General features: G+C 32.8%; 5 protein-coding genes and 1 long non-coding RNA gene across 10 annotated transcripts; 2 read left to right on the forward strand and 4 right to left on the reverse strand.

Annotated features, from left to right (window-relative positions):
• Positions 1 to 8,877: 8,877 nt before the first annotated feature.
• On the reverse strand, positions 8,878 to 22,467 carry LOC134724987 (leucine-rich repeat-containing protein 40-like). Its single transcript, XM_063588424.1, has 4 exons — positions 22,431 to 22,467; positions 14,645 to 14,788; positions 12,688 to 12,855; positions 8,878 to 11,877 (listed from the first exon to the last, which is right to left on the reverse strand). The coding sequence occupies exons 2-4, from the start codon at positions 14,742 to 14,744 to the stop codon at positions 11,753 to 11,755; spliced, it is 393 nt and encodes a 130-aa protein (XP_063444494.1). The 5' UTR covers positions 14,745 to 14,788; positions 22,431 to 22,467; the 3' UTR covers positions 8,878 to 11,752.
• On the forward strand, positions 21,982 to 54,676 carry LOC134724985 (leucine-rich repeat-containing protein 45-like). Of its 3 annotated transcripts, none has more exons than XM_063588421.1 (18): positions 21,982 to 22,110; positions 29,488 to 29,577; positions 30,981 to 31,132; positions 33,315 to 33,376; positions 33,662 to 33,732; positions 34,426 to 34,604; positions 36,084 to 36,212; positions 38,367 to 38,479; positions 41,236 to 41,294; positions 41,634 to 41,711; positions 42,165 to 42,300; positions 42,943 to 43,020; positions 43,424 to 43,535; positions 45,030 to 45,100; positions 48,362 to 48,547; positions 49,207 to 49,380; positions 50,964 to 51,111; positions 52,267 to 54,675. In XM_063588421.1, the coding sequence occupies exons 2-18, from the start codon at positions 29,492 to 29,494 to the stop codon at positions 52,458 to 52,460; spliced, it is 2,028 nt and encodes a 675-aa protein (XP_063444491.1). In that variant the 5' UTR covers positions 21,982 to 22,110; positions 29,488 to 29,491; the 3' UTR covers positions 52,461 to 54,675. The 3 variants fall into 3 exon arrangements, with proteins under 3 accessions (XP_063444491.1, XP_063444492.1, XP_063444493.1); XM_063588422.1 differs by lacking the exon at positions 21,982 to 22,110 and adding an exon at positions 22,115 to 22,187 and having other exon boundaries at positions 52,267 to 54,676; XM_063588423.1 differs by lacking the exon at positions 21,982 to 22,110 and adding an exon at positions 22,115 to 22,161 and having other exon boundaries at positions 52,267 to 54,676.
• A 961-nt stretch (positions 54,677 to 55,637) lies between these two features.
• LOC134724984 (uncharacterized) lies at positions 55,638 to 70,037 on the reverse strand. Of its 2 annotated transcripts, XM_063588420.1 has the most exons (6): positions 69,936 to 70,037; positions 67,735 to 68,451; positions 66,429 to 67,334; positions 63,914 to 64,171; positions 63,379 to 63,635; positions 59,931 to 62,245 (listed from the first exon to the last, which is right to left on the reverse strand). In XM_063588420.1, exons 2-5 carry the CDS (start codon positions 68,387 to 68,389, stop codon positions 63,379 to 63,381), a joined length of 2,076 nt encoding a protein of 691 aa, XP_063444490.1. In that variant the 5' UTR covers positions 68,390 to 68,451; positions 69,936 to 70,037; the 3' UTR covers positions 59,931 to 62,245. The 2 variants fall into 2 exon arrangements, with proteins under 2 accessions (XP_063444489.1, XP_063444490.1); XM_063588419.1 differs by lacking the exons at positions 59,931 to 62,245; positions 63,379 to 63,635; positions 63,914 to 64,171 and adding an exon at positions 55,638 to 58,768.
• Positions 70,038 to 82,477: 12,440 nt separating this feature from the next.
• Positions 82,478 to 83,938, reverse strand: LOC134726363 (uncharacterized). The gene is made up of 2 exons (XM_063590763.1): positions 83,558 to 83,938; positions 82,478 to 83,157 (listed from the first exon to the last, which is right to left on the reverse strand). The coding sequence occupies exons 1-2, from the start codon at positions 83,823 to 83,825 to the stop codon at positions 82,478 to 82,480; spliced, it is 948 nt and encodes a 315-aa protein (XP_063446833.1). The 5' UTR covers positions 83,826 to 83,938.
• A 17,739-nt stretch (positions 83,939 to 101,677) lies between these two features.
• On the reverse strand, positions 101,678 to 118,142 carry LOC134724988 (protein TBATA-like). 2 transcript variants are annotated; one of them, XM_063588425.1, is made up of 8 exons: positions 117,907 to 118,142; positions 114,818 to 115,060; positions 108,734 to 108,987; positions 108,136 to 108,217; positions 107,582 to 107,756; positions 105,444 to 105,496; positions 104,567 to 104,608; positions 101,678 to 102,651 (listed from the first exon to the last, which is right to left on the reverse strand). In XM_063588425.1, the coding sequence occupies exons 1-8, from the start codon at positions 118,109 to 118,111 to the stop codon at positions 102,413 to 102,415; spliced, it is 1,293 nt and encodes a 430-aa protein (XP_063444495.1). In that variant the 5' UTR covers positions 118,112 to 118,142; the 3' UTR covers positions 101,678 to 102,412. The 2 variants fall into 2 exon arrangements, with proteins under 2 accessions (XP_063444495.1, XP_063444497.1); XM_063588427.1 differs by lacking the exon at positions 104,567 to 104,608.
• Positions 118,143 to 128,126: 9,984 nt separating this feature from the next.
• Positions 128,127 to 129,495, forward strand: LOC134726980 (uncharacterized). The gene is made up of 2 exons (XR_010108691.1): positions 128,127 to 128,450; positions 129,262 to 129,495. It is a non-coding gene; the product is annotated as an uncharacterized LOC134726980 (long non-coding RNA).
• Positions 129,496 to 144,179: the final 14,684 nt, after the last annotated feature.

The following is a 144,179-nucleotide window of genomic DNA, read 5'->3' on the forward strand; positions in this document are numbered from 1 at the left end:
GGTAAGAAAATCCTTAGTTTTTCGAAAAATTTAAAGTTTTGTAAACAGAAAATTTATAAAAATGACCATATAATTGATATTCATGTCAACACCGAAGTGCTGACTACTGGGCTGGTGATACCATCGGGAACGAAACGTCCACCAGCAGTGGTATCGACCCATTGGTGTAAATAGTTATCATAGTACCAGGATTATAATTTTATTAAAAATATGTTTACAATAAACCTATCTTCAGGTCAACTTCATTTATTTGCACGCTGTGAAATCTTTTCAAGGGACGATTTCGTGACCAGTGGTCAAGGTCGTTGGTTGTCATATTTTACCTGCCACATTTCATTACATGTAATGATGTATGTTTATCTGTTTTAAGACGTGAACTTCGTCAGTTATTGTTTCGATCCTTAGGCCTATTTATATGCCCTTTTAAAAAATGTTCGTGTTAGCTATTCGGAAATCTTGGGCAATTTATGTATATAACTCAGTAGCCAGTGTCTCTATACTAGCTTGAACATGCAGGTGTTGTTTGATTGAAATTTGCTGTCATAGAATTAAGCAATAACTTTAAATTAAAAATACTCTCCCTCAAAGCTCTAATTTGTTATCTGAACGTATTTTCAGATCTCTGAGTTCGCTATATTCTCATGAGTTTAAACCAGCACGCAAGTTGTGAGAGATCTGAATTTTATTCAGATTAGGTCCATCAGATTTTCAAATATTTTGGTATCGAGCATAATTGAAGTGTTTCGATATGACCATCTGGTGCAGTGAAATTGGTTCCGTCCATGTCTTATGTCTGTTTAGAATCTAAATACTAATGTTGATATTTTACTGTTATTTATCGAAATTTAAAAGAGTGTTACCACAATTTGTGAATAGAGACAAAGGATGAACGTAAGCACACAAAACAAATTATCAGCACACATGTATATATTTTCATGTATCCCCACCCAGACTAAAAAAAACAGTGAACTTTGATACGTTTGTATCATTCACTTTAAACTCAGACGATTGACAGCCAATAATTGTATAGAAACTCATTTATAATAGAAAACGATTGTTTATGATTTCATTGTACTTATCGATCATACTTTAAAAATTAGTACCCGATACATCTTTCTCCAAACATAAGTTCCCGAGTATGAATCCATCCCGTCACTACTACGTTTTTGGTTCGTGACTTCATTCGCTCATTTAGTCAGAAATATGACATTTGTTGTCCTTTCGTTTGATGTGTTTGAGCTTTTGATTTTGCCATTTGATTAGGGACTTCCTGTTTCGAATTTTACTTGGAGTTTACTATTTTTGTAATTTTACTTTTTATAAAAATCTACAGTATACTATTTTTAAATGGTAACTTTGTATGTGATGTGACTGTAACTGACTGGGTGATGGTTGTAAGCTATTCACAGTCTTGTTGGTGATTTAAAAAATATGAAAGATACTACAAAACGTATTTATAAAAAGAAAACATTTTTAAAATTCAAATAAGAGAATACATATTTCTATGAATTATTAACGTAATTTAATTCCTTTTATCTATGAAGTTGAGTAACTATGGTCATTTCTTGCTCATAACAATAAATATGATTAATATAAAACAGAACAAAATCATAAATAAGAGATTAAATAAAGACATTTTAATGAGTTATGATGCTTTTTAGTCAAATAATACATGTAATAACAAAAAAGAAAGACATGATTTCGTTAACTATAATGTGTAATATTATTTGACATGCGAACACCAATCTAAAATAGTTCATGTTAAATTTCCAACATGAAATGTTGAAAACGCTTCCATGAAAGGTTTATATTTTCTATTTGAAAAGATAGAAAGTTGATGGTTTTAATGAACACGAATTTTATTTTAAGTAACTAGTTCCATTTGGTCAATTATCCCTTGACGATTCAACGAATGATTATTAATATTTTCCAGTAACTAAAGGTAGGTAACTCTCACGTTAGCTAGTATTTGCATAACTATTTCATTCAAGCGAAAGGCTATGTCTTAAAAAAAAGAAAAATTGGGATATACATAAATGAGACAGCACTTTAAACAACGCAATGCAATAAAATAATGCATCTAGCAGTAAACAAATAGGTGACATTCTAAACTTGTAAGTTGATGAAAAACGATATCGCTAAGGCAAACACAACAAAATGACAAACAAGTTCGCAAAATTGTTCATGTCAAGTCCGCGTTATATATAACCTGAACAGTTCGAATAAAAGAAGCTACAACGGCGACAACTAAGAAATTGTTTACAGTTTGCGTGTTAGATAATCATTTTGAGATTTGTATACAAGAAATCATATAAATTGAGTATTTCAAGCTTATTATTAATAATATTGCCTGACACATTCCACACTTTACGTTACCATCTTTCAATTAAAATCTAAGTTAATGTTCATAGTCTTCTTACTTTTAAAATATTTATTTCAAGAACACAAAAGTTCGTCGTCCGATCATTTATTTCCTTAAATGATATAATAGTACTTGTGTACTGCTTGGTAACATTGACAATCGTGTTCAAGTTTATTGAATTATATTGACGATAAGGATTCCCTTAGTCTTAAGAATCCTTAGTCCAGAACACAGTGATTTATCTTTTATAACATAATAAAAACTCGGCAAAAAAATGTATTGAATATGTAAGAAATCAAATCGAAACATTGGCCAATTGTGAGTTTTGAATGGTCTCTTTTCAAACATGTTGTTTTTTGTCATCAGATTTTGTTCGACATTGAGACATTGTATTTTTTATTTTATACTTGATGCTAGAAAACGTTTTATCCCGCCATATTTTGTATTTTCCTGTCCGAAGTAAAAAAAACATGTAATAACGTGGTTGTCGTTTGTAGCTGTTGTTGTTATCATGAATTTTGCGGTTTTTCTATTTCTTCTTGAAATAAATTAACAATACGGTTAGTTTGGTTTTTTTTATCCTGACAGTTGTTAGTAAATATATCTTATGTTTGATTATTTAACAATTTAAACATCCAAATATTTATAAGACATCTTACATTTACATGATAGATAAATGACTGTTAGAAGTCTCTTAAATTCAATGTTATCTTCACTTCAAATGAAAATTTCTTATCCCTCAATATCTGTAGATGGTAACATGGGCATCAATTTATAGGACTAAGTCAGTATACCATATCATAACTGTTTTTATTCTGTTTATTTCTTACTTGTTTTGCTCTCAAACATCGTATTCCATTTGGTCTTCCAACTGTTAAAATTAGAGTACTGATGAGTGTAATGAAGGACCATGTGTCTGTTGAGTATAAATAAAAACTGGATAGTTGTCACAGTTGGTGAAGGTTTCGTGTATAAGGGTATCGCCAGCCCAGTAGTGGGCGCTGTATGTGGATTGACAGGAAATATCATTGATTCAGATAAGTTCATGTTCAGTAAACCTAATGTTTATAAACTATTGAAATATCAACACCAAGATTTTATCTAACACCAATTATAAATTGACATAGATATTTGGCACAACAATTTCGGATTTTCGGTTATTTACTGTTGCATAAATATGACAACACATTTAGCTCATAATGGAGGAGCTTTAATATAATTATTTCTATACTGACCTGCAGATTATTTATTCATCAGATATAGAAAGATGGGGTATATATATACATGTGAGTGCCATTGAGACAACTCTACATCAAGTCTATTAATTTTGCATACTTGTATTTATACAATCTGCAAAGTTTGCCATTGATACATATAGTTATGCAGCATAGCTTCATTGTATAATAAATTCAGTAATTTCGGTTTTTACTAATATCCGTATTTACAAAAATTTAATGGAGTTACATTTAAAAAAATTTCACATTATTTTTTATATGTTGAAATTGTATATGTTTGCTTTCACAACATGTTCTCATCGCAATTAACTAGGTGATTAAAAATTACATCCATGAGATGTACTCACATACGTCATAGTTCACCTGTGTAACATACACTAGCTTTAGTTTTAATTTGTCTTTTAATTGAATAATTTCAATTAAGTGAACAAAAAACTGAATTTATTCCAGGGGTGGTGGTGGATTGTGGTAAGTATATTTAACCCTATAAATTCATATAAAATCTCTTCTTGAGATTTCAAAAATTACCATTTTATATGAATTTGGTTAAATATACTTACCATGAAATTACATTTATATTATATAGAATATTTACTGATTAACAAGCAGTATTTCATTTGGTGGAGGATAAATTCTCTCACACACATACAATTTCAACATATAAAAAATAATGTGAAATTTTTTAAAATGTAACTCCATTAAATTTTTGTAAATACGGATATTAGTAAAAACCGAAATTACTGAATTTATCATACAATGAAGCTATGCTGCATAACTATATGTATCAATGGCAAACTTTGCAGATTGTATAAATACAAGTATGCAAAATTAATAGACTTGATGTAGAGTTGTCTCAATGGCACTCACATGTATATATATACCCCATCTTTCTATATCTGATGAATAAATAATCTGCAGGTCAGTATAGAAATAATTATATTAAAGCTCCTTCATTATGAGCTAAATGTGTTGTAATATTTATGCAACAGTAAATAAGCATTTGTTTCTGAATAGGTTGTTCTTGTTGCTTGTACAAATCGACAAGAACTAATCCAACCTTAATTTCATTTACTTTCAACTTTGAAACTTAAGTTTATTTGGAAACATTATTACCTTTCTTTAACTTTCCATTGTTTTCTCTATATCAGAGACATATAATTCAATTTATATGTCTCTGTCTATATTAATATAATAACAGATAATATATGATGCTTTCCGAACTCGTATTTCAATTGACCTTTCACCTGTTTTGATTCTTCGAGCACCACTTATGAGTCGAATGTAGGCGTCTGGCATAATACAATATAACCACTGTATTGGATATGAGGTAAGTTTTAAGACATGGTTAAGTTCATGTAGAAATTGAATTGGGATGATACAAGATTTGTTAAATGCAATAAACACGAACAAAAATCTTATCAATGGTTTTATGCGAAGTAAATTCTAATTATTAATCTATATTGTGTTTTTACAAATTCAATTAGATTCTTGAACTTATAAAATTCAGTACAAAGTTTAAAAAGGTAAATTAGATTTCGTATTCAAAGGGATACTTTACAAACATATTAGATTTTGAAGTTAATCTAGGATGAAATAGCTTTTTCCGTCATCATTAATAAAATATCGTCTTATGTCTAAGTCGAAGCCAATACTTCCGCGTTCTAAGATTGAATTTACATGACAATGCGTCACTAATTATTTTACTTCATCTAGCTTAATGACAAAATACATAAATTGTATGGTATTATTCTTCGTCAAAGATTTGTTAATGCATTGTTATATGTTAAGACCAATCTATTTCGATAACATATTATGCCATATAATGCCAGTGTGTCCCAAGCGTATAAAATAGAAAAACAAAACAAAAATAGGGAAAATATTTAAAATTTGAACAAGAAATTGAACTAAACTGAACTAACAAATAAATTCAAATATATTTTCATCCAAAAGCTATTCTTAAAAGATTGTGTTTTATAGATTGTCATACAAGTGAGAGGTTTATCTAGCTTTGAAACCAGGTTTAATCTATAGAAGAAAATGCCATTGTTTGATCTTTTGTTATTGCCATTAGATCAGGAACCTTCCTTTTCGAATTTTCCTCAGAGTTCAGTATTTTTGTGATTTTACTTTTTAGCCAATGTAAAATATACAAAATAAGGACTGTTAAACAAATATCAATAGCCTTTCTCCAAGATTGGATGGAAAGTGTTGAAAAGTAATGGAATTGTGAATTGGTATAATTTATTAATATCTGGGTTAAAAAGTTAAGACGACAGTAGTTTACCGATGTTAATATCTCGTATATCGATTAAGAAGGGTCAAATCAAGAAAACGATACAAAAAACTGAGCGAATCGCATAAATGCCATAATTAAAGAGCTAGATCGGATGTTTTGACAGTGATGGCACGCATTCCCCGCCATGCGATTTCACTTCAAGTCAAAATGTAGCAACCCGGAATAGAAAAAATCAGTTAAATAACAGATCTGACGACTGTACATTTCAGACCGCAAAACATGTCGACATTGAGTTTAGACATCGTATTATCTTGACGCACTGTTGTGTAAGGAGCAGACCTTGTTTATGATCGAATTAATCTATTAACCGACAAACTTAAATAAGACAACTCTCAATCCTAGTCACATTTTAATAATTCAAAGAACAGTCTTCAACACGTAGCCTTGGCTCACACCGAACTGCAAGCTATACATTTAGGGCTCACAAAAATAGTAGTGTAAAAAAAACAGGAAAACAGTAAAACAAAAATGTTCAAATGTTTATTAATAATTGAATGAAAAATACAGAAAAATATGGTAGATTTGGTCAGAGGAAATACCCAATCCCGTTCAAAATAGTAGTTGGTTCAAAAGGTAGTATAACCTACACAATCACATGAATTATCTGTAACGCAAAACCTAAATTTTTTAACTGTAAAAATACCCATAGGAATATTATAAAAAATATTATTTTCAAAGCTAGTTGCAAAAATAGACATTATCGTTAGCAGTGTCTACGTAGGAAATTAATGTAAAACATTCGCATAAGGAGATATCAATCATGTAATGCATACCATAACGAAGGGATACATTTTAAAGAAATTATTTCAGTTTGCCTTTTAATATACTCATTATACTCATTATACTGATGTCATATAAGTATACATACGACTTCAATTGTCCCAGATATACCTGTAATTAGAATTGAAAGCTGGAAAATTTTCCATCATCAATCATCCATCCCTGATTTAGAATATTACCTTGATTGATTTCCAGGAAAAGTTGAATATGATTCACAGTCTGCTGTCTGTGGTTTTGTTAATTTTAAGTCCAATGTGATATAAGAAGATCTATTATTATCGTCTAGAATAAGGATAATAACATTAGTTATATCATCATTGTTTGAAAGTGACATTGATAAACGTTGAAAGATTAAGTAACTTTCGTTTAGAAATAAACCAAGCTCTCGTTTAGAAAGAAACCAAGCTCTCATATAAATACAGCGAAAAGACAGATAAATATAGTGTACTCTTGTAGACATTGAAGAATTAGAAAACACTTCAAGGTTATAGCGAATGGAGCGCTGCTCTCAAACTTATTGTGTCTGTTCATGTAAACTGGTAACCTGTAGTCAAATTGTTGTTATTTCCCCATTCGTTTTATCATGAATTATTGATTGGTTCGTTTTATAGGTTTTCGTGATAGTTTCCATTATTTAAATGCTTTACTGTAGCAATCACTTACTCGGCTAATTGTGACCAGGACGGTTTCATACTGTTCTATTTGAGCCATACGTGATGCTCCTAAATGCTTTATATATTTAAGGAGGTCGGCAAATGCAAAGAAATGTGTCCTTTATGTGACACACATACCAAGCACATAATATTCACAATAAGCGGTATTATTTTTTAACATTGAAGTTTGAAAGACAAAACTAAACTAGTCAAACTGTATGCAATATCTGTGTAATGTTTACAGAATGTTGATGCACAACTGTTGATGTTATGCTTGAAATAAACTACCCTCTTATCAATTCAATAAAAAGAATGACTTAGAAAGATCCACGATACTTGGGAAAACTTAGAGGTGCTTATATTTAATCAGTGTGCAATCCCTGTGTAAAGTTGAGGCAATGCAACTTGGTACAAACTAGGAACCCTATAGAGGATTTTTATATCCCAAAAGAAAAACATTGAAACCAGATGGGGAAAAAATCAAGCAAACGATACTGGTGTCAGGTCATTAAAGATTGCATATTTTGGAATTAATATTAATTCACTGAAAGGTTATTTGCATCAGAAATAAACACATTTATTCTTAAACAAATTGTTGGCTAAATACAGGTCATTTTCTTCTCATTTATGATGGTATGATACAAAACCGCTACTAGGGGGTTGTACTTCATTTTCATATGATGTAGACATAATCATTCAATCAGTTTTTTGGGGTTCTGGAGCTGACATGTCAGCAACTGCTTGTGGTCTTTTGTTAATATAAGTACCTTGTCATTTTGTTTAGTTTCTTTTTCTGGTATCTATGATGAGTTTATGTGTCACCTGATCTGACATCGTACTAGTATTGGACTTCTTTTAAACTGAGTTTTACTGTGCATACTGTTGTGTTTCTTTATTTAACATTGGCTAGATGTACAAGGGAGGATTGGGATCTCACAAAACATGATTAATCCCACCACATTGTTGTGCCTGTGACAAGTCAGGAGCCTCTGGCCTTTGTAAGTCTTGCATGATGTTTTTTTTAATTTTAGCTCCTATATATGTTAAAGAGTTTAGTGTGACACCTTTTTCATTAAACTAGTACACAATTTTATTAAGGGGCCAACTCAGGACTTCTTCTGATGCAGGGTTTTCTCACTTCATTGAATTATGGTGGCCTTCAACTGTTATCTGCTCTTTGGTCGGGTTGTTGCGTTCAAATTATAATCTTCATGGAAATGAGATATCTTAATACTAATACAACTACATACTATCTTACTTTGTTACTTTGACTTCCCATGTGTGGTTCTTCCAAACTAACTTAATCTGTAAAGTAGCCAAAGTTCCAGACAAAAGAACATGACTTAGGGGAGAGGACCTTATAATCTCCATGGCAATATAATGAGCCAATGCTTCTTTTACTGTATACCCAATACCATTGACTAACCATTAGTTGTTCCCATAAAACTGGTCCAATCACAAACGTTTTAACAAAATTTTGATGACACTGCCGAATAGAACAGCACACCTACATGTAAGTATGGACTTTGCCAAGACAAAACAACAAGCAAATAATCAAATACTTTTGAATTTATTTATTACAAAAAAAATATGCTAAAATCTTTAACAACACATCTGAATTGGTTTTAAAATAATGTTTAAATTGAAGGCTTGTTCAACATTCCTAAGAAAAAAAATATTAACAAAATACATATCACTTCTGTAAATTTTAAATGAATCCATTAAAATAAGATCCACAGTCTAGTGACTACAACGACAAAATATAACATTTATAAAACTGCTACAGAACAAAAGATTTCATATCAAAACTCATAACAGATGATGACTCTTAATGTCACTTTCAAAATTTCTTGCTAAAAAGATACTTCAAGACAATTTGACATTTCAATTTGAAACTAATAAGTCTAATTCCTTTCTTAGTTAGATATGGTTTAAATTACATTTTGCTGGTAAAAAAAATAGTGTAGTCATACACTGGCATACATAATTATTCATAAGTTATATGTATAAAGTATTCTAGATTCTTATTTGTGTACATGCAACATACAAGTTTATACCACTATGAGTCAAATGAAAAATTATACTTTTCGGATCTTAGACTGTGGAGTAAAGATTGAGTGAATTATTGATTTCCTAAAAGTTGAATCTGTGACCTTTGACATCGTATCTTCAAAGGAATAAAACTTCTTCCTTTCTAGTGAATAAACAACATACCAAAAGGGGTGCAGGATCTATTTGAGGACATAAGGATTTGGCCTCTATTTTTGCTAGAACTAATTTTTCACTTATCAGGACTAGGGAATTGATGATTATTTTTTTATAGAAGGAACAGGTTGACCAGAGGTTTGTTTTGCCTACATGTTGATCAGACATAATACATTTTTCTTAAACAGATTCAATACAATGTGGAGAAAATAATGTATATGAAATAGGTATTGAAAAGAAAAGCAATAACAACCTGTAATAAATACCTTTTGAAACATACATAAATGTAAGTAATTTCTATATAAAATTCATGCAATGCTTAAAAAACAAATGTATATAGTATAGTGGATTACGCATTTTCCTCTTGTATTGTGTATGTAATACTGAAATTATTCCTTTTTAGTACTGTGGATTCATTATCATTTGTAGAGTACCTAAATTTCATGGATCAAGAGAGTACATATAAATTACAAATTAAAATTTAACAAAGTACAAATTTTCTAAAGACTGTATGACTTTGTCACAACCACTAAATTAAATATCAAAAAAACAAAGTTTTTCTCAAATCACAAAAAAAAATACACAGTATATGACAACTTGATTTACAGTTGTAAGGACTTGACGATATGTTTACTGTTTGTATTTCTTTATGCTATTAATAAATTCATCAAATATGCAAAATTAAAGTTTTTAGTGAACAATTAAAATTTTAAAAATATTTTAAAAATTCAAGATTCTCATTAGAATGTATAACAATAGCAGCAAACTACATTGTGGAGTTCACATCAGGTTTTAATGTTTTATTTGTATATAGGTATAAATGCATGTCTGTAAAACAATTGATATGATGTACTGTAAGAACAGTTTACAGATATTTTATATGAACAATAATTTTCAATACTTCTGATTAATCTACATAAATCAGTAATCATAAAACAAATATCACAAAACAATATTCCTATAAATACTTTTCTTGAAATATCACAATAATAAATAAACTTACAAAAAAACATTAATAAATTTTTTTTGTTCAATTGGTTCAATATAGTTCATATGAATCAAAGATGATTCCAGAATTCAAATGCTGTTACGGCAAAATAAGGACATCTGGACATTACTTTTACATAATATTTACTTAACCTAAGTATCTGATCTAGACGTCACAGTTATGGACAATGGGTTCTATTTTAATTATCTGACCTTAATTGAAAAAAAATAACTAACATTATGAATGGTTTATATTTATGTTAGATAGATCAGATACCTATGACCTAGTACAGTACAAAATATGTTGAAAGTCACCATGTCTATTACATTACAATAACATTAATCCTATCTTTCTTTGTGTAAGTCTTGAGTGTAGATAATAAACGTATTTACACTTTTGGTATTTAGCTGTATTTTGCATCCGAATGACCTTATATCACCTCCGAATAACCTTTTGACGTCAAGCAACAATCACTTTTTAGTTGTGAGGTCAAATGTTTTGAATTATGATGTCAAAGTTTATGGGAACCTGTGTGATATTATGTAATGGCAGACAAATTTGCATACAAGTGTAAATACGTCTATAATAGTAGTAAATATTTTCTCCGATGAATAATACTACATTCATGACATACATCAATATTAATTGTATTTTCTGGTTTATGTTTTATATACTAGTAGATACAGGGATCACCACAGGCCAGTTAAGGGTGGTGCTCCTTGACCCATGAATTTTTAGCACCATGCAACCTTGAATTGAATAAAGATGATGGACGTTTTTAACGACCTTGACTGGCTATACAAATACAGTCCTTGCACTGTCAGCTTTTTTAATAATTAGCACCACCCTTGAATTTCTAGCACCTCTCTTAATTTTTTCAGCATCATCTTAAATTTAAGGATGAAGTGAGGTAAATTTATATAAAAAAAATCTAGGTATAATTTAGAAAAAATTATTAACAGTATATAACATCTTAATTATTTTGTCATAAAATAAAGATAACATTTTCTTACACAAATATATTGTGTGCTTTAATCTTATTGCAAAAAGGTATAAAATAAATTAATGCAATGATAAAAATAATTTGATAAACTTGAACTTTGAAAATTTGTCTGTGGTGATCCCTTTCAGAAGTGATAATAATGGCAACATAATATAACCACAATAATCAGGTTCAACTCAGGGTCTTGTACATAAGATAGTCTACTGCATTTATCACTTTATGCTATTGGATTAGCTTTTGATTATGTTTAATCTGCTGTCTGACAACTGTGATTTGACATCGTCTGGAAGAGGGTTGCCTTTAATGTTTAACGTTTCTAGTGAGTCCATAGCTTCTAGTCTCATCACATCTACTTCTACAAGAAAACAAAAGTCTGTTATGTAAAATCAAAAATTCAGCAATGAAATATATCATAACTAAGGTTCTTTTTTTACAAAGAATACACTGTAAATTCTAAATTCATGAAATTTAAGTGTTTATGAATTTAAGTGTTTATGAATTTAATTCATGCGCTTACAAATTTAATGTGCATCATGTGCATAAAATGATATAATACTAGATTAATCCTCTATCAGTGGTATTAGAGTATTATCATTACTTAAGTTGATATGATTATTGTAATACATTACTATTAGTATATAATTCTATCATCCCCCTTCCCCTTCACATCTACAATTATGCTGTTATAGTCCTAAATAACTCATGTGACTATTATGTTTACTTACAAAAACAACACACAAAATTCAATTTTAAAGTCTATGAAAACTTTATTTTTTTTTAATTTTTCATAATTAAATTACAAATGTAAGAACTCTTGTAAACCAGAATGTTGTCTATATATATGGGCTCCATTGCCTGAGTGGATTTGTTCATTTACATAACGACTCCTCCACCTATCAAACGAAATAGTCTAAATACAGTGCTTAAAAGTGGTGTTTGAACACCAAAAAATAAAAAATAAATTCATTTTCATACATTTGATACATGTTCTAAAGGATTAAAAAGGGAAAAAAACATTGTTAAAAGACATTAGATTTCATGGTTTTAACAGGTTCTAAATGCAGGCTTATCATACTTATAGGTAATTTGTATTTTCAATTGAACGGTTAAATTTAGGTACATGCAGGTGTACAAAAATAACTGAAATAAAACAATTTCTACAAACCTGAGATACAGTTGCTATGCACATTTAATTGTTTAAGTTGAACACACTGAAACACTACTTGTGGTATTCTATCTAAGTTGTTGGAAGAAGCATCTAAATTTTGTAGTTCTTGGAGATTTCTTAGTTCGTCTGGTAGTGTATGTAGTTTGTTTCCGCTTATGTTCAATTCTGAAAAATAGTAAAATTGGTCAGAAAACACTAGAAGCCAGACAATAAATGCTACCATGTTCATGGGAAAAAAACAGAATGTTCTTTGAATCTTCAAGTCTTACCACAAGTCTAAGTTGAGTAATTCATCTCAATAGCAAGAATGTTCCCTACTCGCAGTCTCATACAATCATTGTGAAATGGTTAAAACTTTAATTTGTCATTAAAATTAGAAAGACAGTATCAATGGGAACATGTTTACAAAGATTCAAGTTGATTGGACTTCAACTTCATCAAAAACTACCTTGACCAAAATCTTTAACCTGAAGTGGGACAGATGGACAGACGAACAAAAGGGATGCACAGACCAGAAAACAAAATGCCAACAAATGGAGCATAAAAATGTTGTTGTGACAGTTAAATATTCCTGAAATGAACATTATATGAAGCCATTCAGCTATTTTAGTATGATTAGTCTTAAGAAATTAAACTTCAAATATTATGATGTCTGATTTTCAGGCATGTTAATCACTTCAATCAAAAACTATTTGCTGCAGACTACTGAAAATCAGGAAAAAAACAATATGTACATTACATTTTGTATGTATGGAACACAATACATGAAGTCTGTCAAATACCTAAAAAAATATCATTTGTGCATACATTGTATTTGTTAGACAAATTACAAGAGTTGTTTTCTTATACATGTATACCAATATTTCATGCATGCTCAGGATGATCTACGTAAACCATAAGTGAAAGCTTTAACTACCAGTCATGCCAGTATATTAATACATGTATAACAATATAAAACATGAATTAGATACAGTGATTTTAATGTAATATTTGTCTGCAATGCTAGTGGCTGTCAATATTGTTTATTAGCTAACTTCATCCTGTCATTACAATAAAATTAGCATTGCACCAACGACCTCCACCAGACTACTTTGAACATAGACTTACATCATGAAGATCATGAATATAGGCAAAACAAGAATGTGTCCATAGTACACGGATGCCCCACTCGCATTATCATTTTGTATGTTCCGTAGACCGTGAAATTGGGGTCAAAACTTTAATTTTGAATTAAAATTAGAAAGATCATATCATAGGAAACATGTGTACTAAGTTTCAAGTTGATTGGACTTTAACTTCATCAAAAACTACCTTGACCAAAAACTTTAACCTGAACTTCACACTATCATTTTCTATGTTGATCAGTGGACCACAAAATTGGGGTCAAAACTATAATTTGGCATTAAAATTAGAAAGATCATATCATGGGGAACATGTGTACTAAATTTCAAGTTGATTGGACTTCAACTTCTTTAAAAACTACCTTGACCAAAAACTTTAACCTGAAGCGAACGGACACACGGATGCACAGACGGACGAACGGAGGCACAGACCAGAAAACATAATGCCCCTCTACTATCGTAGGTGGGGCATAAAAAGAACACAAATTGGAGTGGATCTAGATCAGTCTTACATGTCTTACATGTACAATGTATATGCTTCTTTTCCTATAAATACCATAATAAGGAATACATGTACATTTACAGGATGTACATCATGTACATTGTAGTTAGACATTTTTGAATTTCTATAGTATTTTCAGTCTATCCTATTTTGATTTTGGAGGAAAATAAAATTTAGTTCCCACCGAGATTTCACATTGCATGTAAATGTATTACATAATTTTAGAGGCCCTGTCAAGAACTATGATGCTGTATTCTTGTCATAACATATTTTTAGTACATGTAGTATAAGAATAACAGTACACACTTTTTTTATTTTTCATGATAATTACCTGTTATTTTTGAAAATTTGGAACAGATCTTTTTGGGGAGACTTTGTAGCAAGTTTTGTGATAAATCACAGCTTTGAACTGTGATGTCTTTCATCATCATATAAACTGCATCAGGTATCTGTGTAAGTGCACATTCTGATAAATCTAAAACAAATAAAAAGATTTAAAACGGATGAACTTTGTTATTCATCAATGATCATCTTAATTCATAATAAAAATATTATATATTGCTTTAAAATTCATGAAAGCTTTCTAAAGGTCAGTCTGACTAACATGAATAAAGCCAGTCCCACTATTCACTAAATTTTTACGATAAATGTTTATAAAGTATTTTGTTGTAAATTGTAATCATGGTCATGATGGTGATTGTTAATCAGGTTAATCATGTTAATGGGCTATCTTTCACATTTTACATCAAGAAATTAAACTAGAGGCTCTAAAGAGCCTGTGTCGCTCACCTTGGTCTATGTAAATATTAAACATTGTACACAAATGAATTCATGACAAAATTGTGTTTTGGTGATGGTGATGTGTTTGAAGATCTTACTTTACTAAACATTTTTGCTGCTTACAATTATCTCTATCTATAACAGTAGTTTCTGTGGAAAATGTTAGTGAAAATCTACAAATTTTGTGAAAATTGTTAAAAAATGACTATGAAGGGCAATAACTCCTCAGGGGGTCAATTGACTATTTTGGTCATGTTGACTCATTTTTAGTTCTTACTTTACTGTACATTATTGCTGTTTACAGTTTATCTCTATCTATAATAATATTCAAGATAATAACAAAAAAACAGCAAAATTTCCTCAAAATTACCAATTTAGGGGCAGCAACCTAACAACCGATGATCCAATTCATCTGAAAATTCCTGGGCAGATAGATCTTGACCTGATCAACAATTTCAACTCTGTCAGATTTGCTCTTAATGCTTTGTTTTTTGGGTTATAAGCCAAAAACTGCATTTTACTCCCATGTTCTATTTTTAGCCATGGCCGCCATCTTGGTTGGTTGGCCAAGTTACCGGACACAATTTTTATACTAGATACCCCAAAGATGATTGTGGCCAAGTTTCAATTAATTTGGCCCAGTAGTTTCAGAGGAAAAGATTTTTCTAAAAGATAACTAAGATTTACGTAAAATGGTTAAAAATTGACTATAAAGGGCAATAACTCCTACAGTGGTCAACTGACCATTTTGGTCATGTTGACTTATTTGTAGATCTTACTATGCTGAACATTATTGCTGTTTACAGTTTTTCTCTATCTATAATAATATTCAAGATAATAACCAAAAACAGCAAAATTTCCTTAAAATTACTGATTCAGGGGAAGCAACCTAACAACCGAATGTCAGATTCATCTGAAAATTTCAAGGCAGATAGATCTTAACCTGATAAACAATTTTACCCCATGTCAGATTTGCTCTAAATGCTTTGGTTTTTGAGTTATAAGCCAAAAACTGCATTTTACCCCTATGTTCTATTTTTAGCCATGGCGGCCATCTTGGTTGGTTGGCAAGGTCACCGGACACAATTTTCAAACTAGATACCTCAATGATGATTGTGGCCAAGTTTGGTTAAATTTGGCCCAGTAGTTTCAGAGGAGAAGATTTTTGTAAAAGTTAACGCAGGACGACGACTACGGACGACGACAGACGACGGACGCCAAGTGATGAGAAAAGCTCACTTGGCCCTTCGGGCCAGGTGAGCTAAAAATTAGCATGACGAGGGTCGGTTGAAAACAAAACTTGACAACAAGTCATGATTGTGAACTTTACATTTCTATGTAGTACATGTAACATTCCAGAAGTGCCTTCATCATGTTTATACAGATAGATCTCCAAATTGAAAAAAAAATTCCAGGCTTTTATTTCCTATCATTATTTCTATGTTAGAGGGATGCTTGCTACAACATGTACAAGGAAGCTATTAAACCAAGAGTTCCAAATGATAAAGTTGAAATCATCCCTTCGTAAAATTTATACGAATTCCATCACAACTTGGTTGACCCTTAAGAAATATCCATTTCACCATTGATATATCTGATATGTTCCTAAGGTTTTAACAACAATCCTGTTCCTTTTTCAAGAATGTGACCCACTGAATTAGAATTTAGACTCTTTTACAGTTTTGTAATATCAACATTAGCAACATACCACTGGTGCCACATGTGGAGCAGTATGTGCTTATCCTTATAGAGAACCTTAGATCATCCCCATTTTTTGTGGGGTTCGTCTTGCTTCATCTCCTGTGTACTATTGTTTTTTCTGTTTGTCTTTTTTTTCTTTTTTGGTCATGGCATTGTCAGGTTATTGAACTATGGGTTTGAATGTCTTTAGTTATGGTATACAATACACCTTATTGCTAATCCCGGCTGACCCAGACACTTGAACTTTTGACGAATACAACAATCAATTTTCCATTGTCATGATTGTGGCTTCAGATATTTTGTATTGTGACGTCAAAATATTACCGGAACCTGTGTGATATCCAGTAATGGAGGACAAATAGCAATAAGGGGGGGTCTCATTGGGGGTTCCGATCCCGGATCCTGCATACTGTTTTGTCAGATTCCTGTATCTCGCTTACACTATGCACATGATGTACGTAAGCAATTCTCAGTTTTTTGTCATTTCCCAGGGTTCTGCAAGACCTCATTTCCCATTTTCACAGTACAATGATTTGACTTTCACCTGTCATGCTTACAAAAAATCGGCAATCCCGCGTCATGCTTAGATCCCAATGAGACCCACGATAAGGTATATGGTATACTTCGCCCCTCTTGTATTCAACAGATTTTCTAACTTTGTCCCCTACCTTTTACATGTCATGCATGTAGCATCTGCCTAATATTTAGTTACTGTATGTCCAGGAACTCAAAATTGGAATTTTAATTTGGAATGTAGAGTGGACACCACACAGCCTGAATCCGGGTCTGTCCGCCCTGATTTCGGTTCGCCCTAGTTACTGTACGCCCTAGTTCCGTTTAGCCCTGAGACCGTTCGCCCTGATTCCTGTTCGCCCTGATTTTTTTTTTATTACAGTGTTGTGTTGTGTGTATTTAATTGAATATGTTGAAGTCAGTCTACAATTTCGCAGAATATTTACGATGTATTGTGTTGTATACAGCTATAGCTGCTACTAGGTTACAAGTTCTTGTAAATTTCAGGACTACAAGATATTTTGACTTCAAGGTATTTATGATGTATACGTGTTGCTGCTTCTGGGAAATAAGTGTCTCGAAATTTCAGCACTACGCATATGTTGAAGTCTGTTTAAATTCACCGAATATTTATTTATGATGTATTACGTGTTGCTGTTATGATCTGTTATGTATAACCAGAGACATACACATGTGTATATATGTCTCTGGTATAACTTTATTAACAAATTTGCCAAAACACACTGAGATCAAAGAAGCCAAGCTGCGAAAATAATTTCCCTTTCATGACTAACAATTTGTACATCAGTGTTTTACCCACCAAGCTGACTATTTTATTTAAGAATTGAATGCTTCTTTTTGTAACTTTATTGGGGGGGAAAAGCGTTGACCGAAGTACATTTTGTATGAAGCGCGGAAGCGCTTCATACTAATCAAAGTGCTGGATAGCACCTCTGGAAAGTTTGCAACTATAGCTGTGTATTATTCCAAAAATGTTATAGACGTGTATTATTTTAAATATATGTATTTCATCACAGCTTTGATGTTTTAAGCTAAACCATTGTCTCGTCAGTAATTATCAAAAATCACTTTTTTTTATGTTTATCATAAAAAGTTTTGATATTTTCTCATGATTGCAACCTTAAACTGTCATGACTGTAGATCTAAAATAATGAAATATACATGCAGAAAGCTCTGTTAATTTCTTTAAGTACCCATGCCATGTCAACTTCAAGGGCCTGTGAATTAGTATTTTTCTATTGGTTTAGGTCATTCATATTTGTTTTTAGTAAATTAACACGTAAGTTGTTTTTTTTTAATTGTTCCACATGTTTCATATCAGGGCCTGTTATAGCTTTCTACGTGTATATGGTACACATATTTATAGATTATCGTTGATCATCTCAACGAGATTGATTTTCTCGCTTGAGCTGGTACAGCGAAAGTAAGAAAAGCAATCGAGTTGAGATGACCAATGATAATCTATTTATCGCTGTTTTACCTATGACGACGTTGTCAATTTCATCATGTTCATGTCAATTTCGTTAGCAACGCCACGTGTCCATCTCAAGCGAGTAGCATGATATGAATATTATCACAAAAAAAGATCAAACGAAAAATGCACAAAATAGCGATAATTCTCATTATTGACGACCTTTATTGTGGCCTATAGTTATTAATACATTTTCATTCTTTGAACTCTTTTGGATAGCATTGGTTCTTTGCAAACAATACTGCATCCTCACTTATAAATAAGACAGTTACAGTAACTGAAATCAATAAAACTATAAAGAAAGTGAATTTATATTTAAGGCTTTTATCAAAAATAGGGAACATGTCCATGGGACTCAAATGATGCCCTCGCTAGCATGAACGTTATAAACTCATGAACTGCAAATGTGACACTACCAAATTTTTACTTGATCTGAATTATGGGTTAATAAACATTGTGTATTCATTCTAATTATACAGTATTGTGCAACTGAATTGTAAGATCTTGACATTTGTTTTGTGTCAGAAACCAATTTGTTATCATGGTTATGTCAACAATTTGATCGCAATCCAAATTCAGAGCTGTATCAAGCTTGAATGTTGTATCCATACTTGTCCCAACTGTTCTGGGTTCGACTTCTGTGGTCGTATAAAGCTGTGCCCTGCAGAGCATCTGGTTTCATTGTAACAGAGCACAACCCTAGAGCAGTAAAAATAAATCCACAAATTCAAACTTGATCAGTGTTTGTGATTATGAGAATTGTGTATAAGTTTCATAACATTTGGTTAAGACAAACTATACTTAGAGAACAGATACTTAAATTTCCAGCAACTTTTCTAGATGGTACAAGTTACGCAACAAAAATTCAAACTTGACTTGCAAATTGTGGTTATAAGCATTGCATATCAGTTTCATACAATTTGGTTCAGGCAACCTAAAGTAAGAGAACAGAAACGAATTTTTGGATATATACGGAGGTACTTATAAAAATGTATAAGTAAGGGAAGAATGTTCATACTTACAGAAGAACAAGGATAAAACTCAATACGGTGGGAGCATAACAACAGAAGTATGACCACATGAATAAAAGGTTCATATACGCTAGATTCATAATTTATTTGTTGTAAGCCATTCGTTTGATTTATTTATGGTAATCATTGCCTCTGTGTTTGGATGACAAAGCAATTGAATTTCTATTTAAATAGGGCATGCTATGCACTTGTTTGTCTGTAATCTATATAAATTTTGAGGTGAAATGCAGCCATTTAAGCCAAAGGGTACACATCATCATAATTTCATGAACCATAGTGATTTCTACAGCACTTGTCTTCATACCCTGAGCTATGTTATTCAAGAAGTAGATGCTGACCTGGTTGCTTTTAATATGGATGCTAAACGATACGAATTTTGCGATAATACACCAGAGGTGGTATAAGTATAATGATGTAAATTATTGGAAGAAGACTGAAGAAGAATTGACGTTGGTCAATGTTTTTCTGCTGTCAGTTTGATCCACTTGAGCATGCTGAACGAGTGAAGGCTTCCACATTGGAATGTATTTAAATAACGGAATTAAAAGTTTTCAAATGATTTTTGGCATCAAATCTTTCAATCGATGTTTAGACAAAAACAATGCATTTAAAAATCATTTTTTTTTATGAAAGCCGATACCGTATTTACCTGTACTCGTCCATTACTGAGGCATTGGACATAAGACATATAATTATCGAGTATTTTATATTCTATCACCTGTGTTTTGTTATATCAAACCATTATCACTTGTCAATTATTCGACGGCTTGCGCCTCATTCCCGATTCTTTCGATACTCTCGGGCTTTTACCACGTTTACGTACGTACATAGTAAACAGGTAAAAGTAGAGCGGAAAATGTTTATTCATGAATTTTTTATGAATGAAACTGACGCAATCTGGCGTAGATTTCTTGTGATTTTCTTTCAGCGTATGGTAGATCCGCGAAGTAGTGTTTGAGATACTCATTTTCAAAATAAAGTTAAATTCATCTGAATCATCGGTGAACATTTAATTTTTTTTTACTAAAGCTGTAATCTTTTCAGTCAAATGAGAAGTTACTCAAAATTTTAAAAGAACCTTCCAAGAATCAGAATTCAAACACTAGTACCAATCCTAAATTATCTCGGATCAGAACAAATGGCGATAATCTGTCACCATAAGTTTGAGGCCGATGGCTATGGAAAGTAGCAATAGCAAGCTATAGCAAACTTTCCAAAAATGTGCGCACGGCCAACGCTTTTACAACCCTATAAAGTTACAAAAAGAAACATTCAATACTTATAATTACATTTTTTAGCATCTGATCATGAAAACACGAATTTTACAATTTTTTGTATTTTATTTACCTGTGCACTTCACTTTATTGTGACCACGTGTTATCATGAATGAAAAGTTTTATTGAGTGATGCAATTGCTTACGGAATAACAATAGATGTGCAATTAGCCAATCAAAAATAAAGTATTATAATGAAACATACATCTAATGTAATTATTTGAATAAAATGTTACTTTCATTATTAATCCCTCAAAGACAATTCATATAACAATCAGTGATATCACAGATTTCAAATTATACCTAATCAGCAATTAAATTCAATCAACAGTAATTAAAGTAATTATAAAATGAAGTGTAACAATGTAGCCACGAATTTTATTTAATTAATATTCTGTATTCAGCTTTTAATAGATAAACACAATTTTTAATATAAATATGCATTTCTTTCATTAATGTAACATATACATATCATTAATGAGATTAGGGCGAACGAACTCAGGGCGAACGGAACACCAGGGCGAACAAACTCAGAGCGAACGAACCTAGGGCGAACATGTAATCAGTGCGAACCATCCCGATACCAAACAGCCTAGACAACAGTCAACATTGACATAATTTGTCTTTCATATCATATCATTTATCATGAAGCATTACCTACCCAATTTCCCATTTTCTTGTGCTTCTCGTAGCCTATTGACTACCTTCGCAACCCCGTCTCCCATTCAGATGTACAAGGTTTTCAAAAACTCCTTTCACGTGTACGACTGTCAAAATTTGTTTTCGATTTGACGCTTACATCTTCGAAAAAAAAAATATTTAAAAATATGTTTAAAAGTTGATATAAAAGATAAACTCATAAATTGAATCTAAGATGGCTAAATATATATGTTATCTTGATAAAACAAACAAGTTTCTTTCATATTGGAAAAATACACTGAGAATATCCATAACGGATATTGTTCGTTAAGTACGGAAGCGACATTCCCGGGTGTAAACAAACTTTGTAAGTTCGAAACTAGAGAGAGTGACCAATTCTAGCTATATAATATGTTTGGTTAAAATTTTCTTCTCTATTCAATAGTATGAATATATTGAAATCCAATTGCAAATACTCTGCTGTACAATCTCATGAATATATTCAAAGAAATCATGTTTTACTTCTGAGGGCATGTTAGAACACATAACCCACAATTTTTTAAGATGTTTTATAATGTTTCTTATTGAAAATTTGCTCAATTTTCAGGTATAACATCTCCAATGTAAAGCTTCATTACATATACAATAAAAAAAAAATATTTAAAATGTTGCTTTTAATGGTCTTACCTGGCAATGTCTCTGGGGCTGCTTCATTTGTTCTACGTCGGGCTATGCCGGGTTCGCCCTATCACGTGACCTGGTTAAATATGGCTGAAAATAAAACGAGTGGAACCGGCCTACTTAAAGATGGCGACAGAAGTTCAAATTTATACTTTTTTGCTTTCTAAGCTAGGGAATATAAGAGATGAACCTATTAATAGAAAGAAAAAAAAATCTAAAAGAAAGCCATGGTTTTCAGACTCTTGTAATGATTTGCGCAAAACAGTTAAAAGTTATGAAAAACTGGTTAACAAATTTCCATATAATAACACTTACAGAAAATCTTTTTACTCCTGCCGCTCTAAGTATAGAAGAGCTTGTAAAAAGGCAGAAAGATCATACAAAAATAAAATATGTTCTGAGATAAGTGCAAATGTTAATAAAGATCCTAAAACATTTTGGAATCTTTTACAAAAACTAAGTAAATCTTGTAATAATAGAGATTCTGTACAGTTTGCACAAGATGAATTTATCAGCTATTTTAAAAAACTAAACAAAACGGACGAGAGTTTTAACCCATTCCAAGAAAAAATTCTCAAAAATTTTGAAACATTATTTGATGATTTTCAAAAAAACAACAGGGCTAATGACTTTCAGGAACAAATTACAACAAGTGAGATTGTAAAGGCAATTAAGTCCTTTAAAAATGGGAAAAGCACAGCTACTGATCTTATTTCAAATGAAATGTTGAAAAATGGAATATCAGTCTTAACAAAACCATTACAAAAGCTATTTAACTTAATTTTGAATAATGGAAGTTTTCCAAAAGTTTGGAATGAATCATTTTTAGTACTCCTACATAAAAAGGGAAGTAAAAGTGACCCTGGTAATTACAGAGGGATATCCATTACTTCAAACCTGGGAAAATTGTTTAATAAAATAATCCTCTCTCGATTACTTGCTCATATAAATGTAAACAAATTAATAAGTAATAACCAGATTGGCTTTAAAGAAGATAGTCGAACTGCAGACCACATTTTTTCCTTAAAATCTATTGTCAGCAATTATAAAGCCAAAAACAAAAAAATATTTGCTGCTTTCATTGATCTCAGAAAAGCGTTTGATACAATTTGGAGAATAAGATTATTTCATAAACTACTACAAAGTAATGTACCAAAACATATTTTTAATATAATATTTTCAATGTACTCCAATACAACAAGTAGAATTAAATTTTCTAATGGTCTTAGCTCATCGTTTGAATCAAACTGTGGTGTTAAACAAGGAGATGTATTGAGTCCTCTTCTCTTTAATTTTTTTTATAAACGACATACTTAAAGACTTGGAAAATATCAATGCAGATCCAGTTGTAGTTGGTGATGTTTCATTAAATGCACTTTTGTATGCAGATGATATTGTATTATTATCTGATAGCAAAGAGGGTTTGCAAAATTGTCTCAATACATTAAATAATTATTGTTCTTCTTGGTAATTGCAAGTCAATACAGAGAAATCAAAAGTAATGGTTTTTAATTCAAACGGAAAGTCTTTTCTGAACGAATTTTATTATAATGGCAAATCCTTAGAGACAGTTAATACTTATTGTTACTTGGGTATAAATATTAGATATAATGGCAGTTTTAATGTCGCCATCACTTCGCTTATGGAAAAAGCTAGGAAAGCGTATTTTAAAATAAAGAAAACAATAGGATTAGATAACCCTTGTAAACTTCTGGAAAAACTTTTTGATTCCTTAGTAGCCCCTATTCTCCTTTATTGTAGTGAAATCTGGGGGATTATTTCGACATTTAAAGACAGTGATGCCTACGAAAAGTTGCATATAAAATTTATTAAAGAAATCTTGGGAGTACACTGTAAGGCCTCGAATGATGCATGTCGTTCCGAACTTGCAAGACTGCCATTGAAAAATAGGATAATGTTATCTAGCATTAAATTCTGGGATCATTTAATCACTTCAGAAGGAAGTTTAGTTCACCAAATATATAATGCTACAAAAAAAAGCAACCCATGGGTTAAAAAGTTAAATATTATTATTCAAAACTTAGGTTTATCTTATTTGTCAAATGATAACCTTACTATTAAACCCCTGTTTGGTTTCATAAAACAAAGACTAACTGATCAGTCAGAGATATAACTCTATAGGGTTATTACAGAAAATAACTTACGTGTGTTATTACAGATACTTTTCTTTAAATTTTCTAAATCTGTAATAACATATGTTTGTTATTTCTAAAATTATTTAATCTATAGTGGACTCTAGGGAACTCTTGAGACTTTGCGCAGAAACTAAATGCATAGCCTTGATAATTATTTTTTAAATATAATTAATACATTTTTGATTAACCATGGTTAATCAATGAGTAGAGGCTATTTAGGAATTAACTTAGCTGTGATAACAAGGCTTAGTTATTAAAGGAATATAACTTATTATCAGTCAGAGCTCAGACACAAACAAGTCTATTTTTGTTTTTGACTTAAATAAGTCGAAACATGTATTTATTATAAAATGTAGTTTCAATTTTAGACTTATTTAAGTCAGAAAATGACAGACTTGTTTAGGTCTATTTATGTTGGGGAAAAAACTTAATGTTACTTTGTGGCCAAACTACACCACCTATGTCAGCAAAAACCTGTATGAGAGTTCACAAGGACTTGAGCTATCTATATTTAATTATCTAATTGGACATCCTTACTAAACACAGATGTTTTACCTCATTAAGTGTGATTCCAGGTGGTAGCATTGTAAGGTCAATTAACATTATCTCCGATTTTTTAGACTCTCATTCATATTTTTCTTTAAAAGACAAAGCATTGGCTTTCAATGTTATCATTATTTGATTTAGATGCATGACCTCCTTATAAATATGCGTGGGTCTTGAAGTTAACCAATTTTGATCACTTATCGACTTGTAGGAGTCGATATTTGCAACTTTTTGATTCTGACCAATTATTTCTTGTTTATCAATATTGGACTTATTCAAGTCGTATTTTGTCTTACATTAAAGGGAGACAAATCCTAAAACTTACAAATTTAGACCTCTATGAGTCAAAAGCAGATTCAGACTTATTTATGTCTGAGCTCTGACTGATTATATAAGATACTTGGGAATTACTGAGAAACTTGCGCAGAACCTCATTACATGCTCTGGTCATTATTTCTTACAATAAATTTAAATACATTGTAATTAAGCATGATTTATGTCTGAGCAAATGCTTTGAAGTGATATAGAGAAGCCGTGATAACACCATTTAGTTATTACAGGCATATTTTTTCTGTAATAACATATAAGTGTACTATTCAAAATTGGAATACTATGAACTGTTATATCTTTCAATAGTTAAGTATACACAAGGACAACAGTAATATCAATAGAACTTGTGTACATTTTAACTAAACTTATGATGTATATTGTCCCTTTGAAACATATAACATACATATGTTATCACAGTTCTTTGATTTTTTAGTCCACAATAACAAATGTATGTTATTTTCCTGTAATAACCCTATAGAGTTATATCCCTGACTGCTGATCAGGGTTTTCAGGAACAACATGCAAATATTTCTGCATCTCCTAAATTAATATTTTTCCAGACTGTCTACAAAATTAATGAACGGGCAGGTTATGTTGATGCTTTAAAAAATAGATCAGATCGATCATCATTATGTAAATTAAGAGTTAGTGCTCATAACCTTGCCATTGAAAGAGGAAGATATTTAAAAATGCCCAGAGATCAAAGAATTTGTGAAATCTGTAAAAGTGGCACAATTGAAAATGAACAGCACATGTTGCTACACTGTAGCGGTTACTCCAGTATTAGAGAGTCTTTTGTATTAAAAATGTTTAATATTACAGGAAAAAGTGTAACCACATTCTGTGATAAAAATATAATAAATCTCATACTTAATAATACATCCTATAAGGCACTAAAATTATCTTCCTCTTTCGTAACAAATTGTTTTAATGCAAGAAGTAATCTATTGTAATAGATTTTCATTATACCTTTAATCGTTTATTCACATATATATATAATTGTTTGTATTTTACTACCATGTATAGCAAATTGTTTATCCATTCGGTCATTACCATTTATTGTAAATGCGTTTGTGCCAATAAAATATTGTCTATTGTCTATTAACAATAAATATATATTTTTAACATGCAGTCTTTTTTTCTGAGGCCTTATTTATCATAAAAACGTTTCTCCGAGATAATTTTATAAATTTGAAAATTAAATATAGCATGGCAATTTAATATCATAATATCATAATGTCATAGTGGACCAATACAGTATCATGTAATATACTACATGTACTAGTCTGATTGACAAAAATCAATTTTCACCTTTTATATTCCGATAATTAATCTTAAATTGCACTATCCGCCATAATTCTATGACCGGCTGATTGCTTGCCGGTGAGTGAAGACCGGCGAGCTGTGCCTATACCGGAAGCGTCAACCGGGCTAAGCCGCTGTGGCAAATGAAGTACTACCCATATCTACATGTACATGTACCATGTCTACATTGTTGAGATGCAAATAGTCTAAGACCCAGCACAAAAGTACCAATTTAGTCATTCAATATGTTATTGTTATGTATATATATTTGTTACCATCTGATGGGCTGAGCCTTTTTCAACTGATTGTTATAGTTTGTTCTTATGTACCTTGTACTGTTACACCTATGTCCCAGGTTAGGGGGGATCCCACCAACATATTTAACCACGCCACATTCTGTATACACCATGTATGCGCCTGTCCCAAGTCAGGAGCTAGTCTGAGACTACTGTGACCTCAAACAGCTGTTTTGCCAGACAAGCTGGGGCTGTGGGACGTCAGAGCTCTTCCCATATCAAAAAGTGGATATTTTCCCATCCAAAAATAATAGTCAGGAGCCTGTTATTTTGTTGTTAGCATTTGTTGATGCGTTACATAGATGGGGTTTTTTTTCATTCATTTTCTGCATATAAATTAGGTCGTTATTTTTTTGTCTGAATTGTTTTACATAAATTTGTCATTTGGATGCCTTTTATCATTTTTATAGCTGAAACTGTATATGGTATTGGGTTTGCTCATTGTTGAAGGCCATATGGTTATCTACAATTTCTGTGCCATTTATGGTGAGTTGAATAACACCTGTATCACTCAGATTACAATTCTACCTTCACATCTAAGTTTGTATTTAGCCTATTAAATACTTATTTAGCCTTGAGAATTGAAAGGTCAGTTTCCCATTCATACAATAGAAGTTGATAATTTTGGCTTCATGCCATTTACCTTGTCTAAAATTAAGGTCACTTTATTGTTATTGTGATATTGTTAAAGTACAAAAGAACCCTATATTCTGACCAATACTTAAAACTTTGTGCATCTTGATTTAATTCTTAAAAATCTGTTAATGTTGAGTTTTAGGGGTTATTTAAGGTTATATTAAATTGCATATTTCTTTACATGGTAGTTTTTTTTCAGATATTAAAAAAAAACTATCTGCTTGACTGTCTTTAGTTTACACCAAATCTGACAAATTATTATTTAGTTACAAAATATTTTAAATGAGACCTGAAATTTTAAATGTGCATTGAACAATGTTGAAGGTTAAAATAATCATATAAACTAGAATGAAGAAACATCTTGGTCCCAAAAAAACATCATCAACCAGGATATAAAATTCCAAATATTAATTTATCATTGTTTATTATACTAATATCAGTTGAAATCTCAAGCCACTGTTTTTTATGTTTACAATTAAGGTCATGTCCCAACAGAAAATCAATAAATATGACATTACAATGTACTCTTAGCACAAACACATAAGGTCACTGTGAAATATACAACATGGACAAGAAACTATCAGTTATATCAAACCAGTTTGACCAGATGTTTAGTTTAAAACCAGTTTGACTAGATGTGTCCTATATATTGACAATGTAAATGACATGAGGACCTGCATGGGTTTTTTGATATCTGTATTCTTTAAATTTTTATGGCATTTTCCTTTTAACATGTTTAATAGCCTTAAAAATAACGCTCATTCTGTAAAATGTTCATGAAATTGATTTTACTATATAGTCTTTTTGTTACAAGATTATTTATCAATTATGTACATTGATCATTATATTATATTATCAGTATTGCATTACAGTTACTAAAGTTACCTTTTCAAGTTATTTTGCACATTTATTATTTATACTTTTGCACCACAGTATTCTCTATATTTTATTTTATTGTTCATTTTCTCTTTTCTCTATTTTTTTGTTGGTATTCTCTATTCTGTAAACCCCATTCTGACCCTCATAGGTAAACTTCTATTGTATGAATGGGATAAACTGAAATTCTCAAGGCTAAATAAGTATTTCATAGGCTAAATACAAACTTACCTGTCAAGGTAGAAATGTAATCTGAGTGATATCGGTGTTTTTCAAGTGACCATAATATTTGGTCTCATGAGTAGATTTATCTCATTAGCAATCACACCACATCTTTTTTTTATACTGAAGTTAATGTCAAATTACGTCTTCTCCATGTTCTCTGAAAGGCAACAAAAAATAGAGTTTAAAAATACCTCAAAAATATTCAAACTTACAGGTCACCAACTCAATGACAACATTGAACATGGTTTTAAAAAATTAAAGACTAACAACTGCATAATCATGATAGTTCATGTAAAAAATACAACAAAACTAGAAAAAAAAGTTATGTGTTTATTTTTCTACATTGGTTAGAGGTATAGGGGGAGGGTTGAGATCTCACAAACATGTTTAACCCCGCCGCATTTTTGCGCCTGTCCCAAGTCAGGAGCCTCTGGCCTTTGTTAGTCTTGTATTATTTTTATATTAGTTTCTTGTGTACAATTTGGAAATTAGTATGGCGTTCATTATCACTGAACTAGTATATATTTGTTTAGGGGACAGCTGAAGGACGCCTCCGGGTGCGGGAATTTCTCGCTACATTGAAGACCTGTGGGTGACCTTCTGCTGTTGTTTTTTATTTGGTCGGGTTGTTGTCTCTTTGACACATTCCCCATTTCCATTCTCAATTTTATTATTGATTTGTTTCTATTTCAGAATAATGGATGAGTTCAGACACACTTTTGTCAGACTATGTAGAGACAATCACACAGATCCACCAGATTTTATAATTCACCAGTTAAAAAGGTATTTGAAATGTATACATGGTATACATGGTATATGTCCATACAATTTTATGCAACATTTCTCGCATGTCAATTCATTTTTTTAGACTCAAACATTTGTCAAAGGGGACTTTCATTGTCATAATTATTGGTTCATCAGTTCATCAATAATGTTAAGAAAATAATACCAAGTCATTTGGTGAATTTTCATTGTTAAAAACATTTAAAAATCAAGGTTGTAGTTCAGTAATACAAATGTATAATAAAGTGATGACTTCAGTCTGATATTTGATCATTATCTGAGAATTTGACAGTCTAATTTTTTTTTTACCTAGTCAAAAGCAATATTACCACTGTAAAATAGTAATTTGTATTTATTGCGAACCCAATGTTACCTTTTCGTAGATCCACCTGATAGTTACCTGTCCATTAAAACTTTTGGCAATGGACAAATACAACAGGTATTGTTCTCTGTATAGTTTATTCATGGAGACCTTTAAATTTCTTCTAAGAGAAATCTATCACTCATTGATTAATTTACCTAAGTATAAAATTTAACTGATGAATTGATGGAAATAACATGTTTACTAAAAAATGTATTACTGTGGATTCATCATCATTTGTTGGATACCAATTTTCGTGGGTTTCGTGGGTACAGGTGAACCATGAATTCATATGTTCAACGAAAATTATATTTTTAATACGCTTTGTATACAGCTTTAGGCAAAACCACAAAATCAAATATCCACGAATATGAAAGTTATCAGCAATCCACGAAAATTGATACCCACGAAAATAAATGAATCCACAGTAATAAAAAAAAACTGCATATGAGTTTTAATTTATTATATTTTCAGTGTATTGAATGTAAATACTGATTAAAACATTTATATTAAAAGTTCATTTCTGATAAAAAATCAACATTATTCCAATTTCCTAAAAAAATTGACAAAAAAACCCTGAAAAAATGGTGACATTTACATATATATATATATTCAGGCCCTCTTAAAAGTATTCTTTTAAACTAAACAAAGACTAAAAAATACAAATTTTGATAGAAATAATACTTGTTTTTTGATAGAAATAATACCTGTTGTATTTGTTCAATGGGACAAATGAACTGCCAACAGTTTTAATGGACAGGTTACTATCAGGTGAATCTATGGACAGGTAACATTGGATAATTATCATCATGATCTATTTGATAAAATTGACAATGGAAATGGGGAATGGAAATGGGTATGTGTCAAAGAGACAACAACCCGAACATAGAACAGACAACAGCAGAAGGTATTTCGTGTATTTTTTAAGTAAAACATTTAATTTACCTGTTTTTATTTAAAGATGTGCATATTGTGAAAAGTAAGGTAAATAACACCAAATGCATTTGTGGGATTAGGCATGAAATAATTCTCTTAATTTCAGCTTTGAGAACACATCAAAAAGAGGAAAGGCTGTGTTGGATTTGTCTACCAACAGTTTGTCTCCAAAACCATGTCACATTTTAGGGAAAGTAATTGCAACAGATAGGACGTTTTTAGAATATAAGTTTGCAGATTGTATGCTTAGTGAAGATGGTATTTATATATGTTACTTTTAAAAAAAGGATGTTTGAACATGAAAATATACATATGAATTCATTATTAGTCAGGGGATACCAATTGACCATTTAGAATCTAAAGGACTATGGGTTAAAACATTGTTTGTACATCAAAATGAAATACATCCTGCTATTGGTTGAATTTCCATTGTTCAGGACTTTTTTAACCAATCAAGATGTTTGTGTGTATACTTTTGAAAATATTACCCAGAATGTATTAGATTCTGAAAGGGCAAATTTTCATGGATTTTGTGGGAAGATGTGTGAAGAGCAAATTTAAATAAAAAAAGTATAAATTTTGAAAGGCTTAAATGCTAACATTTGCAAAACCACAAAATCAAATTACATACAAAAAATCAACTTTTCCTTAATCCACTAAAATTGGAACACACAAATAAATGAACATGAAAAAAGTTAGTTATTTTAAAAAAATAGTTTCCGACTCATACACTGTTATGGAAGTTTTGAAAGAAGCTTTATAGTGAAAAAGATGTCTGATAAAAACAAAACAGGAACTCATAAGTTTAAACAAATGAATATAAAGGTATGTACAGTGAAAATAAAAATTGTTTTATAAAGCAAAAAAAGATCAAAACAAATACCAGTAAAAACAACACAGACAATGAAAGATGAAATAAGTTATTATAACCAAGAAAAAAACCATAGAAAAAGGTTCCTGCAACAAAAGCTAAAAGTGAACTCCAGTGCATTGGAAGAGCAGGCAGTTTTGCGGATGACATGAACAATACTCTTATATATAAGTCCCATTCAATAATAGTCTAAAAGGGAAAAGGAGATAGCTTCATGTACTTGAACTTACACAAGGTCATCAGTGAAAAAGATTTTCTGTAATAATACCATAAAAAATTATTACAGTTACACTAGAATTTGAGTCAATGTTTGCAAGAAATTTACATTAAGTTGTGATTGCTTAAAGGGGCACTAGCTACGAGATATATAAAAAATCTAAAACATTAGTTTTTGGGCTCAATCATTTATGAAATGCAAATAGTGAAATAGTTATTCGCTTTTGTAGCCAGTATGGTTCAATTTTGTCAAAATGAGCTAAAAAACATTGCTTATGAATTATTCACTTACAAGTAATTAGATGGCGTTTAGACTAAAATACACATGAAAGTTAAGCTACGTTTGTCATGCCTCTTCACTGTTAATTGTTTATTTTAGACATTTAATAGTTTGGATAAATATTTTACATACTGTGAAAGTACTTTAATTCGTGGGTATCAATTTTCGTGGTTTTAGCAAAATTTACATGTTCGTGGGTTTTTAAATTCGTGGATTTTAGTTTTCTTGAGAAAAAAAAATTGAAAAATTTAGAAAAGAAGGTTACAAATAGTCTGGATTGAAGGAAATTGCAAAGTAAACATTGACCGTGTAAATCGTAGTGATAACACTAATCAACCCATGATAAAGTGATCAACGGACTAAAGACCATCAAAGGTGTAAATGAGGTCATAAACATGTCACCTTAAGAAAACAGTAACATAAACAAATGCCATAAACGTAAATTGAATTGTCAAATAATTCTTATCAAAATCAAGTCCAGCATGAAATTATTATTTCCCATATGTACGAGAACAGTGATGATATAAAATGAACACTTTATCATACTAGCATACCAATACCGGAAATCTGACTTTTATCGATCAAAATATTTTTTTTGAGAATTTAAAGATCAAAAGTTGTACATTTTAGGTTATTAAAGATTAAATGGGTATAATCTTGCATGCAGTTGTAGTTCTGTTACTGCCATTAAAGTATTCTCAGATTTGACGTCATTCAATATATTCTCTAGATCATATCAGTATTCAAACCTTCCGATGGGGATCTGTCCGTGTCTTGATTTGGAAAATGGTTGTTTTATTTCGTTGGACACTTAAATTCGTGGATAAGGTCATCCACGAAAACCACGAAAATTGGTACCCCACGAACAAAAGTACTTTCACAGTAGTCAGTTATTAACCCAATATGAGAGTTTGATGAAAATCAGTGAACATGAGTTTTACAGCCAGTGTCCCTTTAATGTCTGGTGGCAAATATTCCATGCATACACTCAAGACACTTGTAGAGGATATATTGCCAGCAAATATGATAAAACATTTGATTGTTATTTTCTTATGTATTGTATATTTTTGCAGCTGTCAAAGGACTTTCAAATGGATTTGCACACAATTCTTATTGCAAAAGTCTAGATATGAAGGTTGGTAATGTTCATTAAATAGTGTGTTTTTCCTTCTGTTCAGAATTAAAAAGTTGATTCTTTAATCATTCATATCTACACATTCTACTATTAAAAGTTTCTACTCTTAGTAATATTCATTCAGAAAAATTGATGAACTTCTTTAAAACATTGTATGAAAGCAACGATTTTTGTTATTAAATAAAATCATATTCATCTGATATACCTTATCTAGTGTAAAAATTCAACTCATTGCATGTTCATTTTGCATTACATTTTTTATAATTCTGTTTATTTATCTTTCAGGGAAACAACATCAGAGGAGCTGGTGCAGAAGCCTTGGGCAAAATGTTACATCATAATCAAGCAATATTAAAGTAGGTAGATCATTAAGATAAATTTTATTGAAAAGTGGTCTTGCATCAAAACGATTCTTTGGTTCTTTTTTTTTAATTTAGAAAGGGCTTGGGAAATTGCTCGATAAAATTTGAATTTACCACATCATGTACAGTATTAAAAGGATCATATACTTACTCTTGAAAGCAAGCCCCAAGCATGATCTTAGTATCCTGATCAATAGGGTACAACAGTATTTCTATTGCTCCAAGCTTGAGGTAAAAAATGAATACATGATCTTTTACCTAAATAAACCCATCTATGTGAGAATTAGGTAAGAATACTCCCATTGCTGACACTAAAATATGACATTCAAGTCTAATAGGTCAGCACAGTTTTAAAATCTTGTAGTCCAACAAAGTTATATAGAGTCATGTATTTAAGATGTATACATAGATGGATTCCTTAATCATTCATTTGAAGCCACTTTCAAACAAAACATCATACTTTAAACTATATATACATAGACCATTTAAAACTTTATTATTTATCATAAAAACTTCATCTAAAGACTGTAAATAAAAAATACAGAATCAAAGATTGACACCATTATTTTCTACATGAACTTTTCAAAATTCTCAGCAAACTTTGTATTTTTATTCACAAAAATATGAAAATAAATTAAGTATAAAATGTACATATATTTTGTATTAAACAATGTCCTTGTTTTACAGGTTGTGTTTAGAATGGAATGCTCTTGGCATGTTAGACAACTCTTTTTCATTGTTCTGTGAGGGACTCGGATCAAATGAATGCTTACAGGCTTTAGACCTTAGAAACAACCAGATTAACCATGACTGTGCCATAGAATTATCAGCCAATTTAAAAAGAAACAAAACTTTAAGGGCTATCGGTAAGAAATTTATTGAAAATTGGTCATAAGTTTGAATAATTCTTATTGACTTTACTTTTCACAAATTTTGCATCTGTTTTTGTTTTTGAATGAAATTGTTGGGGTTCTTTTTTAAAGTAAAAAAAATTACTTTGGAAATTGTCACTTTCTGTGAATATTAAGTTTAAGATGCCAGCAATATTGTGACAACATTTTGACTCATTTCAGTCCCTTTAAAACAATTAACAATATATAAAAAAAAAAAGGAATGCATTTCTTTTGTAGTTGAGCATATTTAAATCACTCAATAAGTACCCGGAACAAGATCATACAAAAAAGATTGAAAGCAAGTAAAAAACATATTAATATAATGGCCTTGTACCAAAATTTCAGTATAATAAAAAAAACATATTACCAATTGATTTTATAATAGCTATAACACCATCATGGCTTTACATTATTTTTAACCTTTAAAATTATTAATTGAAAATTGTATTGAGTTATATTCCCTGCATGTTTATGGATTTTTTTCTAATACTTCAATTAGAAAGCGAAAAATAAGAGCACTTAGGCTGATATCAATCTAAATAAGTATTTAGTTGACCTTTAAAATTTCCTCTGTGTAACAAACTTAATTTGATTTTGCTTTTATGTCAACTTAACTACAGCCATCCTCAACAGATTACTGTGAATTCATTAATATTCGTTGGATACCAATTTTCGTGGATTTTGAGGGAACTGGTGAACAACGAAATTAAATGTTCAACGAATACCAAATTTCCCATAGGCTTGTATGCATACTTAAGCAAAACAAGAAATCAAATATCCACGAACATGTAAGTTTTCCTCAATCCACGAAAAATTGGAACCCACGAAAATAAATGAATTCACAGTATAAAAATAAACACTGGTGCTGACTATTTGAAATCTAATATAAAAGAAGAATATTTGTCTCAGACAATAAGTTGGTGTTAATCAGACAAAGAATTTCGAATATTTTGCATGAATAAATGTTACAATTGAATTAACTGATGTTATATTTTAGTCTGCAAGTAGATACACATTAAATACACTTCATTTGAACATATATTTTGGACATAGCTTCCGCCATATGAAATTTTTTGATATGTAAAATTGTTACAGTTTTGGCAGATGCAAATTTGTCAATTTATGGAATTAATTGTCTTCTTTTATGGGTATATAACAAACAAATGGCAAATATTCTGAACCTAAACTGTATGATTTATTATTAAAGTAACTTGATTCAACTTTCAGTTCTGTATGTTCCAAGAAAATTTCAACTAAAAATAAAAATTATTTTTTAGCCAATTATAAGCCCCATATTGTACCTTATCTATTTCCAGTCTTACACAGAAAATAGAATTTCTATGGAATAAATTGTATTTTTTATTTCTGTAAAATTAACATTATTCAGAATAACTATTATCTAAATATGTTTTTAATTAATGAATACAAATTAATATCTTTATATTTTTGTAGATCTGAGATGGAACAATGTGGGTCTGTTAGGAGGAAGAGCTATTCTAGAGATGTTACAGACTAACAAAACTGTTTGCAGACTAGAGCTTGCAGGAAACAATATTCCTAGTGATATACTTAAGTCTATAGGTAATATAGAAAATTTATAAGGGTTCCGCGGAACCCAGTGTCTCGCCTATTTTTGCTGTAAATCGCAGGCTTAACAACAATGAGGAAAAAAATCAATAAAAATATTCCTCTTGTTACTATTTTATGATTGTAAGAAAATCTAAGTCCATTTAAAAGTAAATTACAGAAAAAAACGGAGTAATCTTTTTACAAACTTTACTTCTGGATACAATCTTATGATCATAAATAAGCTTCTGTCCAAGTTTGGTACAAACCCAGGATAGTTTAAGAAAGTTATTAAAATTTTAAAAACTTTAACCACAGAGTGAATGTAATGGTTCCCCGCAGAAAAACTAAGTCCATTTAAAAGTAAAATATGGAAAAAATGGATTTATTTATTTACAAAATTTACTTCTGGATACTATCTTATGATCATAAACAAGCTTCTGTCCAAGTTTGGTACAAACCCAGGATAGTTTAAGAAAGTTATTAAAATTCTAAAAACTTTAACCACAGAGTGAATGTAATGTTTCCCCGCAGAAAAAACTAAGTCTATTTATAGTAAAATACGGAAAAAATGGAATTTCATTTTTACAAAATTTACTTCTGGATACTATCTTATGATCATAAACAAGCTTCTGTCAAAGTTTGGTAGAAATCCAGTAAAGTTTAAGAAAGTTATTAAAATTTCAAAAACTTTAACCACAGAGTGAATATTTGTTGACGCCGCCGACGACGACGGAATGTAGGATCGCTTAGTCTTGCTTTTTCGACTAAAGTCGAAGGCTCGACAAAAAGCATTGATATCATATTGTCTGCAGTATAATTAAATGCAACATTTATAAATATACCTGTAGTTCATTTGGTATTTTTAAAACTTGCTGGCATTAAAATGTTTTTCTGTCATAAGGTTTTATATTCTGTAAATTCAGATGTTTGCACGATATATTTATTATTGAAAAAAAATATAAGTTATGCACAAATAAAACATGCATTTAGAAATTTGACAGCATTTGCCATTATATGTGTCTTTGTGTGCATGGTGTGAGCAACATTAATTGACATGATAAGTCTCACACTTATGTCCATTGTTCAACAGTCACAATGATAAATAAATGGATGTTGAATTTACTGAATTTACAGTGTCATAAATTGTTACTTACTTTTGAATTTTGGTAAGATGTTCAGTGTACAAAGGAGTAGGTCCAGTAAGACCCTTATTTGGCCCCAAAATATCACAGTTTTACAAAAATGTTAAAATGTAAACTTTTAGTTATTTATTGGACAGTAGAATTTTCTGCTACATAAATATGGGCTGTTTTTAACAATACAATAGATATAGGAAGATGTGGTGTGAGTGCCAATGAGACAACTCTCCATCCAAATAACAATTTAAAAAGTAAACCATTATACATGTAGGTTAAAGTACGGCCTTCAACACGGAGCCTTGGCTCACACCGAACAACAAGCTATAAAGGGCCCCAATATTAGGTACTAACATCATAAGGTCATGCTGAATTACTGAAATCGTCACAATTCTAGAATTTTAGTTAAATTTTAGACAGTTTTCTGAATTTACAGTATCATAAATTGTTAGTTACTTTTGAATTTTGGTAAGATATTCAGTGTACAAATTTATAAATTTATTGGATCAAACTTTTCAACATTCGGCTATTCAAACATTGTTTTTAATAGATATGAATGAAAACAGGTAATACACAAAAAGACCAGCGTTGCAACACAGACAAACAAACAAAAACAATGACATCTTGTGGCTTTTTTCTAAACATTTCTCTGACATTAAGGAGGGTCAGGGTACAAAATTTCATTAGAATTTAAACCTATTTCATTTTTTTTGTCACTAAAATATTAGATAACACCACTAGTTGTTACTTTGTGATATGGTACAAAAATCAACCAAAAAAATCAATTTGTTTTGGCCTTATATGACTTTTGAAATGTTTTATATCTTTGAAAAAATCTCCCTTTGGTGAAAAAATTCAATTGTTTTGTTGCATTATAATTGATAAAAAAATTAAGTCATCAGTGAAAAGTAAAATGTTTCTTTTCAAGTTTACAATAATATTAGGCAGAGATGTGAGTATTAACATTTATTGCACCAGACTGAAGACTGCTTCAACTTTTTAATACAAAAATATTTTGTTGATTTAATAGAGACAGCAGTTGGACAAAATGAAGACAGAGCTGTGTTAGGTGAAGATCACAAGAAGAAAATGATGATGCTCACAAAGCATGTCAAACAAATAGAATCTGATAAATCTTTACAGGTAAATAATGCAACAGAAAAAATGAACTGACATCTGTTATAATATAATAGAATAACAGTACAGATTCCAATTGTCTTGTTGAACAAAATTTTGGAAATATTACCCATTATGAATGGGGGCCATCTTGAAAAATCTTGATTTTTTTTTTAAGCCAAAATATGTAGTTATTATTCAATATTTTTTTTTTTAAATGCATTGTTGAAGATATATATATGCAAATTTAATTGTTTGAGCTATATAAACAGGACAAAAAACGAGCCTATCCCCCCTCCTTGAGTTTGTATCCTGATTTCTGAAACTCGTACCGAGAATGTAAACACCAAACATTTATTTTTCAAATTATAGTTTCAAACCAAAAGCAATACAGCTAAAATATATATGTTTTATATTTTTGTTGACAATAACTGAACCAATTCAAAAACAAATACATTGGTATGCCGGTACTCAGGGGCGGATCCAGGATTTTGGAAAGGGGGGGCGAAGATTTTAAATTTTGGGACCTTTTTTCGGCTAAAAAACATAAAATAAGTGTAATATGCACAATTTAAACGGTTCCTGGCTTGGGCCATGTATATTTCATAACTGCTGTATTAAAAGTGTAAGGGTTGGACATTTTTTATGGACATGGACATTCGATTACAATACTACCAACACGAGTTACAAAATGTAAAAAAGACAAACAAGCAGTTTTTATCAAATTGTTTGATTGATATGTTTCACCCAACATAACTTAGAGAACCGAAGTGAGGGGTTCCAAATCCCCCAAAGATTACGAAAGTGTCTGAAATGACAACGAAGATGGTCGACAAATGGAGACATAAAGGTCACACCCAGTAGGCAGGTTACAAAGTATTCAATATACATAAGTCCGGCGAAATAGATATTCAAGTCAGACACGCAAACCCCGGCCACAAAAAAACTACGACCGTTTTTTTCATCATGTTCATTTCATGCTAAATAATTTTGTTGGAAATTTTCGTTTTTAATAGCAAAAAACTGGACAAGGCTATTGTTTTCAATCCAGATACGGTTCAGAATTATTGTTTAAGGCAAGAATCAGAGTCAAATTTTCTCTCTCAAATATCTAAGACTGTCTCCTCAAATCAAATGATTCGTACCTGAGACTTGAAATTTTTCTAGAGTTTATACTAAAATTGAGAATGGAAATGGGGAATGTGTCAAAGAGACAACAACCCGACCACAGAAAAACAACAGCAGAAGGTCACGAACAGGTGTTCAATGTAGCGAGAAATTTCCGCACCTGGAGGCGTCCTTCAGCTGGTCCCTTAACAAATTTAGTTCGGTGATAATGAACGTTATACTAATTTCCAAATTGTACACAAGAAACTAAAAATAAAATAATACAAGACTAACAAAGGCCAGAGGCTCCTGACTTGGAACAATCGCAAAAATGCGGCGGGGTGACAGGGGTTCATTATTCAACTTTGTTATTTATAAAATAAGCTGGTGCATTTGGGGTTAAACAGGTAAATAATATTGTGGAACTTTCTTTTTCTTGAGAGTGCAATAGTCTATAGAGTATTTACTAAATATTACTTTCTGTTTGGTGTAATAGTGAAATAGAAGTCAATACTTGTTTGCTCAATCCTGTGTTGCTTTGAAGGTTTCCTGATTGTCATGACATCCTCAGCCTAAGCAATGTTTATTACTGTAATTTTAATTTCAAAATGACCTTGTGCCGTTTTTTCAATGCACTGGTCAACTCCACCATAGCAAATCACATGACTTTGACAATCAGTAAATACCACCGAAAAATATCTTTATAAGTAAAGAATTGTCGTATAAAAATTAAATACTTAGGAAATGGCAAAGTTCACAAAGTCTAGTCTGATAAATAGTTTTACAAAAAAAAAAAAAAAAAAAAATCCGAGCAAAGGGGGGGCGTACGCCCTCTACGCCCCCCCCCCCCCCTGAATCCGCCACTGGTACTAATACCTATATATAACTTTCCCTTACAAAGAAAAATTGAGAATGGAAATGTGGAATGTGTCAAAAACAAAGACAAAAAGACAACAACCGTTAAAAAGATCAGAAAACATCCTGTGGCCACCAATGGGTCTTCAATATAATAAGAAAATCCCACACCTTGAAGCCGGCTTTAACTATACATGTACTTAGATATACTTATACATTGTGGTGATAAGCTTCTTTTTTTTAAAAATAAAACTGCAATTGAAAATAATTTCTAGAGTGGGCTTTAGCTGGCCCTTAAGCAAGACTGTATACCAGTTCAGCAAAAAAGACACCACACTAAACTCTGAAAAATGCAAATAAACCATTTTTTTTAACCACACAAGACTAACAAAGGCTACGGGTTCTGACTTAGGACAGGTGTGAAAATGTGCAAGGGTTAAACATATTTTGTGAGCTATCAACCCTGTCCTATACCTCTAGCCAATGTGGAATACAAACACAGAAAAATCAGTTTTAAAGATGTCTCACCACAACTTATGTGAAAAAAATAATTTTTGTAACTTGACATTAAATATAATACTGTGGATTCATTATTATTCGTTGGATACCAATTTTCGTGGGTTTCGTGGGTACAGGTGAACCACAAATTCATATGTTCAACGAATTACAAATTTCCGATAGGCTTTGTACACAGAAATCGGGAAACCACAAATTCAAGTATCCACGAAAATGCAATGTTTCCTCAATCCACGAAAATTGATACCCTCGAAAATAAATGAATCCACAGTAGTTAAGTTTCTCTAATATTTTATATTTATTAGATGAATGATCTCATGGATACTATTGAAAAACAAGAAGATGTCCTCAGGAAAACAAAAAGGTTAATCATCTTATTTTTTTTAATTATTTCCTTATTTTGATATTTATATTCTACAAGAGAAGTGCCAAAAATATAAAGTGATGTCAAACTGATGTGCACACATAAAACATGAAGTTTTGTTCAAGTTAAAATATGATTAAACATGTGAAAAAAAGTATACTATAATGAAATGGTCAAAATAAAATGTTTGAATTTGATGTAAAAATTCACTACTTTTTCTCAGAATTATTAAACACTTCTCACAATTATTAGAAAATAGAGAAAAATGTATTACAGGACACAGTTTTCTTGTTTGTTTAAATAAACTATAACAAATTGTGTGTTTGATCTTTATATCAGAACCACTACCCAGCAAGTGGCACATTTACAAGAGGCTCTAGAGGAGAGGAAATCTTCATTCAATGCATTAGCTGCAAAGTAAGTTGAAGTGAAAATGAACAACAATAAAATACTAAATCATTTAGTTTCAAATTTTCTTAGTGGTTTTCTGTTAGCCTTAGGTGTGTAAATGTAAATATGTTCATTGAACAAATGAAATACATTAGGGCTATTCCAGGAAAAAATGTAGGGGGGGGTGGGGGGGTTGGAAAGCAGTTTTTGTCAGCACCCGCCACAGAGACAATTGTAATTGAGAATAATAGTGCATTAAAGTGTGAAAAGTTGCTCTGATATCCATCACCCATGTATCATTAATACAATGTGCCCTGGTTATATAGCAGATTGACAAACACTTATTTTGATCATTGAGAAGCTTAATATTCCCTTAACAACACAACATAATTAAAACGTTTAGCTGATTTTACAGAGTTATCTCCCTGTAGTGTTAGGTACCACCTTAAGATATAATTCTTCTTTTATTTATGATAACAGATTGTCTATGACAGAATCTGAACTAGCTTTACAGGAACAGAAAACACATGATGTAGAGATTGTAGTAGAAAGACTAAAACAAGAACTGTCAGGGAGGCATAGCTCTCATAATGAGGACCTGAGGAAAGAAAGAGAGGTAAACATGAAGACTTTTCAGTTTATTTTTAAAATTTAAAATAGGATTTCGCTATATTTTTCTACAAGAGAGCTTTATCATATATTTAATAGAAAAATTAAATAAAAAATGGGTTCACTGTTCATTTAAGCTCATACTTTGCCTTCCAAAGAAGCTTACCTTTTGTAAATGAACTGTTGAACTAATAGGAGAAATAGAGGTAATATCAAAATAGCTTTTTCAATGATATATACATGTTAAAAGACATCTGGGGCTTAAAGGAATTGATTTTTTTTGGATGATTTTTGTACTGTATGATAAAGTAACAACTTATAAAGTAATAAATAAAATTTGTAATATAAAAAAATGTTTACAATTTTTTCTGAAATTTTTGTACCCTCGAGCCCTCTTGAGCATAACACACAATAATGAAGGCACTCTAGAGCTTCTTCTTTTCTTTTTTGATATACTTATAAGTTCAGATTAAGTTGTTTATAAACTTAAATATATATCAATGTAAATTGATAGTTTCCCAGGAAGTGATCTGATATCTGAGGACAAAGTAACATTATTACTATATTTATATTAGAGAGTTTTGTATCATGAATATGACAAAAAAAAGGACAAATCTTGTTTAATACTGTGGTTGTTTTTCTACTTCAGACAAGAGCAACTATGGAAGCACAGCTACACAAAGAACTGTCAGAATCTAGTGACAAAAATATACAATTACAGGCCAAGGTAAAGTATGATAAACATCTGAACAAAATATTAGTTTCAGAGGAGAAGATTTAATGTAAAGAGAACTGTAACAGAACTTTATTAATAACTACAAGTACTGTTTTCAAAGCTTAAAATAATACCACTGACCCTTGCAAAGTCCGTATAGATTGTTGTTTTTAAGATTTCAATGCCTCTTTAATCCTATTGGGGTAGATAACTCCATCCCATTTTCTTTACAGTAACTAAACGTTTATTCATAATCAGTAATTGTATGCATTCATTGCTATTTAAATGTGATCTGTGCATAAAAAAATTGAATAGTTAATGCACACCTGACCTTGCATTATCCAGATTATACCACAGCAAGATCAAAGGAATTTTGCCTATAGCATGTGTTAACGCTATTATAATATCTTTTAAGTTGGATGATACAGAAAGAAAATGTCGTATGCAGCAGGATCAGATTTTTGAACTGAAGGAACAGGCCACACATTTACAAGCAGAGATTAAAATTAAAGGTGCTCACTTTGAAGGTATGTAAAACACTAAACTCCTAATTGAATGGTGCAGATTACTTTCATTGTAATTGGATTTAAGATTTTGAGTTTTTAAGAGACTTGCGGGTACAAAAATTTCAGCAAAAAATTAAACATTTGTTTTTTCATTACAAATTTTATTTATTACACTATTACCTATGACTTTATGATATGGTACAAAAATCAACAACAAAAAATCGATTCAGTTTGGCCCCAGATGTCTTTTAAGGTGGCTCGGGGCCTATTTCAAGTTTCTATCAGAAGTGCCGTATTTTTTGTTATTTTATTCTTTACAGAAATTGAATCAAATTGATAGAAAAAAGTAGGGGGTCACGGACCGTTTAAGCTCAAAATTTTACTTTTAAACAGGTATGTAAAAGGGACCATTTTTCAATGAAATGATAGGGAAAATAGAGGTAATGACATATTTTTATTGGATTATCAAAAAACCTTCTATGACACATGGTCCAAAACTGTAATATAAAAAGCTAAAATGTAGCTTCAAAGAATGAGGAAATAAAAAAAATAGGTTACCGATAAGAAAAAAAATATATTTTGCCTTAAAACCCAAATTTTGGCGGGAAAATGGTGAAAATGGGTGAAATGTCATTTTGACCCTTTAACAAATATGGATTATAACGAAAATATTTTATTATTCACATAACTACAATGATTTAACATTTCTAATCAATCAAAATATTTTAAAAAATTATTTCGAATTAACGACAAATACTTTTGAAATTCATGCTTGTTATATATGTGCAGTCGAATAGTCCCGAGCCACCTTAAAATGTTTTTATCATTGAAAAAGCTCCAAATTATCTGCCTTTGGTGCAAAAATGCCATTTTGTGGCATTAAATTTGAAATATCTTCTTTATCTCCTCAGTGACCTATATTTTTTATTATTTTTTTCAAAATAAGCTTTACATAAACTAAATAATTGTAAAATTTTAGCGATTTCTGTAATTTAGTTCTTTTTATATTTCGTTTTTACCTTTACATGTATTTCTCCTATTAGTTCAACAGAAAAAAAAGACATTAACAAAAATGTATGCTTCTTTTGGAGGCAGATTGGGAGCTTAAATGATCGGTGACCCCATTTTTTATTTCATTTTTCTATTATTAAAGTATATGATAAAGTTCATTTATGAACAAATATAGAGAAATCCTATATTAGGGGGACAAAAATAGTTTAGACCCGCAAGCACCCTTTATAATATGAATTGTTAACTTTCATTTCCCTTTCATATTTAAACAAATGATGATTAGCTCAAATCTTTTAAAATGGTTTTCTATAAAAATTTATTGTGGATTTTTTTTTTTAGCCTGAATAATATTGAAATTAATCAATTGAAATTTAATGCATGTAAGGGTTGAATAAAAATAGCCTGCCCCCTTGACTGTATTCCTGGAACAGCTCTTAACAAATATTCTTTGGATTGTAAGCTAAGAATACACTGCATGTATATATAGATGAATCTGTTTTACAGAAAGAATACAATCAGAAAGAAACAGACACAAAGAAGATCTTAGAGATGCAGAACAAATAAGACAGAAAGAGGTATAATTTTGAATAACAATAGTTTTAAATAAAATTTTATTTTTCAAAACTTCTCTTCCTAACTGGTAATTAAATTTGATAAAGCAATAATTTGGATAGCAGTTTGTAAATTTTAAGGGATTAAAAAAGCAAGAATAGTTGAAAACATATCTCATGTCTTGAGACTCAGATGTGAGAGTGAGATCTTTACATATTAGCATGATTAGGTGACATATTGATTTTTGTCTGGTCATAGAAGAAAAATAGCTGTATTTGGCAAAACTTTTAGGAATTCGTACTTTATTTGGCATTTTTAACTTTTTTGGATTCGAGCGTCACTCACTGATGAGTCTTTTTAGACAAAACGCACGTCTGACCAATTTACCAAATTTGGTCCTGGTATCTATAATGGGTTTTTTTCAAACAGTTTGAGAGTAGTCAGCCATTGCAAATGCAGTATACTTTAAAAATGTTGCATCCCTTCATATAAATTACATACTAAATAGAAATATAGGTTACAAACCTGGTAGACCAACAAGAATATTAAATCCCAAAATGGGAGGGGGGATTTAACTTCTGGTGATATGCAAAAAAGAAGAAAGTATCCTCCAACAAATTCATGCAACTCTGAAATTTCTTTTATTAGAGTGCAATCTTTGTTGTCTGTGCAGAATTCATTAGTATGTGGTTTGTGGATTTTTAAGGAGAGGCTTGATGCAGTGAAGTTCATTGATTCAATTACTGTGAAAGTACTTTAATTCGTGGGTATCAATTTTCGTGGTTTGAGCAATATTTACATGTTCGTGGGTTTTTAAATTCGTGGATTTTAGTTTTCTAAAAAAAAAAATTAAAAAAATTAAAGCCTTTAGACAAAAAGGTTACAAATAGTCTGGATTGAAGGAAATTGCAAAGTAAACATTGACCCGTGTAAATCCTAGTGACAACAATTATTAACCCAAGTTAAAGTGATCAACAGATTAAAGACCATCAAAGGTGTTAATTAGGCCATAAACATGTCACCTAAAGAAAAAAGCAACATAAACAAATACTTTAAACGTATCTTAAATTGGGTTACTCCTGGTTTGCCCACTTTTAATCCTACCAATTATCTAATAGCAAAGAAAACAAAAAAGACAAAAGGTTTAATGAGCATACAATTGTATAGTCTGTTCCAACTTAGGTATATAGTTTATCAGTGTTTTCTTACTATATTTACATGCTTTTTATTATGATTTTCAAAGAAAAATAATAAATAAATCAAATAGGTTTTCTCTCAATAATTTGATATCAATTCAATATTATAATATAACATACAACTAAAGACAAAACAATTGAATGACATTCAGTAATAAAAGTGTCTTCACATTTTTTTAGTTTCTGAATGATTTTCATGATATAAATACTGCAATACAAATATTGCAAACATAATTTATATGATATATGAATCAAAGTTTATAAGTACATTAAAATAGGGAATAAATAAAGCACGGATGGGCATGTTGGAGTCATATCATAATTTTGGTGTTCCATAGAAAGCGATATACTTCAACCCAGAATTCTGTCACATAATCAGTCAATAATGTAGTAGCAAGTATTTTGTCAGCTTCCCCAATGTCTACTAAACTTTTTCAATTTGCAAAACGTTCTCGACGAGTTGGGGTGGAACAAGAGGTTATACTGCGGCTCGTCTTTTAAATCAAGTGATATTTCATTTTATTTATCATACGTTTGTAGTCAACATTTCTGTGCCTTTCAACAAATACACTTAATAAAGTTGGGAATACCATCTGTGTTGTTGGTTGCTGTCTCATATTTCTTTCTAAATGAAGCTGTTACTGAATTTGTTTAGCGATGTATCCTTACTTAGCTTCAGATTTGTTTTAAAAATAAGACAATGCTACCTTTCAGAGCTCTTAGAGACAGATTTACTGTTCAAATTGTGCATTTGTTAAGCTGCAGTTATATTCTATTTGTTACAACTAATTTGACATTTGTTATATTAATTTCAGAGCAGTGTATTTATTTAAATAATAAAAATATATTTATTATTCTTTAATTTATTATTTTTCAGAATGTGACAACAATTAAAACTTTTTGTTAATATATAACAAAAGTAATACACTTTTTTGCCTTTTTTATATTTGTCAATTTCAATACACTTTCCTTCAAAATTATATAAAACAAAAATATCTTTGTACATTTTTCTTGAGTTAATAGCAGAATATACAATGTAGTATCTTTAATTAAAAAAAATAAGAGGTAAAAAAAGAGGTATAATGTCAAATTCTGCATTTTTCTGCTCAAAAATATTAAAATAAAAAATATTTTTGCAGATTTTCATTGATTTATTAGCAGAATATTGTATTATTTGTATAAAAATTACAGGTAAAATAAAAGGTAAAAATTATGACTTTCATTTAGAAATAAACTATAATTGTTAAAACAACAATTCCCCCTATGTTTACATATGCATGTAATTAAAAGTGGGCAAACCAGGATGACACCCTTAAATTGTCAAATGATTTTTATCATAATCAAGCCCAGCATGTAATTATTATTTCCCATATGTACGAAAACTATGAGGATATAAAATGAACACTTTATCATACTAGCATACCAATACCGGAAATCTGACTTTCATCGTCAAAAACATTTTTTTATGAGAATCAAAAGATCAAAAGTTGTTCAGTTTAGATTATTAAAGATTAAATGAGTATTATCTTGCATGCAGGTATAGTTCTGTGACTGCTATTAAAGTATTCTACGATAAGGCGTCATTCAATACATTCTTTCAATCATATCAGCAGAGACAAATAATACAATTGTATTATATGTCTCTGATATCAGTAGTCAAACCTAAATGGGGATCTTTCTTGTCTTGATTTGGACAATGGTTGTTTCATTTCATTGGACACTTAAATTCGTGGATAGAGTCTTCCTAGAAAACCACCAAATTGGTACCCCACGAATAAAAGTACTTTTACAGTATACAAATTAATCTCGTTTTATATTTATGTAAATGAATTATGAAAATTGAGATCTGATGTAAATTTAAATGATTTTTTATTTTCATTTTGGGCTGTATTAGCTAAAAAAACCTATTAGTAAAATAAAAAGTTATACAGACAATTTATTGATATTTTTAAAAGACCATTGTTTAAGGCCGTACGGTGACCTATAGTTGTTAATGTTTGTGTCATTTTGGTCTTTTGTGGATAGTTGTCTCATTGGCAATCATACCACATCTTCTTTTTTATATACACGGTTATAAATTCATTTCAGGTATCCAGAGTGCGACAAGATGCAGATGAAGTTGAAGCAAATCTAAGGGAGAGAATCCAGCAGTTAGAAATGACAAGACTTGAACTAGAAGAAGAAATTAGTCGACAGAAAAATCATAACATGTCCAATAAACTACAGCATGAAGAACAGCTTTCTATTATTAAACAAAAGTTCCAGTCTGAGGAGGTACAGTAGTATACAATAAATCTGATGACAATATAAGTATATGGACCACCAAAGACTTTTCAGTAAAACAAGGAAAATTTGGGTCATTGAAGACCTACACTGACATCAATTTTCCGTATTTAATATTAGAAATATGTCCCAGACCAAACTGTTCATTGAATTTGATAAGAAAAGGTTTCAGAATCAGAAACTAGCCTTAGAACAAACCTATAAAATCATAAAATATAAAATAAAATATTTGTGGAAAGGAAATTCAGGCCAACTGCAGATGTGTAGATTGTACAGTATGGTTATAGATTTCAGAATATTTAACATCACTTTAAAACCATCTAAAAACATATTCTTTATATCGATATATATACTTAATTTGCTCTGGCTGATAAGTTAAAAAGGAATTCTGATGTAGATTCTTCACCTACATCCTGGTATTTTTACTGGTCATGTGATCAGTGATGATACTTATCCCTGAAAAAAATGTTTCTTTTGTATGTTGGTTTTAATTCAGAAATTGTTATTTCTAGTAATTTTATAAAAAGTCTTGATTTTTCTCCCTGTATTCAAACTTTTAAAATGAATAATGGTTTTTTGCCAATAACTTTTTTGGTAAAATAACCTATTGATAACAAAGCTGTTTATTTAATTGTTAATCTTTTACACAGGAAAACAGATACAGTCAATTAGAAGAAAAGTTACGAGTGACCCAGTTATTGAAAGATGAAGTGCAGTCCCGATGTAACCAGCAGAGTTCCACCGTTAGTGATCTAACGTCTAGGAATAGTACTCTTACTCTGGAGACAGAGACAATGAAGAAAAGAGTGGAAGAGATGCAGCAGGTAAATAAAACTTATATTAAGTTAAACAAAATACTGACCAAGTAAACAGCCAATCAGACACAACACAGGGTGAATAAGCATTTCACCATAATAAACAGTATTTTGAGATTTTATTTGGGGTGGAGGGGGCTGTATATAACACTTTCCATACAATGTATTTTGTAATAAAAAGTGTTGTGTGCCACACAGAACATTCAAGTACAATTAGAAGGGCGCATTTCATTTGCGCCAATTTTTTAAAAATCAAACCTTTCATTTGCGCCACAAGGCTATTTATCATTAGCGCCAAAAAATAAACCTTCATTTGCACCATTTTACAGGTATGACAGGTAATATAACGGAAAAGTTAAAGATTATTTACGATTTATTTTGTTTTTTGTTTGTACATAACTCCCCCTGAAAATATGTGTGAGTTCTTTCTCATTTCTAATACAAAACTGAGAGTCACTAAGGTAATAATTATATATATAGTGGTCACATGAAAATTTCAAGACATGACTACATCAAGACCGTTGCTTATAAATTTTGTGCCAGAACAGACCTGTAACTTTACTTTAGTGCTAACAAATGTCTCAATAATGTACTCCAGTGTATAGTGCTTTCTTTTCTTTTTTTATCAAGGTTTTAACATTACTTTCATGATTTTACCAAGGTTTTATTCAGGTTTTAACATTCCTTTCATGATTTTACCAAGGTTTTATCGAGGTTTTAGCATAACTTGTATGATTTTATGATAACTGATTTCTGATATATATGTTTAAAACTGTCTTTATTATTAAAAGACTTTTTGAAAAATTTTATGTTTTATACTATTATTACCTGTATATACATGTATTTACCTATACTTACCTGTAATATTGGCGCAAATGAAAGATTTAGTTTTTGGCGCAAATGAAATATGGTTTGTGGTGCAAATAAAAATTTTTTGGCGCAAATGAAATGCCAATTGGCGCAAAAGCAAAGCACCAAATTAGAATAAACATGGAATTTATTAAAAATTTCAAGCCCTAAAATATTTTCAAATTCCATATTTAAAAATAATTGACATAATAAATAGCCTGTTGTAGACATTTTACCTCAAAATTTTCTATATTCAAATATTCATTGTCAGTTGAACTGCATTTTACAAAGCTAAAACCTGGCATAAAAATATAAGAGTTGAAAAATGAAAGAATATCTAGAATTTAGGTTGATTGACAATAAATGTGGAATTTGCCAAAAATACATCTATTATTAAGTAAGAATTATAATGAAATTTTATAAAATGGTGGGGAATTTCACTTTCTCTTCAACAATATGTACAATTTTTGGCGTTAAAGTAATTTAATTATAACATAAGTAAGATTTTTGGTTGAAAATTCATTAAGTCATTTTATCAATAATGGCTAGACAAAGGAGACAAAAAGCTTCATAAATATGTGGAAATTTGTTTAAAAATGATAATAAAATCGTCTTTTATCAAAAGATTTGTTTTTTATTTTGCTTAAAAGTTTCACAAATATGTTTAGTCATTTAATTTATTTTGGTTTAAAAAATAAATTTAGGTTTGATTATCACATGGATTTGGAAATTTTGCTTTTTAGGAACTAGCTGAAAAGAATGCAGTAACTTTTGCTGAAGTTGGAAAGGTCAAATTAGATTTGAATCAAGCATTAAACAAACTTGAAGCAGAAAGAAAAGTGCAAACAGATTTAAGGGACCAACTTTCAGATTCAGATAGAAAAACATCAGGTAATACATTAGGGCTGTTCCAGAAAATACTATGTCCCCCCCAGGGAAGGCAATTTTTTTAAATATTATGTGGGTGGTTGTATTTGAAATACCAAAATGCAAAGGGAGTGCTGTTCTAATTAAATTTTATTTCTGTGGGTGGTGGGGGTTAAAAAAAAGTGCCGTCCCTGGGGGGGACATAGTATTTTCTGGAACAGCCCTTATAAGTAGTATGAATAAAATTAGACAAAGGCTATACTGTAAATTCAGAAATTATTGCAAGGTTTTTATCTATGTGAATAATGTGACCAAGAGAGTATCGCAATAATAAGAACTTGCATTCTTATATTTAATACATATATGCAGACTTTCCTGACATCCCAATAATTAATTACGTCCATTTATTTTAAAATTCGCAATAAAAAATGCACGTAATCATTTCTGAATTTACAGTACATTTATATAAAAGCAGTCCAATAAAAAAACATCAATGGTGTTCTGACAAAAGGTGCAAAGGTATATGTCATTTTTGTCTACTGTTAGGGAAGACATGGACAAGAGACATAGAAAACCCTACATTTCATTATCTTCTAAGTCGTCAACATTTAGGTCAAATCTTCATGGAATATTATCCTTTTTATCAAGAGAAAGTTTCCAAATTAAAGCAAAACCTTGAAATTATTTATTTTCATTCACCACATTTTGATAAATTTTTTTTAAGTTAACATTTAGATACAATCTGATTTTGGAAGGGGTATGGTTTATCAACATGAAAATACATCTATTGTACCGGTATATAATTAAGAGATAGAAACTAGTGGCCCCAAAGTTGAATCTGCAATTTCCATGTTTCTAAATAGTCGGCATTCTGATAGTCCATGGTTCTAGGTAATCCTAAAACAGGCAGTCAGACATCAAAGAAATCTTGAAATAGTTCTCTATATACTGGTAATCAGTCTGATGTAGGGAAATTAAAATTTGAGATCCAGTCTAATCTATTAACTTTGAAAAAAAATATATAACAACATGAACATAAGTAACAGTTCATTTAAAAGTGTCCCATGTATAAATAAGGTTTTCTATATTGTAAATTATCCCAAAAAGTGAATGATTTTTTAAATATTTGAACATATTTTAATTTTCAGTGCTATTTATATCTTTTTATCATTATTGCAGAACAAATTTTGAGATACAGAGAAGCCTGTGAGGAGAAAGATGCAGAATTAGACAGTTTAAGAAGACGTCTCAAGTCTCGTGAGTTAGAAGTATCTCATGTCCGAGAAGAAGAATCACAAAGAGCTAAAATGCTACAGATGGCTGTATTGAACTATTGTCAAAACATACCACAGTCAACAATGGAATCATCATGATCAAAGAAAAAAAATATTTTAAGGAAACATTGTTGAAATATTTTGTAAAAGGTTAACTTCCTTCTCTTGGATATGTAGAAAGACATGAGATGAAAAGGAGTAGTTGTATAATTTTTATTCTTGTATGATAACAACACACTTCAATACAAGATGCATCCAAAATTTAACTCAGAATATCATATCTCTAAATAAATTAAGCTTTAAATTAGTGATTTCATCAGTAACAAATATATGTTTTAGGGGGCTCACTTGTATAAATCATTTTTTTTTTTTTTAATTTAGGATTTCGCTGTATTTCTCTATAAAAGAACTTTATCACATACTTAATAGAAAAATAAAATTAAAAAATAGGGTCACCGTTCATTTAAGCTCACAATCTGCCTTAGAAAGATGCATACATTTTTGTAAAGGTACTGTTTTTCTGTTAAAAGAGGTACATTTTAATATTGAAATAAAAACAGAACTAAAATACAGAAATTGCTGAAATTTTCTAAAGTTTAGTTTAAGTACAGCTTATTTGAGAGAAAAAAAAAGGTCACTGATGAGCAAAAAAAAGATATTTCAATGTTAATGCCAAAAAACAAAAAATGGCATTTTTGCACCAAAGGGAGATAATTCCCTCCGCTCCAATTTCGATGTAATAAAACAAAACTCAACACATAAGTAATGATAATCATATTTTGGCATAAATAACAATTTACAATCATACATATGTCATAAATAAATTTCTCATTTAAAGTCCATATTCTTGATAAATATTAATTTCCAAAATATATAAATGCACCAGTCACTTCTCAAACAGACATCAAATTCATCAATCTGCATTATCTGAAAAAGACTAACTTCTTCTATTTAATAAGGTATAACACATGTACAAAAATAATCAAATTATACAAAAATAAAATGGGCGGGAGGGTGGGTAAATTTAACGTGTTGAATTGACCAGTAAACTTTTCGAAATGACCAGGAAATATTTATGAAAATTTACCTGAAGTGAACAGGTATTTCAATTAACCAATCAAATGCGTATAAATTACGAACGATAAATTTTTGTACAAACAGGTAACGAGTAATATCGAAAGGTAACGAGTAATGTCGAAAGCATCCGAGATGGAATTAAGTATTTTTAATTAATTAAAAATTTACCAATTTGGAGATTATCAATGATATTATACATTTTAAAGGTCATCTGGATCCACTACAAATTTATTTTTTGGATTGATTTTTGTGTACTATATGATATTATAGTAACAACTAATAAAGTAATAGATAAAATTTGTAATGAAAAAAAAAAAATTAAATCTTTTGCTGAAATTTTTGCTCCCTCAAGCCTCCTTAAACATGTTAAAGAGAGATCATAGATGTAATAGATCATATTACTCTCATTATACATATGGAATACAGAAAGAAGTATAAAGAGTTGTGATAGAAGTATGGTTTCTTACATTGATTAATGCCATTAAAGTCACAAATAAAAGCTTTAAATGGTATTGACTTAAACAATTTTGATAATTCATAGTAAAATATCATTGCTATATATTTGTTGTTGTTGTGTCCACTTTCAGGCAAGTTTGTCAGTGAATATGCTTTAATGTAATGTCTTAGTTCCTTGATAACTGCTATCTTTTCATATGTATGTTTTCTATAACCTATGAATAAAAATCAAGAGCTTTTAAAAGTACTTTATATACTGTAAATTCAGAAAATGTTGCATGCATTTATTATTGCGATTTTGTCATTTTAGACTCAAATATGATTTTAATGTTTGCGATATTCAGAAAAATTCCTGTTTGATTCATGTAAAACAATTAAAAAATGTGAGTTTTAATTATTGCGATTATAACCTTGTCGCATTTTCGCAATAATTTCTGAATTTACAGTATTTATTTTACTATGGATTGACATTGAATGAGAGAATGTGTACCAGCTTTTATAATTAGTATGTACAACAAATAAGAATTTTAATTAAGGTCATGAGTTTTAAAGCACACAATTCTCAGTGTTTTTAATTATATTTAATGTGAAATTTAATATTAGATCTGATATGGTTGTGATATTTTTCTAGTTCAAAATATTCAATTTTTTTTAACAATTTCTTTTGAAATGATATGATGATATTTAGTACCGTATTTAATGTGATCTTGTCAGTTTTACTGGACCGGTAGTTTTACTTTATTTTGAAATAATGTGATGATATTTACTATGTAATTTAGTATATTTAATTTGATCTTGTCAGTTTAGTTTTAATTTATTGTTAGATAGTTTTTTTTACATATTTATATTTTCATACAATAAAGTATAAGTTAATTGTAGAAGTTATTGATTGTGCAAGAGACTGATTTGTGTGGCTGATTTTTCTGTGTGGTAGGGTAATATCTCATGTCAGTTTACAGTAGAACTTGTTTGTTTGTTTAGATGTTAAGTTGGCTTGAGCTTTAGATTTTACTTGTTTGTAATTAATCTATCAATCATGAGATATGTGTCTCTCTCTGCTGGGGACCATGACCTAAGAAGTACATGTACTGTAAAACTAGCCTGTTAACACTGAGGTTGTGAGTGTGAACCCTGCTCATAGCATTCCTATAATCTTAATTGACTAGGATTGTCAGTTACTTTACTGAAGGTTGTTGTTTTCTCTGAGCACTCAGGCTTCTTCTACCAATGTTAACTAACTGACCAAGATATAGCCCATTGTTTTTAAAGTGGTGTTTAACACCACTGACCAACACTCCATCAATCATCTATCAGAATACCCAGTTTTAGAAAGAAAAAAATCGCCAGCTGAAGGAATTCCTCCGGGTGCAGGAATTTCTCGCTACATTGAAGACCTGTTGGTGACCTTCTGCTGTTGTTTTTTCTATGGTCGGGCTGTTGTCTCTTTGACACATTCCCCATTTCCATTCTCAATTTTGTTACTTGTATAATGTATTACTTGTTTACAAGTAGATGTGGTATGATTGCTTGCGAGTCCTAATGATGTGAATATATGCCACCATACAAAGAGGGACGAAAGATACCGAAGGGACAGTCAAACTCATAAATCTAAAACAAACTGACAAAGCCATGGCTAAAAATGAACCTTTGACAAAGAGCAAAACCCATACTGTATACAAGGGACATAACACCCTGACATGACAAAATATGAATTCAAACAAGAAAACCAGTGTCCTGATTTATTACAAAACAGACCATAAAAAACAAGTAACTGTGTTAGGGTTTAACATGGTCTTGTAAACTCTCAACCTACAAATTATACATAAGCGCTCTCAAATCTGGATCTTGTTTAGAAAATAGAGCAGTATCATGTAGACAACCTGAAGTATATACACTTTTACAGCCTGCTGATTTACAAATATCAGACATGAGTAATTTTAACACTCTTTTTGATACAGTTTTTGCATAATACCATATATTTACTTCCTGTTCTATAGCAGATGTTATAACTTCTCTGCTCAGACGATTAAACAAAAAAGTTGCATTTGGATCTGTTTTTCTAATAAGTAAACGAAGCCCTGCAATAGGACAGAAAGCCTTCAAAGGTGATGCACACATGCGTTCCTTTTTTAAATCCTGACAGCTGAAACTTTTCAGAGTCTCACGGTTAATTACAACATACTCTGTCCCATCAGCATCCGTGTTAAAGTCAAATGAATCTAATTTTAGTGGTAAAATTAATGAATGTGCAATATCCCTTTTTTCAAAACGCAGGAAATTTGTATTAACAAGATTCATTAATCATCATGGGTTAGAGGTTGTAAGATGCATAATTATAAGAAAATCAACAAAGATGTTATATTTTCATAAAAAGTGTTAAATCAAAATAATTTAATATTTTTACTGTTTCTATTATTGGTAAATTGAAATTCGAAACCATTTTAGTTCTTTTCCAATATACATTTACAATCAGGATATCTAATATTTCTATGTAACAGAATATCCTACAATCATAGTTTTAGGCCAAATTGAACATAATGTATTTATGCTCAATCAAGCAGTCTGAGCTAATAAACACAACCTGTGAACTATAACATATAGAAGTCTCAGTTAAAACATAATATCACAATATTTATCTGGAAACATGTGACCAGCAACAAACAATACCTTGTGTAACAGAAAAAAGTGTAATGAATAAATATTTTTTTCAAAAATAAATGCTTAAATGGGATTTCTTTAATGTTTAAGGTGGTACCCAACACTTTAACTAAAATTATTTTGGCTTGTTTACTTTTCTTAAAATTTTGACAAAGTATTTACTTTGACCCTTTGAAAAAAAATATAAAAAATTTCAAAAAAACTGAACCAACCTTTTTATCAGAAAAATTACACTGGTTATATAGCAGTTTGACAATCACTTATTTTGGTCATTGAGAAGCTTTATAATATTTTCTTAACAATGCAATGTAATCAAAACATAAAGCTGATTCTACAGAGTTATCTCCCTGTAGTGTTAGGTACCACCTTAATAAATATGATATACAAAGAGCATTATAGTTGTAGGAACAAAGGAAATTTAGAATACATGTATTAAGTTGTAATCTTTAACACTTCTATTTTGGCAGCAGTCCTTTTGCGCCAATTACTGTTTTTCAGGGATATCATTTGCTCCAAATTTTGTTTTCCAAATGTATCAATTGTGCCAATATTCGGAACTCATTTGCGCCAATTGTACACATATCTATCATGAATATTAATGATTACTATATATTTATTTTTATTTTTTAAATAACTTTAAAATACTTAAAAAGTATCATATGTTTGGAGATATTTCACCATGAAGATGAGCATCTGAAGAGAAATGACTTAAAATGCATTTGACTGTCATTGTACAGAGAGAGAATAACACTCATTGCTTTGCTGAATATTTTATAAAGATATGTCAATATAGAAAATAGAAGTTTTTGCTTATTATGTTAAAGCCACATATGTTGATGACACAGTGAATATGGGCTTTATTATTATTAGGAATTATTATGAACCGTTTTATGCATTTCATCCTTCAATGTTGTATGTTTTTAGACAATAAAGTGAAGTTAAAAGCTACTACATACCATAAATTGGGAAGTATTCTTGCAGAAGCAGTAAGAAAAAGATATGTTTACCAAATGGAAACAACATTTGCCATATGAACTGCCAGTTCCAAGTCCGAATAAAGGAGTAAGGAAGTCATTTTTCTGCTAATTGGCGCAATCCCATGTTTTATTTTTGGCGCAAATGATACCTTGTAATTTTAAAACATGTGGCGCAAACGTAGCATTGGAGAAATAAAGTTGTGGCGCAAAAGGACGCATTTTTGGTGCAAACCGATCTCTCCCGCTATTTTTAGAAATAACTTTAAAAAAATTATTAACAATAATAAACAGGTATTTGAGCTGACAGTGTCACTCATAAATAATGAATTGTTCTTAAAAGAGAACCTAAGTTTTACAAATTATACATAAGCGCTCTAAAATCTTGATCTTGTTTAGAAAATATAGCAGTATCATGTAGACAACCTGAAGTATATACGCTTTTACAGCCTGCTGATTTACAAATATCAGACATGAGTAGTTTTAACACTCTTTTTGATACAGTTTTTGCATAATACCATATATTTACTTCCTGTTCTATAGCAGATGTTATAACTTCTCTGCTCAGACGATTAAACAAAAAAGTAGCATTTGGGTCTGTTTTTCTAATAAGTAAACGAAGCCCTGCAATAGGACAGAAAGCCTTCAAAGGTGATGCACACATGCGCTCCTTTTCTAAATCCCGACAGTTGAAACTATTTATAGTTTCACGGTTAATGACAACATACTCTGTCCCATCAGCATCCGTGTTAAAGTCAAATGAATCTATTTTTAGTTCCTTCTGGTTCTCTTGCGTCAACGAAAGAAAGTTTATCGTAATACAGAACCATACACTTTGTCTAAGTGATAGAGCACTACAACTTGACCGATATACATATTTACACAATAATTTCATTTCCTCTTTGTCAATATTTTCCCTGTGTTTGATTCCGGTTAATAAACCCTTCTTTTCAAGAATTTTGATCTTTGCATCTAATAGAGCATTACTCTCCTTGAATGCAGAATCTCTAACAATGTCAAAGTCTCTTTTAATATTTTTAAAATGGCGATTCAATGCAGCTCGAACATTCTTCATTGTATGTTTTGTATACATGGCTGGATTAGTTTGTCTATGGCTTATATTGTCATTTGATTTTATTATTGGTTTGGTTTCGGCATAAAAATACTTCAGCTTTTCATTTAATTCCTCTACAGATACATGTTCTAAATCCGTTTCTTCTCCCGAAGTTTCTTTGCTCCATTCTGAAATGAATAAAATAATATATACTGATACATAGTTTTCATAAATAAGACTGTGCATGACGGTTAACTGTTTGTATTGCATCTTATAATTTTCGGTTTTGTTTTCTGTGTTAATAATAATTTCTTGAAATTTTAATGTTATCAAATATACTTATCATAGATATCAGGACTTTGTATTTACGCCAGACGGGCATTTCATCTAAAAAAGACACAGCAGTGAAGCTCGCATCCAATAAAGTTTTAAAAAAAGACAAATAGAGTACGAAGTTGAAGAGCATTGAGGACAAAAATTTCTATAAGTTTGCCAAATACAGCTAAGGTAATCTATTCCTGAGGTAGAACGCCCAAAATTACTGAACCAATGCATCCATATATATACTAGACAAAATCTTGCATGCACATTTTTTATATAATTCACATCTTTGACTTATTATCGATAAATACTTTTTCATTCAGTGATTGCTGATGGCAAGCTAATTAAGTTTCAAGTTTGTTCCTGAGGTTTACCAGATCCTGACATTGATGAATAATAAAACAGAGCACATGGAAAGTATGACAGTCAAATGCATTGAAAAAGTCATGCCAATTTCTAAATATATATTACATTGCAAATCTTCTTTTTTTGAACAACTCTCCACAAGAGACCAAATGACAGAAATTAACAACTATAGGTCACTGTGAGAACTTCAACAATGAGCAAAGTCAATACCACATAGTCAGCTATAAAAGGCCCAAAAATGACAATGTAAAACAATTCAAACGAGAAAGTGGTGTAACAGTACAATACAAAAAAGAACTATAAAAATCAGTTGAAAAAGGCTCAGCTCATCATAAGTATAGGTCAATGTAGCAAGAAAAGTAAATCCTACTTATATATGTATATTACCAATAGATTGACTCAAATGTTAAATAGGCCAAAGTCAGTGCCCCAATGATATCTAGATCACAGTGACCTCATGATCACTAGATTGTAAAATATTCCTCAAAATGTATATTTAAGCAGTTTAGATAAATTAATTACTAATGAAGAAATTTAAATTATGTTACATAGTTTTAAACTCAAACTAAAAGACTCTAACAAAGTAAACTAGACATTATTGAGATGAGAGCCATCTTTGGGCCATGCTGTAAATAAATTGTGGTAAAAAAAATTGTATGGAAAAGCTGATATGAAGTACTTTTTTAAGTTCTTACATAGTGCATGGTATTGACACAATCTGTTAGAGACAAAAAGACAAACATACAGATGGACAGACCTTTGACCTAGGTAGTTATACATACATTATAAAACACTGTCTGGTATATGTTAATATAAAAGTTGAGTTTAAACTTTGAAATCCTTATCATTATCAAGATAATTAGCATGATTAGAGCGGACACAATCTTTACTATAGGACATTTGGGGTTGTCAACTGACACTAAAGTTTTTGACCTTGACCTAGGAAGTTAAACATACATTATGATACACCCTATGGTGTTGTTAAATATACATGTCAAGTATAAACTTTGAAATTATAACAGTTCAATCTCAAGATATTAAGCAAATACAGTTTGTTACAGACGGACAGACTGATCACTATAGGGGGACCCGCCACCAGATTGGGCCATGATAAGCATGAAATGTAGGTCACAATGGATGTTGATTGCTGTTACTCAATTTTTGACATTTTTACCTACTAGTATATACTATCTGTTAGTTTTACTCACACTGTTATCAGTATAATAGAATAATATGTGACTGACATACAAGTGAGAGGTTAAGCTAGATATAAAACCAGAATTAATCCACCATATTTTATATACATGATATAAGGGAATGTCTGCATCAGGTCAGGAATATGACAGTTGTTTTCCATTAGTTTAAGCTTTTGATTTGCCATTCATACTTGATCATTCATAAGGTTATCAAGACTTTCTGTTATAAATTTTCCTTATTTTTTATAATTATAATTCTTTCTGTATGCCAGCTTCCCCTAAAATGCATTTTTACACAAGTTACAAATAATTCCATTACTTATATTTAGCAGACAAGGTAGATAACTCATAAAATTTTAGATTTTTTTCAAATTTCTATAACTTTTATTTAATAACAATTAAAAAAAAAATAACATTATACACATAGTCACATAGTTGATAAAATTTAAGGTATGTCTGTTTAGCATTACCAATGATCATCTAATTTATCTTAATATCTTTGTCCATCATGTCCTTGTATCAGACATACATGTAGTTTGTATTATATTAGATACACAATTGGAGATTTATAGTTAAACACATAATTGACAAAAGGTTTATTAGTCATAAAACCTTTTAAAAGATGATTAATTGATTGGTTGATTGTTGATTGCTTAACGTCCAGTGGTCCTTCAGATGGAATAGCATTTTAAGTGGTCAGAAGACAACCCAAGTTAAATGCTGGCATGGAAAGAATGTCTGATATGCTGAGTTGCTGACAGTATGTCCTTCTTCATTAAAATCGTTCTAGGGGAACATTTCAGTCACTGTGGTCTATATTTCATGCCTTAGTTGTAATATGGGTCACTGTTGATGAAACTAGTTCTTGTTGCTTAACAGTACAGTAGCAATTGTAACTTCATGCTTTATGTCCTCTCATGAACATTTTGTGTTTAAGTTCATAATCTACATCATTCATTGCTCGTATAGCAGTTGATCGCAAACTTTGAGTTGTATATAGTATATGCAGTGAGTGTACCGTACATTAACAGATTCCAAATCTAAATTCACAATTACAGTGTTCTGAACACAACGGTTGAAGAGTGACGTAGCTTCTGTGGCTGTTTTCTTAATAAAATATTGTATAACATGTATAACTTTAAGTGGGCATGATTTATGTCCATGTATCATGTGTATTGCATACATACGTTCATCTACTGGCCCCTTTTCACTTGTTTCCCCACCATGTACATTATTTTGCTGTGTTTTGTCATTAATTACAACATATTCATTATTCTTCTCCATTCATATCTTTGCAGAAATCAAAAGAATTTGTTCAAAGTTGTTGATGAAATTTAGACCCTCTTAAAAGAAATGAATTGCCAAGAAATACCAAACTTGGAGTCGCAAGAAGACTGGCATACAACACTTCTGATATATATAATCACTTATTTTCTTGAGGTCCTCCAATTCAAATGTCATTGTGCTGTGTAGGACCTGAATGTCAAGTTATGTTCATCATTTCAGGTGTAGAGTCCAGCAAATTGAGACTGTCTCTAAATTCCTTATCCAGAACAATATTAATGTTTCTCTGTAAGTCCTTTAAATAACGTTTAAAGCTGTGCGCAAAAGTTTGTGTGCATTTTTATGGTACACAGATGCATATTTTTCTGGCATACGTGAAGCCCTTTTTTCTTGATGTTTAGGTTTGATTTCAAAATAGAAATGCTTAAGATTGTTGTTGAGATCTTCTTTAGATATGGATTCAAAATCAACCTCTTATCTTGTTGTTTCCACTCCATTCTGAAAAGACAAAATAAAAATACACATTTTAAAAGTTGAACATTACAAAAAAAATAAATTGTTATGTTAATTCAGAAATCATTTCAAAGTTTTATTATTGCCAAAAATGTGACAGGGTTACATATAATTGCAATAATTCAAACTCAAATTTTGAAATTTTTTATTATGAACTGAACAGGATTTTCTCAATATCATATTTTAGTCTAAAATGACAAAATACTAATAATAAATGCATGTAATAATTTCTGAATTTACAGTATTATATGTCAGTTTCTAAAACAAAAGCAATCACATGTTGATTGTGTAATTAATAACAATGTAGGAAGATAACTTGTTCTCTTATTAATAAATTCTGATTTCTTTTCAATTGATTCTGATTACTATTGAACTATTCCTTTTTGTTTGTAAACCAATCTACTACCTAGTTAGCAGGAAGTAAAAAACAACAAAAACAGCTTACAAGGTCAATATGCTATAACATTACTATTGTTTCATCATATTTGGTATTATTTCACCTAGAATTTGACTTTCATTATTGTTTACCGTAAAAATTGAGTAAGTGGCAAATATATATCATTTTACACCACTAAAACAAAAATTTATGTAACAACAAAATATCTTTTTTTAAGAAATTTTAGAAAAATAGATATTTTGTTGCAACATAAGAAAAATCTAAACAAGATATAAGCCAAAAACTGCATCTGATCACTATGTTCTATTTTTAGCCATGTCGGCCATGTTGGTTGGCAGACAGGGACATGGGACACAACTTTTAAATTACATACCCTAATGACAATTGTGACCAAGTTTGGTTTAATTTGTCTCAGTTGTTTCAGAGAAAAATATTTTTGTAAGATTAGAAAAATTTATGAAAATTTGTTAAAAATTAACTATAAAGTACAATAACCCCCTAAAGATGAAAGAACACTTTCCTTACTGAATTGGTTTTTTTTGCGATTTTGTGTTGCCTGGCCTGAACTAATTTGACATGTGAATGAAGAAAGGGTGGCATTTTAGAAAAAAAACGTTTGTTTCTTTGTTGTTTTTCATCATATTAGTTTCAAACTCAATATTGTTACAAATATGAAATATGAAATAATAGTTGCAATATAAATTAATTTACATGACAATACCTATTTTTTGTAATCTTTGACTGAGTGGAACACTGTAAAGCAATGTGGTAGGCAAAGATGTTTGCTACATTCAGCACAACCATATTTTGTCTGACGTCTTTTATCCTGTGTCCCTTTAGATACCCTGGCCGAGCATAGGTGACACCATGTTTTGTTTCCCAAGTCTGCTGGCATATGCCTATGTGTTAGTCGGTCTTCCAAATGTTCTACTGGTAGGCTTGATGGACTACTCCTACTTTTGCCCCTTGTTGTACACCCTGCAATGAGTTGAGTTGCAACAGATTTAAAAAAAAAAAAAGAAAAAAGGTCATTGATGTAGTTTGCTGGTGATTTGGTGAAATTTGTAAGAGCTGAGTTGCAACAGATTTAGAAAAATCCAAAAAGGTCATTGATATGTAGTTTGTTGGTGATTTGGTGAAATTTGAAAAAGTTTGTTTCTCCTCTTGTTCCTCATCAAATTAGTTTCTAACTCAATATTGTTACATTAAAGTATGAAATGATCATTGCAATTATAAATTAATTAACATGACAATACCTTTTTTTTTGTAATCTTTGACTGAGTGGAACACTGTAAAGCAATGTGGCAGGCAAAGGTGTTTGCTACATTCAGCACATCCATATTTTGTCTGATGCCTTTTTTCCTGTGTCCCATTAGCTACCCTAGCCCAGCATATGTGACACCATGTTTTGTTTCCCAAGTCCGCTGGGAAATGCCTATGTTTCAGTCGGACTTCTTCACGTTCTACCGGTGGGTTTGATGGACTCCTCCTATTGTTTCTCCTTGTAGTACACCCTGCAATGAGTTGAGTTGCAACAGATTTAGAAAAATCCAAAAAGGTCATTGATGTAGTTTGCGGGTGATTTGGTAAAATTTGTAAAAGATGTAAGCTTTAAACTGGATGTACTGGTCAGCAGAGGTCAACATCACACACTTGGGTGGTGTAATCCACAACCATCTTTGGGCATAGGAGTTACTGCCTTTGGAGTTCTCACTTCCCTCAATGGTAGAGATCAGAAAACAATTTCTTGTCTTTCGATACAGAAACTGCAATTGCCTCCTTTTGCCTAAACTGATTATCTCCTCTCTGTCATGTCTGTGTTACATTAACAGGTTTCTCTGTAATCAAATCACATGTGTTGCACAAAATGAGGACAGTTTATTTTGTTTGTTGATGCTACCGATCTTTCATTGTATGTATTGAAGTAAATATTAATACCTTAGGTATCAATTTCAGTCAGAAAAGGTATTCTTTAATTGTGATATGCAAGCTTCCTAAAACCCCATCTATTTATTGGCTTTAACATAGACAAAATTATTTTTATCAAGTGATTGATGATGCCTAAAGGCATCGTTTGGCCTGGTTACGACAATTCCTCAAGGCATAGTCCTGTGTGTGGTTGGTGAAGCTGCTTGCCTCAATTGGGTTATTTTGGTCACTTTACTTATTTTTAGATGTTACTTTGCTGAACATTTTTGCTGTTTACAGTTCATCTCTATCTATAATAATATTCAAGATAATAACCAATAAACAGCTGCGCCATGAGCGCATGATATACCTGTTGTTTTAAATATTATGCAATAATCATAAACAGTTTCTGACATACAGTGCAACATGTGAAAACCCCCCTTTTTTATAAACTCAATAACTCTAAAATAAAATTTTGAATCATCACTTAAAATTATTCAGACCTTAAGATTAATATAACTAAGAAGTGTAAAGAGTTTTAAGCAAAACCATAAATTGTTTTTGAAATATGATTTGGCATATGAACAACACCCCCCCTTTTTTTACAAACAACTCAATATCTCATGTATCCCTAAAACGAAATTTGGTATCAAAACCAAAGAAGTATACAGATCTTAAGATTAATATTACTAAGAAGTATGTAAAGTTTTAAGCAATAATCATGAATCCATTATAAGATAGGGCGCAACATGTGAAAAACCCCTCCCCCTTTTTTACAAAATACTCACAAGAGCAGACTAACTGGGCGCCCCTTAATGAATATGTCTGGATCCACCACTAATAATAACTTAAGTTTATGATTACTTCAGTTCAGCCACTTATAGAAGGTAATCTTCAATGACTTCTGATGGTTAGAACAAATTGTCTAAAGGATATTGTTTAAAAGGTTTTTTTTAAACTACATAATCATCTGGTCCTAATTAAATGAATTATACAATTCTATTATCTTAGAATATTCCATATTACATGTACGAAATGTATAAAATATAATACAAAATTATCAAATTAAATTGAAGTGCACAATTTTAGCATTTCCAAAAGTTATTGATATATGTACATACATTTTTTACATCATGTACATGACATACAATGTACATATATATACAACTAAAATCCATCTTTTTTTTCAATTATTTCATTTTCTTTATCTGATTAGCTATAGGTTGTAAAATATCATATGAATAAAAGATTATGTGGGACATATGTGTCCCCAGTACACGGATGTCCCATCCACACTATTATTTTCTATGTACATTGGACTGTGAAAATGGGGGGAAATCTCTTATTTGGCATAAAAATAAGCAAGATCATATCATAGGGAACATGTGTACTAAGTTTCATGTTAATTGGATTTCACTTTCATCAAAATCTACCTCAACCAAAAAATTTAACCTGAAGCCGGACAGACGAACAGACAGACAAATGACATGAATGAACGGACGGACGCACAGACCAGAAAACATTATGTCCATAAATAAGGCATAAAAAACAACATAAAACATGTACATGATCAATGTTTTTATCATGTTTATGGTCATATGACCAGATCATATTAAATATCTATGTAATATAATTGTCTAATCACAGTACTAGTTAGCTCTAAAGAGTAAAGATTGAATTTATTATGTTATGTTTTGAAGTTCAACATTCATGACAATGCTGTGTAAATATCAATTTGCATTTATAAGCCATGTTAGGAATGGAAGGCACATTGTCTAATTTTAATATTTCCTTTACCATAAAAATCTTACTTGGGATAATATTCAGCATTAAAAAAAAAGTAAAAAGCTTTTTTAAGATTACCTTGAAACATTTTTACACCCCATTTAGTATTGGATTGCGTAGATTTGGATTCGAAATTTGCTTCTTGTAACTCCTCCATGTCTTCATCAGTCATTCTTAGGAATCGTCCACGTTTTTTTTTGGGTGGTTGGTCATCTTCATTATTCTTTTCTATCTCTGAAAGTAGCTCCTCCATAGAAGGTGGTTGTACAAGCTCAGGTGACTTACACGGTTGTGGACTCAATGCTTCTAACTTAATCAGTTGCTGGTCACATTGTTTTAATTCATTATCTATCTGTAAAGCAGCAGTATTTTGAATGTTTCCTTGCGCATTAACCAGAGTTAAATTTGAATGATTTGATTGATCAATTGTCTGTAGTGCCATTTGTAGTTGAGTTACCGGTAGTTGATTACAAGTAGCCAAACAGGTAGGTGCATTTTTTGAACCTGGCATAACTGGTACTATAGGAAAACGTCTGATTATTGTTGAATTCTTATCCATTGGCAGGAATCTAATAAGATATGGCTGTGTTCCTGCCATGGGTGACTTAGCTGGAGCTGGGGCTCTAGGTCTGTTATTGGCAGACTGGATGGGAACAGGAAATTGCATTGTAGGCGCTGAAGACACTTTCGCAGGCATAACAAAAGGAGCTGGAATGGCAGACGTCAAAGGTCCTATAACATATGGTGTGGTACATGTAACAGGAATGGCCTGTGACTGAAGAACATTAGATAGAGGTACTGACATAATAGAAGGCAAAGGTTCCGATGTAATTGGACAATCCTCAATGGGTTCTTGTTTGACATTACAAATCAGTTCTGAATCATCTTGTTCTGTGGTATTTTGACAGTCCTCAATTGGTTCTTGTTTGACATTACATATCAGCTCTGAATTTTCTTGTGATTGAACTATAAACATTGATACATCTGAAATACAAAAGCATTATTTCTTTTAGACAAAATCAATCATATAAATTGGAATAAAAACCATGCTTCACATGCATAATGATTCTATTTACTATGCAGTATGACCTTTGTTCATTGTAGAAGTTCATTGTAGTTGTGACAGTGACCTATACATTGTAGTTGTCACATGGTTGTTTGTTTCTGTGTCACTTGGTTTCTTGTAGAGAGTTGTCTCATTGGCAATCATACCACATCTTCTTTTTTATATTAATAGAATCATTGCAATTGAAAGACCTTCAATCAAGATTTATTTTCAGATTGTCAGTTAACAAACTTTCTGACATGTTTGACATACATGTAGATACAATAAAAAATAACCCACAGAATCTTTTCACAAAAAGTATAAACTGTGAACTCTTACCTTTACTTCCCTTCTCTTTGTTCCCATCTTCTCTGTCAATTTTTTCACTTTTTGAATCTTCTGACATTTCAGTATCAACCATAACTGTTTTCTTCTGCTCATGCTCATCAAACTGTATCCCTGTTGGACCACGTGCAATATACACATCACCTAGTGATGATATATCACTAGTTAATGTTTTTAAATAAGGATTTAAGGACATATTAAGGTCCAGATCCCTCCCACCACTATCATGAAATAGATCAATATAAACTAAGCTTTCATTCATACGTAGATCGCTTTTTAATTTTTTGAGACTATTATCATAGGCACTGGTGGCACTGTTCTTCACTTCTCTCAGTGTGCTCAGGTTTGCTTTTAAAGTTACAACAGTATGATTTACTTTCCCAAGTATATTAGCAACGTATAGAATATTTTCCCTTTGTTTTTCTTCTAATGACGAAAGCTCTTGACAGAATGCCTGTTCAAGTTTATCCAAAAACATATTCAGATCCTGTCTAAAAGCCTTAATTTCAGTATAGCAATTATTTTTCTGTTCTTGCAATCTTCTGAGATTCTCCTTTCTGTTGAGATTAAATTTGTTAGTATTTGCTTCCAAAGTTAATAGCCTCCGTTCTATATTTATTAAGTCCACGGGATCAACTGCAGATGCCATTATATAAATTTATAATAGGCTTATTTTGCTTGATATGCTATCCTGTTGTACTTCTTTGTAACCTGAAAAATAAAATATAATATATTTAAAGTTCCATTAGATGTACATCTTTGTCCTACAATAATAGATCTCAGGCCGTAGTTTTTTTATTTTTAGTTGTACGAACCCTCCTACCCTAATTTTTGCCAAATAGGAAAAAAATAAAATTAAAAATGTTGATTTTTATTTTTTTTTCTCCTCCGACCCAGTGTTTTTCATGCAAAAAAAAAAATTTTAGTTCATAACTGCATGAAAGAATCTAAATTTATGCTCTTGGTGATTTAGTAAGTTGTTGCACATTGATTTTCAATTCAAACATTGTCAAGAAAAAAAATTTAGTTGTTACACTAGTAGAAAACCTCCTGGTGAAATAAAAAAAAATTATTTTTTTTGATATTGACGGTTGGTATTAAAAAAAAAAAGCAGCAGCATTTTTTTTTTTTGGTTTCTTTTTCGTCCTCCTACCCATTGGTTTTGTCAAAAAAATTCGTAAAACTAAAAATATAATAACTATGGCCTCATTGTCATTTGATGCTGTATAAAATGTATATCTAATTTTCTTTTTTTTCTTTTTTTACATAAAGGAGTACAAATGTAGGTCCGGTAAGAGCCGATTTTGGCCTCAAATTTTAGGTTCATCTAACTAAAGATTTTTGACACTTTTTAAACACTTTAGTGTCTATTTCAATTGATTCAAATAGTATATGTGAAAGATTATAGCTGATTAAGTCATTTAAAAACCCTCTGATTCAAGCAAAAATATATCAAATATGCAAATCGTCACCATTCAGATGTTTTTTGTCAAAAATAAAAGTGGCCCCCATTTGTGTTCATCCTCAACCTTTATATATACATGTATGTCATGTACTATCATTAAATACAACTTACATTTCAATATTATGAATGAACACAAACACGGCCACTTTCATTTGAGACGTCTCAAACAGTCTAAAATTACAATCCTGTGTAACGCTTAGAGTCGAATGAGGGAGGGGGAATAGGAGGGGTCCTGATCTCAAAAATCCCTTGCTTAAAAACATATGGGGTCCAAAATTTTAAAATACTTAAATCCTCACATCTTGAAATTCAAAAAAAGTTTTGCCTGATTCTAAACTGATCAATCCCAAAATCCTGAAAACAACCAATCCAGGAGTCCTGATGAAAGCCCCCCCCCCCCCCCCCCCTTTCCATATATGATGTAGTTATGATCAGCTGGTCTTCTACACAAGGAGATGAAAGCACACAGTCCTCAGAAGAAGACAAATGTAACATTGATGCCACAGGCACTTGTTTCTATTCAAAGAAAGGTCGACCATCCATATAAATAGAATAATTTATCGGTTTATATATATATTAAAATATGGATCTACAAAAATATATACTTCATATGATACTAATCATAGTCGACATTAGATAGAAGCAAGTGCTTGTGTCTGTGATTGATGCACAGTGAATCAATCTCATATTGATGTTATATTTTTTAATGTGCTTGTAGTTTTAAATTTACCTTTCATGCTGCTACTTTGTTTCGTTTTTTGCTTTTTTAACAATCTGGTATCAACAATACGGAATTATAGAAAACCCAAGAAAGTCATATCTAATACTTGGGTACCAGTCACAAAGTAATTAAACCACGGATAAAATCGGACAGCTCTGCTTATTTCCCGGAAATCAATTTTTTAAGGAATTGACAGGAAAAAGTGGTCGCATGGATTCAAAAATGTTAAACATATTCAACATACTTATTAAAAAATACTTTTAAGACTCAAACATTTCTAAATATTACATGAAAACCACGTCTTGAAACAGCACGCATAACACTCTTTCATAAAGCCATCCATGAAAAGGTTGCTATTCCAATGCCATCGCACAATTTAAAACCAAGAAGAACGTCGAGACTCCATCAGTCGAACACTAAAAGATATGTCTAAATCAGGCCAAACAAAGATATTTACAAGTACAGCTTTTTTCTCGGACCATCAGAGACTGGAATAAACTACCAGACGAGCTATTAGAGATTGAGCCGGCACTGAGGAATTCAAGACCAAACTCACCAAGCTCCTCTGTAGTGGCTATAAGTAACCAACACAAATAAAAGATAAGGCAGTGGCTATTTGACCGGCACCGGCTAAATAGCAAATTTGCTATTTGACCGGCACCGGCAAAATAGCAAATTTGCTATTTAGCCGGCACTGAATAAAGCTGTTCATTGATGTGATTAGTCATGTTAGTCAATATGTAATTAGAGAATAAATAAGCTTATATAATTATAAATGATTTATCACAATATCAAGCATTAAAAATACACTGAGTACAGTCAATTTTTTTTTATTGAAGATGTACATAAATAAATAATTTATAACTTTATAATATTGATTAAAAGCATGAAAACACATTTGTATATATACATTTTTAAATATATTTTTTTTTCTAAAATATTTATAAAAAAGTTGATGCCAAATTCTGTGTAATATCTATGGTTTAAATATCCTGCCATGCTATAAAAATAATGTTATGTGAAACTTCGTACATCTTAAAAAAGACAATATCAAAAGTTGTTGCTATGAATTTCAAAAGGACACATGTACATGATTTAACATCTGCAATTGTTACAAAACCAATTATTTGCCTTTGAAAGTTGTTTTAATCTAGCACAAGATAAATGTTGCCACTCCAAACAGGAACTACATATTACACTGGCTTCCTTTAGATCTGCATCATATGTGCATAGGGTTTCTTTTATTTCTCTTTATGAACGCTCTAAATAGCTTCCCATGCATCTTTTTGACAATACTTTTTGATTAAATAAATGTTTACAATTGAGTCCAAACAAGAGGCAGTTAAAAGTTCAGGTCTTGCTTCAACTTGTTCCTCGGTTATTAAAATGTTGTTATTAGCAGCATTTTTTCCCTTCTAAATCGCTTCCAACCGTGAAACCAGTCTAATACTAGTAAAAGAAATCCGATTCCTTTGGAACTTTTCGTATACGAAATGGTCCACAATTGCTTTTTCAGGTACTCTTTTTTGGAAGACTGATGACAGTTTGTTGTAGTTGTCCATATAATTTCTCTATCACCACTCTCTTTCTTCGCCAATTTTACTTCAGACCGTAGTGAAAACTGTTTCATGATATATGCCCAAGCATATGATGTCATCAACTCTTGATATTTATATTCAGGTGAGTCATTCGAGAATGCTGAAACAGTCCTCTTTTGAAATAAACCACTTGTTTTGAGGTCTCGTTCTGTTCGCAAAGAATTTAAGGCAATCAGAAAATGTTCAGCAAAATCTGGTAATGTGGAGTAATGATGTATCACAGATTTATAAATATTTTAGAAAAACATACATTTAGTAATGTTTATACAAATGTATTTTCATGCTTTTAATTAATATTATAAACAGCTGATTATAAAGTTATAAATTATTTATTTATGAACAACTTCAATATTTTTTTTATTGTACTCCGTGTATTTTTAATGCTTGATATTATGTGATAAAATGATTTTAAATTATCATAAAGCTTATTTATTCTTTACTTATCACATCAATAAACAGTTTTATTCAGTGCCGGCTAAATAGCAAATTTGCTATTTTGCCGGTGCCGGTCAAATAGCAAATTTGCTATTTAGCCGGTGCCGGTCAAATAGCCACTGCCAAAAGATAAATGATGTCTTTAACTAGTACCTGTACAAAAGTTATGAGCACAATCTGGAACTGTTTTTATTTAATGTTATTTACAAAGTGTTTGTCATGTTGGAAGACGTCAAAGTACAATTTTATACTAATGAGTGATGGGTCGAAGTACCCTTTTCGAGTGACGACATAGCTGCTATGTCGTAGATGTAGATGTAGGTGTGGACAAAATTAAAACAAAAAGAGGAACGAAAGATACCAGGTACCAGATACCAGAGGGACAGTCACACGCATAGATAGAAAATAAACTGACAACGACGGCATAGCCAAAAATAACTTGACAGACAAATTCAATAGTACACAAGACACAACATATTTATAAACTAAAGACTAAGCACAATTGGTTCCCATTGGAATGCCGACAGTCTGTTGAAAACACGTCCTCTGAATAAACGTATATAATATAAACCATATATAGTTCAAGCAATCTCAACCTGGGTGTACATAACCTTAAATTAACCTTGTGGTTTTTAATAATACATACGCGTATGGTCTGACCATATGAGTATAATACTCGTTTGGTTGTTAACGGGCCGGACCATATGAGTATTTGGACCATATAGGTATATTTATTTTTTCAAATTACATTATAAACGTTTCAATAATACATAAACTTTATCATACAAAAACAGTGATAGTTTAAAACATGACATTTTTTTTATTTTATAATCCAAAAAACTACGTAAAAATTTAATATTGATGCCATCCATAGTTAGTTTTAATCGCCAGTTACATTGAATTTCGTGCATGAAGGCTTGGATGACATTCACTTCCAAATATCGTAAAATGACTGCAATACACCATCTTCACAACACAACTTAAATAAACTAAAAGTATGCTACTTTCCAGTGACTTCTAATGTAACAGTTCATTAAGAAATTTTTGGAAAATATTTTTTTAGTCGACATATTGCCATTTACTCGTAATAACAAATCGGTAATGACCATCGGTATAAAATGTGTTTACTTTAAAATTGACAATTAAGTTAAATTAACTATGTGAAACTTCTTATTTTTTATTGAGCTTATCTTTTTATTATAATATAATGATGAAATTACCTATATGATAGCGTCTTTTGAATGAACGGTCATACCATATGAAGAGTTTAGAAGTATTAAAAGTAAACTGCAACAGAGTGTTAATTACCCCGACCATACGCGTATGGTCCGACCATACGCGTATGGTTGGACCATATGCGTATATTAGTGCGGTGACTGAAGGTGGATTTTTTAAAATTTAATCTCCCCACCGAACACACACCTATATAATTTATCATTGGAAAGAGGAAATCGTGTACTATAATAATATGCCTGTCGTCAAGACTTAATATGGTCACAATTTTTTTTAATTGAGGTCAAAGGACATAATATGTAAAAATCTGTAAAAATTTGGGAGGGTTTCAATTTTGTCTTTTTTTTCTATTTCTAAACTCTAATTAAACACAAATGATAATGTTTTGGCTTAATTAATGTTTGTTATTATACATAAACCTTAATTGTTAAGATTTATTTTATTAAAATAATCTTAAAACGACGTTTTATAAACAAAACTTCAAAAATTAAATTTTCGACCTATACAATTTTTAGAGCACCTTAACCTTATGAAAAATTACAATTTCAGGTATAAATCAAGTGTCATGCAAAACAATACTTTAAAATTATTTTTTAAACTATCATATTGGGTGAGGTATCAAATCAAAGCAATAGAACACTACAGTCAAATATGACCTCAAATTGAATGCGGATACGTCAGGTTTTATTTTAGACTTCTCATTGCTTTTGTTTTTTTCCACAATTATTACTGCTTCCATATAGTATTATCTGTTGTTGTGTATTTTACTCTGGTTAATATCTATTACATTATACGTTTTGTACCTATACCCCCCCCCCCCTTTTTTTTTCTTGCAACACACCACAAACTTCAAAAGTATTCCATATACAAAAGAAGATGTGATATGATTCCAAATGATACATAAATTACCAATACGTCCCGTACGGGCTTCAACAATGAGTAAAATGTATACTGCATAGTCTTCAATTCCCAAAATGAATAATGTAAAATAAACGAAAAATCTATCAACCTGATTAAGGTACAAAATAAGTAAGAAACAAACAAATATAGAATATAGCAACAAACGACAAACACTGCATTACCGTCTCGTGACTTGAAATAGACACAAACAGAATGTGGCGGGGTTTAACTTTTTTAAGGGCTCGCCAACACTCCCCTTACCCGGGGACTGGGATCGTGTGTATCAGTGCAACAAGCTTTATACCTTATCTCCATCATCTTCATTTTCATCAACCGTTACAAGACATGTTTTTATATTTCTATACATTTCACTCATGTCCACAGGTCTGCACATGACAGGTTCTGCTCAAATTAAACACGTTATTTTGAGTTTTTCTTTTCAAGTACAGACAAGGTATTTTAGGAAGTCCGAAGACATTTGTTCCTAAAAAATACCAGCTTCAAACCATCCCCCATCCCTTTCAATTCACCCAAGATTTTACATAGATCTAAAATGGGGTTAAAATGACATCCATATGCTTGTCTGCAAAGATGATGAGGAAACATTATGCATGAGACGTACACACTACCCCTTGAATTTGCTCAATTTCATGGTTGGCAACACATTAGATAGCGTCGAACTTTACTTTAAGAAGCATAAAATCCATAGGCATTCAATGTTTCAACAAGGTGTTTCGAACCAAACTCATTGTACATTTGTAAAGCTAATCCTAAATGAACAGGAGTAAAAAAAAAATGGCCACACAAACGGTTGACTCAACAATTGCTTAGCATTTACACAATTTCTCTGGTGCCATTTCCTGAGAATAGTCTTCCCAGATAGCAAACATGTGTTGGGCCCACGTTGGCATTATGTTGGCAACATTGTTGGGCCAACGTTGGAAAACTATGTTGGGCCACCGTCATTTTGCTCATCGGCCCTTCGTTGGCCCAACATGTTGGGTCTTTGTTGGGCCAACATCAGTATGCCAACAAAGTTAACTATTTGCCAACAATCTGCCAACAATGTTAACTGTTTGCCAACAGTCTACCAACGTGGTCTAGTTTTGAAATTATGTTGGGCCATTGTTGGTCGTACTACAGTTTGCCAACATCTTTAACCACATTTTATTATGCTTTCCATATTATTGATTATTAGTAATCAGTATATCATGGTCTATACTGTATTGTTTATAGTTAAAATGCAATCAACTGTCAGTTGGAGAGTGACTATTTCACTCGTGTCAATTGATCAGTTGAAATTGTTGATTGTTTTTCAAATGCAAATATATTTAAATTTTATTTATTTTTATGGGCTGGTTTTAAATATTTTTTGTTTGCGCAAAAAAATAATCAAACATTAAGATAAATACATTTAGATGACTACACAGATTTGAAAATATTAGATAAAGAAAATGAAGAGCACATCTTTTTGTTTGCACTTTGGAATAGTATTTAAAAAAAATTAAAAAAATCTGTGGTATAAAATGGGGAGATAAGTACTTAATACGTTGGCATATTGTTGGCACAATGTTGGCTTATTTTTCAATATTGTCATGAAATATATCCTAAGAATGAGCATTCAAATAAAGTTTGTTTAAAATTGGTTCAGTGGGTTCAGTCAGAAGATCTTACATTGAACCAATGGACGACATAAGTCGAATATCATTGGACCAACTACTTAAATAACAGTTGGTAAGAAAATGTTGGGCCAACATTTGGTCAACCATCCAAAAATGACAGTTGGTGCCAAGTTGTTGGGCCAACGAGGGGCCAACAGTGTCAAAATAACTGTAGGTTGAGTGTTGTTGGACCAACGTTGGTCTCTTGTTGTCCTGCCAACGCCAACTGTTTACCAACTGTGCCAACTAATCACCAATGTTGGCCCAGCAAATCATTGCTATCTGGGTTGGCTGTATGCAGTTTCATCGAGATACCATAAAATGAATTACAATAAAGACGAATGCATTGACTGGATTGGAGAAGAAAGAGACAACTCTTAGTTAGGTATACATTTTTGTACTTCTGTAGAGTTTGTAGAGAAGTCTTTTCTATTGTATACTTGCAGCGGAATGAAATATCTGTCCGTTATTTGTGTCTATTACATCTAACATTAAGATTTTGAGGCCAGTTTTCAATTGACTAGCAGCTGATATGGCATCTCAAATAGTTATTTTGCTACAAAATATTGTTATATTTGCTTTGAACTTGTTGAAGTTGTTTGACAACTTAATTTCTATAGGAATCAATGAATTTAGACTGCATTTTACAAGTAGAATATTTTAAATTAGAATCAGCTGGAAGAAAAGAGCTATATTTATCTAGTAACGGTGTCATGAGGAAAGACCATTAAATCGTTGTCAATAGCCAAAATAAAATAAGTAAAAGCAGTATCGTGATCTAAGATATCTGTTTCCACGGGTTTTTTTTTCGTTTTTGGCAAATAATTTGTATCGCAAACAAAATGACAGAGTGCTTGAAGTTTAAAAGATGGACGGGAAACTATTTCAACTTTAACTTTATCTGACACGGTTAAAACATTCTTAATACGCTCATCTGATTCAAACTTGAGTAGTTTTTTTATCTTTCTAAAATGTTTTGTTGCAACAAAATATACAAGCGCTCCAGTTGAACGACTGCATTCTAGAACGCTTCTAGAATGCAGTCGTTCAACTGGAGCGCTTGTATATTTTGTTGCAACAAAACATTTTAGAAAGATAAAAAACTACACAAGTTTGAATACCCGAAACTGAGGGACAACAGTCCGATAATTGTATGTCGTCATTTAATATCAAATTGGAAGCTCCCTCGTTCTAAAAGGGGAACAAATATGTTTACTTGTATAACTTTTGTAGCATGAACAATAATAAACAGCCTGCACGGACTTCTGCAAATTAACAGTTGTCGCATGAAACATCTTGATGTTCACCTCATCTAATCTTTTATTCAATGCAGATACAAAAATCGACTTCCCTATACTGGTGATTTGACTCAAAATTTCAGTCGATAAGTTTTCTGTTGTTGGCATATTAAGCGCTGAATAAAATTAAACAACTTTGGTCTTTTCTTTGGACTCAATGGTGCCAGTTGCAACGGACTTGACATATCACGGAATATTTACTGAAACTATCCGTCAATTATTTTGATTTTACAATAAGACTTTTCTGACAAAGTATATTTGATGTTTTATAACAAAAAACATAGAATATAAACACATACGAATAAAGTATGTATATATATCAGTGCACTTAAATTGCAAATATGTGTATATAATAGCGAAAAGGTAGTAATATCATATATCAGTTGAGAGCAAATTATTGACTAATACACAAAATGTGACGGAAGGCAATTGATTAAGTTCCGTGTTGAAATTGAAGTTTTTTATTTCATTCTTTTTCCATTGATTGCTTAAGGTTTTTTTAATATTTTGGTTCCGAAATTTTTATCACTGATTAATTTTATGAAATACTATATGCTTAAAATATTATGGGATAATTTTTATTACTACTATGAAGAAAAAACTAAAGTTTGTGTCTGAATTTGCGATTAAAATTACCTCAATTTTAAACAGTCTAAACTTCGCAAATTTTATACATTATATGAAAATGAAATACTGAATAGAATATTTTGACATATAAACATAGCTTCAGTGAAAACTATTTCAGTTAAATGTAAGCAAACATACACAATTTTTCATTTTGAAAAAGGGGGGTTTAAACTCTCCAATATACTACCAATCATTAAAACGACTTTTAAGAAAAATGTGACCGTACGAATTTCTGACGACAGGGCAAAAACTAAAGAAGACATATTTGTCTTTAAGTTAAGACCATTTTTAGCCGTGTGTTTTTTGGGGAGATTTAACTCGCGATCTAGACGACTTTTTACACTTCTGTCACCGCACTATATACCTATATATATGGTCATGACCATACGCGTATGGTCCAAATACTCATATGGTCCGGAACATATACAATAAATACACAGAAATTAAACATTGTCAATATAGGAAAGTTAAATGGCACTGAAAGTAATTATATCTCAGATCAAAATTATGCTGACTCAGAAAACAAGTTTGTTTTAGGTTTTGTTTGACATGTGGCGGATACTAAATTAATTGAAGAAAAAGCTTCTGGAAGATTAAGATGTTTTTATGTAATTTTTGAATATTTATTCTCAAACACTTTTTTCTGTTCACATCGATGAACTATCAGTTACATTTGGAATATTCTTCGATGATACACCGGATTCCTTCATTTTAATGCTGTTTTTTTTTTATCTATTTAAGAAGATTTGTTCACCAGTAAACTACTGTTGTCTAAATGTTTACAACACAATAGTGAAATGATAGTAGAATCTTATTTTAATTGAAAAATAAAGGCTACAGTATTATACCGCTGTTCAAAAGTCATAAATCGATTGAGAGAAAACAAATCCGGATTACAACCTAAAACGGAGGAAGACACATAAACTATATTTATAAAAGGACAACAATGCAATAAGATGTACAGAAAAACTGAAGTCCAACAAAAAAAAACGCCATTATGGAGGGGGGGATCCGCCAATGCTACATACATAGAAATTAACAATTAATTTTTTATAAGAAGTGCAATATTTTTGACTTGGTTGAGGATATTAGTGGCAAAATGGTGGATTAAACCTGGTTTATGGCTAGAAGATTTCCCGCTTATATGGCAATGCCAAAAAATACCGCTAAATTACCTGCAATACGTGACAGGACTACATTACAAATAGATGCAAGAACAGTCGGGACAGAAAAATACTTAAAAAAAACAAACAATATAATAGTACATTTAAATATTAAAACCACAGACTAACAACGACCAAATACAACATATTAGGATTATGAACTGTACGTCACGCGAATGTGTTAACACCAAAAAGTTCTAAAATTTGAATATTAAAGTAGGATTATGTTTGTAATTTGTTATTAGTTACTTGACAATTACAATAATATTAATATATAATTGTGTTAGTAATTGTGTTATTGATTAATAAATAATTGGTGCAAGCTATACTTTATTGTAATTTTAACATGGTATAAGGTAGGCATTATATTCGTGATTATGTTTGCCTGAGCGACAATAAAGTAAGGCTTGCATCAATTATTTCGGTTCTAATTATGACAATTGTTGTATCTTGGTCAAATCTGTCAATTCCGAATTGCAACACATTATAGTCATAATAAATGAATCAGTAACAACATGTGCATCCTTTACGAGTTTGAAAGTGTTTTAAGTTAATGAAATATATTTAATGCATGCCAATTTGAATAAATTTATTATTCTGCAGTAGTAATCTACGCATGTGCAAACACATTTTATTGGATTTAGGGCATGTGTTTATTCACACAGCGAAAGAAGCACTAATATAATATTACAATTTAATATAGGAAGATGTGATATGAGTGCTAATGAAACAACTCTCCATCCGAGTCACAATTCATTTTAAATTTTACGGCCTCCATCGCGAGTTGCGGGTTTAAAATTGCCTTTTGAATGTTAAAAACTAATTGATTATTCAAGTTAATACACATAACACATCTAAAATGATAGAATTTTAATTTCTTTTTTTTATTAATGTTCTGCATCTTAAAGTGAATAAAAAAATGTACTTTCATGAATGTGATCTATAGAATTAGACTTTTTTACAGGATTTGTTATGATATGAGCAACACGACGGGTGCTACATGTGGCACATGATCTGCCTACCCTTCCGGAGCACCTGATATCGTCCCTAGGTTTTGGTGGAGTTCGTGTTACTTATTCTTTAGTTTTCTATGCTATGTCATGTGTCCTATCGTTTATCTGTTTGTCATTTTCATTTTTAGCTTGTGTCCTATCGTTTATCTGTTTGTCATTTTCATTTTTAGCCATGGCTTTGTCAGTTTATTTTCGATTTATAAGTTTGACTGTCCCTCTGCTATCTTTCGTCCCTCTTTTAAAAGTAAACCATTATAGTATATTTTTTTCTAAATCAATCTGTGTAAACAAATAAATCATGTGCATATAATTGCTTTCAACTAAAAATCATATAAATTAACTAGGTGATTAATTATATTTACGTTTACATACAAATTAAATCTTGCTAGTGAAGCTGGTTTATGTAGATGAAACGCTCGTCTGGCGTATTAAATTATAAGCCTGGTACCTTTGATAACTATTAACATGTTGAAACGTATTATTGTATTGTTTATTTGTGTATTTATCTGTCCTGAATGTTCTTGCATTTAGGTGTACTGTAGTAATGTAATGTAATGTTGTCATGTTAGTGTTATATTTAACATTGTCATAAAATCGCGAGGTTTGGCTAAGCACAACACCAGGTTCAACCCACCATTTTTTCTTAAAATATCCTTTACAAAGTCAGGGAAACGGCAGTTGTTATCTTATAGTTCGTGCCTGTGTGTGTTACATTGTCGTTGATTTTTGTTGCACTTTGGTGTTTCTGTTATTTTGTTGTTTTCCTCTTATAGTTTATGTATTCTCCTCGGTTTTGGTTTGTAGCCCGGATTTGTTATCTCTCAATCAATTTATGACTTTCGAACAGCGGTATACTATTGTTGCCTTTAATAAAAGAGAAATTAAAAAAGACATGTCTATGATGTATCAATGTACTCGCCCATGGTCAGCTCTTTTTGTAATATGGACCACGAAAGACAAATTTAAGATTTCTAGATTTTTTTTCACTTTAGAACCATTAATTTTACTTAGAAGGATGCTTACTCATTTCAATTAGAGAACACAATTAAAGTCCTCTCCTTGTTATGCTGGTTCAATGTTATTCATCATATAAAAACAATGTGCTGGTAAATAAGAATGGACAACAAAGACCACACCATTCCGACTGCAACATTCTTCCCTCTTTTGTTTTAGAATTTTTATTCAAAATATAAATGAAGTTTTCTAAAGAATAAAAATGCCCACGAAAAATTTAATAAAATTTTAAAATGTCAAGTTAGCCATGTAGTTTATTGGAAAGGCATCGAGTGTGAATATTTGCTGATATACAGAAATTGAAAAGAATCAAAATATTCATAAGATATTTTGTAGATTTCTCGTATTAAAATGGTTCATATATTTCTTACCTGGACGAAAGAGCAGATCCATTCAAAAGATCCACTAGAAAAAAGTAACTTTATATGGGATGGACTAAAGAGATGTTAGATAACCGATGTTCAATTATTTTAGATCGATAACAAACAATATCTGATGGAATCCCTTAGACAAGGAAAGTGTCACCCGTCATGAATATTCACACACACAATAAACCTTTCGATTTAGTCTTTCAAAAGAACACTGTGCTTGATCCTTTCTGATCGGACAATTGGACAAAATTGATGAAATTACAGATCAGACGCATATACTGGTATCCGATGATAAACATGTCGCTAGTAAATTGAGAAACCAACACATTGTGTTGTTGACTGTTAAATATATGTTTAAGTCGATTTCAGTCGTTCTTCCTTATGACTCTAAATAAAACAGTTTTTGAGTTAGGAACACATTCATTTTAACGAAACTCGTATAGTGCAAACATGCAAGAGCATATATACATTTATAGTTAATGTATTAACTGAGATGCGTAGACAACGGAGAAGAACCTATGCGAGTACCGAAAAATGGGAAGTTGACAATTGAACAGTTGAAATTATCATGTCATGTCAAAGATCAAAATACGAGACAAACCTTCTACTAGTATTTTCGGTTGTATCATTATTAAAAGGTTCACTTGGAAAATGAGACATATAAGCACTCATTCAGAATAACTAAAGATAAACTTAAAGAACTTCTCAAAAAAGCGTCAAACATTTTAAATCAATTGACAAATATTCATACTTCAACACCAATTATCAATGATTATTAGTTTTCCCACTACTGATGGGAACAAATCATCCTTCACACAATTTCGAGAAGTCATGGCATAGTGGTGTTCTTCCCTAGATACAAAACAGGAGTTTTTCTCTATGCATTGGACAATATAGACACAATTTTGGCGTTAATAATTCATTCTTACATTAGGTAAAACAACAATATGAAGATTTAAAGCAATGCTTTAATTAGCCATGCTGACAGCGTCTATTAAAATTGTCGATAAATGTTTGTGTTATATCCATTATCCAGGAAATGAGAAACCGACTATAAAATAATTTCATGCAAGTGATTCAAAGCATTCTGTAGCGGTGGGTGATGTAGATGCCTTTCTAATAAGTCGTGAAAGAAATGAATATTGTATAGTTATAGATTATTGTTTTACAAAATGACATAATAAAATCCGTCTCGGAAACACACCACTCTCACTATCACTAAGTTAGTACCTGAATTATTATGTCGGGTGAGGTGTCCTACTAAAGAACACAGTGACATTATCTATCTGTAAAGCAGCAGTATTTTGAATGTTTCCTTGCGCATTAACCAGAGTTAAATTTGAATGATTTGATTGATCAATTGTCTGTAGTGCCATTTGTAGTTGAGTTACCGGTAGTTGATTACAAGTAGCCAAACAGGTAGGTGCATTTTTTGAACCTGGCATAACTGGTACTATAGGAAAACGTCTGATTATTGTTGAATTCTTATCCATTGGCAGGAATCTAATAAGATATGGCTGTGTTCCTGCCATGGGTGACTTAGCTGGAGCTGGGGCTCTAGGTCTGTTATTGGCAGACTGGATGGGAACAGGAAATTGCATTGTAGGCGCTGAAGACACTTTCGCAGGCATAACAAAAGGAGCTGGAATGGCAGACGTCAAAGGTCCTATAACATATGGTGTGGTACATGTAACAGGAATGGCCTGTGACTGAAGAACATTAGATAGAGGTACTGACATAATAGAAGGCAAAGGTTCCGATGTAATTGGACAATCCTCAATGGGTTCTTGTTTGACATTACAAATCAGTTCTGAATCATCTTGTTCTGTGGTATTTTGACAGTCCTCAATTGGTTCTTGTTTGACATTACATATCAGCTCTGAATTTTCTTGTGATTGAACTATAAACATTGATACATCTGAAATACAAAAGCATTATTTCTTTTAGACAAAATCAATCATATAAATTGGAATAAAAACCATGCTTCACATGCATAATGATTCTATTTACTATGCAGTATGACCTTTGTTCATTGTAGAAGTTCATTGTAGTTGTGACAGTGACCTATACATTGTAGTTGTCACATGGTTGTTTGTTTCTGTGTCACTTGGTTTCTTGTAGAGAGTTGTCTCATTGGCAATCATACCACATCTTCTTTTTTATATTAATAGAATCATTGCAATTGAAAGACCTTCAATCAAGATTTATTTTCAGATTGTCAGTTAACAAACTTTCTGACATGTTTGACATACATGTAGATACAATAAAAAATAACCCACAGAATCTTTTCACAAAAAGTATAAACTGTGAACTCTTACCTTTACTTCCCTTCTCTTTGTTCCCATCTTCTCTGTCAATTTTTTCACTTTTTGAATCTTCTGACATTTCAGTATCAACCATAACTGTTTTCTTCTGCTCATGCTCATCAAACTGTATCCCTGTTGGACCACGTGCAATATACACATCACCTAGTGATGATATATCACTAGTTAATGTTTTTAAATAAGGATTTAAGGACATATTAAGGTCCAGATCCCTCCCACCACTATCATGAAATAGATCAATATAAACTAAGCTTTCATTCATACGTAGATCGCTTTTTAATTTTTTGAGACTATTATCATAGGCACTGGTGGCACTGTTCTTCACTTCTCTCAGTGTGCTCAGGTTTGCTTTTAAAGTTACAACAGTATGATTTACTTTCCCATGTATATTAGCAACGTATAGAATATTTTCCCTTTGTTTTTCTTCTAATGACGAAAGCTCTTGACAGAATGCCTGTTCAAGTTTATCCAAAAACATATTCAGATCCTGTCTAAAAGCCTTAATTTCAGTATAGCAATTATTTTTCTGTTCTTGCAATCTTCTGAGATTCTCCTTTCTGTTGAGATTAAATTTGTTAGTATTTGCTTCCAAAGTTAATAGCCTCCGTTCTATATTTATTAAGTCCACGGGATCAACTGCAGATGCCATTATATAAATTTATAATAGGCTTATTTTGCTTGATATGCTATCCTGTTGTACTTCTTTGTAACCTGAAAAATAAAATATAATATATTTAAAGTTCCATTAGATGTACATCTTTGTCCTACAATAATAGATCTCAGGCCGTAGTTTTTTTATTTTTAGTTGTACGAACCCTCCTACCCTAATTTTTGCCAAATAGGAAAAAAATAAAATTAAAAATGTTGATTTTTATTTTTTTTTCTCCTCCGACCCAGTGTTTTTCATGCAAAAAAAAAAATTTTAGTTCATAACTGCATGAAAGAATCTAAATTTATGCTCTTGGTGATTTAGTAAGTTGTTGCACATTGATTTTCAATTCAAACATTGTCAAGAAAAAAAATTTAGTTGTTACACTAGTAGAAAACCTCCTGGTGAAATAAAAAAAAATTATTTTTTTTGATATTGACGGTTGGTATTAAAAAAAAAAAGCAGCAGCATTTTTTTTTTTTGGTTTCTTTTTCGTCCTCCTACCCATTGGTTTTGTCAAAAAAATTCGTAAAACTAAAAATATAATAACTATGGCCTCATTGTCATTTGATGCTGTATAAAATGTATATCTAATTTTCTTTTTTTTCTTTTTTTACATAAAGGAGTACAAATGTAGGTCCGGTAAGAGCCGATTTTGGCCTCAAATTTTAGGTTCATCTAACTAAAGATTTTTGACACTTTTTAAACACTTTAGTGTCTATTTCAATTGATTCAAATAGTATATGTGAAAGATTATAGCTGATTAAGTCATTTAAAAACCCTCTGATTCAAGCAAAAATATATCAAATATGCAAATCGTCACCATTCAGATGTTTTTTGTCAAAAATAAAAGTGGCCCCCATTTGTGTTCATCCTCAACCTTTATATATACATGTATGTCATGTACTATCATTAAATACAACTTACATTTCAATATTATGAATGAACACAAACACGGCCACTTTCATTTGAGACGTCTCAAACAGTCTAAAATTACAATCCTGTGTAACGCTTAGAGTCGAATGAGGGAGGGGGAATAGGAGGGGTCCTGATCTCAAAAATCCCTTGCTTAAAAACATATGGGGTCCAAAATTTTAAAATACTTAAATCCTCACATCTTGAAATTCAAAAAAAGTTTTGCCTGATTCTAAACTGATCAATCCCAAAATCCTGAAAACAACCAATCCAGGAGTCCTGATGAAAGCCCCCCCCCCCCCTTTCCATATATGATGTAGTTATGATCAGCTGGTCTTCTACACAAGGAGATGAAAGCACACAGTCCTCAGAAGAAGACAAATGTAACATTGATGCCACAGGCACTTGTTTCTATTCAAAGAAAGGTCGACCATCCATATAAATAGAATAATTTATCGGTTTATATATATATTAAAATATGGATCTACAAAAATATATACTTCATATGATACTTATCATAGTCGACATTAGATAGAAGCAAGTGCTTGTGTCTGTGATTGATGCACAGTGAATCAATCTCATATTGATGTTATATTTTTTAATGTGCTTGTAGTTTTAAATTTACCTTTCATGCTGCTACTTTGTTTCGTTTTTTGCTTTTTTAACAATCTGGTATCAACAATACGGAATTATAGAAAACCCAAGAAAGTCATATCTAATACTTGGGTACCAGTCACAAAGTAATTAAACCACGGATAAAATCGGACAGCTCTGCTTATTTCCCGGAAATCAATTTTTTAAGGAATTGACAGGAAAAAGTGGTCGCATGGATTCAAAAATGTTAAACATATTCAACATACTTATTAAAAAATACTTTTAAGACTCAAACATTTCTAAATATTACATGAAAACCACGTCTTGAAACAGCACGCATAACACTCTTTCATAAAGCCATCCATGAAAAGGTTGCTATTCCAATGCCATCGCACAATTTAAAACCAAGAAGAACGTCGAGACTCCATCAGTCGAACACTTAAAGATATGTCTAAATCAGGCCAAACAAAGATATTTACAAGTACAGCTTTTTTCTCGGACCATCAGAGACTGGAATAAACTACCAGACGAGCTATTAGAGATTGAGCCGGCACTGAGGAATTCAAGACCAAACTCACCAAGCTCCTCTGTAGTGGCTATAAGTAACCAACACAAATAAAAGATAAGGCAGTGGCTATTTGACCGGCACCGGCTAAATAGCAAATTTGCTATTTGACCGGCACCGGCAAAATAGCAAATTTGCTATTTAGCCGGCACTGAATAAAGCTGTTCATTGATGTGATTAGTCATGTTAGTCAATATGTAATTAGAGAATAAATAAGCTTATATAATTATAAATGATTTATCACAATATCAAGCATTAAAAATACACTGAGTACAGTCAATTTTTTTTTATTGAAGATGTACATAAATAAATAATTTATAACTTTATAATATTGATTAAAAGCATGAAAACACATTTGTATATATACATTTTTAAATATATTTTTTTTTCTAAAATATTTATAAAAAAGTTGATGCCAAATTCTGTGTAATATCTATGGTTTAAATATCCTGCCATGCTATAAAAATAATGTTATGTGAAACTTCGTACATCTTAAAAAAGACAATATCAAAAGTTGTTGCTATGAATTTCAAAAGGACACATGTACATGATTTAACATCTGCAATTGTTACAAAACCAATTATTTGCCTTTGAAAGTTGTTTTAATCTAGCACAAGATAAATGTTGCCACTCCAAACAGGAACTACATATTACACTGGCTTCCTTTAGATCTGCATCATATGTGCATAGGGTTTCTTTTATTTCTCTTTATGAACGCTCTAAATAGCTTCCCATGCATCTTTTTGACAATACTTTTTGATTAAATAAATGTTTACAATTGAGTCCAAACAAGAGGCAGTTAAAAGTTCAGGTCTTGCTTCAACTTGTTCCTCGGTTATTAAAATGTTGTTATTAGCAGCATTTTTTCCCTTCTAAATCGCTTCCAACCGTGAAACCAGTCTAATACTAGTAAAAGAAATCCGATTCCTTTGGAACTTTTCGTATACGAAATGGTCCACAATTGCTTTTTCAGGTACTCTTTTTTGGAAGACTGATGACAGTTTGTTGTAGTTGTCCATATAATTTCTCTATCACCACTCTCTTTCTTCGCCAATTTTACTTCAGACCGTAGTGAAAACTGTTTCATGATATATGCCCAAGCATATGATGTCATCAACTCTTGATATTTATATTCAGGTGAGTCATTCGAGAATGCTGAAACAGTCCTCTTTTGAAATAAACCACTTGTTTTGAGGTCTCGTTCTGTTCGCAAAGAATTTAAGGCAATCAGAAAATGTTCAGCAAAATCTGGTAATGTGGAGTAATGATGTATCACAGATTTATAAATATTTTAGAAAAACATACATTTAGTAATGTTTATACAAATGTATTTTCATGCTTTTAATTAATATTATAAACAGCTGATTATAAAGTTATAAATTATTTATTTATGAACAACTTCAATATTTTTTTTATTGTACTCCGTGTATTTTTAATGCTTGATATTATGTGATAAAATGATTTTAAATTATCATAAAGCTTATTTATTCTTTACTTATCACATCAATAAACAGTTTTATTCAGTGCCGGCTAAATAGCAAATTTGCTATTTTGCCGGTGCCGGTCAAATAGCAAATTTGCTATTTAGCCGGTGCCGGTCAAATAGCCACTGCCAAAAGATAAATGATGTCTTTAACTAGTACCTGTACAAAAGTTATGAGCACAATCTGGAACTGTTTTTATTTAATGTTATTTACAAAGTGTTTGTCATGTTGGAAGACGTCAAAGTACAATTTTATACTAATGAGTGATGGGTCGAAGTACCCTTTTCGAGTGACGACATAGCTGCTATGTCGTAGATGTAGATGTAGGTGTGGACAAAATTAAAACAAAAAGAGGAACGAAAGATACCAGGTACCAGATACCAGAGGGACAGTCACACGCATAGATAGAAAATAAACTGACAACGACGGCATAGCCAAAAATAACTTGACAGACAAATTCAATAGTACACAAGACACAACATATTTATAAACTAAAGACTAAGCACAATTGGTTCCCATTGGAATGCCAACAGTCTGTTGAAAACACGTCCTCTGAATAAACGTATATAATATAAACCATATATAGTTCAAGCAATCTCAACCTGGGTGTACATAACCTTAACCCAGTCAGCAGACTAACAATGGGCCAACGTTGGCAAATGGTCGGCCCGTTGGTCGACCGTTGGTGTTGGCTTCACAACATTGGCCCAACGTTGGCAAATTGTCGGTCCGTTGGTCGCAAGTTTATGTTGGCTGCACAACATTGACCCAACGTTGGCAAATTGTCGGTCCGTTGGTCACAAGTTTATGTTGGCTGCACAACATTGGCCCAACGTTGGCAAATTGTCGGTACATTGGTCGCACGTTGGTGTCGGCTGCACAACATTGGTCCAACGTTGGTCTGCTGTTGTAAATTCATATTATTATCTCATGTTGGTTATAAATAATCGGGCAAATGTTGGCATTATGTTAGTAGCAACATAGGGCCGATATGAAATTTTGTTAATAGAATTGATAATATGATATTTTACGCTTTATTTCTCTTGGGAGGCGAATAACTTCGATTGCAGCAGGCGTTATGAACAGTTAATGTTATACCGAAAGTGTTTATCAACTGAAATTACATTTACAACTCTATGTTGGGCCAATGCTGGTCCAACGTTGCGTGATCATATATTATACTCTATATATAAGTCAGGTAAAATTTATACTGGAATATCATTACTGTAATAAAAAAATGTATATATCGTAAACATAGATTGCCTGGTTAAAAATTAAAATTTATTGCAATCATTATTTATAATAACTTTATTCATTAAACTTTGTGAAACATAATAATAGCAATTATATGCAGAGTGATATTTGATACAGCCAGTCTGTTAGCCAAGCCCACTCTGATACGGTTGACCATATGTTCGACAAATTTCAAAGATAGTTGCTATGGTAATTAAGTTTATAGGAAATCTGAATGTAATGAGATGGTCACTTTTGTGATTATTTCCTGTTGTGTATTTGTAAGAAAGCAGTGATACGAAGAAAACAAAAAGAGAAAATCATGTCATCTGAGATTCAAAGAGAAAGATAGTAACATGTAAGTTGTAACTTTAAAAAATCTGATACAATGTATATATATATATACGATTCAGAATGACAACTACAATATGATTTTTTAATCTGAGGGATGTTGTTAAAAATCAAAACATATATTAATTTCTATCATTTTAAAATGCTGATCTTGAAGTTTATACGTTTCGGGCGAAATATTTGCCACTGAACATTATAAGTATCTTCAAACAAATGGTAAATTATATAAATCTATAACCACAACATGTATGATCATTACTAAAGTTAATGGCATAAAATTGTCTTAAGATGTACCTTATTCCGTAATGTTTCAAAAATGTGGTATAATGATTTCTACTTCATTAAAATATAAATGAATTTGTTAGTTTTATTGTATTTCTAAATCGCATGCAAACAGATACGATATATTTGTGAAATTAACCTGATCATATACACACTTGAATGTGTAACAGTGTTTTTATATATCAAATATTTAACTGTTCATTAATACACATCTAAATTATTCTTTATATATCATGTATATTACGAATATATAAAGTATGATACCGAATTCTGAAATAATAGTAATAAGGGTTTGTTATACCAACAAATCCGTCTAATACTAATGAATTTCTGACCATTAGACAAATAACCAATATAAAAAAATGGTTATTTAAGATTTTATTTTTGTATTAAATAGTGTTTAAACTATTTAGAATATACATTAATTTATATTACATATCTAGAAGGGAGATTACGCACGCATGCATTAGACAAATACGCAATTCAAGTTTACTTATAACTTTATTACAGAGTCGGTTAGAAAAAAAACATAGTTGTAAAGAGTCTTCGGATAAGGAGATATATGATGCAGCTAAAGATTGGCGGCGCTTAACAGAGAAGGGAAAAAAAGAATAACATATATAAATAATAATGACACTGTTGAAGTTCAAATTGAGGAGGACACTACTCGTGATGACGACCAATGATATCAAATTTGAAATAAATAAAGTTTCATCATCTGAATTATTTAATTTTCATTCTGGATCTGGAACCAATACAACTAAAACTACATCTCCGAAAAAACTATTTGTATGATCGCCTAACCATAAGCCATACATGCACGTCATTTGTTCTGTTAAAGACATAAATGAAATTGATATGAAAAAAGAAGATGTGGTATGATTGCTAATGAGACAACTCTTTACAAGACACCAAATGACACAGAGTTTATCTGGTCGATCCATCAAACATTGCCAAAGAAATATCTTAACGTCACACAATAAAATTAAAGAGGCAAATTTCATGATAAAACAAGGACAGTAACAACAATGGGTAATACAAAAATACAGAATTGCTACCTTAAACTTTGGCAGTTTGGAATACAAAAAAAAGATCAAATGTGCTCCGTAGTATTTATCATATACAGCTCCTCCTGCAGCATCTATTGTAATTTGGTTGAAACAATATAGACCAACGTATTGCCAACATACAAATGAGATATACCTACCTTGGACCAACATAGTGCCAACATAAGAAAAGATATTTCTACGTTGGTCCAACGTTGTGCCAACATGGATTTCGTTTTTCATACAATGGGCCAACGTTGGCTCTATGTTTTGCATATAACCGTACAACGTTGGGCCAACATGAACCCATCATGTTGGGCCAACGTAGGCCCACTTTGCACTTATACGTTGGGCCAACGTTAAAATACAACGATGGGCCAATGCAATGATATACGTTGTGCCAATGTTGGGCCAACATACTCATGTTGTCTGGGAACCTTGTGGTTTTTAATAATACATACGCGTATGGTCTGACCATATGAGTATAATACTCGTTTGGTTGTTAACGGGCCGGACCATATGAGTATTTGGACCATATAGGTATATTTATTTTTTCAAATTACATTATAAACGTTTCAATAATACATAAACTTTATCATACAAAAACAGTGATAGTTTAAAACATGACATTTTTTTTATTTTATAATCCAAAAAACTACGTAAAAATTTAATATTGATGCCATCCATAGTTAGTTTTAATCGCCAGTTACATTGAATTTCGTGCATGAAGGCTTGGATGACATTCACTTCCAAATATCGTAAAATGACTGCAATACACCATCTTCACAACACAACTTAAATAAACTAATAGTATGCTACTTTCCAGTGACTTCTAATGTAACAGTTCATTAAGAAATTTTTGGAAAATATTTTTTTAGTCGACATATTGCCATTTACTCGTAATAACAAATCGGTAATGACCATCGGTATAAAATGTGTTTACTTTAAAATTGACAATTAAGTTAAATTAACTATGTGAAACTTCTTATTTTTTATTGAGCTTATCTTTTTATTATAATATAATGATGAAATTACCTATATGATAGCGTCTTTTGAATGAACGGTCATACCATATGAAGAGTTTAGAAGTATTAAAAGTAAACTGCAACAGAGTGTTAATTACCCCGACCATACGCGTATGGTCCGACCATACGCGTATGGTTGGACCATATGCGTATATTAGTGCGGTGACTGAAGGTGGATTTTTTAAAATTTAATCTCCCCACCGAACACACACCTATATAATTTATCATTGGAAAGAGGAAATCGTGTACTGTAATAATATGCCTGTCGTCAAGACTTAATATGGTCACAATTTTTTTTAATTGAGGTCAAAGGACATAATATGTAAAAATCTGTAAAAATTTGGGAGGGTTTCAATTTTGTCTTTTTTTTCTATTTCTAAACTCTAATTAAACACAAATGATAATGTTTTGGCTTAATTAATGTTTGTTATTATACATAAACCTTAATTGTTAAGATTTATTTTATTAAAATAATCTTAAAACGACGTTTTATAAACAAAACTTCAAAAATTAAATTTTCGACCTATACAATTTTTAGAGCACCTTAACCTTATGAAAAATTACAATTTCAGGTATAAATCAAGTGTCATGCAAAACAATACTTTAAAATTATTTTTTAAACTATCATATTGGGTGAGGTATCAAATCAAAGCAATAGAACACTACAGTCAAATATGACCTCAAATTGAATGCGGATACGTCAGGTTTTATTTTAGACTTCTCATTGCTTTTGTTTTTTTCCACAATTATTACTGCTTCCATATAGTATTATCTGTTGTTGTGTATTTTACTCTGGTTAATATCTATTACATTATACGTTTTGTACCTATACCCCCCCCCCTTTTTTTTCTTGCAACACACCACAAACTTCAAAAGTATTCCATATACAAAAGAAGATGTGATATGATTCCAAATGATACATAAATTACCAATACGTCCCGTACGGGCTTCAACAATGAGTAAAATGTATACTGCATAGTCTTCAATTCCCAAAATGAATAATGTAAAATAAACGAAAAATCTATCAACCTGATTAAGGTACAAAATAAGTAAGAAACAAACAAATATAGAATATAGCAACAAACGACAAACACTGCATTACCGTCTCGTGACTTGAAATAGACACAAACAGAATGTGGCGGGGTTTAACTTTTTTAAGGGCTCGCCAACACTCCCCTTACCCGGGGACTGGGATCGTGTGTATCAGTGCAACAAGCTTTATACCTTATCTCCATCATCTTCATTTTCATCAACCGTTACAAGACATGTTTTTATATTTCTATACATTTCACTCATGTCCACAGGTCTGCACATGACAGGTTCTGCTCAAATTAAACACGTTATTTTGAGTTTTTCTTTTCAAGTACAGACAAGGTATTTTAGGAAGTCCGAAGACATTTGTTCCTAAAAAATACCAGCTTCAAACCATCCCCCATCCCTTTCAATTCACCCAAGATTTTACATAGATCTAAAATGGGGTTAAAATGACATCCATATGCTTGTCTGCAAAGATGATGAGGAAACATTATGCATGAGACGTACACACTACCCCTTGAATTTGCTCAATTTCATGGTTGGCAACACATTAGATAGCGTCGAACTTTACTTTAAGAAGCATAAAATCCATAGGCATTCAATGTTTCAACAAGGTGTTTCGAACCAAACTCATTGTACATTTGTAAAGCTAATCCTAAATGAACAGGAGTAAAAAAAAAATGGCCACACAAACGGTTGACTCAACAATTGCTTAGCATTTACACAATTTCTCTGGTGCCATTTCCTGAGAATAGTCTTCCCAGATAGCAAACATGTGTTGGGCCCACGTTGGCATTATGTTGGCAACATTGTTGGGCCAACGTTGGAAAACTATGTTGGGCCACCGTCATTTTGCTCATCGGCCCTTCGTTGGCCCAACATGTTGGGTCTTTGTTGGGCCAACATCAGTATGCCAACAAAGTTAACTATTTGCCAACAATCTGCCAACAATGTTAACTGTTTGCCAACAGTCTACCAACGTGGTCTAGTTTTGAAATTATGTTGGGCCATTGTTGGTCGTACTACAGTTTGCCAACATCTTTAACCACATTTTATTATGCTTTCCATATTATTGATTATTAGTAATCAGTATATCATGGTCTATACTGTATTGTTTATAGTTAAAATGCAATCAACTGTCAGTTGGAGAGTGACTATTTCACTCGTGTCAATTGATCAGTTGAAATTGTTGATTGTTTTTCAAATGCAAATATATTTAAATTTTATTTATTTTTATGGGCTGGTTTTAAATATTTTTTGTTTGCGCAAAAAAATAATCAAACATTAAGATAAATACATTTAGATGACTACACAGATTTGAAAATATTAGATAAAGAAAATGAAGAGCACATCTTTTTGTTTGCACTTTGGAATAGTATTTAAAAAAAATTAAAAAAATCTGTGGTATAAAATGGGGAGATAAGTACTTAATACGTTGGCATATTGTTGGCACAATGTTGGCTTATTTTTCAATATTGTCATGAAATATATCCTAAGAATGAGCATTCAAATAAAGTTTGTTTAAAATTGGTTCAGTGGGTTCAGTCAGAAGATCTTACATTGAACCAATGGACGACATAAGTCGAATATCATTGGACCAACTACTTAAATAACAGTTGGTAAGAAAATGTTGGGCCAACATTTGGTCAACCATCCAAAAATGACAGTTGGTGCCAAGTTGTTGGGCCAACGAGGGGCCAACAGTGTCAAAATAACTGTAGGTTGAGTGTTGTTGGACCAACGTTGGTCTCTTGTTGTCCTGCCAACGCCAACTGTTTACCAACTGTGCCAACTAATCACCAATGTTGGCCCAGCAAATCATTGCTATCTGGGTTGGCTGTATGCAGTTTCATCGAGATACCATAAAATGAATTACAATAAAGACGAATGCATTGACTGGATTGGAGAAGAAAGAGACAACTCTTAGTTAGGTATACATTTTTGTACTTCTGTAGAGTTTGTAGAGAAGTCTTTTCTATTGTATACTTGCAGCGGAATGAAATATCTGTCCGTTATTTGTGTCTATTACATCTAACATTAAGATTTTGAGGCCAGTTTTCAATTGACTAGCAGCTGATATGGCATCTCAAATAGTTATTTTGCTACAAAATATTGTTATATTTGCTTTGAACTTGTTGAAGTTGTTTGACAACTTAATTTCTATAGGAATCAATGAATTTAGACTGCATTTTACAAGTAGAATATTTTAAATTAGAATCAGCTGGAAGAAAAGAGCTATATTTATCTAGTAACGGTGTCATGAGGAAAGACCATTAAATCGTTGTCAATAGCCAAAATAAAATAAGTAAAAGCAGTATCGTGATCTAAGATATCTGTTTCCACGGGTTTTTTTTTCGTTTTTGGCAAATAATTTGTATCGCAAACAAAATGACAGAGTGCTTGAAGTTTAAAAGATGGACGGGAAACTATTTCAACTTTAACTTTATCTGACACGGTTAAAACATTCTTAATACGCTCATCTGATTCAAACTTGAGTAGTTTTTTTATCTTTCTAAAATGTTTTGTTGCAACAAAATATACAAGCGCTCCAGTTGAACGACTGCATTCTAGAACGCTTCTAGAATGCAGTCGTTCAACTGGAGCGCTTGTATATTTTGTTGCAACAAAACATTTTAGAAAGATAAAAAACTACACAAGTTTGAATACCCGAAACTGAGGGACAACAGTCCGATAATTGTATGTCGTCATTTAATATCAAATTGGAAGCTCCCTCGTTCTAAAAGGGGAACAAATATGTTTACTTGTATAACTTTTGTAGCATGAACAATAATAAACAGCCTGCACGGACTTCTGCAAATTAACAGTTGTCGCATGAAACATCTTGATGTTCACCTCATCTAATCTTTTATTCAATGCAGATACAAAAATCGACTTCCCTATACTGGTGATTTGACTCAAAATTTCAGTCGATAAGTTTTCTGTTGTTGGCATATTAAGCGCTGAATAAAATTAAACAACTTTGGTCTTTTCTTTGGACTCAATGGTGCCAGTTGCAACGGACTTGACATATCACGGAATATTTACTGAAACTATCCGTCAATTATTTTGATTTTACAATAAGACTTTTCTGACAAAGTATATTTGATGTTTTATAACAAAAAACATAGAATATAAACACATACGAATAAAGTATGTATATATATCAGTGCACTTAAATTGCAAATATGTGTATATAATAGCGAAAAGGTAGTAATATCATATATCAGTTGAGAGCAAATTATTGACTAATACACAAAATGTGACGGAAGGCAATTGATTAAGTTCCGTGTTGAAATTGAAGTTTTTTATTTCATTCTTTTTCCATTGATTGCTTAAGGTTTTTTTAATATTTTGGTTCCGAAATTTTTATCACTGATTAATTTTATGAAATACTATATGCTTAAAATATTATGGGATAATTTTTATTACTACTATGAAGAAAAAACTAAAGTTTGTGTCTGAATTTGCGATTAAAATTACCTCAATTTTAAACAGTCTAAACTTCGCAAATTTTATACATTATATGAAAATGAAATACTGAATAGAATATTTTGACATATAAACATAGCTTCAGTGAAAACTATTTCAGTTAAATGTAAGCAAACATACACAATTTTTCATTTTGAAAAAGGGGGTTTAAACTCTCCAATATACTACCAATCATTAAAACGACTTTTAAGAAAAATGTGACCGTACGAATTTCTGACGACAGGGCAAAAACTAAAGAAGACATATTTGTCTTTAAGTTAAGACCATTTTTAGCCGTGTGTTTTTTGGGGAGATTTAACTCGCGATCTAGACGACTTTTTACACTTCTGTCACCGCACTATATACCTATATATATGGTCATGACCATACGCGTATGGTCCAAATACTCATATGGTCCGGAACATATACAATAAATACACAGAAATTAAACATTGTCAATATAGGAAAGTTAAATGGCACTGAAAGTAATTATATCTCAGATCAAAATTATGCTGACTCAGAAAACAAGTTTGTTTTAGGTTTTGTTTGACATGTGGCGGATACTAAATTAATTGAAGAAAAAGCTTCTGGAAGATTAAGATGTTTTTATGTAATTTTTGAATATTTATTCTCAAACACTTTTTTCTGTTCACATCGATGAACTATCAGTTACATTTGGAATATTCTTCGATGATACACCGGATTCCTTCATTTTAATGCTGTTTTTTTTTTATCTATTTAAGAAGATTTGTTCACCAGTAAACTACTGTTGTCTAAATGTTTACAACACAATAGTGAAATGATAGTAGAATCTTATTTTAATTGAAAAATAAAGGCTACAGTATTATACCGCTGTTCAAAAGTCATAAATCGATTGAGAGAAAACAAATCCGGATTACAACCTAAAACGGAGGAAGACACATAAACTATATTTATAAAAGGACAACAATGCAATAAGATGTACAGAAAAACTGAAGTCCAACAAAAAAAAACGCCATTATGGAGGGGGGGATCCGCCAATGCTACATACATAGAAATTAACAATTAATTTTTTATAAGAAGTGCAATATTTTTGACTTGGTTGAGGATATTAGTGGCAAAATGGTGGATTAAACCTGGTTTATGGCTAGAAGATTTCCCGCTTATATGGCAATGCCAAAAAATACCGCTAAATTACCTGCAATACGTGACAGGACTACATTACAAATAGATGCAAGAACAGTCGGGACAGAAAAATACTTAAAAAAAACAAACAATATAATAGTACATTTAAATATTAAAACCACAGACTAACAACGACCAAATACAACATATTAGGATTATGAACTGTACGTCACGCGAATGTGTTAACACCAAAAAGTTCTAAAATTTGAATATTAAAGTAGGATTATGTTTGTAATTTGTTATTAGTTACTTGACAATTACAATAATATTAATATATAATTGTGTTAGTAATTGTGTTATTGATTAATAAATAATTGGTGCAAGCTATACTTTATTGTAATTTTAACATGGTATAAGGTAGGCATTATATTCGTGATTATGTTTGCCTGAGCGACAATAAAGTAAGGCTTGCATCAATTATTTCGGTTCTAATTATGACAATTGTTGTATCTTGGTCAAATCTGTCAATTCCGAATTGCAACACATTATAGTCATAATAAATGAATCAGTAACAACATGTGCATCATTTACGAGTTTGAAAGTGTTTTAAGTTAATGAAATATATTTAATGCATGCCAATTTGAATAAATTTATTATTCTGCAGTAGTAATCTACGCATGTGCAAACACATTTTATTGGATTTAGGGCATGTGTTTATTCACACAGCGAAAGAAGCACTAATATAATATTACAATTTAATATAGGAAGATGTGATATGAGTGCTAATGAAACAACTCTCCATCCGAGTCACAATTCATTTTAAATTTTACGGCCTCCATCGCGAGTTGCGGGTTTAAAATTGCCTTTTGAATGTTAAAAACTAATTGATTATTCAAGTTAATACACATAACACATCTAAAATGATAGAATTTTAATTTCTTTTTTTTATTAATGTTCTGCATCTTAAAGTGAATAAAAAAATGTACTTTCATGAATGTGATCTATAGAATTAGACTTTTTTACAGGATTTGTTATGATATGAGCAACACGACGGGTGCTACATGTGGCACATGATCTGCCTACCCTTCCGGAGCACCTGATATCGTCCCTAGGTTTTGGTGGAGTTCGTGTTACTTATTCTTTAGTTTTCTATGCTATGTCATGTGTCCTATCGTTTATCTGTTTGTCATTTTCATTTTTAGCTTGTGTCCTATCGTTTATCTGTTTGTCATTTTCATTTTTAGCCATGGCTTTGTCAGTTTATTTTCGATTTATAAGTTTGACTGTCCCTCTGCTATCTTTCGTCCCTCTTTTAAAAGTAAACCATTATAGTATATTTTTTTCTAAATCAATCTGTGTAAACAAATAAATCATGTGCATATAATTGCTTTCAACTAAAAATCATATAAATTAACTAGGTGATTAATTATATTTACGTTTACATACAAATTAAATCTTGCTAGTGAAGCTGGTTTATGTAGATGAAACGCTCGTCTGGCGTATTAAATTATAAGCCTGGTACCTTTGATAACTATTAACATGTTGAAACGTATTATTGTATTGTTTATTTGTGTATTTATCTGTCCTGAATGTTCTTGCATTTAGGTGTACTGTAGTAATGTAATGTAATGTTGTCATGTTAGTGTTATATTTAACATTGTCATAAAATCGCGAGGTTTGGCTAAGCACAACACCAGGTTCAACCCACCATTTTTTCTTAAAATATCCTTTACAAAGTCAGGGAAACGGCAGTTGTTATCTTATAGTTCGTGCCTGTGTGTGTTACATTGTCGTTGATTTTTGTTGCACTTTGGTGTTTCTGTTATTTTGTTGTTTTCCTCTTATAGTTTATGTATTCTCCTCGGTTTTGGTTTGTAGCCCGGATTTGTTATCTCTCAATCAATTTATGACTTTCGAACAGCGGTATACTATTGTTGCCTTTAATAAAAGAGAAATTAAAAAAGACATGTCTATGATGTATCAATGTACTCGCCCATGGTCAGCTCTTTTTGTAATATGGACCACGAAAGACAAATTTAAGATTTCTAGATTTTTTTTCACTTTAGAACCATTAATTTTACTTAGAAGGATGCTTACTCATTTCAATTAGAGAACACAATTAAAGTCCTCTCCTTGTTATGCTGGTTCAATGTTATTCATCATATAAAAACAATGTGCTGGTAAATAAGAATGGACAACAAAGACCACACCATTCCGACTGCAACATTCTTCCCTCTTTTGTTTTAGAATTTTTATTCAAAATATAAATGAAGTTTTCTAAAGAATAAAAATGCCCACGAAAAATTTAATAAAATTTTAAAATGTCAAGTTAGCCATGTAGTTTATTGGAAAGGCATCGAGTGTGAATATTTGCTGATATACAGAAATTGAAAAGAATCAAAATATTCATAAGATATTTTGTAGATTTCTCGTATTAAAATGGTTCATATATTTCTTACCTGGACGAAAGAGCAGATCCATTCAAAAGATCCACTAGAAAAAAGTAACTTTATATGGGATGGACTAAAGAGATGTTAGATAACCGATGTTCAATTATTTTAGATCGATAACAAACAATATCTGATGGAATCCCTTAGACAAGGAAAGTGTCACCCGTCATGAATATTCACACACACAATAAACCTTTCGATTTAGTCTTTCAAAAGAACACTGTGCTTGATCCTTTCTGATCGGACAATTGGACAAAATTGATGAAATTACAGATCAGACGCATATACTGGTATCCGATGATAAACATGTCGCTAGTAAATTGAGAAACCAACACATTGTGTTGTTGACTGTTAAATATATGTTTAAGTCGATTTCAGTCGTTCTTCCTTATGACTCTAAATAAAACAGTTTTTGAGTTAGGAACACATTCATTTTAACGAAACTCGTATAGTGCAAACATGCAAGAGCATATATACATTTATAGTTAATGTATTAACTGAGATGCGTAGACAACGGAGAAGAACCTATGCGAGTACCGAAAAATGGGAAGTTGACAATTGAACAGTTGAAATTATCATGTCATGTCAAAGATCAAAATACGAGACAAACCTTCTACTAGTATTTTCGGTTGTATCATTATTAAAAGGTTCACTTGGAAAATGAGACATATAAGCACTCATTCAGAATAACTAAAGATAAACTTAAAGAACTTCTCAAAAAAGCGTCAAACATTTTAAATCAATTGACAAATATTCATACTTCAACACCAATTATCAATGATTATTAGTTTTCCCACTACTGATGGGAACAAATCATCCTTCACACAATTTCGAGAAGTCATGGCATAGTGGTGTTCTTCCCTAGATACAAAACAGGAGTTTTTCTCTATGCATTGGACAATATAGACACAATTTTGGCGTTAATAATTCATTCTTACATTAGGTAAAACAACAATATGAAGATTTAAAGCAATGCTTTAATTAGCCATGCTGACAGCGTCTATTAAAATTGTCGATAAATGTTTGTGTTATATCCATTATCCAGGAAATGAGAAACCGACTATAAAATAATTTCATGCAAGTGATTCAAAGCATTCTGTAGCGGTGGGTGATGTAGATGCCTTTCTAATAAGTCGTGAAAGAAATGAATATTGTATAGTTATAGATTATTGTTTTACAAAATGACATAATAAAATCCGTCTCGGAAACACACCACTCTCACTATCACTAAGTTAGTACCTGAATTATTATGTCGGGTGAGGTGTCCTACTAAAGAACACAGTGACATACATCACAAACCTCAATCTAAACTGTTTGAAATCGCTAATCGGACAAAATGTTTGGGTTTAAAAGACACAAGCTGAACCATAATGACCACAATACAATTAATTAATTGCAAGTTGTTATTGAAAACTAAGAACAAATTTAATGTTTACATAAGCATTCATACCTTAGCCGTATTTGCGCAACATTTTGGAATTTTGGTTCCTCATTGTTCTTTCACTTTATACTTTTTTGGCTTTTTAACTATTTTGATCTGAGCGTCACTGATGACTCATATGTAGACGAAACGCGCGTCAGGCGTATCGAATTTTAGTCTGCGATATAGTACCTTTGACAACTATTATCTTATTTGGACATGGAAACAAACATGACTATCGCGCAACAAAGCATGCTAGGCCGAAATTGTCCTGTGGTGGCTATTATTTTTTTTAATAATGTTGAATGGTGCATTGTTCGGCTTTAAGTTGTACTTTTCTGATTTGTTGATTGCTACTTATTCGCTAAATAAAACCAAAAATACTATTGAGCTTTTGAATTTGTCATTTTATTAGGGACTTTCCTTTTAAATTTTCCTTGGAGTTCAGTATTTTTGTGAATATTCTCTATACAATATAGACAAAAAATATATATATATCACAGCAGCTTTTATTGAAGGAAATAAATACAATGTATGTTTGAGCAAAATCATGTTCAGTTCTTCATTCAACATGAGCATTATGACTTCATAGACACTCGTATATACAACTTAACTAAATTTTATACATAAATAAACTTTTGAACAACTTAACAATAACAGAAAATGTAATACATAAAACAGAACACGTAAAAATATTCATGATATAACGACCTCGAAAATTATTTCACTATTGTAACTAGTTGTTTCGGTTATCAATCATTTCCAAGGAAGTCAGACTTCAAAAAAATAACAAATGATAGAATAATACTTGAACATGACTTCTACATATTAAAATGGACGGAATGAAAACTATAGCAATCGTTCACTATCGTACTACGTGAAAAAGTTATCTCTTCACTTTTAAAATCCTGACGTTATAATAAATAAACAATACTACCATATGTATATAATACTGATATTGGAGCACTTGAGTGATTATTTTATACAATGTTTTGAAGTTATATAACTAACAAATGAAAGCAAAGAAAACAAGAAAAAAGTACGTTCTGTCCAAGGAAAATTAAAACTAAAGAATAATCTGTCAGTTAATTGAATTGATGATAATTGTCTGTTAAATAATTTCCTTCATTCTTTAAGAAACGAACAGAAATTTGCTTTTGTTCTGTAAGATTCACCATGTTCACAAAGACTCTTGAATTCAAGTATTTTTAGTCTAACTTCCTGATTTTCAAAATGTGTTTGGACTAGTAACTTGGTATGTGGGCTCGACTACTGGTTCCTGAATTTGATTTTCACTTTCTCTTTTCCCTTTTGCAGAGTTGGTATATCTAAGTGTGACGGCCTGATCAGTGCTGATACCATTGGTAGCAGGTACTGTAGTTTTCAAAGGAGTACGCATGCGTGATCCACTTCTTGTTGGAGGCTTCTTGAAAGGCTCTGATACTGGTGGTTTCATTTGGTCAGCGGCTGCAATATTAAGAAAAAGCATTAACAGTTTTCATTATACTATTATACATTATGATTGGTCCGTTTCTGTGTGTGTTGCGTTTCGGTGTTGTGTCGTTGTTCTCCTCTTATATTTAATGCGTTTCCCTCGGTTTTAGTTTGTTACCCCGATTTTGTTTTTTGTCCATGGATTATATGAGTTTTGAACAGCGGTATACTACTGTTGCCTTTATTTATACTAACGTGTTATATTGAATGATACAAATTTTGTAAAAAGTAAAATTCAAAAAAACGTTTTGCACATAAAAGATATCAAAACTGAAATATGCCGATCTCATAGCAACTCGCTTTCAACGTAAATCAAAATTGTGCCCAAAAGGCTATCTCTTTACCATTCGATCAATTTAACAACATAATCTTTTGCTTCTTGTGCATGACTCAGAATTGTATAACTAGAATATGTCTCAGTTCATGATTACCATAAATGAATGGGATTTGCCAACGATGTTGAAGTGCCTGAGCGAAGTAGCAAAACCCCTTTTCCACTGTTTCGCCGTTATAAACAGTGTTCAAACTAAACTCATTCTGTTGTTTTCCGCTAGCATTCACCAAAAGCATTTTTTAGTAAAAGCAAAACGATGATTGTTTCGACCTCTAAATCAGTTCGAAATGATTTAAAAATACAATGAAATTTGTAATATTGACAGCTTGGCCGGCTTTATGATAAATATTATAATTGTTTTCAAATTTACAGTAACGTTTATAAAAAAAAATTGCTACTTTCATACACAGCATTTTATAGTCAAATTGGCTAACTGGTAACAACATTCGAAAGTTAGAGATAGGATTCTAGCAAAGAAAATTATCATACAAATCACAGTTTAAATTATAAAATGATCTCTGAAACGAATTTAGTATCTAAATACTAGTAACATATATGGCTTGGTAAAATGTGTTTGAAAATGTGAACGTGCAGAACGTTTTGAATATCTACGATATAATATTATTTGATATAATGATATATATGAATATAGTAAAGAGTCTAAAGAAACGATTGTTAGATTTTTTTTTTAAATTCATAAATGTTTACCCGGTTGTTGATAAAAAAAATATTGCACATTTTCCGATTATTTTAATGCTTCGTAATATTTTGCACCATAATGACATGCGGAACCTGATTGTTTTGAATTGTTTCGGTAAACTAATTCATACATCACTTCTGATATGATTTCAGGTCGGATTGTTCTTTAATAGATAAATACTCAATTCTTTTATTTCTAAACTATTCAAACGTGAGAGACAGTGTTGTAAAATTTTCACGCAAAACAGTGATATTGTGAGCTTTTAAAGTCTTAATCATTTTTCAAATATCAAATGTTCACAGGGAATTTTTACATTCGCTTATCAATGAATAACTATTCGTTATGTTCTATGTTTTATAGCAGCAACTACAAGACTATGAAATATGTTGATTGAAACAAAAGCAAAAAACGATGAATTACATTTTTTTAAACATGTAATAACGATATGCCGAGTCGTCGATCTTGTGCACTGATAATTTAAAATTGTAACTTTGGAATAAAACAAAATAAGTCAAAGTGTTCAAAATGAAAGCAAATTACCTCCTCTTTTTTGGTAATTATAACTCCAGAGAGAAGTAGTCATACATTTCATGAGGAGAATGTCTAAGTTTCAGTAAATGCAGTCTTTTTAATGAAAATTCAAAATAAAATATAATTTCAATCAACTCTGTATGGCTAACATATTAAAATCATCGAAATAAAAATAATAAACTGTGCTACTTCTAAACTATTACTAATCTAGTAATGAATATAAATGCAGAAGAAGATAATCAGTTGTGAAAATACTAGTGAGTATATCGTATAATCAAGCCAACGATAATAAATGCATCAAACAAAATTCATACAATACATACGATAAAACTCATCTAACATGGCCAAAGGATTTACAGTAAAGTCTGAAATAAGGAGTGGTAAATGGGAATGATGAATCAGGTGATTCTATATTCCGGTTACATTGTTGTCGAGTTATTTACCAAACTACCTGGTGGGCTACATTAGGCCTGTCTATAGTCAGAAGTCTGTTATTCATTGGTCGTCTTTGGTGGTTGTCTGACATATTTGTGTTTCGTTCTTTTTATGAATGTGTTATTTTTCTCATTTGAATTGCTTCATATTTAGGTCAAATCCTTTTTTATCTTCTAAAAGGGTATCATCTTCGCTATCCAAGGTTAACGTTCAAGTACCCTCATTTCGGAACTGGATCGTAACCCTTGACTAGCAAAGGTCTATTTGAGAACATCTATATGATATGAACTATTTCCAAATCAAAACGAATAGCAGAAAGGCAAACATATGCAGTACATGGACATAAGTATTCGTCGTGTACACTTTTTCTTAAGATTTTGAATGAGTTTGTTACACACAATTATCTTTTGTTTATTTGCTTATATTTTGTTTTGAGTCGTTTTTATTTTCTCATATTGTAAACACACATGATAATTATATACAAAACGAAGTGGACTATATATGTAGAGAAAATATATTTACATAGCAACGAATGCTCTTATCCGAAATATAAAAATGAAACTGGAATGCTGTGTAATCATATATTGAATTTCCTATGAATATAGTTCAATAGATTATTTTAATTTTTCAGAATGTTAACTGAAAAATGCGGAGGTATGGCATGTTTTTAAATTTTTTGTTAACTTGTTCCAGATACATCTTATCTGGGCATCTAATAAGAGAATTAATCTTCAAATATAAAATATATCTAAGAAAGAAACATACCATCTCCAATGCCTCCAGATATAACTGGTGGTCTGTTTTCTGTTACAATTAATCTAAAATTAGAAAAAAATATAAGTAGTCATGACACAAAAGGGGAAATGTAGACTTTAGAAACAAAACAACAAACACAACTTACATTACTTTAACTTTTTAAAATAAAAATGTTCATTCCACAGTGTATAATGTGTAGAAAGCACTTTTGATTTTTTTTCTGAATTGGCAAGTGGTGGTACTGCAGATTGCAGTTATTGTGTGCTTCTTGTATTTTTCATCGTTTTATTATTTGTATACTTAATCTACCAGTACAAACGTATATCAATCGAGTCCGCAAGGGTGATCTATTTGAATAAAATGTGATCGACAATTTTTCTAAACTTTATGTTTCTTTGGGTATAATACAATTTTTTAAACTCGTTAATCGATTAAAAATAAGAAGAGACAAACTAATATAACAAGTATAAATCCCAGATGGCAGGATAAGTGTTTCCTAAAATACTTGCATCACCTGCTATGCGAGTTCTCATTAGCTAAAAACTATTTTTACACAAACATTTGTTTGATTGTATTCTTCAATCGTATTTTATTGATAAATTGAATCAAAACGACATGTTAAAACATGACGTTGCTGCATTGTTATGTTAAGATGTTACCTAATATTTTCGAGTTTCATGCCCTATATAGCTGTGTCGAATGCCAAATGTAGGACCAACGAGGAAAATGAACAAATTGTGGATAGCATGTTCAAATGTATCAAAACTGGACCTTGTTGTGAGTTATATTATGTAACTTATAGAATTACATCAGCAAAGTTTTTGTAACTAAATCATCGGTGCATTTTTTGTCATTGAAAGCGTGTACCTTACATTTAAACAAAATCAACACTGTGTTGTCGTCTATTTACCATACTTTTTACAAATTTGTTATGCCTATGGTGTATAAATGGTTGTTTATTCCTTGAATGCCAACATCCTTTGATCTACCGACAATTTACCTGTAACATAATGTTGGCATTCCAGGAATAGGTGCAAGAAGTTGTCACCACACAAGTGCATGCTTATCAAAACAATCATATTAATTAAACAGATAGGTAAAATCTAATTCATGTTGTTAAATATTTTTTTCCTTATCTCTGCTTGAACAAATATGGATTCTCTTAAAATGAAACTTTGAAAAGTGTTGCATCAAAAAGTAAAAATGTGCATATTCATTATTGTCAGGAATTCCAGTTTACACAAATTATACAGCAGCCTTTTTGGAGTGGATATTTTTCTTGCTAATAATTATACACCCTTGTTTGCAAGTGTTCATGAAATGATCATATTGGTAAGGGGTTTATCGACTGGCATTCACAATGCCTCACAATGCCTCGGTGTTCTTATAAATAAGAAGATGTGGTATGGTTGACATTGAGACAACTCTCCACAAGAGACCAAATAACACAAAAATTAACAACCATAGTTCACCGTAGTCTTCAACAATGAGCAAAGCTCACACCAATTAGTCGAACAAACTATAAAATTCAGTTGAAAACATCTTATCTCATCAGATGGATGCAAATAGAAAGTACTACACAAAATGGACGTGGCAAGGTGCTTGTATATCCAAACATTAGTACAGCCTCTGAGAAAACTTGCAGTTACTGATAGCTAGTTCAAAGCCACTTACAACTAATAACTTGAAATCATGCCTCTTAAGGCTAAATTCTTGTTACCCTATTTTATGGATTTTCTCCAAATTTTGTAGAGTGGCAGCATGGAAGTTATCAAATTTACTCAATTATTTTTGATGATTTTTAAAGTTTAGTTAATTGTTCAATTAAAATATTCATATAGTTCATCCAAATATGTCTTATGTTAATAAACATTTTCATTCCCTCAATTTTTTTTTCAATAAATAATAGTAGAAAATATGTTTTCCTTTTTCTTTCTTTCTGATAATAATTCAAACCCTTAAAATTGCTAATTTTTTTTCTTAAAATGTAGCAATTTCACCAAGTTCACTAATTATTTTTACAGTTAAATACTTATAAAAACACCTATTGTTATTATATAAACATCCATTGAAATATTTTTGTTGGCATTCAAGGAATAGGTAACATATAAAATGTTGGCATTCGAGGAAGACACCGTATAAATTACCTATCTACATCACCAGCGGCTTGTTGTTGTTGTTGTATAAGCTGACTGTTCTCACTAATAGGTGGGAGTTTTGTTTTACTATCACCTTCCATATATTCTACTGGAACGTCTCTCTTGTAATAATCATCTTTGCTTGTTACAGCGGCTTTGATAAAATCTTGTACTAAGGCTTTTTCTGCAAAATGAATATATTAATATTAAACTTGAGACATTTTTCAATAAACTGGACGCACGACAATATATCTTACTTCACAGTGCAAGTCTAGAGCATGAATCTGTTTCTTTTTTTATTTGAAATTTCTCTTTGTATGTTAAAAAAGGATTCCCTTTTTTAATTCCCCTTTTTAATTCTGACTTATTTTTTAAGCACGAGGAGAAAATGTGTCTGTTCAAATGCATTTATGATATTTTTTTAAGTTATCCATTAAAATGTTGTTATTGTTTTTGGCGTATAAAATTATAATCCTGGTACTTTTGATAACTATTTTATAGTTATCGGTTAACGCGTCAGTTTTTGCATCTTAAAAAAGTGTTATAGTGTTTATCTTTCTTACCTCTTTCGCCAGCAGAACACAGCCATGCTTGGACAGCGTTAATATCTTCTGTTTGTAATATCTGACATAACATTGACAATACCTGAAAATATAAAAAAACAATCCAACAGTTAATGATATTTTCGGGCAATAATAAAGTAATACTGTATCTGAAGAAGAAAGTAAAATCCAAAAAAATCTCTGAAAAAAACTCCCTTATCAAATGGCAAAATCAAAAGCTCAAACACATCATACGAATCGGCAACAACTGTCATATTCCTGACTTAGTACAGCTATTGTCTTAGAAAATGGTGAATAAAGTCTGGTTTTATAGCTAGCTAAACCTCTCACGTGTATTACAGTCGCATAAAACTACATTCTATTGAAAACAAACAGACACAATATGTAAAAATGTAAAAAAAAAAATGGGGTAAAGCAATCAACATTGTATTATTATCCTTTTAAAATTATTATAAAAACTAACAAATATGTATACAAACAGAAGCTTTGATTTAGTCTAAACTTCGTATAAAAAAAATGAAACAAACATTTCTGCAAGAAAAGTTAAAATGAACATTTCAAACATACTTTGTTTTAAATTTAATGTTCTAAAACCCACCATAGCTTCTGAATCTGGTTCGGCTGATATGTGTTGTAAATTAGGCATTGGTCTCCCTCCTCGTGACTGTCCTCGAGACTGACCACGTGACATAGCTCTTGAAGGTGGTGGTATAATCCTACCAGTCTTTTCGGAATATTGTGTCCTTGGTCGTTCGAGTTCTCTTGGTTGCTGTGGTTGTTGTTGTTGTTCTGGCAAAGTAAGACCCTCGGTGAGAGATTTCAATTCGTCCCTCCATCTTTCTGTTACAGGAACTGTAAAATGAATAAAAAAAGATAAACAATAGATATATGTTGGGTTTTTTAAGTATGAACTTTTCCCAATGTTTTATAGGCTATGCTGATCTGCAGCACGTATAAGATGGGTGTCTAATATGTGTATTTCTATTGTAGACTGTTTTTACGCCATGTTGTGATCCCAGGGTTCCTTATTTTGTTCCCTACATGACAGAATTTACAAATTTGAAATATCTCAAAATAAGACGAACCATATGATCTAATACATTATTGTACGAAAAAATCTAGCCAACTAATTGTATGCAAATGGAATTCATAAAACATAGCAACCATGAGACAATGCAATTTTCAAATTACGCAATAACTGATCTTTGATTTCAAAATGAAGCTTGCAGATACTGTATAACTTCTGAACGCAACGTAGGTAGAACCACGTAAATGTGTTGATTTAAACCATAATATCGACCATTTTGTTATATGTTTTTTAATAAAAGAAAATCCTTGACCTGTTGATTAACTTTTCTTGGTACTATTTCTCCATAAACTAGATCTAGTTATACAGTCGGTCGCGGACGATTATATTTTAGCTTTACGAACAGTCTATTGCGGATGTTCACATAAGTTTACTTATTTCAAAAGACTCCTGTAGCTTTTAATGAATATTATATGTTTGTGTTTGTGTAGCATCTTAGTCTCTAATAATAAAATGCATAACTCATAGCTATAGTCAAGTCCTGTTATAAACAAACAAATGTGTGTTAAAAATTTACCTTTAAACGTTTATTTTAACTGAATTATTATTATCAAATTTAATAAACATTTCAAACTGCAATTACAAACTATTATCTGCTTTTGAAATTGAGCTTTCAAAGGGAACGAAGTGCATTTCAAAAATTCAAAATGATAGTCCATGTCACCGTAATTATATGCAATCACTAGAGAGTTTAAATATACATTGAAAGATGGATGGTTCGAAGCACTTAACAAAACCAGTATGTATATATGTATGATTGTATATACATTTTTTATCTTTTGAAAGTAAATCCATTTAATTAAAATGACTTTAAATTGATGTATTTTACGTCAAAAAAATCATGAATAGACCATTTAAAGAAAATTTGATCTTTTCACATTATATATTCAACATTACATCGAAGTATTTTTTTGTGAAAATTGGGAAACCTGACCATGCTTAATGTAACGGAATACCAATACGTAATCACAAGAAAAAGTTCAGTACAGAATTCAGACGAAATGATGTAGGCGGGACCACAACCCCAATAAGTGAACGCTTTTACAAATAACTATTTTATACGATAAAATGTAAATATAAGTGAGAAATTGATGCAAGTATAGAATGATATTTGATCTTTTGCAAAATCTTCCGCTTAGTGCAAAATTGATACTTTGCCTTATCTACTGATTCCGTGCAGATAATGACTTTAGTATGGCTGAACTGTTGTTTGAAAGACGATTTTGTTTTGTTTGCCTGTTATAAGTCTGTTCTTGTTCTTCTGTTTCATTGTATCATTTGATGGTACAGTGTACAAATGTGATGATGATATATGTCCTTCCAACGACCAAAGAGTGGTTAGATATCATAATGCTAGTTTAATCTCGAATCTCGACAATTATTGGTGTTGTTCTATGTTTTCTTTAATTCCTTATACCTTCTTATTTCATATTATTACTATTTTCAATTTTCAATTTATATATTATGTATCCTACGTTCAAATGATATTTTTGGCAATCGTTTATGTTGTGTCATGTGTACTATTGTTTGTCTGTTTGTCTTTTTCATTTTTAGCCATGGCGTTGTCAGTTTGTTTTAGATTTATGAGTTTGACTGTCCCTTTGGTATCTTTTGTCCCTCTTTTGAATATATATACGAAACAGAAGATGTGATATGATTGCCACAAACTACTATCTACTCGTCTATGTTGAATATATATAAATGAGAAGATGTGGAAGAATCAATCTAGTTTATGATGAGTATAGTCATTACTCATATCACTGTTTTAAACGAACTACAGTTTGTCTAATGTATGGGTGCTTTTATAGTTGAATGTCGTATAGTGGCCTCTTATTAGATTTTGATATTAGTTAACATGAAATAAAGGAGATGTGGTATAGCTACAACGAAACACGATTCAATAAGAGAACACAGGACATGGATGTTAGTAACTGTAAGGAAATGTGTAGACTTCAAACCTGAATAAGCAAAACCCAAACATACAAGACTAAAGGGACCTGACAATGTGATGTGAAACAATTCAAACAAGAAAACCAACGACCTGATTTATCATGACTTCTGTTCAGTTTTTATCTATAGAAGAGGGACGAAAGACACCAAAGGGACAGTCAAACTCGTAAATCTAAAACAAACTGACAACGCCATGGCTAAAAATGAAAAAGACAAACAGAAAAACAATAGTACACATGACACAACATAGAAAACTAAAAAATAAACAACACGAACCCCACCAAAAACTAGGGGTGATCTCAGGTGCTCCGGAAGGGTAAGCAGATCCTGCTCCACATGCGGCACCCGTCGTGTTGCTTATGTGATTACAAATCCGGTAAATAGTCTAATTCGGTAGGTCAAATTCATGAAAGGGAAGGGGATTGTAGTTACGACGTAAGGAACATATCCGATATCATTTGTGAAACGGTTAATCCATAACGGTCAACCAACTCGTGATGGCGTCCGTAAAATTTACGAAGGGATGATTTCAACTTCACCATTTGGAACTCTTGGTTTAATAGCTTCCTTGTGAGCAGTAACCCTCTATCAAGAAAATCATGATAGGAAATGCAAGCACGGGAATATCGTATCAATTGGGAGATATATACCCCGTATGCAGGTGCTGCTGGAATGTTGCTACTTAGAAATGGAAAGTTCACAATTGGAAAGCTGAAATCATCTCTTTTGTCGTAAAGTTTTGTCTTCAACCGACCCTCATTGTCAATTTCTAGATGTAAGTCAAGATATGAAGCCGACTTAACTGTATCTGTAGTATCCTTTATCTCCAATTCGATGGGATAGATGCGATCCACATAGTCACCAAATGTTGAATTGTTTAGTGAAAGAACGTCATCTATATAGCGGAAAGTAGAGTTAAAGGATATTGCTAACTTCTTATCTTTCTTCCTAAGAAGTTCCTGCATGAAGTCAGCCTCATAATAATAAAGAAACAAGTCAGCAAGTAGAGGGGCACAGTTTTTTCCCATTGGGATGCCGACAGTCTGTTGAAAAACACGTCCTCCGAACGTAACAAATATGTTGTCAATCAAGAAATCAAGCATCTTGATAATATCGGTTTCAGAGAATTTTTTGTTTGAATCAGAATGGTTCTTTACAAAGTATGATTTATCCCTCCCTAAGACAAGATACTTGTATCTACGTTGGCCATTCTTTTTTTATGAAGCAAAGTAATACCAACTCTTTTAATTTGTCTTTTAGTTTGGAATGTGGAATACTTGTGTAAAGAGTAGAAAAGTCAAATGTTTTAATACTGTTATAGTAGACGTTTAGCGTACCACACATAACTTTTTTGAATATATTGCTAGGTCATCAACAGTTCAATATTGGAAGAAAACAAACATGTAATATATCTAATTTGTCCTTCTGAAGCTCCAATCTTTTTATTACAATTATATCAGTTTACATAATTCACGGACTTATATGAACACATTAACCTTCCTCTTCGTTTACATTCATATATAAAACGTTACATTGGTTGAGATCTATTGTAACTCAAGTATCCTGATTGTTTAATATTTGATAAAACATACATCCAAAATCGATTTAAAAATTAATGACATTTTTTCAAAGAGGTAATTTAAATCTGAATTTTTAATTACCATATGGAACACATTCAATAAAGCAATTTCAGGTATTGAACTGTCTCATGGAACAATTTCAATAGATTTGCTATTGATGTAATTCGTCATATAATACCTGAATTAAAACAAGAAATTCAATAGCTATCAAAAACATACTACATATTCCGGTTACTGTCCTTTTAAAAAGCACTAACATGTCGATTTCAGTTATTGAAACCTACACTATTGACAGACAGATGGATTTTAAATGTTTATTTCGCCCATTATTTGCTTAACAAAAATGTAATGGTTAGTTACGGCTTTCCTAATCAATTCATTTTGGAGAGACACCATTAATATCATTGATTATAACTACTCGATATCAAAAACATGGCATGTTTGCTTGTTTTGTGTCATTAGTTTATCACATAGTACCTACATAACGGTAGAAATTAGTACGGTGTATGTATTGTAGGTTTAAATTGTAATAGATTAGATTAAAAGAAGATGTGGGGTAGACGTCAATTAGATAGCAACATTAAAGGGTGAAATTCCCCAAAAAGTCATATTAAGTTCATCATGCAATCTTCAACACCAGAAATTATAATAGAATTTGTCATAATCGCCCAAAGTCTGATAAAAACTGTAAATAATTGAACATCATTTATCGTATATCTTCCATCACCACAAGGACCGTGGATGAAGCAACTGCTCTGAAACTCTTAAACATATCCTGCTCCACATATGTTATCCATCGTGTTGCTATAGGTGAGTTCAAATTTGGTGTTGGAACTCATTTGTTTACGTCGCAATCGACATACGGGAGAAGAGGACGCGGAAATAGGTACGAGCATACCTTCAACAAGCACTCTAGTTTTATTCATTTTGTTAAGAGTAACTGACGGGAAAATAACCTTATTCATATCTAAACACAAACAATCAAAATACCCCAAAAACATCTAACTCATTTGTATCCCAATTATAAGACGCAGCTAGCAGTGTAGTGGAATTGTATGATATTAATAATACAAATATTTCTATCCAAACATGCGAGTTTCAAACCACTGACAATTAAAGAATACTGAAGCGAATTCAGCTTTTTCAAACTTCTAAAGATATCTTTCTTTGTGACAACAACAATCAAAGTTAAGACGTGTAAAATGTGAATTTGAAACATTCTAAGTGACAAAGAAAAGGTGGAAAATTTTCACATCAATTCACAAAGCTCTATATTGTTAAAACAAAATTAAGCCAAAAGCATTATTTTTTTTATCTACAATGAAAATATGAAATAAAAACGATTTCCGTAGCAATGAAATTATGACAAAATATACCGTGAAATTCATTTTTATTTATAAGACATTTTTTAATATTCAATTGATATCTAAAACTAGACTGTTCGTGTTTTCAAACCAAGAAAGATCACATAAAAATTGAAATTTGCAAAATGTTTTAATGGCAAAAAACTGCAAGCCACTCTTGACCGACCTTCCGCCAGTACTTATCGAAAATAAGGAATTTTCATGGACGTAGTGTGCCTGTAGCCACCCCGAATAGCGGGAAGTCGAGGAGGCTCTGTACGAATAAATACAAACATATTTCAACATTTAAGATGAGTCACCTACATTTTCCTTTATAACAATGTTTTAAGAAATGTTTATAGTTGCATTTACACATGGTGTGGTTGTTTTCAGCCGAAACCAGATGGGTCAAAAATAGAAATGAAGATTTTTTACAAAACTGTTTAGCAATAAGATGTATGACTTATTTTTGTGAATCAATGTTCAAAGGCAATTTGTTAAACACACCAGTCAACGGACGTTACTATTTCAAGTCATGCATTTGAGGATGTTAAACAGAAAGGGCAACATATGATATCGAGTATCAGCATGGTCTTTCACATGAAATGAAAAAGAAATCATTTTACTGAACCTTATACAGAGATGTAATATTCTATATGGTTCATGTTGATGCGTGTTGAAAAATGCTTATTTTAAAAAGAGCAATAAAGAAAACAACGTACCAAGACCAACTTTTGGAATAGCTTTTTCTCTCCATGGATAACTATTGAGTCCTGTAAAATACTGTAATCCTGTGACTGTGTTGATTGGATGTAGTTGTGAATTCACATTAATTGCATTAACTGGTATTCTCTGATTGGCTAATTTGTCTTTGTTGAAACTATTTGGAGGGAATTGTAAAGAATATTTGGGGTTGGCGAAATATCCATCATCATTCACAGCACAAATAGGTACATCTAATAATCCTGAAAAGATAAAGATAAATACTTACAATAAATGTTTTCATATCATAACATGTTTTATTTAGTATAGACTTAGAGGATGAGGTACGATTGCCAGTGAGACATATATCCAACTCTAGTTTAGCGTACGGACTTAGACGAAAACCCAACTACATGATAAACGAAAAACCAATATAACAGACAGAAACAAACGACAACCTATAAGTTACATAACTAATGTAGAATTTTACGAGTTAAACATGCATGTTCATTCAGCAATCAACTCTCTGTTAACATGGGGCCGCAGTGTTGTAACAGCACAACATAAGAACAAACTGTAAAATTCAGTCAGAAATAACTTAACTTATCAGATTGGCACCAAGCACAACCTACATAACAAAAACCTTATTTATTTCCCAATAATCGTAATTACAATCCAATAAGAATGAGTTGATTTGAAGAAGCTGACATTATTTGCAAACCAAATGCACGATGCTCTGTGGTCTACAGGGTTATCAATAGTATTGCTGACTTCGTGATTGGCTTTTTTCTCGTAGAAATAATCCCCATTAGGTATGCTCGAGGTCATATGCATGCAAATTTGGGAGCTATGGAACTTAAAGACAAATCCTTCTATTCAGATCTACCAATAATATCTTCTTTATATTTTATATTTACTTTAGGTTAGGTAAAAGCTTCAAAATAAGCAAATAAAAAAACGGGGTCACCGACCTCGTTTTCGATTTAGAACGCCGTCTTTTTTATGGAATTTGGAAATCGGGACCTCTAGTTAATAGCAGTGTAATATTTTTTTTAAAAGTCGGTTTCCCATAAAACTTGTTTGTTCTGATAACCAAGATGTTAATACAAACTATTTTAATAATATTATCAATTTCTGAGGGGAAAATAATAGCGATAAGTTGCTATAATAATTTTCCCGCCTTTATTTATTGTGAAATAACTATAAAAGAATGATGATTAAAAAAAATTGACCAATAATTTCTCGATGAGTATTCAACAGAATATGCGTTGTTTATTTCTAGATAAAATTATGAAATAAAACGATGGGGTCACCGGAATGGAAAAAGAGATATTTTTAGAAAAGGGTTAACAATTTGAAATGGCGGGAGTACATTGCGCCAATTCTAAAATAACGTCGAAAGCGAGGAGCCGATATTTCAAATATGACTCGGAAAGATCGGACTTAAAAATACCACTTCCAAATGTATTTTTAAAAAGATTGGGCTTTTTTATGAACCGCGTTCCGTTCAATATCGTAGCGGCTACGTAGTTCTACATAGATTTTGATCTTATGAACTAGTAGCTAGGCTAACTGCAATCAATATCTATGTAGCAGCTAGGCTAGCTACATGTTCAATAGTCATAAAATAAAAAATCTACGTAGCCCTATGTAGCCGCTACGAATTCAAACCCTGATCTTTGTTTAAGTTTAAACGCTTAGATAAATCGAACTACAATTCAATGTTTTATGTAGATATGAAAATAAATCTGTGCATGGTCAGTTTAAAATATTCTTATATAAGTAACTCATTTCAGAGTTTCATCCGTATACTCAAATGATTTGACAGAACATGAAGAATCCTTCTTAACTTTACTTTATTTAAATTCGGGACCTCGGGATTTCGTTTTTTTTTTAAGTCTGGGATTTCGGGTAACGGTATCAGTCGAGCCGTATATGTGTTGCTAAACTTTGTTTACTCAGTATTGTTGTATACACTTTAGTGTTAATTTATTTGATTTTATGTCGCAAATATTACTATAGTGTTTAAAAGCAATAACGTTGAATTATATTGATTTGAATTGAATTGATAAAATGGTATTCGTTATGATCTTGAACTACCAACATGAAGAACAGCAATAGTTCCACTTTAATTTGCTTTGGTGTACTAATTTAATATGTAGTTCTGATTTATGTTTAATTTCTATGTGTAGTCTTCTCTAAAAATTCTGAGTATCAAATATCGGTTATCATTATTTATCGGCTGGGTTGTTGGAATAGTTTAATGTCTTCTCATACCTGTGCCCATTTATCCATATCAACTTTAAGAAGTTTAAAAACTCATATGGTTTGTTATCACAAGTTTAAATTACTTCAATTAAGTTGCATTTGAATGACAGATTAAACCATTTAAACCATAAATGTTCTTATAAATATATATAACGCTTGATTTGCTTTTTCATTATGTTATACTTGAAAGATTATACGTTCTCTATAGAAACACTACACATAACGACGTGCTAAATTGTTTACTTGTTTACAAATGTACGTTTAGCATTTTCTGTCTATCTCTATTCAATGTTAGTCAAACTATGGAGATAAGCAAGAACATATAAAACACTGCGTGAAATCTGATATATATATGTTTAATGGGTTACGGATCACTTTCGCTTTTTGAATTAATTTAACAATGCATGCAAGTCTGACTAACATGCGATGTCTGACTTTGGTTACATACTAACAATGTCTGACTTTGGTTACAGACTAACAATGTCTGACTTCGGATACTAACTAACAGCTGTGTTTCCATATATATATATATATTTGCATACAGTAATTAGAGGTGTTTCTTGTTTGCGCTTGTTGGCAGCTCAGTTTCTGATGTGCGTGTTGTTTTATATCATTTCAATTATTTGTATCTTACTTTCTTGAAATGTTGTGACTCGTATAAGCAGGTAAAACATTCAGCTAAGTTTTAAATAAAGGTGTCTGCTTTTTGTAAGATATAAACATGAACCTTTCGCTATTCTTTAAGATATAATAAAGGCAACAGTGGTATACCGCAGTTCAAAGTTAACAACTGCCATTTTCCTTAATTGGTACAGAAAATTTTAGACGTTTAAAATTTTACCTTTTATATGCCTCACTCTTCCTGGATGTGGATTGTGTCGTGTGAAAAATGAGTTTTGGCTAAGTGCCCCAAATCGTGATCCGGACTGTGTTGATGGTCTTTGTTTTCTAAAGGCATCCATTGGACTCATATAACCTTCGTGTACAGGTCCAGGATTTGCTATCAGCGAACCATTTGATGGTCGAAATACTTCAGACTGACTCATGCTGCAAAAAAAGAAAAGAAAAACATTCTGAATAGCTGTGTTGATTTTGATATTATATTTACATTCTTGGTTAGTTCTTATGTTGCACAACAACAGCACAACTTTATAAAGAAGTCAATATATAGGAGATTTCAATTGCGCACCTTTAATTTGTTTCAAATCCTTTATATAACTTCAAACGTTGATATAAAATAATCTATTAAATAATCTATCTTTACCATTTTGTTCAGACTATTGTGATAGGGCAATAAAGAAATCATATAACAAAAGACATTGAGGCTGCAAGAATATTTTGAAAAAATGTAGACATTTACACATTTACAGATGATGCTTCATCCTATGAAACATTGCTGAATACTGTTCACAATTATCCCTATCTCCATCTTTAGTCGATGGCGGGGATTCTGCGAGACTGTGATAGGAATATAACCCATGATTAGCAAGTTAATGTAGTTCTAAGCTAAGCATTATCATTATAACAAATCTAAAAATACCTTTCCAACATTGTTAAAAGATCTAAGCAACCAGTTTATTTAGATCCTTTATACTATATATGTTCCTCTCGGATAATGTTTCAATCCACCTTTAATCTATCTTAAATATCCGTGCTAACACAGTTCGAGTAATCCACTATATACAGAATTTTAAACCATTCCAGCTTCATCTAAGATCATTAAGTTTGATCAAATTTAATGTAGTGTATAAAATTACTCTATCCAATAGGTATACACCGTTGTCGCTCCAGTAAGACCTTTTTAAAGGGGTTCTTATTGTCAAATATTAAAATAAGATATCTTTGTTCTGTAAACAGTAGATAAAACTTAAATCAACAAATATGAAGTTAAAAATCGTCTGGCTAGGATACCAAACTATGCGTTTTACCTACCTGAAGAGACCAGGGTTGTGGAATCAATGGTAGTAGGGTTATAAATGTGCCCAGAAAACCTTTGCTATGATTATACTCTATATCATCAATTGCAAGAAAATTAACTTAATGACAAGTTCCGGACATTTATTTTATTTTTCAAAGAAACGCCAATTGGTATGACATAATGCATTGTGTACTTTTATAAAATTCTTGATCAAATATATGCAATTTATTTATAAGATTATACAGATATTCAAATATATCTTGACTTGTCTTTGACAACCAGGATAAAAATCTATGATTATAGTTTCCGCACAACCCAAATAATTATCTCCACACTTTAAGCAATAAAAGGTGACAAGGGAAATTATTATGTTTCCAATAAGTGATATTTTCTATTTGGACTTTCAATGTATCAGCGGATCATATCCGGTTTGTTTCTCTAAAACAATTGTTTCTATCTTAGAGACTTCCTTGAGAGAACAAATCTTCTGTCAACGTAGATTGACCAATCAGAGTAACGTGTATGTTCTGCTTAACCCAACTTTGTGACTCAAGAACAAATTTTTATATGGTCGACAACACAAGAATGCTGATCGCTATCAGATGAGTAAGTCACAGTTGATCCCAGACTTATTTTCCCAAATGGGTTACTTGTAAAATTGAGAATGGAAATGGGGAATGTGTCAAAGAGACAACAACCCGACCAGATAAAAAAACAACAGCAGAAGGTCACCAACAGGTCTTCAATGGAGCGAGAAATTCCCGCACCCGGAGGCGTTCTTCAGCTGGCCCCTAAACAAATATATACTAGTTCAGTGATAATGAACGCCATACTTATTTCCAAATTGTACACAAGAAACTAAAATTAAAATAAAACAAGACTAACAAAGGCCAGAGGCTCCTGACTTGGGACAGGCGCAAAAATGCGGCGGGGTTAAACATGTTAGCGGGATCACAACCCTCCCCCTAACCTGGGACAGTGGTATAACAGTACAACACAAGAAACGAACTATACAAATCAGTTGAAAAAGGCTTTACTCATCAGATAGACAAAAAATAAAAGTGGCCGTGGCCGGGTACTTATACATCCCCACACAAAAAGACACAATGAACACATCTGAGAGTACTAGCAGTTATATGACAGCTAGTTCAGAGCCACAGACAACATAACACTGAAGTGTAACAAAAGCAGACGACAATGTAACACCCATAGAAACGTAATATTAATGCTCCACAACTTCGTACTTTATTTTGCCTTTTTTTGTGTTCTTTTACCAATTTCAACCCTTACACATTTTGACTAATTTCCGGTATAGACCACTGGACCATGCGACAGATGTTGGATGTGATGTTTGATATACTGACCTTTCCTGAGCACCTGACAACACTCGCGGTTTTGTTGGGTTTGGTGGGAGAACTCATTACGGTTGTTGGATCTGGAAATATGTGCTCCTACTTCTATGTTCTCTCATCTGTGCCCTCTATATATTTCTTACCCCCCTTTTTTTTACCATTATTGATTTTGTTGTTTTCTACTTGTTTATTACCATCTTAATCATTCTACAGATTAATATTCCCAAAGTCCGATAAAAATTCAATATTAACTACCTACTACAGCAAACTACAACTACATATAATTGTTTAATAACCAAAAGAACGATACTTATAGAGTTCATACTCTATATATACAAAGTTTACTGTCAAGCAAAGATCTTTATCTTTTATGTGATATTGAATTAGTCTATGTAGGCTTTGTAGATCCGACATAAATCTAAACTTAGTACGACCTTAAAAGAATAAAATACGAATCTAAACGAGGGTACTTGCATTTAATTGAATTTATTAAGCCTATAAATAAATATTCAAGTTTACATTTGTCATTCCAAGGTACTTAACACGTGTTAAAATAAATAAAAATACAAACTATAAACCCAACATCAAACACTTATATAGAGGATTTTATCTTTGAAATAGAAAGAAATGCGATATACAGTGAGAAAACATTTACTGTTGCCTTTGATTTTTGTTATGTATTTTATAGGAAAGTATTTCATGCTTATATGTTTCAAGACTGCTTGGAACTGGTTCTGAAAAAAATGTTTCACACAAAAGTGTCATGTTTTACTCTTTCATAACCAAGCATTGTAATATCATTTCAAGTTATTCAGACATCTTAAGATGTTTACTCTTTTGTCCATACAAACATGTCTGATTTTCAACTAATAACTCCTACAAACATACATTTTGTAAGGTTTGCTATACTTAAGGTCAATCGGCCGAACTGTATTGTGTACTTACCAAAGGAATGTATGAAACTACTGTCGTTTCATTCCTTAATATACTACTTGATTTTGAGGTCATCATTTATCATTACGACCAAGAAGGAGAAGGCATTTTTTCAGAAGTGCATAAGAGAAGGGAGTAGTAGCACCAAAATTAGTTTAGGATATCCAAACTGACACGTCGCATCCAAAAATCAAAATCATCGACTGGAAGCCTGTGTAGAGAACTGTTTCTTTATCAGAGTATTCGGTCCTCCTATTATAGAACTAGCCATGAGGGGACTGTATGGTTGGCATGATTACAATGCAATCATGCGTGTATTTGAAAGGTGTCAAATTCTTTACATGGTAGATTTTTCAGAAACAAAGTGAAGCGCAAAAGTGTTAAGCAGACAACATGTCAATGTCTTATGAGTGGCCGTTCATGTCATTTGCGTGATTATATACGCGTATATGATTTTATACGCGTAAATATACGCGTATATTGTGGTTTTCAACGCGTAAATTGTGGTTTTCAACGCGTATATTGTGGTTTTCAACGCGTATATTGTAGTTTTATACGCGTATATTGTTAAAATAAACACGTTTATACTAAAATCCAATTTATTTATCATATACGCGTTAATATACGCGTATGCAATCATCATATACGCGTTTATATACGCGTTAATTGCATAAATATACGCGTTACTATACGCGTATGAAATCATTATATACGCGTAAATAAACATTCGTTTGTCTTTTTGTTTTAACCAATGAAAACTGCGTTTTAAACTAGTTTGTATATATATCACAATTGTCAGAATGAAGTGCTGTTCTTTCGACCAACATACGTAATTAATCTCAAGACTTTACACCGTCTTATTTAAATTTCATTTATATGAAAGTTTGTTGCCTATAATTAAAATAATAACTAACAGTGTTTTTGGAATATTTGCTTATACTATTAAAGCATGGGTCCCTTTTCAAAAGTCTCCCAACTATTTCCTTGATTTAGCAAGGTATTCTTTGATTGTTTTGGTACGTTTATACGCTATGATAGGTACCTGGGTGAAGATTTCACTACATTGTTTGTCTTTTTGCAGATTGCTCATTTTTTTCTTATAACCTTACTTAGATTTTTGTACCATTGGATTATGTTTAGTAAGGAGGGTGAGTGGAACATTCTTTGTCCTATCGGCCTTTAATAAGGTTGTTTTTCTGCTTGTAGTATTTCTAACGTTTCTAATAACATACTCTGTTTTATTTTTACAGTATCATCTTTCAATATAAACTTATCTTGTAAGTTATTTAAATTTCTATCTAACTCCTTGGTGTCACTATTATTTCTAATATGACGTATAGATTCACTTGCAAACTGTAATACTTGTGAATGTGTGTTTTCGGATGTGCACTAGTGATTGGTAAATATTGATACGTTTCAGTTTTTTTAATATGTGATCTAACATCAAGGATTGCATTCTTATTGCCTATGATGTAACGTCTATGTACTCAAATATGAACATTAATAACTAAGAAGAAACAGTTATCAATGCATTAGAATCAATTGACACACAAGAATATACTTTAAATATTCACTAGTGTGGATCTAGCCGTCGATAGCAGCCGGCGTTAATATTCATGAGGCCAGCCTTCAATAATATTCATGAGCCGTCAATAATATTCATGAGATGACTTGCGTTCGAAGAAGTGTTGTTAGAAGCTATGAACGATAATTATAATTAAATAACGTTCCTATTTATATTTGATATTGCTTCAAACAGGCATGTCAATGGGTGTCTTCTTCGAGGTCCGCGTTTACCAAATCAACTTTGGGTGTTCTTCAAGGTCTACGTCTTTAAACAACATTGTAAATATAATAAAATAATGTAAATGCCTCCATAAATATAAAACAAAGAAATGGCCTTTTAAGATCTTTTAACATTCTGTGATTAGAGAAATAATGTAAACTAAAGCAATGACAAGTTAAAAAAAATATATAATTACATTTAGAAATTTAACGGGACATTACAACAAACAAATAAAGTAAAGAACAGTTCTTATTAAAATTTTGTGATTTTTGAATCAATGTAAGCTATAATAAATTAAAAAAAAAGGTTTTAATATAGAAATTTAGGAATGACAGGTAATTGATGGTCATATGGGCATTCCATAATTGATGGTCATATGGGCATTCCATAATTTGTTCGTTGTCTACAAATATAGTCCAATCATGAAACTAAAACATACAATACATACGACAGTATTTTCTATTTAAACAGATCAGAAAAATCGAAACATAGTTTATTGTAGAAATAAAAACAACAGAACAATAAAAACAGTCAATTACTATTTCAATGACATATGATTCTTCAAAATTACGGAGACCAATCTGAGTTATTAATCAGTTAACATTAACAATTCATATTATTCCCTCTAAAATGGCCCATAGCACTAATGCCCTAGACCCGTACGAGTTAGTCAGGAAAGGATAAGGGGGTACCCTGGTATATCACAAATTCGAAAATGAACTATTACCGGCTGGCCAAACGAAGAGATTCTCCACATGGGCAATGATACCAGACGAAGAGGTACTTATTGCCTTTAAAATGGCCCATAGCACTTGTACCCTAGACCCGTACGAGTTTGTCAGTAGAGGGTTAAAAGGGGGGATATGGTATCCCGGTTTACACCAATTCTTACTGAACTATTGCCGGCTGGCCAAACTAAGAGATTCTCCACATTGACCATCATACCAGAGGTAGAGGTTGGTATTGCCTCTAAAATGGCCCATAGCACTTATGCCCTAGACCCGTACGAGTTAGTCAGGAAAGGATAAGGGGGTACCCTGGTATATCACAAATTCGAAAATGAACTATTACCGGCTGGCCAAACGAAGAGATTCTCCACATGGGCAATGATACCAGACGAAGAGGTACTTATTGCCTTTAAAATGGCCCATAGCACTTGTACCCTAGACCCGTACGAGTTTGTCAGTAGAGGGTTAAAAGGGGGGATATGGTATCCCGGTTTACACCAATTCTTACTGAACTATTGCCGGCTGGCCAAACTAAGAGATTCTCCACATTGACCATCATACCAGAGGTAGAGGTTGGTATTGCCTCTAAAATGGCCCATAGCACTTATGCCCTAGACCCGTACGAGTTAGTCAGGAAAGGATAAGGGGGTACCCTGGTATATCACAAATTCGAAAATGAACTATTACCGGCTGGCCAAACGAAGAGATTCTCCACATGGGCAATGATACCAGACGAAGAGGTACTTATTGCCTTTAAAATGGCCCATAGCACTTGTACCCTAGACCCGTACGAGTTTGTCAGTAGAGGGTTAAAAGGGGGGATATGGTATCCCGGTTTACACCAATTCTTACTGAACTATTGCCGGCTGGCCAAACTAAGAGATTCTCCACATTGACCATCATACCAGAGGTAGAGGTTGGTATTGCCTCTAAAATGGCCCATAGCACTTATGCCCTAGACCCGTACGAGTTAGTCAGGAAAGGATAAGGGGGTACCCTGGTATATCACAAATTCGAAAATGAACTATTACCGGCTGGCCAAACGAAGAGATTCTCCACATGGGCAATGATACCAGACGAAGAGGTACTTATTGCCTTTAAAATGGCCCATAGCACTTGTACCCTAGACCCGTACGAGTTTGTCAGTAGAGGGTTAAAAGGGGGGATATGGTATCCCGGTTTACACCAATTCTTACTGAACTATTGCCGGCTGGCCAAACTAAGAGATTCTCCACATTGACCATCATACCAGAGGTAGAGGTTGGTATTGCCTCTAAAATGGCCCATAGCACTTATGCCCTAGACCCGTACGAGTTAGTCAGGAAAGGATAAGGGGGTACCCTGGTATATCACAAATTCGAAAATGAACTATTACCGGCTGGCCAAACGAAGAGATTCTCCACATGGGCAATGATACCAGACGAAGAGGTACTTATTGCCTTTAAAATGGCCCATAGCACTTGTACCCTAGACCCGTACGAGTTTGTCAGTAGAGGGTTAAAAGGGGGGGATATGGTATCCCGGTTTACACCAATTCTTACTGAACTATTGCCGGCTGGCCAAACTAAGAGATTCTCCACATTGACCATCATACCAGAGGTAGAGGTTGGTATTGCCTCTAAAATGGCCCATAGCACTTATGCCCTAGACCCGTACGAGTTAGTCAGGAAAGGATAAGGGGGTACCCTGGTATATCACAAATTCGAAAATGAACTATTACCGGCTGGCCAAACGAAGAGATTCTCCACATGGGCAATGATACCAGACGAAGAGGTACTTATTGCCTTTAAAATGGCCCATAGCACTTGTACCCTAGACCCGTACGAGTTTGTCAGTAGAGGGTTAAAAGGGGGGATATGGTATCCCGGTTTACACCAATTCTTACTGAACTATTGCCGGCTGGCCAAACTAAGAGATTCTCCACATTGACCATCATACCAGAGGTAGAGGTTGGTATTGCCTCTAAAATGGCCCATAGCACTTATGCCCTAGACCCGTACGAGTTAGTCAGGAAAGGATAAGGGGGTACCCTGGTATATCACAAATTCGAAAATGAACTATTACCGGCTGGCCAAACGAAGAGATTCTCCACATGGGCAATGATACCAGACGAAGAGGTACTTATTGCCTTTAAAATGGCCCATAGCACTTGTACCCTAGACCCGTACGAGTTTGTCAGTAGAGGGTTAAAAGGGGGGGATATGGTATCCCGGTTTACACCAATTCTTACTGAACTATTGCCGGCTGGCCAAACTAAGAGATTCTCCACATTGACCATCATACCAGAGGTAGAGGTTGGTATTGCCTCTAAAATGGCCCATAGCACTTATGCCCTAGACCCGTACGAGTTAGTCAGGAAAGGATAAGGGGGTACCCTGGTATATCACAAATTCGAAAATGAACTATTACCGGCTGGCCAAACGAAGAGATTCTCCACATGGGCAATGATACCAGACGAAGAGGTACTTATTGCCTTTAAAATGGCCCATAGCACTTGTACCCTAGACCCGTACGAGTTTGTCAGTAGAGGGTTAAAAGGGGGGGATATGGTATCCCGGTTTACACCAATTCTTACTGAACTATTGCCGGCTGGCCAAACTAAGAGATTCTCCACATTGACCATCATACCAGAGGTAGAGGTTGGTATTGCCTCTAAAATGGCCCATAGCACTTATGCCCTAGACCCGTACGAGTTAGTCAGGAAAGGATAAGGGGGTACCCTGGTATATCACAAATTCGAAAATGAACTATTACCGGCTGGCCAAACGAAGAGATTCTCCACATGGGCAATGATACCAGACGAAGAGGTACTTATTGCCTTTAAAATGGCCCATAGCACTTGTACCCTAGACCCGTACGAGTTTGTCAGTAGAGGGTTAAAAGGGGGGATATGGTATCCCGGTTTACACCAATTCTTACTGAACTATTGCCGGCTGGCCAAACTAAGAGATTCTCCACATTGACCATCATACCAGAGGTAGAGGTTGGTATTGCCTCTAAAATGGCCCATAGCACTTATGCCCTAGACCCGTACGAGTTAGTCAGGAAAGGATAAGGGGGTACCCTGGTATATCACAAATTCGAAAATGAACTATTACCGGCTGGCCAAACGAAGAGATTCTCCACATGGGCCATGATACCAGACGAAGAGGTACTTATTGCCTTTAAAATGGCCCATAGCACTTGTACCCTAGACCCGTACGAGTTTGTCAGTAGAGGGTTAAAAGGGGGGATATGGTATCCCGGTTTACACCAATTCTTACTGAACTATTGCCGGCTGGCCAAACTAAGAGATTCTCCACATTGACCATCATACCAGAGGTAGAGGTTGGTATTGCCTCTAAAATGGCCCATAGCACTTATGCCCTAGACCCGTACGAGTTAGTCAGGAAAGGATAAGGGGGTACCCTGGTATATCACAAATTCGAAAATGAACTATTACCGGCTGGCCAAACGAAGAGATTCTCCACATGGGCAATGATACCAGACGAAGAGGTACTTATTGCCTTTAAAATGGCCCATAGCACTTGTACCCTAGACCCGTACGAGTTTGTCAGTAGAGGGTTAAAAGGGGGGATATGGTATCCCGGTTTACACCAATTCTTACTGAACTATTGCCGGCTGGCCAAACTAAGAGATTCTCCACATTGACCATCATACCAGAGGTAGAGGTTGGTATTGCCTCTAAAATGGCCCATCCCAGTCAGCAGACTAACAGTGGGCCAACGTTGGCAAATGGTCGGCCCGTTGGTCAACCGTTGGTGTTGGCTTTACAACATTGGCCCAACGTTGGCAAATTGTCGGTCCGTTGGTCGCAAGTTTATGTTGGCTGCACAACATTGGCTCAACGTTGGCAAATTGTCGGTCTGTTGGTCGCAATTTTATGTTGGCTGCACAACATTGGCCCAACGTTGGCAAATTGTCGGTACATTGGTCGCACGTTGGTGTCGGCTGCACAACATTGGCCCAACGTTGGTCTGTTGTTGTAAATTCATATTATTATCTCATGTTGGTTATAAATAATCGGGCAAATGTTGGCATTATGTTAGTAGCAACATAGGGCCGATATGAAATTGTTTTAATGGAATTGATTATATAATATTTTACGCTTTATTTCTCTTGGGAGGCGGATAATTTCGATTGCAGCAGGCTTTATGAAAAGTTAATGTTATACTGAAAGTTTTTATCAACTGAAATTACATTTACAACTCTATGTTGGGCCAATGCTGGCCCAACGTTGCATGATCATATATCATACTCTATATATAAGTCAGGCAAAATTTATACTGGAATATCATTACTGTAATAAAAAAAAATGTATATCGTAAACATAGATTGCCTGGTTAAAAAATAAAATGTATTCCAATCATTATTTATAATAACTTTATTCATTAAACTTGTGTGAAACATAATAATAGCAATTATATGCAGAGTGATATTTGATACAGCCAGTCTGTTAATCAAGCCCATTCTGATAAGGTTGACCATGTGTTCGACAAATTTCAAAGATAGTTGCTATGGTAATTAAGTTTATAGGAAATCTGAATGTAATGGGATGGTCACTTTTGTGATTATTTCCTGTTGTGTATTTGTAAGAAAGCAGTGATACGAAGAAAACAAAAAGAGAAAATCATGTCATCTGGGATTCAAAGAGAAAGATAGTAACATGTAAGTTATAACTTTAAAAAATCTGATAAATATACGATTTAGAATGACAAATACAATATGAATTTTTAATCTGAGGGATGTTGTTAAAAATCAAAACATATATTAATTTCTATCATTTTATAATGCTGATCTTGAAGTTTATACGTTTCGGGTGAAATATTTTCTAGATTTTAAATCATTTCAATCCTATTAATTATCATGAAATATTTGCCACTGAACATAAGTATCTTCAAACAAATGGTAAATTATATCAATCTTTAACCACAACATGTATGATCATTACTGAAGTTAATGGAATAAAATTGTCTTAAGATGTACCTTATTTCGTAAAGTTTCAAAAATGTGGTATAATGATTGCTACTTCATTAAAATATAAATGAATTTGTTAGTTTTATTGTATTTCTAAATCGCATGCAAACAGATACGATATATTTGTGAAACCTGATCATATACACACTTAAATGTGTAACAGTGTTTTTATATATCAAATATATAACTGTTCATTAATACACATCTGAATTATTCTTTATATATCATGTATATTACGAATATACAAAGTATGATACCGAATTCTGAAATAATAGTAAATAAGGGTTTGTTATACCCACAAATCCGTCTAATACTAATAAATTTCTGACCATTAGAAAAATAACCAATATAAAAAAATGGTTATTTAAGATTTAATTTGTATTCAATAGTATTTAAACTATTTAGAATATACATTAATTTATATTACATATCTAGAAGGGAGATTACGCACGCATGCATTAGACAAATACGCAATTCAAGTTTACTTCTAACTTTATTACAGATTCGGTTAGAAAAAAAACATAGCTGCAAAGAGTCTTCGGATAAGGAGATGGATGATGCAGCTAAAGATTGGCGGCGCTTAAGCCTTGACAGAGAAGGTAGCAAGAAACAGAGAAGGGAAAAACGAATAACATATATAAATAATAATGACACTGTTGAAGTTTAAATTGAGGAGGACACTACTCGTGGTGACGACCAATGATATCAAATTTAAAATAAATAAAGTTTCATCTTCTGAATTATTTAATTTTCATTCTGGATCTGGAAACAATACAACTAAAATTACATCTCCGAAAAAACTATTTGTATGATCGCCTAACCATAAGCCATACTTCATTTGTTCTGTTAAAGAAATAAATGAAATTAATATGAAAAAAGAAGATGTGGTATGATTGCTAATGAGACAACTCTTTACAAAACAGCAAATGACACAGAGTTTATCTGGTCGATCCATCAAACATTGTCAAAGAAATATCTTGGCGTCACACAATAAATAAAATTAAAGAGGCAAAGTTCATGAAAAAAACAAGGACAGTAACAACAATGGGTAATACAAAAATACAGAATTGCTACCTTAAACTTTGGCAGTTTGGAACACAATAAAAAAAAAGATCAAAGTTCTCCAGAGTATTTATCATATACAGCCCCTCATGCAGCATCCATTGTAATTTGGTTGAAACAATAGACCAACGTATTGCCAACATAAAAATGAGAAATACCTACCTTGGACCAACATAGTGCCAACATAAGAGAAGATATTTCTACGTTGGTCCAACGTTGTGCCAACATGGATTTCGTTTTTCATACAATGGGCCAACGTTGGCTCTATGTATTGTATATAACAGTACAACGTTGGGCCAACATGAAGCCATCATGTTGGGCCAACGTAGGCCCACTTTGCACTTATACGTTGGGCCAACGTTAAAATACAACGATGGGCCAATGCAATGATATACGTTGTGCCAATGTTGGGCCAACATACTCATGTTGTCTGGGATAGCACTTATGCCCTAGACCCGTACGAGTTAGTCAGGAAAGGATAAGGGGGTACCCTGGTATATCACAAATTCGAAAATGAACTATTACCGGCTGGCCAAACGAAGAGATTCTCCACATGGGCAATGATACCAGACGAAGAGGTACTTATTGCCTTTAAAATGGCCCATAGCACTTGTACCCTAGACCCGTACGAGTTTGTCAGTAGAGGGTTAAAAGGGGGGATATGGTATCCCGGTTTACACCAATTCTTACTGAACTATTGCCGGCTGGCCAAACTAAGAGATTCTCCACATTGACCATCATACCAGAGGTAGAGGTTGGTATTGCCTCTAAAATGGCCCATAGCACTTATGCCCTAGACCCGTACGAGTTAGTCAGGAAAGGATAAGGGGGTACCCTGGTATATCACAAATTCGAAAATGAACTATTACCGGCTGGCCAAACGAAGAGATTCTCCACATGGGCCATGATACCAGACGAAGAGGTACTTATTGCCTTTAAAATGGCCCATAGCACTTGTACCCTAGACCCGTACGAGTTTGTCAGTAGAGGGTTAAAAGGGGGGATATGGTATCCCGGTTTACACCAATTCTTACTGAACTATTGCCGGCTGGCCAAACTAAGAGATTCTCCACATTGACCATCATACCAGAGGTAGAGGTTGGTATTGCCTCTAAAATGGCCCATAGCACTTATGCCCTAGACCCGTACGAGTTAGTCAGGAAAGGATAAGGGGGTACCCTGGTATATCACAAATTCGAAAATGAACTATTACCGGCTGGCCAAACGAAGAGATTCTCCACATGGGCAATGATACCAGACGAAGAGGTACTTATTGCCTTTAAAATGGCCCATAGCACTTGTACCCTAGACCCGTACGAGTTTGTCAGTAGAGGGTTAAAAGGGGGGATATGGTATCCCGGTTTACACCAATTCTTACTGAACTATTGCCGGCTGGCCAAACTAAGAGATTCTCCACATTGACCATCATACCAGAGGTAGAGGTTGGTATTGCCTCTAAAATGGCCCATAGCACTTATGCCCTAGACCCGTACGAGTTAGTCAGGAAAGGATAAGGGGGTACCCTGGTATATCACAAATTCGAAAATGAACTATTACCGGCTGGCCAAACGAAGAGATTCTCCACATGGGCAATGATACCAGACGAAGAGGTACTTATTGCCTTTAAAATGGCCCATAGCACTTGTACCCTAGACCCGTACGAGTTTGTCAGTAGAGGGTTAAAAGGGGGGATATGGTATCCCGGTTTACACCAATTCTTACTGAACTATTGCCGGCTGGCCAAACTAAGAGATTCTCCACATTGACCATCATACCAGAGGTAGAGGTTGGTATTGCCTCTAAAATGGCCCATAGCACTTATGCCCTAGACCCGTACGAGTTAGTCAGGAAAGGATAAGGGGGTACCCTGGTATATCACAAATTCGAAAATGAACTATTACCGGCTGGCCAAACGAAGAGATTCTCCACATGGGCAATGATACCAGACGAAGAGGTACTTATTGCCTTTAAAATGGCCCATAGCACTTGTACCCTAGACCCGTACGAGTTTGTCAGTAGAGGGTTAAAAGGGGGGATATGGTATCCCGGTTTACACCAATTCTTACTGAACTATTGCCGGCTGGCCAAACTAAGAGATTCTCCACATTGACCATCATACCAGAGGTAGAGGTTGGTATTGCCTCTAAAATGGCCCATAGCACTTATGCCCTAGACCCGTACGAGTTAGTCAGGAAAGGATAAGGGGGTACCCTGGTATATCACAAATTCGAAAATGAACTATTACCGGCTGGCCAAACGAAGAGATTCTCCACATGGGCAATGATACCAGACGAAGAGGTACTTATTGCCTTTAAAATGGCCCATAGCACTTGTACCCTAGACCCGTACGAGTTTGTCAGTAGAGGGTTAAAAGGGGGGATATGGTATCCCGGTTTACACCAATTCTTACTGAACTATTGCCGGCTGGCCAAACTAAGAGATTCTCCACATTGACCATCATACCAGAGGTAGAGGTTGGTATTGCCTCTAAAATGGCCCATAGCACTTATGCCCTAGACCCGTACGAGTTAGTCAGGAAAGGATAAGGGGGTACCCTGGTATATCACAAATTCGAAAATGAACTATTACCGGCTGGCCAAACGAAGAGATTCTCCACATGGGCAATGATACCAGACGAAGAGGTACTTATTGCCTTTAAAATGGCCCATAGCACTTGTACCCTAGACCCGTACGAGTTTGTCAGTAGAGGGTTAAAAGGGGGGGATATGGTATCCCGGTTTACACCAATTCTTACTGAACTATTGCCGGCTGGCCAAACTAAGAGATTCTCCACATTGACCATCATACCAGAGGTAGAGGTTGGTATTGCCTCTAAAATGGCCCATAGCACTTATGCCCTAGACCCGTACGAGTTAGTCAGGAAAGGATAAGGGGGTACCCTGGTATATCACAAATTCGAAAATGAACTATTACCGGCTGGCCAAACGAAGAGATTCTCCACATGGGCAATGATACCAGACGAAGAGGTACTTATTGCCTTTAAAATGGCCCATAGCACTTGTACCCTAGACCCGTACGAGTTTGTCAGTAGAGGGTTAAAAGGGGGGATATGGTATCCCGGTTTACACCAATTCTTACTGAACTATTGCCGGCTGGCCAAACTAAGAGATTCTCCACATTGACCATCATACCAGAGGTAGAGGTTGGTATTGCCTCTAAAATGGCCCATAGCACTTATGCCCTAGACCCGTACGAGTTAGTCAGGAAAGGATAAGGGGGTACCCTGGTATATCACAAATTCGAAAATGAACTATTACCGGCTGGCCAAACGAAGAGATTCTCCACATGGGCAATGATACCAGACGAAGAGGTACTTATTGCCTTTAAAATGGCCCATAGCACTTGTACCCTAGACCCGTACGAGTTTGTCAGTAGAGGGTTAAAAGGGGGGGATATGGTATCCCGGTTTACACCAATTCTTACTGAACTATTGCCGGCTGGCCAAACTAAGAGATTCTCCACATTGACCATCATACCAGAGGTAGAGGTTGGTATTGCCTCTAAAATGGCCCATAGCACTTATGCCCTAGACCCGTACGAGTTAGTCAGGAAAGGATAAGGGGGTACCCTGGTATATCACAAATTCGAAAATGAACTATTACCGGCTGGCCAAACGAAGAGATTCTCCACATGGGCAATGATACCAGACGAAGAGGTACTTATTGCCTTTAAAATGGCCCATAGCACTTGTACCCTAGACCCGTACGAGTTTGTCAGTAGAGGGTTAAAAGGGGGGGATATGGTATCCCGGTTTACACCAATTCTTACTGAACTATTGCCGGCTGGCCAAACTAAGAGATTCTCCACATTGACCATCATACCAGAGGTAGAGGTTGGTATTGCCTCTAAAATGGCCCATAGCACTTATGCCCTAGACCCGTACGAGTTAGTCAGGAAAGGATAAGGGGGTACCCTGGTATATCACAAATTCGAAAATGAACTATTACCGGCTGGCCAAACGAAGAGATTCTCCACATGGGCAATGATACCAGACGAAGAGGTACTTATTGCCTTTAAAATGGCCCATAGCACTTGTACCCTAGACCCGTACGAGTTTGTCAGTAGAGGGTTAAAAGGGGGGATATGGTATCCCGGTTTACACCAATTCTTACTGAACTATTGCCGGCTGGCCAAACTAAGAGATTCTCCACATTGACCATCATACCAGAGGTAGAGGTTGGTATTGCCTCTAAAATGGCCCATAGCACTTATGCCCTAGACCCGTACGAGTTAGTCAGGAAAGGATAAGGGGGTACCCTGGTATATCACAAATTCGAAAATGAACTATTACCGGCTGGCCAAACGAAGAGATTCTCCACATGGGCAATGATACCAGACGAAGAGGTACTTATTGCCTTTAAAATGGCCCATAGCACTTGTACCCTAGACCCGTACGAGTTTGTCAGTAGAGGGTTAAAAGGGGGGATATGGTATCCCGGTTTACACCAATTCTTACTGAACTATTGCCGGCTGGCCAAACTAAGAGATTCTCCACATTGACCATCATACCAGAGGTAGAGGTTGGTATTGCCTCTAAAATGGCCCATAGCACTTATGCCCTAGACCCGTACGAGTTAGTCAGGAAAGGATAAGGGGGTACCCTGGTATATCACAAATTCGAAAATGAACTATTACCGGCTGGCCAAACGAAGAGATTCTCCACATGGGCAATGATACCAGACGAAGAGGTACTTATTGCCTTTAAAATGGCCCATAGCACTTGTACCCTAGACCCGTACGAGTTTGTCAGTAGAGGGTTAAAAGGGGGGATATGGTATCCCGGTTTACACCAATTCTTACTGAACTATTGCCGGCTGGCCAAACTAAGAGATTCTCCACATTGACCATCATACCAGAGGTAGAGGTTGGTATTGCCTCTAAAATGGCCCATAGCACTTATGCCCTAGACCCGTACGAGTTAGTCAGGAAAGGATAAGGGGGTACCCTGGTATATCACAAATTCGAAAATGAACTATTACCGGCTGGCCAAACGAAGAGATTCTCCACATGGGCAATGATACCAGACGAAGAGGTACTTATTGCCTTTAAAATGGCCCATAGCACTTGTACCCTAGACCCGTACGAGTTTGTCAGTAGAGGGTTAAAAGGGGGGATATGGTATCCCGGTTTACACCAATTCTTACTGAACTATTGCCGGCTGGCCAAACTAAGAGATTCTCCACATTGACCATCATACCAGAGGTAGAGGTTGGTATTGCCTCTAAAATGGCCCATAGCACTTATGCCCTAGACCCGTACGAGTTAGTCAGGAAAGGATAAGGGGGTACCCTGGTATATCACAAATTCGAAAATGAACTATTACCGGCTGGCCAAACGAAGAGATTCTCCACATGGGCCATGATACCAGACGAAGAGGTACTTATTGCCTTTAAAATGGCCCATAGCACTTGTACCCTAGACCCGTACGAGTTTGTCAGTAGAGGGTTAAAAGGGGGGATATGGTATCCCGGTTTACACCAATTCTTACTGAACTATTGCCGGCTGGCCAAACTAAGAGATTCTCCACATTGACCATCATACCAGAGGTAGAGGTTGGTATTGCCTCTAAAATGGCCCATAGCACTTATGCCCTAGACCCGTACGAGTTAGTCAGGAAAGGATAAGGGGGTACCCTGGTATATCACAAATTCGAAAATGAACTATTACCGGCTGGCCAAACGAAGAGATTCTCCACATGGGCAATGATACCAGACGAAGAGGTACTTATTGCCTTTAAAATGGCCCATAGCACTTGTACCCTAGACCCGTACGAGTTTGTCAGTAGAGGGTTAAAAGGGGGGATATGGTATCCCGGTTTACACCAATTCTTACTGAACTATTGCCGGCTGGCCAAACTAAGAGATTCTCCACATTGACCATCATACCAGAGGTAGAGGTTGGTATTGCCTCTAAAATGGCCCATAGCACTTATGCCCTAGACCCGTACGAGTTAGTCAGGAAAGGATAAGGGGGTACCCTGGTATATCACAAATTCGAAAATGAACTATTACCGGCTGGCCAAACGAAGAGATTCTCCACATGGGCAATGATACCAGACGAAGAGGTACTTATTGCCTTTAAAATGGCCCATAGCACTTGTACCCTAGACCCGTACGAGTTTGTCAGTAGAGGGTTAAAAGGGGGGATATGGTATCCCGGTTTACACCAATTCTTACTGAACTATTGCCGGCTGGCCAAACTAAGAGATTCTCCACATTGACCATCATACCAGAGGTAGAGGTTGGTATTGCCTCTAAAATGGCCCATAGCACTTATGCCCTAGACCCGTACGAGTTAGTCAGGAAAGGATAAGGGGGTACCCTGGTATATCACAAATTCGAAAATGAACTATTACCGGCTGGCCAAACGAAGAGATTCTCCACATGGGCCATGATACCAGACGAAGAGGTACTTATTGCCTTTAAAATGGCCCATAGCACTTGTACCCTAGACCCGTACGAGTTTGTCAGTAGAGGGTTAAAAGGGGGGATATGGTATCCCGGTTTACACCAATTCTTACTGAACTATTGCCGGCTGGCCAAACTAAGAGATTCTCCACATTGACCATCATACCAGAGGTAGAGGTTGGTATTGCCTCTAAAATGGCCCATAGCACTTATGCCCTAGACCCGTACGAGTTAGTCAGGAAAGGATAAGGGGGTACCCTGGTATATCACAAATTCGAAAATGAACTATTACCGGCTGGCCAAACGAAGAGATTCTCCACATGGGCAATGATACCAGACGAAGAGGTACTTATTGCCTTTAAAATGGCCCATAGCACTTGTACCCTAGACCCGTACGAGTTTGTCAGTAGAGGGTTAAAAGGGGGGATATGGTATCCCGGTTTACACCAATTCTTACTGAACTATTGCCGGCTGGCCAAACTAAGAGATTCTCCACATTGACCATCATACCAGAGGTAGAGGTTGGTATTGCCTCTAAAATGGCCCATAGCACTTATGCCCTAGACCCGTACGAGTTAGTCAGGAAAGGATAAGGGGGTACCCTGGTATATCACAAATTCGAAAATGAACTATTACCGGCTGGCCAAACGAAGAGATTCTCCACATGGGCAATGATACCAGACGAAGAAGTACTTATTGCCTTTAAAATGGCCCATAGCACTTGTACCCTAGACCCGTACGAGTTTGTCAGTAGAGGGTTAAAAGGGGGGATATGGTATCCCGGTTTACACCAATTCTTACTGAACTATTGCCGGCTGGCCAAACTAAGAGATTCTCCACATTGACCATCATACCAGAGGTAGAGGTTGGTATTGCCTCTAAAATGGCCCATAGCACTTATGCCCTAGACCCGTACGAGTTAGTCAGGAAAGGATAAGGGGGTACCCTGGTATATCACAAATTCGAAAATGAACTATTACCGGCTGGCCAAACGAAGAGATTCTCCACATGGGCAATGATACCAGACGAAGAGGTACTTATTGCCTTTAAAATGGCCCATAGCACTTGTACCCTAGACCCGTACGAGTTTGTCAGTAGAGGGTTAAAAGGGGGGATATGGTATCCCGGTTTACACCAATTCTTACTGAACTATTGCCGGCTGGCCAAACTAAGAGATTCTCCACATTGACCATCATACCAGAGGTAGAGGTTGGTATTGCCTCTAAAATGGCCCATAGCACTTATGCCCTAGACCCGTACGAGTTAGTCAGGAAAGGATAAGGGGGTACCCTGGTATATCACAAATTCGAAAATGAACTATTACCGGCTGGCCAAACGAAGAGATTCTCCACATGGGCAATGATACCAGACGAAGAGGTACTTATTGCCTTTAAAATGGCCCATAGCACTTGTACCCTAGACCCGTACGAGTTTGTCAGTAGAGGGTTAAAAGGGGGGATATGGTATCCCGGTTTACACCAATTCTTACTGAACTATTGCCGGCTGGCCAAACTAAGAGATTCTCCACATTGACCATCATACCAGAGGTAGAGGTTGGTATTGCCTCTAAAATGGCCCATAGCACTTATGCCCTAGACCCGTACGAGTTAGTCAGGAAAGGATAAGGGGGTACCCTGGTATATCACAAATTCGAAAATGAACTATTACCGGCTGGCCAAACGAAGAGATTCTCCACATGGGCAATGATACCAGACGAAGAGGTACTTATTGCCTTTAAAATGGCCCATAGCACTTGTACCCTAGACCCGTACGAGTTTGTCAGTAGAGGGTTAAAAGGGGGGATATGGTATCCCGGTTTACACCAATTCTTACTGAACTATTGCCGGCTGGCCAAACTAAGAGATTCTCCACATTGACCATCATACCAGAGGTAGAGGTTGGTATTGCCTCTAAAATGGCCCATAGCACTTATGCCCTAGACCCGTACGAGTTAGTCAGGAAAGGATAAGGGGGTACCCTGGTATATCACAAATTCGAAAATGAACTATTACCGGCTGGCCAAACGAAGAGATTCTCCACATGGGCAATGATACCAGACGAAGAGGTACTTATTGCCTTTAAAATGGCCCATAGCACTTGTACCCTAGACCCGTACGAGTTTGTCAGTAGAGGGTTAAAAGGGGGGATATGGTATCCCGGTTTACACCAATTCTTACTGAACTATTGCCGGCTGGCCAAACTAAGAGATTCTCCACATTGACCATCATACCAGAGGTAGAGGTTGGTATTGCCTCTAAAATGGCCCATAGCACTTATGCCCTAGACCCGTACGAGTTAGTCAGGAAAGGATAAGGGGGTACCCTGGTATATCACAAATTCGAAAATGAACTATTACCGGCTGGCCAAACGAAGAGATTCTCCACATGGGCAATGATACCAGACGAAGAGGTACTTATTGCCTTTAAAATGGCCCATAGCACTTGTACCCTAGACCCGTACGAGTTTGTCAGTAGAGGGTTAAAAGGGGGGATATGGTATCCCGGTTTACACCAATTCTTACTGAACTATTGCCGGCTGGCCAAACTAAGAGATTCTCCACATCGACCATCATACCCGAGGTAGAGGTTGGTATTGCCTCTAAAATGGCCCATAGCACTTATGCCCGAGACCTGTACGAGTTAGTCAGGAATGGATAAGGGGGTGGGGGTACCCTTGTACATGTGTATCACAAATTCGAAAATGAACTATCTAAGAATAGAATAAGTGGTTTAGATGATCAGTTAAAGCCAAAGCGAAATGTTCACTGACCAGCACCAAAAAAAGCAGTTTTTTTTACATTTTAAAATAAAGTTGAATTTCAAAATAAAATAATGATATTTTATGTCCGCCAGATTGAATTTAACCGGAAGTAATGATTTTGAAGACATATGTCTCATGTATTTTATCCATTTGCAGCATCAAAGAAAGGTCCCTGAACAATTTAATGATAGTAGCAATACGTCAAAACACGTTTCAATTACCCTCCCTAAAAAATAAGATTATTTTAGTACCATGTCGGCAATGTAGGAAAGCACCGAAAGTAGGTTTTTTTTATGACATTTAATCTATATAATATATCAAAAAGAAGTACATAACAAAGGTTTGTACCAAATATCATTATAGCAGAATGATAAAACCCGCTTTTCATACACTAGCCTCTGATATTTGGATGATTGAAGTATGATTTCGACCAATTTGAATTTTTACTGGAAGTGAGACATTATTTTTTTTTCAAATGCCTCCTTATCTGAAATAAAAGAGTAATAGCTGAGGAATGCCTATGCCATATTTTATTCCTGTAGCCGGATTTGCAAAATTTTTCACAAAGCGGTCGTATTTATTTCTGGTACATCCGATCTTCGAATCACCTATCTATAACATACCAAGTACTTTTGTGTTTTGTCAGCATATAGTACTTTTTCCTTCTTAGCTACCTTACGTATATCCACACTGTTTGACGTCCAGGATCGAAGATAGGATCCAGTTTCCTCCATCATTGTTCTCCCTTCCTTATAGTCAGCCCAACCTCATTCTGTAAACTTAACAGAATGTTGTCCACATCCTAATCTCTTTCCATCAATGTAGCTGTTATTGTGTTATTACGTTGTGAATGTTAAGTATCGTAGGGTTTGGTATTAACGGTAAAGAAGTCGCTCCGAACATAACGGATTTGAACTTCTAAGTCTGTAAATAATTTGTTGGGTCGGATGAGTTTCTTTAGCCAAAAGAAACGTGTAGCGTCTCGATCACCCTTTGTTAATTCTACATGTAAAAAGCTTTATAAATATCCGTTGTTATGGCGACAGGATCGGCTGTATACATGTATCTCATCAGAATTTCTTTCAGGTCGTTTCGCTTCGGCGGTGTATCCAAAAGGCAGTCATTCAAACTTGGCGAATTATGCGACTGTCGACAACTACAGTCATAAACAAATCTGATAGGCATAGTGCTTGATTCCTTCTTCCAGGATGATAAGAAATATAGTGATATTATTCTTAAGTTCAGCGGTTTCATCTACCTTCTCTATGAATCCTCTTCGTTCCTGTTCTTGTATAATGTTTCCGTACTTCTTTAACATACATGTATCTGAATTTTGAGTAACGTCCTTTCAAGTCTTAGAAGGACGTTTTTTGTCCTTCTGTTCGTGACTGCTTAATTTGTAGGCAATTCATCACGTGTCCAAGGTAACCTAGCGAAACATTTATTCTTAGAATCCAATTGATCTGTCCTGATAGATTTTAATAAATTCATTGTCGTCTTCGTCTACCTCCCTACTATTTATTCCTATTGAATCTAAATTCCTAATTTCTCTAGATTGAATTCTTCAATTTTGTGTGATACTAAAACATTAAACATACTAGTCTTCGACGTGTTTGATTTCTTACCGTATGTAAGTACCGAAAGCATATATCCGATCTTGGATTTCACGGCGGTCAGATCGTTTCCACGTACTATATAATCTTTAAAAATGTCCCCGTAGTGATATGCGCCTACCTTCAACGATATTTCGAATGAATCTTGCTTTGTCACCGTGTGCGCTAACTTTAAACCACGCAAATAACCGTTCTGTGTAATAATGTTACGTATGTGATTCTGTAGAGACATGCCGATCATCTGTACTATCAGTACTTTGATTGACAAGACGTGTCCTGCTTCGGTTTTCAGATAGATTGTTGACTTTTCTATGTGTCTCGCGTCTTTCTCGGCACCTCCAAATGCCGATAAATATATTATTTCTGTTCCCGCTATCTGTAAACTTAGTTAAGTTCTGCGTTTAAAAAGATGTTTGCGCTCCTTCGTGAAAAAGAGTGTTCGTATCAATAAATTACTGATTTGAGCCTACTTGTGCTACGGCAGTTTTCAAAAGTACCTTTGATTGCAATTCTGTCGATTGAGAATACATAGTAGCATTATGTTCCTCATCGTGAATGTCATTCAAGAGTTGAACGTTGGTCGATAGTGGGTTTAATGGGTTGCTGCTCTGATTATCTTTTGCGCGAAAATTCGTATGCGCTGAGTAACTACCCTTGTTTATATGGCTTATCGTATTCCCTTGTTTTATGTTGTTTCTTAGAAGTGCATTACATACGTTTGTATGGTGTTTCTCATTACAATGTGTACATGTGTGTTTAGATTTACATTCGTTTAGTCTGTGTATACCAAGGCAGTTAAAGAATATCTAATCTGTTCATACGGGATTCTGTGTCGGCTATTTTACTGTAATGAGTTGGTGCATGTATTTTGTGACAGAAAACGCTAGGTCTAGTCTCAATATTCTTGTAAGATTTAGATTTCACCAATTTTGGGAGTCGACTCTATTATCCTGTGTCCGGTATAACGATCTCGTCTAATATGTGTCTACGGAGGTCCCGTAGGTTTTTGTTCTATTTTCTCGCGCGAGATATTTTCTGACTTCTACGGGTAATTTGTTAACAATCATGGGATCAAGTAGCGTGCCGTATGTTTCATGTGTCTGACCAAAAGTGTCTAGACCCTGCCGCTACCTTCAATTTGATCGTAAAACAAAATCGTAAGCTTGTTAACTGATTTATAGGCGAAGGAGTTTCTAAACCTAGTGCTTTGTGTGCAAGTTCATGAGCTTTCAAGCAGTTATATTTTTTGTATATTTGTAAGTGAAGGGTTCGGATGTACGGCAGACTCATATGAGTCCCAGAAGGTTTGCCATTCTAAAATGATGCCTTAGAAAGTTGGAAGCGTAAGTTTTGGTAGGCCGTGACTGATTAATGGCTGCAGGAAATGTACTTTATTGCGTGTTGATTGTGAGACTGGCTTGGGCTAACTGGTTTTTAAACGACTGTGCGTTGTGTGGGTTGGCTATGTTGTGCGTTGAAACAAACGGTATAGTTTCTGGATTTTAAGTGTGCGTTCTAGTACTTTAGTATTTGATTCAATATGACGGGAGTGCATTGTTTGTGACATTTTGTATGAACTTACGTACGTGTCGAATCTTCAATAATCTTATTTTCAACATCTTCCGGTTCCGTTTACTTTAGAGTTTGTTCATTCAAGTACTAACACAGTGTTTGTTTTTGCACAAGTTTTCCGAATGTTGAAATGACTGCTACTTCATCGAAATTTGTATTCTCCTTGCTTCATCTAATCTTCGGATTACCTTGAACTACACGTATTTTGCGACTGAATATCTGAGCAACGGAACAAAATTACGTTAGTGATTGCGAAAAACAGATGATCGCAAGTGAAAAACCTTACATAACCGCAACTAGAACTTATGGGCGCAGTTATTGGAACTAGACTAGCTTTTCATGTAAAATCGACCTGAATGTAAAAACGTGGTTTTCTGGTCGGATAGCTGTATAGTATTGCACTGGTTAAAATCATCGAAACCGTTTACTAGTAATTGATTTATATTGAATCGAGTGCGACAAATAGCAAAATCTACAAATTCAACATTAATGGAGATATTGCACAAAAGAATGAAACCCAACCGAACTCTTTACACGAGGAATAGGCGTCGATCAGAACATCGATAGTGTCATTAAAAAAGACCGAATAAGTTAACGGTATTGACAATTACAGAAGAAAACGAAGACGAGGAATTCTAAACAATGAAGTTCATACTAATCACTATGGTATCATTAACGTTATAGACAATTGGAAATATGGAACTTTCAGGAAAGCGATTCGTGTAACTGCTTACGTTCAGCGGTCCATATTCAACTACTTATATACTGATATACTAAACATCTGAGATAACAACACAAGGAAATATCCTAGCATTAGACAATTAGGACTCTTCATAGATGACGGTAGCGTTGTGAGATGTAATGGAAGGATTCACAACGCAATGATTTCAGAGAATACCAAATTTCCGTATTTTACCTGCGAATCATTTACTTACCAAACTGATAGTGACAGACGCACACGAGTGTTCACTTCACTTTGGACTCAACGCTACGCTTACTTACGTACTACAATCGTATTGGGTACCGATACTTAGACAATTTGTTAAGGAGTAATTGATCAAGTTTTCGGTGCTGTTAATCAGTATTATGTTACCTAAGTGAGACGTGTTGCCATTATAGTCCGCATAGATATACATACATTCTATTCGTTTTTGTTATTGTTAGCTTTATAGTTGCCCGATGTATCATCTTAACGATATTGGTGTCAAGTAACCAGGACGAATTTGAAGCTGAAATCGATTCTAGCAGGACATAGAAACGCCGTTTCCAGAATATTCTAGAAATTCGACGAAAATGGGGAGAGCGGAACAAAACTTTCTCATTCCGATGAACTTTCGAAATAGAATTCGTTCACTCTGATGAGTATTTATTTAATTTAGAAACAAAAATACGTCAAATAGCAAAATTTAAGTACAAACATCAAACCTAAACACAAATGCCACAAGTTCACAACATCACGCAGAAGTACACGAATGCATTATTTTACATATCTTCATACAAGAGTTTACGTAATTTTTTACGACAGATTGAACCATATGTACGTGGTTTAGAATCCCTTGGTCTGACAGAGAATACATATGGCCCCTTATTGGTCCCTAATATATTGAAAAAGTTACCAGGGGACGTACGCATAAATATAACAAGACACCATGATTCGAATATATAGTTGGCAAATAAATGAACTATTACAAATACTATCTCACGAACTCAACATTATGGAGGAAGGCAATTCCTCTGATCATACGGAAACTTATGCCACTACAGCAGCACTTCACACCAATTCAAAGGAACGTACAAAATAAATCAACAGAAAAATAAACGTAAAACCATGTGTACTTTTGTAACAAATCACATGTCCCCGTTAACGGCACTAAGATAATTGATCACACAGCAAATATTTCTATTGTTAAAAGGGATCGTTTATGTTTTAAATGTCTTTGACCTCCAAATATAGCTGATTGCAAATCACACCAAAGTTGCAGGAA

This window comes from Mytilus trossulus, chromosome 7, assembly GCF_036588685.1.
Source record: "Mytilus trossulus isolate FHL-02 chromosome 7, PNRI_Mtr1.1.1.hap1, whole genome shotgun sequence".
Taxonomy (NCBI): Eukaryota; Metazoa; Mollusca; class Bivalvia; order Mytilida; family Mytilidae; genus Mytilus; species Mytilus trossulus.

Excerpts from the sequence above, each read along its gene's own strand:
- LOC134724987 (XM_063588424.1), bottom strand. The coding sequence starts at position 14,744 with ATGATGATGAAAGACATCACAGTTCAAAGCTGTGATTTATCACAAAAC. Across the intron at positions 12,856-14,644 it reads CAAATTTTCAAAAATAACAG|AATTGAACATAAGCGGAAAC; the intron begins GTAATTATCATG and ends ACTATTTTTCAG. Across the intron at positions 11,878-12,687 it reads GCATAGCAACTGTATCTCAG|AAGTAGATGTGATGAGACTA; the intron begins GTTTGTAGAAAT and ends GTTTTCTTGTAG.
- LOC134724985 (XM_063588421.1), top strand. The coding sequence starts at position 29,492 with ATGGATGAGTTCAGACACACTTTTGTCAGACTATGTAGAGACAATCAC. Across the intron at positions 45,101-48,361 it reads AACAAATAAGACAGAAAGAG|GTATCCAGAGTGCGACAAGA; the intron begins GTATAATTTTGA and ends AATTCATTTCAG. Across the intron at positions 49,381-50,963 it reads GAGTGGAAGAGATGCAGCAG|GAACTAGCTGAAAAGAATGC; the intron begins GTAAATAAAACT and ends TTTGCTTTTTAG.
- LOC134724984 (XM_063588419.1), bottom strand. The coding sequence starts at position 68,389 with ATGGCATCTGCAGTTGATCCCGTGGACTTAATAAATATAGAACGGAGG. Across the intron at positions 67,335-67,734 it reads CAAAGAGAAGGGAAGTAAAG|ATGTATCAATGTTTATAGTT; the intron begins GTAAGAGTTCAC and ends TTTGTATTTCAG. Across the intron at positions 58,769-66,428 it reads GGGTGTAAAAATGTTTCAAG|AATGGAGCAAAGAAACTTCG; the intron begins GTAATCTTAAAA and ends TATTCATTTCAG.
- LOC134726363 (XM_063590763.1), bottom strand. The coding sequence starts at position 83,825 with ATGAATGAAAGCTTAGTTTATATTGATCTATTTCATGATAGTGGTGGG. Across the intron at positions 83,158-83,557 it reads CAAAGAGAAGGGAAGTAAAG|ATGTATCAATGTTTATAGTT; the intron begins GTAAGAGTTCAC and ends TTTGTATTTCAG.
- LOC134724988 (XM_063588425.1), bottom strand. The coding sequence starts at position 118,111 with ATGAGTCAGTCTGAAGTATTTCGACCATCAAATGGTTCGCTGATAGCA. Across the intron at positions 108,988-114,817 it reads TATTCCAAAAGTTGGTCTTG|TTCCTGTAACAGAAAGATGG; the intron begins GTACGTTGTTTT and ends TTCATTTTACAG. Across the intron at positions 107,757-108,135 it reads GTGTTCTGCTGGCGAAAGAG|AAAAAGCCTTAGTACAAGAT; the intron begins GTAAGAAAGATA and ends TTCATTTTGCAG.